Source organism: Carcharhinus amblyrhynchos, chromosome 30, assembly GCF_965287045.1.
Source record: "Carcharhinus amblyrhynchos chromosome 30, sCarAmb.v2.hapA, whole genome shotgun sequence".
Lineage (NCBI taxonomy): Eukaryota > Metazoa > Chordata > Chondrichthyes > Carcharhiniformes > Carcharhinidae > Carcharhinus > Carcharhinus amblyrhynchos.
In genome coordinates, this window is record NC_137353.1 from 13799904 (window position 1) to 13944082 (window position 144179).

Here is a 144179-nt window from a genome sequence, read left to right on the forward strand (position 1 = left end):
TTACCAGCTTCGAGATAAGGAAAAATAAGGAGTTGGGATTTATCACTAGTCAGTTTAGTCACTCACGGATAGCTTGAAAACTAATTTAACATTCAGAGCTCCAAGTATTAATGCTGTTCCAGTTGCTAAGCGTTCCTAAACTGGCTCCTCCCAGTCATCCCAAACCCTCCCTCATTCCCAAACACTCTCCATTTATATTTCAACTGACCTGAACCATTCATATGTTGGGCTGCTTACACAAGGGCAGGACAGGAGAGAAAAGTAGCTCTTAGCGCTGATGCTCGCATGAAATGTGTTGACTGAAGTGAGAAACTCTGCAGTTCTTTCTTTGCGACATTATATTTATATCTGAGTAAGTTCTTGTTACTGATCTTGGAAGGGGGGGGAGGTGGAGTGGCAGGAGGGAGGCTGGTGGTCTTTAGGAGGTGAGCAGAAGTGGAGGATCGAATTATCTTTTTTTTCAGAAAGAAAGCATTTCAGAGCACATAATAAGGTGATTCTAGCCCTCTCTCTCTCTCCTGGTTTTGATCATTGGGCTGAAGTGCAGTAGGGCTAAGAGAGTGAGTGAGATCCACACTCTGTGCCTGTCAAACCCCTTCTCTTCCAATTCAGTGCTTCAGGACTCACTGAAAATTAGAAAATCGGTGAGGGCTCTGGTTGTAAGCTTGCATTTTTAAGCAATAACATATGGATCCCTGGAGCTCTGAGAACAATTGTAATCAGCTGACTTCTGTTTTTCAAAGCTCCTGAGGGTTTTTTTTTATTAACTGTCTGCTGCATTCTTCTAATATCTTTGTGATATTATAACAAGAAAATAATTGCAAATCGAGCGCTGGATCGGAGCAGGATGATGTGTGAGATGTTGTATGCTGCAGAAAGCGAAAGAGAAAATGCTGGAAAATCTCAGCAGGTCTGCCAGCATCTGTAAGGAGAGAAATGTCAGATTTTTTCTCTCCTTACAGATGCTGTCTGACCTGCTGAGATTTTCCAGCATTTTTTCCTTTGGTTTCAGATTCCAGCATCCGCAGTAATTTGCTTTTATCCAATATTAAATGTTACATAGTGGAAGTTGTTGGGTTAACCTTTCCATTCTCGGTCCACGCAATGATTTTGCCATCTCGCTCTGCATCAGAGGGCACTACGGACAACACTAACCCACTCATGCAAATTGGGTGCAAAATGGATTTTAAACACTCTGACTGATTTTACTTTTCAATCAAGTCAAAATTGAATGGGGGTATAAAGTCCACCCTATACCAATAGAAGGGTTATGTTAAAATTGGCCTTATATTTGGTCCTCAGATTGGTTTATTCTTCTCAAAGGGTGGGTGGGGAGGTTGTGGGGGGAGGTGGGGATAAGCACTTGGACTGAGAGCAGCCCATGTCCGAGAAACAGGAAGCCCTAAGCCAAAGTTTCAAAATGCTGGACACTGGGAAACCTCGGCATTGGGATAGCCAGCACTTTGCCTGTTGTTGCAGGCATTATGCTTGAGGGACACCTTTAGGCCACACAGTAAAGGAAGAATTTGCATTTATATAGCGCCTTTCATGAGCATCCCGAAGTTTTTCACAATCAATGAAGTACACTGACTGCTGTAAAGCAGAAGGATGCAGCAACCAAATTATGCACAGCAAGGTTCCACGAGGGGAGGGGATGAGAAATTTATATACCGAACGAGTTATCAGGATTGGGAATTCACCATCTGAAAGGGGAAAGTGTGGAGGGATGGAACTAATTGAATACATTAACCAAAGAGAGTGGACTGGCATCTTTCTTTGCTGTCTAAGGATGGGATGTGCTCGCCCTGAGATCAGAAAATCCAGCCCAAGATCAACAGATTTTGCATAGTCTGCCCCTCCCCACCCACAATGATAGCCGTGGTGGACAGGACAGGAAATTCCAGTCTATGACTCTACGATCATTTGTTCTGGCGGTGTTGGTGGAGGGATAAATGTTTCCCAGGGAAACAACTCCCTTTTGAAATAGTGCCACACCTCATCTAAAAGACAAGACTTCCAGTGCACTGTACTGAAATACCCACTTGGATTACACACTCAAATATCTGGAGTGGGCTTGAACCCACAACCTTCTGACTCACAAACATAAGACGGACCCACTGAGCCACCGGCAAAACACAAGGATAGCAAATGTTAATCTAAATTTATCTTTGACTAAATTTGCCATAAGTCCACATTCACAGTAGATTAAAGCACACAAATCTGGCAATATTTATTAAATAGACAGAAATTGGATTGGAGCGATGTTTAGGACAAACCCAGGAAAGGATATGAGTGAACCCGAAGATCCTTTATATCAATCCAACAGCTTCATGGCTACTTTCAGTGCTAGCTGCTTTACTAAGCGGAATTCTCAATCCACCTAATTAGGAATGAAACTCGTGTTCTAATGAATTATTATTGGATTACCAGATCTAGTAACATAACAACAACACCATGTCCCTGCTGTCCTTCCAGAATCCCAACTCAGGGCAGCCCATGCTACTTAACTGGACAAAAGGTTATCATAGAGCCCCAAGTCCAGAATTGAATCCAGGTCCCTGGCGCTGTGAGGCAGCAATGCTATCCACTGTGCCACTGTGCCGCCCAAAGTTAGGAACCAAATCATATTTTCCTGCTTGCCCCATGTCACTAATTGGAAATGACTCGGATGATCTGAGAGGTCGAATCAGCCACAGTTACGGTGTTTGTCAGGATACTGTCAATCTTTCACCTTAGTCTGAAGGAAGGGGGAGGGATTTTGTCCTGTCTCTTACCTAACACAATATTGTTCCTAGCCCTGGGCCAGTGCTTCTTTCACTGCTGTGTTTGTTTTGTTTCAGCTCGATCATTATGAGGGACGTTATGAAGTTATTGCTCTCCGTGCTTGTCCTGCTGTCCTTCACCACTACCAGGACAGGTAGGAAGGTGAAATATTGTAATTTGCGGCTTGTTGGAAGTAGAACAGTTAAACAGAAAGCTCCAAGCTTTTTTAATTGGAAGAAATTGCATTTCTATGACCCCTTTTGTAATCTCAGAATGTCTCAAAGTGTTTCACAGCTAATGAAGGGCCTTCAAAGTGTACTCACTGTTGTAACGTAGGAAGCATAACAGCCAATTTGTGCACAGCAAGCTCCCACAAACATCAGTGAATGACTTGATAATTTGCTTTTAGCTGTTGATTGAGGGATAACAATTGGTGAGGAGAATATAAAAGTAGGGAGGTCTTGCTGCAGCTGTATAGGGCATTGGTGAGGCCGCAGCTGGAGTACTGTGTGCAGTTTTGGGCGCCGCACCTGCGCAAGGATATTTTGGCCCTGGAGGGAGTGCAGAGGAGGTTTACTAGGCTGATACCGGAGTTGAGGGGATTGAGCTATGAGGAGAGGCTGAATAAACTAGGCTTGTACTCATTAGAGTTTAGAAGAATGAGGGGAGATCTCATTGAGACGTATAAGATGATGAATGGGATGGATAGGATAGAGGTGGAGAGACTCTTCCCGCTCAAAAAAGACAGTAGGACTAGGGGGCACAGCCTCAAGATAAAGGGGAGGCGGTTTAGAACGGAGTTGAGGAGGAACTTCTTCACTCAAAGGGTGGTGAATCTCTGGAATTCTCTGCCCGTTGAAGTGGTGGAGGCTGCCTCGCTAAATATTTTTAAGAAGCGGGTTGATGGGTTCTTGATAAGAGAGGGGATTAAGGGTTATGGGGAGAGGGCGGGAAAGTGGAACTGAGCCACAACAGATCAGCCATGATCTTATTGAATGGCGGGGCAGGCTCGAAGGGCTAGATGGCCTACTCCTGCTCCTATTTCTTATGTTCTTATGAGTCGGGAGAACTCTACTACTTTCTTCAAAATAATGCAGAGAAAATGGTTCCCAATTGAGAGGGTGACCATAGCTCAGTAAGAAGTCCCACAATGCCAGGTTAAAGTCCAACAAGTTTATTTGATAGCACGAGCTTGCGGAGCACTGCCCCTTCATCAGGTGAGTCATGCTCCGAAAGTTCGTACTATCAAATAAACCTGTTGGACTTTAACCTGGTGTTGTAAGGCTTCTTACCGTGCCTAACCCCGTCCAACGCCAGGCATCTCCACGTCACGATCATAGCTGAACGGGATACCAGTGAGAGGTCATTAATCCACAAAGCACCTTCATGAAAGTTGGGGGAAATTTTGTTATCGGCAGGGTTATTTTATTTTATTATCTCACACTTGCAGCACATTCCATTGAGAGTCTTTTTGCGCTCATCGTCTCCCTGAATTTGGACAAACATCAGTAGGCATTCTTTCATTACCTGTCTGAGCTGCAACTGGATACAACCCTCTCCCCACATCCCCCCTATTGGGAGCTCTTAGTCCATCTCAGAATAAAATTAATGAAAGTAAAGATGGCCTCAGTGAGATTCTGCACTCATACTCTGATTCAGACAGCAATGAAGCAATTGAAAGCTGGGATTCTTTTTTTAAAAGACAAGTCTGTTTTTTTTCCCTGAGTGATTCAGTGACCCAGCATGTTGGCTTCCTTTCTGCTCTTCATTCAATTGTAGACTTCCCTTTTTCTTGGAAAGGAGTGAAAGGCCTCTCTTGTTCAGCCTCGGCTGTTTTATCAGTTTCATTGTCAAGATTCAGAAGTGGGAGAGGGACAGAGTGAGGGGGTGGGGAGAAGGGGGAGCGAGAGTGTATGACGAGTGCCATTGGGGAACTTCTGGAATAAAACACAAAGAAAACAAGAGGTCATCTAGGACAGGTCTTCCAGCCTCTCTCAGGGTGGAGAAGTGATAGCATCTTATTCACCTTCTAACACAGAAGATGTAGAGGTCAGAGATCACATACCTTAGTCTATAAAGACTGTTGGAATATGAGTGAAATTCCCCTTTTGATGCGAACTAGTGGGATGCATCAACTTTTCTTTGCCTAATTAGCACTTTCTCTGAAGTTAAGTTTCAAAATAAAATCATGAAGGGGATGTGCTAAGGTAAATGAGGTGAAGGCGCTTTTGCTGGTGAGAGTCTGAGGTGAAAATTAAAACTGAACAGTGTTACCCTATGTTGGGATGGCACGGTGGCACAGTGGTTAGCACTGCTGCCTCACAGTGCCAGAGATCCAGGTTCGATTCCTGGCTTGGGTCACTGTCTGTGCAGAGTCTGCGCATTCTCCCTGAATAGGTGTCCTCCAGATGCTCCTGTTTCCTCCCACAGTCCCGAAAGACATGTGGGTTAGGTGGATTGGCTGTGCTAAATTCTCCATCAGTGTACCCGAACAGGCCTCGGAGTGTGACAACTTGGGGAATTTCACAGTAACTTAATTGCAGTGTTAACGTTAGCCTACTCGTGGTACTAAGAAATAAGCATTAAACAATAAATCTGTGGAGATCGCCTCAACCCGTTTGCAACCTGAGTCTAAGAAACCTTGGAACCCAAGGTTCTGAGAGTATTGGTTAGGTGGAGGACACACTGCAGGGGATATCATGAATGTATGGACAAACTGTGGGGTGTTTTCCTGCCTGTCTTTTTTTTGTACGTTCTTTTGCAGCCTGGGGCGCAGAATTAAGATAGTTGAGGAAAGGACCAGATGGGGAGATGAGGAGAAATGTTTTTATACAGCAAGTTGTCATGATCTGGAATGCATTGCCTCAGCGGGTGGTCGAAGCAGATTCAATAGCAACTTTCTAAAGGGAATAGGATAAATACTTGAAAAGGAGAAATAAATAAGTATTTGAGACTTTTCAAAGAGTAGGTACAGGGCCAAATGGACTGTTCCTGTGCTCTAAGATTCTGACCTCCAGTCCTGCGCTTTTGTTGGCGGGGAACTGGCACTTTCTGATTTTTCGGTTAGAACAGTGTTGATCGCTGAGCCATACAGTCCAAACGGGACGTAGGGTTTGATTCTCGGCCTTCTCATTGATTTCAGTTCAGCAGGAGCACAGAGCCCGACAATTGAGCTCGAAATACCTCTTGTGCGAGGAACGGGGGTTGTAGGAGTGGCCCGTAGGATAGTAAAATGAGCTGCTAATTGTTATCCACTGCCTGCTGCTGGGCGCTCAAAATGAGGACAGAATATTGCTTGGTTTCGCTATGCTTTACTCGTAACATGGGCGGGAGGGCAGTGGAAGGGGGGTTGCTGACACAACTTTCTCACGGTTCCCCTACAGTCCAATGCCCCTCTTCCCCCGTGAGTTCCCAATGACCATCCACAGGTGGCCAGTGAGGTTTAAGATTAAGCTTGACTGCGATGCTCTCAAGGCCGAACAGCTGGCTGCCACTGACTCTTTTGACTGATCACCTGGACAAGGTACCAGAGAGCAGCGGGCACTCACAGAACCGCAGTTCTGCCTGATTTACAGCCTCGGAGAAAAAACGATTTCCTTCTGCGTTTTTATGTCTACGAGGAATAAGGTTCTTCAGTATCCAAATCTTAGATAGTTATTTCGGATCTCTTTGTTGCTTTGATGCCAGCCTAAGATCGGGTCCCTTCTCTTTTCGCAGGTGCTGTGGAGGATCATGACATCTCTCGAGAGGTTAGTGTGACCTTTTCACACTCACGGGGCCAGGAGGCATGTGACATCTTTAATATTTCCAATATATTATAAATATTACAATATAATTGTCCCCTCTATATATTGCCCATATATAAATATTCCCTGTGTCGATAAATAATCCCTGTACAGCCAAATGTTACTTAAATATCAAAATATTTTTAGTATAAATATAGCCAATATATAATTTTCCCTCTACGTAGAAATATTCGCTGTGCATAAATAATTTGTCTATCTAAATATATTCTGCACATAAATAAATACTTTATCTGAAAAGATGTGTTCTCTATGTACATAACTCTAAATGACTTGGACTTGGCATATTATCAAGAATTGCAACTGACTCATAAAAAGAAAACATAGTTAATTGAGGAGAGGGCTGTAAGTAATCTCAGGAGTATATGATCAGATTGTAGATCTAGATACAGAAAAAAATTCAATTTGGAGGAATGCAAGATGAAAGATTTGCAGAGGATAAATAAGGAGAGGGCAACACACATCTCCACTCAACAGTGGAGAACTAAAAGAACAGAAAGTCTTCATGATGTACACAACCACTTAATGGAAAACAATTATAAAACTGAATAAAGCATATAGGATCTTGGGTTTTATAAACAGCTGCTTGTATTTATCCAACAGCATCACTGAGTGGGTGGTACAGTGGCTCAGTGGTTAGCATTATTACCTCTCAGTGCCAGGGACCCGGTTCAATTCCTGGTTTGGGTCACTGTCTGTGTGGAGTCTCACATTCTCCCCATGTCTGCGTGGGTTTCTTTTGGGTCCTCCGGTTTTCTCCCACAGACCGAGAAACGTGCTGGTCAGGTGCACTGGCTATGCTAAATTCTCCTTCATTGTACCCAAACAGGCTCCTGAATGTAGCGACTAGGGGATTTTCACAGTAATTTAATTGCAGTGTTAATGTAAGCCCACTTGTGAGAGTAATAAGTAAGCTTTAAACTTTAAGTAGTAAAACATCCTGAGGTGTTTTACACAGGTGTTGTGAAACAAAATTTGACATTGAGTCACACAAGAAGCTATTAGAATAGGTGACAAAGAGCTTGGTCAAAGAGGAACATCTTAAAGGAGACAAAGAGAGAGAGAAGAATTCCAGAGCTTAGGACCTGGTCAGCTGAAGGAACCACCACCAATGCTGGGAAGATTTAAATCGCAGGGATGTGCATGAAGATAAAATTGAAGGAATGCTAAGATTTCAGGGGGGTTGTAGGGCAGGAGGAGGTCACAGAGACAGGTAGGGATGAAGTCCTGAAGAGCTGGGAATGTTAAAATCAATGTGTTGCTGGATTTCATGTTCTTTTCCACAAAGCTCTGTGGTTTGCTCCATTTCAAGCATTTACTCAATTTCCTTTCAAAGTTAATATTGAATATGCTTCCACCACCTTTTCAGGCAAAGCATGCCAAATAATATCCATAGAATCCCTACAGTGCATAAGGAGGCCATTCGGCCTATCAAATCTGCACTGACTCTCTGAAAGAGTATTTTGCCCAGTCCAAACCAATGCCCCCATCCTATTCCCATAATCCTGTGAATTTTTAACATTGCTAATTCACATAACCTACACATTTCTGGACACTAAAAGGCAATTTAGCATGGCCAATCCACCTAACCTGCACATCTTTGGACTTTGGGAGGAACAGTAAGAAGTCTCACAGCACCAGGTTAAAGTCCAACAGGTTTATTTGGCAGCACTGGCTTTCGGAGTCTCGGGCTCCTTCATCAGGTGAGTGAGGAGTTGTGTTCACAAACAGGGCATATAAAGACACAAACTCAATTTACAAGGTAATTGTTGGAATGTGAGTCTTTACAGGTAATCAAGTCTTAAAGGTACAGACAATGTGAGTGGAGAGAGGGCCATGCACAGGTTAAAGAGATGTGTATTGTCTCCAGCCAGCTCAGTTAGTGAGATTTTGCAAGCCCAGGCAAGTCGTGGGGGTTACAGACAGTGTGACATGAACCAAAGATCCCCATTGAGGCCGTCCTCATGTGTGCAGAACTTGGCTATCAGTTTCTGCTCAGCGATTCTGCATTGTCGTGTGTCGTGAAGGCTGCCTTGGAGCACGCTTACCCAAAGATCAGAGGCTGAATGCCTGTCACTGCTGAAGTGTTGCCCGACAAGAAGGGAACACTCCTGCCTGGTGATTGTCAAGCGGTGTTCATTCATCTGTAGTCGTGGCATCTGCATGGCCTCCCCAGTGTACCATGCCTCGGGACATCCTTTCCTGCAGCGTATCAGGTAGACAATGTTGGCTGAGTCACAAGAGTATGCACTGTGTACCTAGTGGATGGTATTCTCACATGAGATGATGGCATCCGTGTCAATGATCTGGCATGTCTTGCAGAGATTGCTGTGGTAGGGTTGTATGGTATCATAGTCACTGTTCTCCTGAAGGCTGGGTAGTTTGCTGTGGACAGTGGTCTGTTTGAGGTTGTGCAATTGTTTGAAGGCAAGAAGTCGGGGTGTGGGAATGGCCTTGGTGAGATGTTCATCTTCATCGATGACATGTTGAAGGATCCAGAGAAGATGTCGTAGCTTCTCCACTCCGGGGAAGTACTGTACGGCAAAGGGTACTTTGTCTGCTGTGACTGTGTTTGTCTTCTGAGGAGGTCGGTGCAATTTTTCGCTGTGGCATGTCGGAACTGTCGATCGATTAGTCAAGCGCCATATCCTATTCTTATGAGAGCATCTTTCAGCGCCTGTAGCTGTCTGTTGTGATCCTCCTCCTTTGAACAGACCCTGTGTATACGGTTGGCTTGTCCATAGGGGATGGCTTCTTTAACATGTTTAGGGTGGAAGCTGGAGAAGTGGAGCATCGTGAGATTATCCATGGGCTTGCGGTACAGTGAAATGTTGAGGTCACCGTCCTTGATGGAGACGCATGTGTCCAAGAATGCAAACAATTTCGGAGAGTAGTCCATGGTAAGTCTGATGGTGGGATGGAACTTGATGATGTCATCATATAGTTGTTTCAATGATTGTTCGCCATGAGTCCAAAGGAAGAAAACATCATCGATGTTTTTGGGAGGAAACCAGAGCACCCGGAGGAAACCCATGCAGACACAGGGAGAATGTGCAAACTCCACACAGACAGTGACCCGAGGCAAGAACTGAATCTGGGTCCCTGGCACTGTGAGGCAGCAGTACTAACCACTGTGCCACTGTGCAGCCCTAAATATTTTTACCACTAATCTATTCCCAATTGTCCATGTTTGGCCCATATCCCTCTATACCTAACTTACCCACGTAACTGTCTAAAAGCTTTTTAAAAGACAAAATTGTACCCGCTTCTACTACTATCTCTGGCAGCTCATTCCAGACACCACCCTCTAAGTGAAAAAAGTTGCCCCTATGGACCCTCTCCCCTCTCACCTTAAATCTATACCCTCCAGTTTTAGACTCCTCTACTTTCAAGAAAATATGTTGACTATCTACCAAATCTATACCCCTCATTATTTTACAGACCTTTATAAGATCACTCCTAAGCCTCCCAAGCTCTAGGGAAAAAAGTCCTAGCCTATGCAGCCTCTCCTTATAGCTCAAACCATCAAATCCATCAATTATTCTACTAACTTTCCACACAGCAGAATAGGGAGCTCCATGTTCTCTCTCAGCCAGAGGTGGGCAAACCCAAAGCTAGGAACGTTCATGAATAAGGCTCTGCAGCACCAACATTAGGTCACTGGGGTGGCATGGTGGCACCGTGGTTAGCACTGCTGCCTCACAGCACCAGGATCCCAGGTTCAATTCCTGGCTTGGGTCATTGTCTTTGTGGAGTGTGCACATTCTCCCCATATCTGCATGGGTTTCCTCCAGGTGCTCCTCCCACAATCCAAAGATGTATGGGTTAGGTGGATTGGTCATGATAAATTGCCCCTGAGAGTCAGGGGGGCTAGCTAGGGTAAATGCATGGGGTTAAGGGGACAGAGGCTGGGTGGGATCAATGGGCCAAATGGCCTCCTTCTGCACTGTAAGATCCTGTGATTCTTCCATTGCTAAATTCTCCTGTCTGTCCACATGCTTGGCAGAAATTTAGCAATCTTTGCATGTTCTTTAATGAAAGGGAATGGTCCCACTTGCTAACAAGGAGCCAGCAGCAAATAAAATCTTTTTCTTTTACTTTTCAGCTGGCGCAGGGGAGAGAAAAGAGGCAGCTTCCAGAGCAGACACTGAAGGTCACCACCATTATGGTAATGTTTCCTCTATCGGCATCTTGTTACACACACAGAGAGCCACACAAACCACAGCAATCACTTTTCACTGCCAAACATTACACACAGGAACTTTTCTCATTGGATAAATGCACCAGTTTCTCCCTTCACAATTTTGCTTTCAAAGAGCAAAGGCATAGTCCTTACTATGGACTAATTTTAGCAAGGAATTAGTTATAGCTCTTGGGGCTAAAGGGATGAAGAGATATGGGGGGAAAGGCGGGGTCTGGGTATTAAATTTGATGATCAGCCATGATCAGAATAAATGGTGGATCAGGCTCAAAGGGCCGAAAGGCCGACTTCTGCTTCTATTTTCCACGTTTCTGTGACTGAGCAGTGAGACAGTTAGATAGACAGCTTTTCACTTTAAGGTTCAAATCCAGCCCATGGTTACTGGCAGACAATCTGCTCGGCCTAACTCAGGCTGCTGTGTGAAATGAGGACTTCAGCCAGCTCTCTGTGACCATGGGCTTACAGCACCAAAATACCACTGAATTGGCAGTTCTTGCTTGTACAGATCAGAAGGAAGACTGATGCAGGGAAATGGTTTTGTTGAGTGAAGTCAACGTGAAATGATGGGATTTGTCTTTAGAAATTTTAGGCAGATGGTTGGGGGGACAGGCCTAAAGATATTTTGAGAGCCTAATAAAGAAACAACACTTCCATCCCATTGGTTCTAAGATACATTCACAGACTGTTCTCAGTGGCTGCTCTAGTGCACTACCTAATCCCACCATCTCCACACCACCCTCGTCCCCCCAGTGCGGGCTTTTTGAATGACAGGGATCCTCGGCCTTCACGTCATCATCACCATTTGTACAAAAATCTGGCATCATCTGTACGAGTCCCATACCAGGACATTCCTGTACATCACAATAATGCAACATAGTTTATCTCTGAGGGCAAAACATTCAGGGCTGTCTTCTTCTTTTGAGACTATGAGGGAAATTTTCCCATCTCGCCCACCATAGCAGGCTGGGGGCTGACCATGCAAAGCTCTGTTGACCTCAGGTGGGATCTGGGGGCGAGCGAGGCCGTAAAATCACACCCAGTGAGCCCACAATCTAAGTTGACACAACCAGTGCAGTGCTGAGGGAAGGCTGCAGTGTTGGAGAGGCTTGTTAAAGCAGAGCCCCCTGGTGGCTGTAAAAGATCCCGCATCCAATAACATTCCCGGATAACATTTATCCATCAGCTGAATCACTAAAGCTGGCCACCGTATTATCATTGCTTTGTCGACTGTGGGAAATAGTGGTGAGAAATTTGACTGCCACGTTTAAAACTATCACTACACTTCAGCAAGACTTTCAGAAGGCTTTGAGGCGCTTTGGGACATCCTGAAGTTGTGAATAGTCCTCTAGAAATGCAAGATTTGCTCTCGAAAGTAAAACCCTTGCCTCTCATTTCAGGATGTTCTTAAGGATATTTTCAGATCTCTTCTGATTAGTCTTCAGTGCCCAAAACGATTCCAGTTTAGAAAAATATATTCTACCTTCCAGGCAAATCTCAACAAGATTACCATCTGAAGTACATTGAATGTTGACTTGCGTGGTGAGGTTAACATGAACCCAGCAACCAGAATGGATGAGACTAATTGGAAGTTTCAAACACCTGGGTGAATAATAGCCATTTGGATGCTATTCACCCAGGCAAGAAAGAAAACACTTGCATTTCTATACCATCTTTCATTGGTAGGATTGGTTCAGTTCACACGCTAATGCAGTTTCATTGATGTTTTCATCCAAAAGCAAAACCCATTTATAATGGCCAAGTCCACAGGAGATTTAGAAGGGTTCTGCATCGACCTGCTCCAATTACTCGCAGAAAGATTGAAATTCCACTATGATATCAAGCTGGTGAAGGACGGTTTCTATGGCAGCAAACTGGAAAATGGCAAATGGACCGGAATGCTGGGAGAACTGATGTCAGGGGTAAGCTTTTATATTTCACTTTTTGAATGCGAGTGACATTCATTGGCCATTTGTCGTTGTCTGAGGTGGTGGGGGGGGCCTTCTTCTCGTGGAGTAAATTCAGACTTCTGCATTACTCGTCCAGGACCAGAATCTCTTCATGTTGCTGTTCCCCATTCAGCAGGTTGGCTTTCCCTATCCATGGGTTGACAGGAGTGAATTGCAGTGATTCGAGCTCCAGAGGTCAGTGGCAGAATGGCAGAAGTGGCTGTGATGCCCACCATGCACCTCCTGCACGGAGGTTGCCGAGTTTGTGATCTGGCCAGAGTGATGAGGTGCCGGGTTTGTGGTTTAAGACAGAAGCATCATATCTGGTCCTGGCTCCCACCACACAACAGCCCTTCATGAAATCAGAGTGTGCAGATGGCAAAGAAATTTGCCTCAGCTTAAGGAGCACTAGTAAAGCAGACACATCCCTCAGGTTGGGGAGGAGGCACAGTTAGCTTACCACGAAGCAGTACAGATTCAGTAGAACAGCCTATGCACTGAAAATAGTAAAGGCAATTAAAAAGAGGGAAATGGTGCGACAAAATGTCATGCCACACTTTTTGGGAGCAATAGTGAGTGTCAGTTGGATTGCCAACTGGAACTAAATGTATTCCTGAAGGTTTCATCACATGACTTGCCCTCTGTTCCAGCCATTAGTCAGTCAATTTGAAACAAACTGCCTTCCTACACCAATTGGATGATGCATGTCTGTTCGAGAGGAAGAGCAGGGGGTTTTCTATTCATTCGTGAGACATGGAGTCACTGGGTAGCCACATTTATTGCCCATCCCTAGTTGCCCTTGAGAAGGTGGTGGTGAGCTGTCTCCTTGGATCGCTGCAGTCCACATGCTGTGGATTGACCCACAATTCCGTTACGGAGGAAATTCCAAGATTTTGACCCAGTGACTACGAAGGAACGGCGATATATTTCCAAGTCAGGATGTTGAGTGGCTTAGAGGGTAACTTGCAGGTGATGGTGTTCGCATGTATCTGCTGCCCTTGTCCTTCTAACTGGCAGTGGTTCCAGGTTTGGAAGGTGCTGTCTAAAGATCTTTGGTGGTTTGCTGCAATGCATCTTGTAGATAGTAAGAACTTTGACACTCTCTGGTTGACTCTTGGCAGGAGGCAGATATAGCCGTCGCTCCACTGACCATTACCAGGATGCGCGAGGCAGAGTTTAGCTTCACCCGTCCGTTCATGTCTGTGGGTATCAGCATCCTGGTGCGTAAGGAGTACAACTCACAAGGTGCCAGCCTTTTCCAGTTCCTGAGCCCATTCTCGGTTGAAACCTGGCTTGGTCTTTGCATCGCCTACATTTTGACCTGCTTCTGCTTGTTCCTCGCAGCAAGGTATTCTTTAAATGTTAACCAAATTCAGTTTAAGCAAAGTGCAAATGAAGTAGGGCGGCACGGTAGCACAGTGGCTAGTAGTGCTGCCTCACAGCGCCAGGGTTTGATTCCCTGCTTGGGTCACTGCCTTTGTGGAGTTGGCACATTTTCCCCGTGCCTGTGTGGGTTTCCTCCGGGTGCTCTGGTTTCCTCCCACAATCCAAAAGATATGCTGGTTAGTTGCACTGGCCAAACTAAATTCTCCCTCAGTGTACCCGAATAGGTGCCAGAGTGTGGCGACTAGAGGATTTTCACAGTAACAGCATTGTAGTGTCAATGCAAGCCTACCTGTGACACTAATAAACATTTTTTAAAAATTAGTCAAATGATAGTAGATGGCAGGTACAATTTTGACGTTTAAAAAGCCTTTAGACAGTTACATGGGTAAGATGGGTTTAGAGGCTTATGGGGCAATTGCGGGCAATTGGGACTAGCTTAGCAGTTTAAAAAAGAAGGGCAGCATGGACAAGTTGGACCGAAAGGCCTGTTTCCATGCAGTAAACCGCTATGACTCTATGATTCTAAATCAGGTTCCCATTGAAGGAGAAGAGGAAGGAAGGAAATTGGGAGTGGTGGGGGGGGGGGTGTTGCTGGGGAATGAAGCAGAAAATAAAGGAGCTGTGAAAGGAGAAAAGTAAGACACTTCTTTTGCACTCCTCCATTATATCTGTTCTTTCCAATGCAGCTTACATTTCCTGGCTGGCACAGAAATTGCCATATCAACAGCTATTCCTACGAACCATTCATCATGTTCAGAGAAGATAGAGTTATATATAGAATCACAGAAACATTGACAACACAGAAAGATGTTGAGAGTGACAAGGGAGAGATGTGGTGTAATGTTTGCCAGTGCAGACACTGCTGTATCACCTTCGGGACACAGACACAGATATAGCCAAGGGGTGAGGAAAGGTGCTCGATGGCCAGCGCAGGCACAATGGGCTGAAGGGCCACTTTTTGTGCTGCAAAATTTAATGACTTTATGAAATGCCAATGATGATTTCCGCGTTGATTTTGGATTTTTTCAAACCAGTGCAGTGGCTGAAAAATGCAAAACTTGCCCTTAACAGAGAATAAACTGTCAACTTTGTTAAGGAAGGTCATAATAAAGGCCTGTACAAGAAAGGGAAAGGTCACATAGGGTGGGGTGTTCATAACAGTTTGGAATTAAGACATCTTGTCAGCAGAACCATTTACCCCAACTGCAACAGTGCCACAGAACTGTGCTTATCCCTTCTGGTAGTACGACTGAGAACAGGAGCTTACAGCAGCTCAGGTGTGCCACCAACTGGAATTTAGTTGGTATAACAAATGTCTGTAACTTTTGTAGGTGCAGCACAGGGTTAGATATAGATTAAAACTCCCTCTGTACAGTCCCTTCAAATAGACCCAGGGCAAGGACAACACAAATAAGAAACACAAAAGTAAACATTGCACATTAAAAGTTCATAGGATCCCTATAAAGAGGAAGGTGGCCACTCAGCCCATCGAGTCTGCACCAACTCTCTGACCCAAGTCCTTTCCCCATAACTCCATGTGTTTACCCTGCTAATGCCCCATGTGAAGCCACAGGACATTGGAAGGGTGTTAAATGAAAACTTCCTGTTGTTCTTCACTCAGGAGAAGGAAGAAGTAGGTACAGAATTCAGGAAAAGGGACTGTGAGGACCTTGAACTGTTTGACAGAGGAAATGAATAAGTATTGGAAAATCTGACAGGCTTAAAAATGAACAATCCTCTGGCCCAGATGAATTGCATCCTAGGCTGCAGTAAGAGGCGAGGCAGGAAATTTCAGGGACTCCAACACATTTTTAATTCCTCACTGTCCGCGGGAGAATGCCAGAGGACTGGAGGACGGCTAATGTAATTTCATTTTTCAAGAAGGGTGGTAAAGATGAACCAGGAAATTACAAACCAGTGAGTCTCACATCAGTGGTAGGGAAACTATTGGAGAAAATTCTGAAGCACAGAATTAATCTCTACTGGGAAAGACATAGGTTAATTAGCAAGGCTTTGTCAAAAGGATATCATGCCTAATAAATGTGATAAAATTTTTGGAAATGTGAGGATCATAGAATCATATAGAATCATAGAATCCCAACAGCGCAGAAGGAGGCCATTCGGCCCATCGAGTCTGCACCGATCACAATCCCAACAGGCCTATTCCCGTAACCCCATATATTTACTCTCCTAATCCCACATTTTTGGACTGTGGAGGAGACCAGAGCACCCGGATGAAACCCACGCAGACCTAGGGAGAATGTACAAACTCCACACAGATATGAGGGAAGTTCAGTTGATGTAGTTTATATGTATTTTAGCAAAGCCTTTGACAAGCTCCCACATGGGAGACTGAATGAGGTTAAAGCACATGAAATTCAGGGAAACTTGGGGAGGTGGGTCCGAAACTGGCTTAGTGATAGGAAGCAAAGGATGGTGGTAGAGGCTGTTTGGGTGACTGGAGGCTAGTGTCCAGTGGCGTACCTCAAAGTTCAGTGCAGGATCTCTAATTGTTTGTTATATACATAAATGATATAGATGATACTGTGGAGGGAATAAGAAGCAAGTTTGCAGATGACACCAAAATTAGTAGGATGGTTAATAGTGAAGAAGTTTGTAGGTTACAGGAGGATATATACTGGTTGGCTAAATGGGCAGAGCAGTGACAGATTGTATTCAACCCTGATAAGTGCAAGGTGATGCACTTTGGAAGAAGTAACAAGACAAGGGAGTATTTAATGAATGGCTGGACACTAGGAAGATCAGAGGCACAGATGGATCGTGCAGTACTTATTCACAGATAACTGAAGTGGCAGAGCAGGTGAGTAGAGTAGTAATGAAGTCATATGGGACACTTGCTGTTATCAGTCATGGCATAAAGTATAAAAGCAAGGAGGTAATGGTGGAGCTGTACAGAATGTTGGTTAGGCAACAGCTGGAATACTGTGTTACCTCACTATAGGAAAGATATAATTGCACTAAAGGGTGTGGAGGGAGAGTCACCAGGATGTTGCCTGGGATGGAGAACTTGAGCTATAAGAAGAGATTGGATAGGCTTGGACTGTTTTCTCTGAAGCAGAGAAGGCTGAGGGGAAACATGATTGTGGTGTATAAGTTTATGAGGGGTATGAACAGGGTGAATAAGGAACAGTTGTACTCTTGGTTGAGGGATCAATCACATCATTTTAGGGTAAGGGGCAGGAGATTCAGAGGAGATTTAAGGAAAAAAAATCACTGAGAGTGCTGGGATTTTGAATTTTTTTAATTCATTCGTGGGACACAGGTATCGCAGGTAGACCAGCATTTATCGCCCATCCCTTGTTGCCCTTGAGATGGCGGTGGTGAGCTGCCTTCTTAAATCGCTGCAGTCCATGTGCTGTGGGTTGTCCCACAATGTCATTTGGGAGGGAATTCCAGAATTTTGATCCAGCAACTGCGAAGGAATGGTGATATATTTCCAAGTCAGGATGGTGAGTGGTTTGGAGGGGAACTTGCAGGTGGTGATGTTCCCATGTGTCTGCTGCCCTTGTCCTTTTAGATGGAAGTGGTCATGGGTTTGGAAGGTGCTGCTTAGGGATCTTTGGTGAATTGCTGCAGTGCATCTTGTAGATAGTACACACTGCTGCTACTGAGCGTCGGTGGTGGAGGGAGTGGATATTTGTGAATGTGGTGTCAATCAAGCAGGCTGCTTTGTCCTGGATGGTGTCAAGCTTCTTGAGTGTTGTTAAAGCTGCATCCATCCAGGCAAATGGGGAGTATTCCATCACATTCCTGACTTGTACCTTGTAGACAGTGGACAGACTTTGGGGAGTCAGGGGGTGGAGGCCGGTTACTCACTGCAATATTTCTAGCCTCTGATCTGCTCTTGTAGCCACTGTGTTTATGCAGCGAGTCCAGTTACGTTTCTGGTCAATGGTAACCCCAAGGATGTTGACAGTGGGGGATTCAGTGATGGTTACACTATTGAATGTCAAGGGCTGGTGGTTAGAGTGTCTCCTATTGGTGATGGTCTTAGCCTGGCATTTGTGTGGAGCGAATGCTATTTGTCACTTGTCAGCCCAACCCTGGGTATTGTCCAGATCTTGTTGCATTTGAACATAGACTGCTTCAGTGTCTGAGGAGTTGTGAATGGTGCTGAACATTGTGCAATCATCGGCGAACGTCCCCACTTCTAACCTGGGAAGATAGTGGAGGCCGGGAACCTGACAACATTTTAAAAAGAATTTGAATGAGCACTTGAAGCATTATAACATTCAAGAATATGGGACAAATGCTGAAAAATACAATTGGTGCCACTTTAGCAATAGTTATTGTCAGTACAGGCACGATGGGCCAAAGGGCCTTTTCTGTGCTGTGACTGTGACTAAAAAACATGTAAACTCCACACAGTCAGTCACTTGAGGCCAGAATTGAAACCACATCCCTGGCGCTGTAAGGCAAAAGTGCTAATCACTGTGCCACCCCGCTGCCTAAGGTTATAAAAATAGAAAGAGTAAAAGTTTTATTGCTGCAGAAATTTGCCATATGGTATTACTTAACAATACGCAGTCTGTTTTGTGACTACTATTTTGCAGACTGAGCCCCAATGAATGGAATGAGCCTGAAGTTGAAAATAGCCGTTTCTCTCTGCTTGACAGTTTCTGGTTTGGAATTGGAGCTCTCACTCTACAAGGTAAGGATCTTTTTGATTTTATTTTATTTATTATTTTCATACGCATTAGTGTACAGTGAAAAGTATTGTTTCTTGTGCACTATACAGACAAAACATACTGTTCATAGAGAAGGAAATGAGAGAGTGCAGAATGTAGTGTTACAGTCATAGCTAGGGTGTAGAGAAAGATCAACTTAATGCGAGTCAAAAGTCTGATGGCAGCAGGGAAGAAGCTGTTCCTGAGTTGGTTGGTCCATGACCTCAAACTTTTGAATCTTTTTTCCGACGAAAGAAGAGAGAATGTCCTGCACGCATGGGGTCCTTTATTATGCTGGTTGCTTTGCCGAGGCAGCAGGAAGTGTAGACAGAGTCAATGGATGAGAGGATGGTTTGCGTGATGGATTGGGTTACATTCACAAACGTTTATAGTTTCTTGCAGTCTTGGGCAGAACAGGAGCCATGCCAAGCTGTGACACAACCAGAAAGAATTTTTGAAATTCTGGGCCTGAATGAGCCTCGAGCCTGTTTTCTGTCCTGCAGATGGTCATATTTTCTATTACTTGACTTTTGCCAAAGGGTAAAAGGCCAGGCAATGCCAACCTTCCAATCCAGCTTTGTGTCCAATTACCAAGTGATGTGAGACAACCTAACAACCAAAAATCTCTTCAATTTCTGTGCCTCAAGTCTCTGGAGCTTTCACTGGCTCCTGCTGTTAATGGGAGTCAGGGGAGAAGAGTCAGTAAGAGTACTGTAGATACTGACCAAGGCAAACATATTCTTCAGCAGTGATAATAGTCTCTGGCAGTGCAGCATTCCCTCTGTATTACTCTTGCAAGTGCACACACTCATGCCAAACAGTGCAACACTTCCTCCTTATGGCCCATTTGATTGTGCAGCATTCCCTCAGTACTGCACTAAACTGTGGCTCTAGATTCTGTCTCAAGTACCTGCAGTTAAACTTGAACACGCAGCCTGCTCAAGTCAGAGGCACAGTGCTGTTGCTGACTCACAATTGATGTACTTTATAGGAACAGGACTAGGCTATCTAGTAGCACATGCCCATTCGGGCATTCATTGAGATGATGATTCACCTGAACCTAGCTCCTTCTTGCCTAATACCTCTAGCTAACAAAAATCAATCTCAGGTTTAAAATTAACAATTGACCTGGCTGACATGTATCAATTTTTGTGGAAATGAGTTCCATATTTTTCCTACCTTTTGCAGTAAAAAAAGTCAAAATATTTAGGCAACACCAACCACCCCTATACCCCTCAGCCAGGTAGATAGAAACTATCTGCCTGATGGGCTCCCCTTAACTTTGTGAAAATGTCAATCAAATAACCCCTTAATCTGCTCATTTCCAGGGAATACAACCTTAGTTTTTGTAGCCTCTTCTGTGTAGGCATCATTCTAGTCAATAGAAACATAGAAACTAGAAGCAGGAGTAAGCCATTCGGCCCTTGGCGCCTGCTCCACCACTCATTTTGATCATGGCTGATCATTGAATTCAATATCCTGATCCCACTTCCTCCCATATCCCTTGATCCCTTTATCCCCAAGAGTTATATCTAATTTCTTCTTGAAATCACAATGTTTTGGCCTCACCTACATTCTGTGGTAGTGAATTCCACACATTCACCACCCTCTGGGTAAACAAATTTCTCCTCCCCTCAGTTCTAATAAGTTTACCCCTTACCCTCAAACTATGACCCCTATTTCTGGACTCCCCCACCACTGTGAACATTGTTTCTAAATCTACTCTGTTAGAACGCTATAAGTTTGTATGAGATCCCCTCTCACTCTTCTAAACTCCAGTGAACGTAATCCTAACTGACTTAGTCTCTCCTCATACGTCAGTCCTGCCATCCCAGGAATCAGCTTGGTAAACCTTCACTGTACTCCCTCTATAGCAAGGACATCCTTCCTCACATAAGGACACCAAAACTGCGACACAATATTCTAATGCTACACAATACAGTGCTAACCTCTCTTCAATGCTAATATATCCTTCCAAACATGTGCTGTCCTGAATTGCTCAATGTTCTCCAGGGGCGGTCTAACTAGATCTTCGTATAGCTGCAACATAACCACTACCCTTCTGTATCCTAGTTGTCTAGGTATAAAGCCCAGAATTTCATGAGCCTTTCTGAATATTTTCGGTACTCATCTATCACTTTTTAATGATCCATGTTCACTGAACCCCTCAGACACTTCCAAATTCCCACTGATCCTCATTTTTCACCATTTAGAAAGTACTCTCCTCTATTCCTTTTAGGTTGCCTACATTGAAATCTATTCACCAGTTTTGCACATTCACTTAATCTATTATTAACTCTATAATTTTATACTTCCATCTACAACTACTTAAACATTTATCCCACATTTAGCAGAGTAAAATGCCCAATCCACACTGAATACAATGCTGCACAACTGCATCATCAGAAAACTTAAAATGTTTATATTTCATCATCTATGTTGTTAATGAATAAGCCAAATAGTTGAAGCTCCAGCACTGATCCACTAGTCACATCCTGTCAGTAAGAGTACTTGCCCACTGTTGTTTACCTTTGTCTACTGCTTTTCAGCCCACTTCCTGACCAGGTCAATCATTTATTTTCAACTCCTTCATTATGGAATGGCCTGTGTTAGTTCACAGAGACACCACATAGTTTAGGAGCTATATCCTAGCTGAATGAACCCCTGTCAATTTTACAATGTAAAGCAAAAGCCCATGGTGTAGAGGAAACATGCGAGCATCATCAATAGAGGATCGTTTTGCCAACAGGAAACAGACTAGGCATCAGGAAACAGACTAGGCAAAAACTGGCTGGCAAAATGTGATGACTATTTACAATTTATAGCAATGACTTGGATGAAGGTACTGATGATATGGTTGCTAAATTTGTCAATGACACAAAGATAGGTGGGAAACTAAGTTGTGAAGAGGACAAGGAATTTGCAAAGGGATATAGACAGATTAAATAAGTGGGTAAGAATTTACAGACTGAGTTTAATGTGGGAAATTGTGAACTTGCCCATTTTGGCAGGAAGAATGGAAGAGAAGCATTTTATTTAAATGGACAGACTGTAGAACTCCGAGGTACAGAGAGATTGGGTGTCTTGGTATGTAAATCACAACATTCGCAAATATGCAGATACTGCAAGCGATTAGGAAGGCAAGTAGAATGTTATAATTTGCTGCAAGGGGAATGGAATCTAAAAGTAGGGATATTGTGCAAGAATACAGGAAGAGATCAGGCAGGATATTACAGTCTTGCTTGTCCCAAAACCACAAAATCCCGCCCCAGGTCAATGGACTTTTCCATGGTCCATCCCTTGCCCACTACACTTCCCATGGCAACGATTAGCACTGCTACCTCACAGCGCCAGGAACCCGGGTTCGATTCCCAACTTGGGCGACTATCTGTGTGGAGTTTGCACGTTCTCCATGTCTGTGTGGGTTTCCTCCCACAGTCTGAAAGACGTGCTGGTTAGGTGTATTGGCCAAGCTAAATTCTCCCTCAGTGTATCCAAACAGGCACCAGAGTGTGGTGACTAGGGGATTTTCACAGCAACTTCACTGCAGTGTTAATGTAAGCATACTTGTGACACCAATAAATAAACTTTAAAACTTTATTGGAGGTGGGAGTACTGCGTGCAGTTCTGACCTCCAGAATGCAAAAATGTTAATAAGTCACTGGAGGAAGTGTAACAAATACTTATAAAGATGATACCAGAGCTGAGAAGTTATAACAATCGGGAAAGACCAAACTGGCTGGGGCCCATAGAAAACTGGATAGGGTTATGAAGTGATTTGGTAATTTAGATATAGAGAAGGTATTTCTACTTGTTGGAATCCAAAAATTTGAACAAAAATAAGATTGTAACTAGTAAATCCAATAAGGAATTCAGGAGGAACATCCTTACCTCGAGAATGTGGAACTCATTACCACACTGTACCACATTGAGTTGAGTAACATCAATGTTTCTGTATGTAAGCAAGGGAGAGAAAGGAACAGAAGCATATGCAGATTGGGTAAGCTGAAGTAGAGTGGAAGAAGGTAGATCATGAAGGCAATTATATTCAAAGTGGGCCGAATGCACTGTAAATTCTAATGAAAACAAAGCCCTTGTATTCCAATAGGTGTGGGGCCATACCCCAGAGCTCTATCCACACGCATCATTGGGACCATCTTGTGGCTGTTCGGCATAGTTTTCCTGGTCGCATACATAACATTTTTTGCAGCCTCAATGAAAGCTGAGACTCAGAGCCCGCTCATCAGTTCCTTCAAAGACCTTGCACAACAAAATGAAATTGAGTATGGTACAGTGTATGGTGGCTCAACATTTGCATTCTTCCAGGTATGTGCCTACGTCCAGTGCCAGCAGTTTATTTTCTCAATCCAGCTCTTACCACAATACAGGAGAGAAAAGTCAATAAGACTGCACCAGAAATCAACCTAGGAGTGCCTATTCTTCATGAGTTGTAGGGGTCTCCTACTCAATTGGAAAGGTTTCCATGTATACAGGTGAAGCAGTTGACCTTTTGAGGCACTTTATTAGAGGCATGAGCACTGAAGAGAAATAGAGTAGTTCAGACTAGTGACCCAAAGCTTTGAGGAGACTTCAACAGTGAGTAGTAGCAACGTGGAAACATTTAGGGAGGAAGACAATTTAGGTACTAACCAAAACTTACGGATGTGGTACTGTAATAGTTATGATACTGCACCAATAATCCAGGCACATGGGACTTATAATGATCACAGTGCAAGGTCAAATCCCAACATGGTAGTTTAAGAATTTGAGCTCAATTTCTAAAAAAAAAATCTCAAAATAAAAATTGGTTTTAGTAAAAGTTGCCAAGAAACTGAGGTTGTCATAAAAAGCCAATTGGTGTACTCATGTACTTTAGGGAAGGAAATCTGCCATTTCTATACATGACTATAGTCCTACACTAATGCAGTTGACTCTTGTTTGCCCTCTTAAATGACCAAGGAAGTCACCCAGACGCTTGAGAAGGCAGCCCACTTTGGGCAGCATGGTGGCACATTGGTTAGCAGTGCTGATTCACAATGCCAGGGACCCAAGTTCTGATTCCTGGCTTGGGTCACTGTCTGTATGGAGTTTGCATATTCTCACCATGTCTGCCTGAATTTCCTCCGGGTGCTCCGGTTTCCTCTCACAGTCCAAAGGTGCGCGGGTTAGGTGGATTGGCCATGTTGAATTGCTCCTTAGTGTCAGGGGGACCAGCAGGGTAAATGCATGAACTATGGGGATAGGGCCTGGGTGGGATTGTGGTCGATGCAGACTCAATGGACCAAATGGCCTTCTGCATTGTAGATTTCTATGATTCTTATCATCTTCTCAGGGGAGATTGGGATGGGCAAGAAATGCCAGCCTTGCTAGTGATGCCCACAGAGAGAATGCAAAGTATTGAGGATTTTTGAAGCCCAATAATTTAAATGATTAGAAAAGCCTTGGTAAATATTCAGTGAAGAACAGCTTAGTAACCATCAATATAAAGAATTTTTGGCTGATTTGGAGCTTTTTTAAAAATTCATTTGTGGGACATGGGCATCACTGGCTGGCCAGCATTTGTTGCCAATCTTAAGTTGCCCTTGAACTGAATGGCTTCGTAGGCCATCTTAGAGGGCATGTGACAGCCAGTCACATTGCTGTGGCTCTGGAGGCACATGAAGGCCAGACCAGCAGATTTCCTTCGCTAAAGGACATTAGTGAACTAGATGAGATTTTCTGACAATCGTCAATGGTTTCATGGTCATCAGTAGATTCTTATTCTGGTATTTTTTACTGAATTTAAACTCTATCATCTGCTGTAGCAGGATTCGAACCCGAGTTCAACTTTCTCGATTAATAGTCTAGTGATAATACCACTAGGCCATTGCCTCCTCCGATGTTAGCATAGGTATCAACTAATAAAGTCTAACATCATTAGAATTGAATAATGCAATAGTGAAATCCATCTTTACTGCCAAAAAGTGAGGAAGATTCAAATCACCCAAAACCTCAGTTCCTTTCACAATACCACAGATTATGGAAATCTGAAATATAAGCAAGAAATGCTGGAAAATACACAGCAGGCCAAATAATACCTGTTGACAGGGAAAACAAGTGTTAACAATTCAGGTTGATGACCTTGCATCAAAGCTGGAAGTGGAGAAAGGAGAAGGAAAGAATCATGTGGGAAGATTGCACCAGGGTGAGGAGCAGGGGATAAATACAAGATAAAAGTGGGGATGGAGCAAGGCAAAAGGAGATGATAACAGCAAATATAGAAACAAAAGATGGTTGTAGCGGTTTGAACTGCTGACAGTTTGGTATTTCCCCTATTTCTAGTTATCCTTCTTTTAACTAATGTGTTCTTTATTAAAATGAATGCTTCTTTCTCTGATATTATGCCAGAACTCAAAATTTCAAGTCTACCGTAAAATCTATGAAACAATGGATAGTAAAAGTGATTCCGTCTTGGTGCGTACAATGGCGGAAGGAGTGCAACGGGTGCTTGACTCCAAATATGCCCTAATTGGTGAATCCTCAACAATAGACTTGGCTGTTGCTGAGCACTGCAACTTAATGAGGGTCTCAGACTTCGCAGCTGTAAGGGGATATGGAATTGCCACTCGCCTCAGTAAGTTGCAACCTATTTGCAAAACCCATTTGTTTATTTTAGATAGTATTTCTTCACATTCCAACTAGAATTGGGCAGCACAGTGGTTAGCACTGCTGTCTCACAGTGCAAGAGACCCAAGTTCTAGTCCCGGCTTGGGTCACTGTCTGTGTAGAGTCGGCATGCCCCCTCCCTCTCCAACCCCCCTTTCCGTGTGGGTTTTGTCTGGGTGCTCCGGTTTCCTCCCACGCTCTGAAAGATGTGCTGGTTTGGTGCATTGACCCGAACAGGTGCTGGAGCTTGGCAACTCGGGGAGTTTCACAGCAACTTCGTTGCAGTGTTAACGTAAGCCTTACTTGTGACTAATAAATAAACTTTAAAACTGCAGTTCACAGAAAGTACTTTTGTTGGTTGTAATGTGGCATGGTGATGCTGCATATAAGCTCTCACCTCCTCAATGTCTTTCCCTCCCCAATCTCATGTCCTTTATTCTCGCACATCCAGTTTTACCGATTAACTGTATCTCAGTAAAGTATCATTCTTTGCTTTGCTTTGCTTTTGGCCCAAGGTGATCCACTCAGAGACAATTTAACTCTTGCCATAATGGAGCTCGAGGAGTCTGGAAGCCTCCAGCAGTTGAAAGCTAAATGGTGGAAATCTTCATGTAGCAGTGAAAACTCAGCAGAATGGAGTCCACTGAAACCAAACCAGATTGGAGGCATCTTTCTCTTGCTAGCAATTGGGTTGTCATTGGGCTTGGTCATCGCCTGCATTGAGTTGGCTGTCAAATCAATGAAGAAACCCGATCAAGATGTATGTATTCTAGTAATTCCTCCCTGCAACCCATAAATTTGCTTTCTTCTCCTCTTCCCAATCTCTCTACATCATGCAGCAAAATGGACAAGGCAAAGTTCCAACATCTTGCCCCAGTTCTGTATTCCAGAGCCAGCTATGGGGAGGTAGCTGAGGTGATACACTTTTGCAGTGGGAACCAGGGGAAAGTTAACCACATTAACTGTTCACCACCCTCTCTAATGCACACACACACTTTCTTATGCATGTGCTCTCTCAGTCTTACACAATCTTACACATTCCCCATCTCACATTTTGATATACACATTTTTTGTTGTATACATTTTCCCACCCTCTTATTGACACTCTCACTCACGCTTGTGCACCATCTCCTTCCCGGACACACACACACCCTACTATAAACAAAGCAAAAAGACCTTTATGTTCAAAATTGAGACAAGAAAACCACCGGATCGACAATAGTTATGTGTTGCCTCATAGTTCAGGTCCCATTTATCAATTTGCTTACTTTTCTTTGTACTCCACTGAACTCTGGAATATTACCTCCTGTGGTACAGAGTTCAGAAATGTGTGCATTATTCAAAGTGAAGTCAGACTTGTTTTCCCACCTACCATTCTCTGGAACTTGTGTTCTATCCTTCATGCCATGAATCTTAAGATCCTTTATTTTCCATGATGTAACATTGCACTTATGCATTATCCAGTAAAATCTCATGGATCCCTCTCGTGTTGTTTCCTGTAAACTTTTCGCATTTGTTTTACAATCCCCGTGTTTCCCTTTCCCACTTTGCATGACTCCAAATATTTCTCTATATTGCCCACTTCTTGGCCTAATTCTCAAATTTATTCAGATGCTGTAAAACTGCTTTGTGTGTTCCCTAATCTTCCACAGTCACTCTCATGTTGGCTAACAAAATAGCTGGCCAGGTAGACAAGGAGGGATCAGATTCAATTTCTGGATTATAGTTGATTTAAGAGGGGAGGGTGACCGTGTCCCTGGGCTAGGGGAGGGGTAGGCAGCACAGGCGGGATTCAGAGCCCAGAGCTCAATCTACTGATTCCTGCTGGAAATTGTGTGTGTGTGTGTGTGTGTGTGTGTGTGTGTGTGCGCACGCACGCATGCGTGTAATTAGACAATAACAGAATCAAGCTCCTTCCACCAACTTGAACCCTGTAGTCCGAGTTCACACACAAAGTATGGGAAGTTGGCTGGGACCAGAACTGACTATATCCAATGCAAAGAAGAGTGGGGACAAAAGCATTGAGAAGGTAATATGGTTGAACATGAATGCACCTCTCAATGGCATGCTTTAAACTATTTGTGACATGTTAGAAGATTGAGCAGCCTACTTCCGATTGTCCTGTAGAGATGTGCTCAATGGAACACTTGAGAAAACACAAGAAAATAGGATGCCACAAAAAATGCATTTGTACGGATTTTGGAGAGATTTGTTTGAGAAAAGGGTTCATGTGTAGAATCAGAGAGCCATAGAATCGTACAGTGCAGGAGGCCGCCATTCGGCCCATCGAATCTGCACCAACCACAATCCCACCCAGGCCTTATCCTCATGCATTCACCCTAGCTAGTACCCCCCTGACACTATAGGGCAATTTACTATGGCCAATCCACCTAACCCATATATCTTTGGATTGCAGGAGGAAATCGGAGCACTAGTAGGTGGGACACTCACCAATTCATTTCTAGGGTTGGGGTTTGGAGCCCAGGTTAGTGAGTGAAAGTCTCTTTGTCTTCTAGTGGTCTGACATGAAGCTTCAGCAATATCAGAATTGGCCTACTTCTAGTTTGCACTTTTGAGACTGGCTTCTCAAAGTCCACATTCTCCATCCTTTCGTTTCACTTTGAATAATGAGATCCACAATGACTTTAACCTGCTGCCTTGCTTTGGGGAGAAGGGCCATTGGTTGTCTACTAACGGGGCTAGCCTGATAAGAACTTGAGGTGGGGTGGGGTGGGTTGAGGTGAGGTGAGGTGAGGTGAGGTGAGGTGGGGTGGGGTGGGGTGGGTTGAGGTGAGGTGGGGTGGGTTGAGGTGAGGTGGGGTGGGTTGAGGTGAGGTGGGGTGGGTTGAGGTGAGGTGGGGTGGGGTGGGTTGAGGTGAGGTGAGGTGGGGTGGGGTGGGGTGGGTTGAGGTGAGGTGAGGTGGGGTGGGTTGAGGTGAGGTGAGGTGGGGTGGGGTGGGGTGGGGTGGGGTGGGGTGAGGTGAGGTGAGGTGGGGTGGGGGTCCTTTCCATCAGCTGTACTAAAATCTGGAAGCCCAGTTTCTTCCAGGCCATGATTCTCCAAGGTCAAGCAAAACCCCAAGGATAACAAAAAGAGGGATGGTAAATTGCACAGTCCACCGTCCCCACTCCATCACATGGTGCCAGCCCAGGGTCAGTCTTTGCAAAGAGGGAAGTTCTGGACTTAATCTCAGACTGGATTCACATCTGAAAACCTGCCTCTTCAAACTATGTGACAATCTCATTTTGAGATACCACAAAAACAGGTACTGTAAACAGTAGAGATCTTTCACACTAGCATTGTAAAAGGTGCGGGATTCCCAGGTTAGAGTTAAAGACAGTGCTGTACCCTGGAGTGGGACCTTAAGCAGTCCAGGTGACAAAATTGAAAGAGCGTTTTCAGAATTGACTCAACGGCTTGTCTTGTGTGTTCTTTTTTCATTTACAGAAATCCTTCTGCAATGTCTTCACTGAAGAACTTAATCTTCGGTTTAAAGGGAGGAGTGAGGCCAATACAAAAACCAAGGCTTGAGGACCACTCAATGAAAGATCACTATTCACTCAGCTAATCCTAATTAATCCATTTTAATTCTTCTCCTAATGCAAGTTACATGGAAGGTTGAATTAAACAATATATTGGAACACTAACCTAGAAAATTACAGCACATATATGAAGATCCAACCTTGAAACGGACTTAATTATTTTGTGCAACTAGAAACTTGTAATTAAAAGGTTGAATTGCTTGGAAAGGTAAATAATAGGGCTTTGGAAATGGAAGAGGAATCACCATGGAAATAACCAGCAAGGGCACATGTCAAGTAGGGAAGCTTTTCAAATTAATTCGAAAATTTTGAAAGTCGAACCTTTCTCTATATTCCAGCCTCTACTCCTTCATCACTGTCACACTTAATGTGTGACTCTTTAAACTGAGAAATCAAGATAGTGAGCCTTAATCCGCATAGTGCAAGGCACCACCAAGGTTGAAAAGAATACAATCATCTACAGTGCAGAAAGAGGCCATTTGGCCCATCAAGCCTATACCGACAACAATCCCACCCTAGGTCCTATCCCCGTAATCTCTGCTAAAGTCTATGTTGAGGTAGTTCATTCAAGTGTGAAAATGACCTGGGGTTAATAAGTTGCAACTGAAGGGAGCAGAGTTTACATACAAATAAAGGGAAAAGACCCCTTGTCCATCCCATACATGTGATATCTTATGCTTCATAATATATACACTTTCCACTCCGTCCAAGACTATGTGACCTCCTGGAAGAAGTGAAGATCCATATAAAAACCCAGTCCGTTTATACATTTGGCATATTTTATAAATCATGGCAGAGGCAAAAATCACAAAACAAAATACTCCTTCCAAAATAATCTATATTTAATCTATACACATGGTGGTATCTAATTGATCACATAAAATACAGCAAGGTTTTTCCTTTTCCAATCCATTCCCTTGGCTCAAGTGTGCTCTTGGCAACACTGTATCATACTGTTTGTGCACTGCGGTCTGGGCCATTCCAGAATACCTTTGACCTTTTATTTATGCTTCACATGACAATCAAACACCATACAAAATTGTTGATCTAAATAGGGAATCCATTCTTACAGATCAGAATATAACCTACTTGACAGTGCTGCCCTGAGGTTGGCAGAAGTGACCTGAGTACATTACGAGATCTGAAGTCTCTGACTTGCTGCATCTTACCCGTTACCCTGGCCACATTACTGCAACAAGGTGGCTGAATGTTCTCACAGATAGTTTAGACACACAAAGCATGTGTACACACTATCTGTTGCCTTGCTTCTGAATGAATTATCAACAAAAATGGCTTAAATTGAACACATGATGTAACATATAAGCTGACTACAATAAGCAGCAGTGGATCTGGACGGGTTAGTGGCAATATCGCTGTATGCTTCATGGCTGTATCCACAGTGCCTCCCCCACGGACTGATGCACAAATATGGTGAAATATAGTAGAATTCCTCCCTTCCCACCATCTCACCCCCATAACCTTTCACCCATTCAGTTGACTTCATTCACTTTTAACTATCAGCACGCCAGGGCTCTGCATCAACCAGGACTGCAGACTCAGCCAGAAGGGATGACCTGATCAGCAACAGAGAAGGGCTGCGAGTTGTGGTGAGCTAGAATCTGGAGAGATCAGTAACCTAGATCAATTTTCAATTAATGCTTCAAGTTTAAAAGTAGTGCCACCCCCAAAATAATTCCTTTACAAAACGCTCTGCACACTGTAGTTGGAAAAATCACAAAGATGGCTACCTGACACATAAAGTTACCTGGGAGAGAGACATTAAGCTGGCACTGACTTTTAGCGCAGACAGCTACTTGAAACTAAAAACATGCAGGACAGTCAGTTATTTAAAGTTAAACATGCAGGAATCAGATACTGCAGGAAGCCGGTAGAGAGCTTGAGGCACTTTTAAGATAAAGACGGAGATTAGCCATAAAAGGGAACAGGAATACATAAATGCAGGAAATCCAATTACTGTATGTATAGACTGAAATGTATAGTCATTGATAGTCACAGATAGAGGAAATGTATCCATTCTATGAAACAATGCAATGTTAAATGCCAATATCTGGATATGTCTGGCTGTAACGATGTGTTAAACTATCGATCCTACTCAACTATAACGATGTGTTAAGTGGTTAATGTTCGGACTATCCATTATCTGAAAGGTGTAAAAATAAACCACTCCTATTGTATTATTAGAGAAGGTAGCTGCCCAGTGCTGTGGAGTGCCAGTGCTTTTGCTCCACGAAACTTCGTTAAATAAAACTGTATTGTTGCATCCCCAGTCTGACTCTGAAGTGGTAATTTCCTACAACAACACCTTTGAAAAACTTCACTCTACAACTAAAGGTTTTTGTCAGAAAAGGGTACAGTAAAGGTCGTGCTATTTCAGCAGTTCCTTAAGAGGATTAACTGAGTGGCATAGCTCAATACAGTTTGCTCCAGCGCATAGCCTATCAATCCACAGAATACTGATTATAATTATGAAGAAGTGTTAAAATTAAATGGTGTATAATAGATCTATATCTCTCAGCCAGAAAGTGAAAATTATATTACATCTATATGGCCAGGCTGGGACTTTTAACTAACTAATCTATTATAAATTAAATTCATGGCTGGTTACAATCAAGGTATTTAATGGAGCATTACAGCCGTTCATTACGAATGCCCACTTTGTTCAAGTGGGTAGCATTCACATCTGAAATTCAGAAGGTCATGGGTTCAAATCCCCTTAATGACCTGGACAGTAAAATGCTGTGGGACTGTTGCATTGCTAGAGATTCAGTCTTTCAGTACAGGGCATTAATCCAAGGCCATGACTTCCTGCTCAAGTACATATTCTAAGAGAAGGGAATTTTCCTGGTGTCCAATTCAACATTCCTTCCTCAAACAGCACCAGCCAGTTATTCAGCGGTTGTCTGTGGGACCACAGTGCGAAAATTGGCAGCTGTTTAGTATATTTCTTTTAAAGCACTTTGGCATGTCCTTGCATAAATTTAGTTGAAGACAAAAGAAGGATTCTAAAGACAAAGAAGGATTCTAAAGACAAAGAAGGATTCTAAAGACAAAGAAGGATTCTAAAGACAAAGAAGGATTCTAAAGACAAAGAAGGATTCCTCTATTTAGGCTCCAATACAATGAGAAGGATCTTTCGACCCATCTTAATTCATAATTAATAACAATTAATACCTTTACCCCCAACTCTCAGCATCCAACAGCTTCTTAAATGATAGTGCCCCCGTTACCCTACCTGCTAGCCATTTTTATAGTGTGGAGAACTTCTTGATCTTCATTCTGTTACCTTTTGTCAGCTTCAACCTGTCCTACAGTCACGGTTCAATTTGAAGGGGTGCTGCCGATGCAGCATTTACTATTTCGCAAACCACTCTGAGGAAGTCAGACCACTTCCCGAAGACAGCTACCTGGCTCAACAAGGAAGAGACCAAAGTAATAATTAATTGGGGTCAATGTCCTCTCTAAACTGTGGGTGTGAAAGTAACACATAGGCTGTTCACAAATATTCCCCTTTAAGGCACCACACATGCACAACAGTGGCCACGCAAAAACATTTAAAGGTTCCACACACTGAAATAAACAAATCATGCACAATAAAGAACATTTACAGGGATTGTTAGTTGGGGCTTAAAGAAAGAAACAGAGTGAATATTAGCACCATTGTGTCAACCAGCAAGTTGGTGCGGGTCAGAACCTGTGGTTCAAATTCACAGAGTCTCCAAACTCATGATGGAAATTGCGGCAAGATTGTTTCCCCAGCTAAGTGAAGAATAATCACAAAACAAATTGTGTGCATAAAATCAATCCCAATTACTTAACAGCAGTGTGGCCTCCAGGTCTGATTGACAGGAAAATTACAATAACAGCTCCTTTTTGGCCAAAGCTTCACTATATTTAGCCAATAAGAATATCATGCAACTGTCTTAAATTAAAAAGGCACGATTAAGATAGTTTTTCCACTTAAAAGAAAGCCCCCTTCATGATTTGATTGGGTCAGTTGCATCACATTGCCACAGATATCGGGAAGAGCCTAGGTTTGACTGATGTTGAGTGAGCTGATTTCAGCAGAGGGCTAATACAAGCTGAACAACTGGTCAAAGCTCCCCTAGAACTACGAGTGGGAAAACCAGCTCATGGTTGCGGCCTGACAAGTGTCTGAATGCACAAATGTTGGGCAAGAAGAGGACCATGCTCATCTATGATGCGGTCAAACAATGTGGTGAGAAACTTTGTCTAGGCACATGCATGTGGAAAGGTCACCTGTTGAAGTGTTGCTGGTGCATGTGGCACTGTAAAGACAGCAACAGTGAACTTTCTGGAAAGATTTTAATAACAGCAACAGCATGAGAATCAATGCTAAAACCTTCATCACTCCTCTGACCATTTAAGCAATACTGTCAGGATGTAGTGCAAGCTTGCACGATTATTAACACTCTGCAGAAGAACCCACATTTGCAGTAGAGTTAAAATCATCAATTTCGCTTCCTTTCAACCTCTCCTCCTGAAGTCCACTCTCACTGGCAGTGCTTGTGTGTGATGGAAGCAGATTGATTAGTAATTTTCAAGGGGAATTGGGCAAACACTTGAAATGACTGCTGGGCTACAGGAAAAATGCAGGGAGATGGACTAATTGGATCGATCTTTCAAAGAATTGGCTTGGGTAATTCCATGATACTTCAGTCACAAAGACAGAAACATTCTGCCAGGGTGAGACAAGTAATGACTTGCCACGAACAATATCAGTTACAGTGAGCTTGCAGGAGAAATACTACACAGAATGTCTTCTTCCAGGTTACAGAGGCAGGAGTAAAGTAGGTTGAGTATCCTCAGAAACAGATACACCAAAAATAGGATTACAGTGCAAATCAAGGTCTTTAAATAGTTCCTCTCAAGTCAGTTGTGATTACTAACATTATCAGCTGATGATCAGTACTTAGGGATCTCAAGTCTTCAACAGGGTATTGATAGAGGTACAACTAGAAACGTTTGGTCGTGGCAGTTCAGAAAAGTAGCATGTTGCACCCTTTAACATTTTTTTAAAAGCTCCCCATCTTTCCTGATCACACAAGCTCATACAAGCATGTAGATAAACAAGGAATAACCCATCCTCAGGATTGGTCCTATATGGCCACAGTTTGTATGCAAGCCTAGACAGTAAACATTGGTGGGCACTTTTGAGATTATTTTAAATTTGACCTTCATGCATTGCATCACCTACCAATTAAAATAAATTATGCATATCTACCAGACCATAATCTTCATCATCACAGTCTCAACCAGGACTCCTTTGAACCTTCACAACTCCTGTCCCCCTTTCCCCAAGCTCTTGGTCCCTCCACACTGAGTTTCTGTGGGTCTCACCTACCCACAAACTATCTCAAGTAATTTTACACTTGTAAACTCCAGTCCTGGGAACACTCTACTGAATTTACACTGCATTTTTTCCCATCGATTTTATATTCCTGGTATTATGAGGTACCCAAAACTGCAAATTCATGTACACAGTAGTGCTTACATTGAAATACAAGAAGGGGCAGCAAATAAATGTAATACTTGTAACCTGACCAGCCTTTTAGACCAGCACATTGCTTATACCTCAAAGCAAGAGGAGGGATAGCAAATAAAAGTAATACTTGTAACCTAACCAGCCTTTTAGACTCGCACACATTGCTCACACCCCAAAGCAAGGAGAGATAGCAAATAAATGTAATACTTGTAACCTGACCAGCCTTTCGGACTCACAATTTGCTTACACCCCAAAGCAAGAGAAACACATGCAACACTGAAATCGCCAAGAAGATGATCAATCCTGCAAAAAGGTGTTGGTTTCAGCTCTCACACACCGCAGTTGAAAGCAGGTTTTGGTTTGAAAACTTTTTGAATCCGTGCTTACAGATTTAAGTTAGCAGTTTCAGATCATAAATAGACTTTACGGACTATGTTGAGGGTATGTTTCTGGTGCCAGTGTCAGCATAGTTCCCGGTTCAAGTCCAACCCCAAAGAGTTGAGCACAAAATCTAGGCTGACACTGACAAAATCTAGCACTGAGGGAGTTCTGTACCATGAGAGGTGCTGCCTTTCAGGTGAGAGAGAGAGACATCAGATCCAAGCCCCATGTTTCTCCCACATGCTACTTCCAAAAAGCACAGGGGAGCTTTCCTCAGTGTCATGATCAACATTAAACCCTCAACAGCATTAAAATAAATTCATTATCTCATTGCTGTTTGTGAAGGTTTACTGCATGCAAATTGACTGATGTATTTTCCTACATGAGGAACAGTGACTACACTTCAACAGTACTGGTTGTAATGTTATATAACGACAGACCTGTACCCACCAATAATGCACCCAAAGTGCTACAGTAACAGAACAATACCCATCACTACTATACCCCTACTGCTATATTGGGGCAAATCTTGACCCAGTAACTTGATACCCACTGTTGCTATAGCTTCAATTATTCTTTCCAAACATGATTCAGGGTTTGAAGCAATTTGGCAATCGTGCTGCTGACTGTTATTCGAAGTTCCAAGTGGGTACAGTGCGAAAATATCCCCCATGCATCATTACACTTTATTGGTACCCTAATGGCAACACTGCCATCTGCAGACCACATTATCCTTTAAACTGGATTTCTTCAAGGGAACAGCTTGTGAAAGGGATAATATTTCACCTGATTGTCGAGTGACCAAAAGCAAAACAATGTTCATTTCCACAAATACTGTGTCTATACAATAAACATTTGTTTAAAACAAGGATATGGTTGCTGTACATATATAATATATATTATTGCTTCTGACACAAAAGCTTTACTGATCCATATTGACGTTTTTTTCAAACTGCAATTATATAGTCACAGAAAAAAAATACAATTACATTCCACAGGGGACATCTTAGTGCCAGTGCAATGCCAAGTCCTTCCTTAGTTGGGCAGTCTTCACTTTCACTTTGGCGGAGTCTCGTATTTAAAAACCACGCTGAAGATTCTTCCACCAAGTCGCTCTGCCAACCAGGCATTCTTGATAACTGCAAGCTTGAGGCTTTCGCAACGTAATGCAGCGTAATAGTTTGTGTGAATGGCTCGACCCATGCCTTCGATGATCACCAGGTCAGTCTTCCTCTCCCAGACTACCGTCGCCAATCCTTTGTCCAGTCGACTGAGAGAGAAAGAGACATTAAAGATGGTCATTTGCCTTTACTCCAAGACTGACCCTTTGTTTGGGAGGGGATGGTTGTTGGGAGTGGGAGTGTTCAGGGCTATCGTTTGGTTTAACCTATTGCTATCAGTTGCAGAAGAGTCATAGATTGAACAAGGAGCTGTTGAGCCTGATGAAGGTTGATCCTCCATTACCCAGATGTTCCCATTTCAACTTGCAACAGAACTGGAGGGAATCGCTACCAGGCTCATCCATTAAATAAGGTGACTTCACACTCCAGTCTCCTCCACTGATAGTACTGCCTACATCCACCACAGCATCAGCTACATTCTGAATTCCTTCCATCATCCCATCTCACATATTATTCCAACCTACTGAGAAAATCCTTCTGGATTTCTCTTTAAGCGGTGATTTTTCACCAGTTAAAATCTGCATCCTCTGGTACTATGACTCTCAATTACTTCAGTCAGGTCTCCAATCCCTTTCTAAAACAGAGAACTTAAGACTCTCTATCTTTCACAACCTGTGCCTCTTTACACTGAGGTAGGGGGGGAGGTCTTGTTGCCTTTATCTGCCTCTTCTCCACATTTGTATGTGTTGCGTCAACTGGACTTGAATATGTGGTACAAACGTGTCAGTTGTTCGCTGTCAGCATGGCTCACTTGGTAACACTGTCAACTAACTTAGAAGGTTGTGGGTTCAAGTCCCACTCCTGGACTTGAACACATCAGTGAAGTTCTGAGAGCACAAACAGAAAATGCTGGAAAAACTCAGCAGGTTGGACAGCACCTGTGGAGAGAGAATAGAGCCAATGTTTCAAGTCTGGATGATCCTTTGCCAGAGCAGGACTGCTGAGAGCTGCCATCTTTCAGATGGGGAGTTAAACCAAGACCCTGGACAGTTTAGTCTGACATAAAAAAATCCCGTTTCAGGATTTGAAAATGTGCCAGGAGTTCTCTCTGTGCCCAGATCAACATTCTTCACCCTGTCCCCACCATCACCAAAAACAGGTTAATTAGCCATTTGTCTCATCGATTGAGAGACATTGCTGTGCATAATTTGACAAATTGCAGGGATAATCAGAAAATGACAGTGATGATACGACACCTTGCAATAACAAATGAAGCACTGTACAACATCTTAACAATGTTAAGGTGGTACGTAAATGTAAGTGCTTTCTTGTAAGCCCTTAGAATAATCTGTGCGCACTCTAATGTCTGGGATACAAATCTTACCATTCTCAGCTTTTAGAACAATGGCGCAGAAAGAAATTGCATTTCAAAGCAATGAATTTTGGTCCGATTACCTTCATGATTAACACCAGAGACAGACTTGCGCCCTCCAGCATTCTACTCAACATTAAATCGTTTAATCGAAGTCCAAAGCAAAATGAAAAATTTTGCAATTCAGTTTTTTTTGGTTCAACAATGAAGATGACAAATGCAAGCTAACTGTTTTGGCAATAATATTTTTATAGTTCTTTTAAATCATAGATGATGAAGTGGTCAGATATGGGTACACATTCACAACTGAATGTACGGGCAGCTTCCCTCATGCTGATATAGAGAGCAGCTGACTGTGTGCAAGATTTTCTTTCCCTTGGGAAAGGACTTCAAAAAAAGATGCAAGAGAATGCAAACAACAATAGTCCCCTCTCTCACCACCTCCCCTCCCAGCAATTATTGGCAGAATTGACAGCAATTTACTCAGCCCGTGTGAGCAACAGAGTAGCAGAACATTTTAAAAAAGGGTAACAACTCCCCAATGGTTCAGTTGCTACAGGCAACTTAGCCATACAGACCAGAACGTTCCTGAATTCTTGCCAGACAGCTGACCTCAGCTAAGGCTGCAGTTTCGATCCTACAATTGGGAAGGCAGTTCAGGATTATTCAGAAGGAAAAATAAGAAGGCTAGTGTTCAGTTTGTAATTAGGCATTTACTTAAGAACATAAGAAATAGGAGCAGGAGTAGGCCATCTAGTCCTTCGAGCCTGCTCCGCCATTCAATAAGATCATGGCTGATCTGAACTGGATCAGTTCCACTTTCCCCCCATAACCCTTAATTCCCTTGTCTGTCAAAAACCTATCTACCCACCCCTTAAATACATTTAGCAAGGTAGCCTCCACCACTTCAACGGGCAGAGAATTCCAGAGATTCGCCATCCTTTGAGTGAAGAAGTTCCTCCTCAACTCCAATTTAAACTGCCCCCCCCATCTTGAGGCTGTGCCCTCTAGTCCTGCTATCCTTTCTAAGCAGGAAAAATCTCTCTACCTCTACCCAATCCATCCCTTTCATTATCTTATACGTCTCTAAGATTCCCCCCTCATCCTTCTAAACTCCAACGAGTACAGACCCAGTCTATTTAGTCCCTTGCGTGTATGAAACACAAAACGTGGAGAGAGATAGAGAAGAAGAGAATGAGTGAGTGAGAAGGGGGAGTGGGAAGGAAAGGAGGACAAAAGTTTCAAGGTTAGTGAGGGAAAAAGAGAGGCTTACAATGGCAAGTAATGAGAGCAGATGGCACCAAAGAACGGTGTATTGGAGCGAGAGTCAAATGGAACAAGGTTCATCGGTTTGTTCTTTCATAGCACCATTAAAATAAAATGCCCACAAAGCAGTTTAGAGACAAAAATAACCAGGTACTGAACAGCAGTGGGAGAAAGGGAAGGAGTGACTAAAATCATAGCTGGGGAGTAGGTTTAAAGGGCTTGGGAATAACATTAATTAAATAGGGGTTATTTTAAAAAGATGGACAAAAGTAAATCAATATATTTTACCTCAGATCCAGACAAGGTGAACTGGAGCCACTCTGAACCAACAATAATTTATCTTCTTGTAATGCTGTCCTGTAAGAAGGAATGGAAGCAGAGTTAAACACTGTTACCAGCTCAAACAGTTACAACAGCAAACTGCAAAAGGGCCAAGGATGATCCAACAACAGCGACAAAAATAGATTCTAAAGGCACAGGCTTTGAATTTCCACATGAACCTCCTGGCTTAACTTCAGCAAAAAGCTCAACAGTGTAAGGGGACAATTTAGCTATTGCCCCGGGGTTTCTGCCAATCTCATGCTGGTGAAACGTGACAGGTATTGCAGCCTTCGAGTTTAAATCTCAGCACTATGACAGGACAGTAAATCTTTCATTCAGTTCTGCTCCCCTTCCTCCACTAAAAGCGTACTCACGCTGAAACACAATTCCAAAAGGAGCTGGCCTTCTTCAGGTGTAAGCCCAGACAAAGTGAGCAACAGGAGGCAACTCAACAGTGGAGGGTGTCATACTTGCCACTGGTCTTGGCCTCACTTTTCAGCCTCGGGTCCAACAACCAAGTTACTGGACTGACTGCACTTTAGACCCTGCAACTAACAGATGGTGCTTACCAGCTGCTCTCCATTTCAGGATTTACAGAATCATGTAACACACAAAGAGACCACTTGGCCCACCAGCTCTTTGAAAGAAATATCTAAATTAGTCCCACTCTTTCTTAATAGCACTGCAAATTCACCCAAGTGCTATAAAGTAAACTGAAAGGCAAAGTGCTCATTTTATCAGCACTCCTTCGGCCACAAGTCAGTCTTCTGTCTAAACCAGAGGCATGATGTGGAGCTGCCAGCATTGGACTGGGCTGGGCACAATAAGAAGTCTCACAACACCAAGTTAAAGTCCAACAGATTTACTTGGAATCACGAGCAGTGCTCCGAAAGCTTCTGATTCCAAATAAACCTGTTGGACTTTAGCCTGGTGTTGTGAGACTTCTTACTAAACCAAAGGCAACAGTATTTGATGCAACTAACAGTGACACAGTGATTTGCACTGATGCCTCACAGTGGCAAGGATCCAGGTTCGATTCCTGGCTTAGGTCACTATCTGTGTGGAGTTTGCACATTCTCCCCATGTCTGCGTGGGTTTCCTCCCTGTACTCCGGTTTCCTCCCATAGTCCAAAGATGTGCGGGTTAGGTTGATTGGCCATGTTAAATTGCCATGTAGTGTCAGGGGGACTAGCAAAGTATATCCGTGGAGTTATGGGGAAAGGGGCTGGGATTGTGGTTGGTGCAGACTCGGGTCAAATGGCCTTCTTCTGCACTGTCATGATTCTATGATTCTATGAACTCTTTCAAGTTGCTTACCTGATGATTGAATCCATTGCTGCGATCCTCTCTGTAACAATTGCCAACTCACTGCAGGTAACATCATTTAATGCTGGTCCTGAGTTACTGGCTAAAATGACCTGTGTTTGAAGACAAACATGTCAGGCAAGCTCAATAATATAAAACTGCAAACAGATCCACTGAAGTACTGTTTAAACATGTTTCTTAAAAGCCAAATAAGCAAAGCACAACTCGGGAACTTCCTTCATCACATCAAACTATTTATAGTGATGACGGGGCAGCAAAGTATAATGCCATTGAATAGCAATTTCCCTTTTATGGTACATTTGACTACACTTGGAAGCGATAAGGGGAGAGTGAAAGAGAAACCCCTGGAGGAGGTTAAACACAATAGGAGGTAATCAGAAAACAGGAAGGTGACATGGTCACGATAAAGTAGTTTAGCACAACTGCTTGCAAGCATGGTCAGCCTTCGCACTGGCACCACCAGCTCAGAAGATAGTCAGTATATCACAAAAGTAAATGCATTCTGGAAGTGATTCACTCCCTCCAAAATGCTGCATTTCCATTATAGCTGGCACAGAGCAAGATGATGATCTGCTATACACCATACGACAATGACATTTATGGACCAGGTTAAATTTAAACACAGCCAGAGAATTTTAAATAGTATTTATTCTGTAAATATATGTGCATTCATATTGATAGCCTAGATTGCAGCCTAGAATTCCTGCAAGTGTCACATTTACTTCCTGTAACATTTTTCTGTCACACTGTTGATAGACCAGTAACTGAGCAGTGCATCCTCTAGTCAACAAACAACATCAGATGAGGATAGACAAGCACGCAGCCGGACACAATCTGTGTTAGGGTTTGTGATATTAGATAGCTCACAATTGTTTAACATATAGAGGAATCTCTTGTGGAGTTGTTCAGTTAATCTGGAATCTACAAAATGGTCGTAAAATTGAATTCTTAGTCTTATCCAGCTAGTTAGGACCACTCTTCTCAAATGCACCACGTTGTAAATGCACCTGCTTGTTAACATTTAATTTATCTAAGAAATTAAGTTTCAGGTCAATGACTCCTTTTTAAATCTGTAACAAACCGTGACATTTATTGTGTAACAGACTGGGGGTGCATCCAAGTTAGAAACCCATTTGATAGAACATAGAACACTACAGCACAAACAGGCCCTTCGGCCCACTAGTTGCGCTGATCATATCCCTACCTACCAGGCCTATCTATAACCCTCAATCCCAGATTTGATGCCTCAAAAGCTTTGCAATCTTATGGAAGATTAAGGTCATGTTACATGGCAGTTGTTGTGTGTCAGGGACAACAGCTTTTAGTACATATTATAAAGTCTAAGCACACGTAGAATGCAGTTCATAGAATCCCTTTGCACATGTACAACGCAGTTCATAGAATCTCTACAGCGCAGGAGACCATTCTGCCCATCTGGTCCAACAGAGCATCTTACTGAGGCCCTATCCCAGTAACCCCACATATTTACCTCTCTAATCCCCCAAGTCTATGCATCTTGGGATACAGTTGGTTTATGGGTGTTACACTCCAAGATGCATCTGCTCACTCACAGATCAACATGGAAAGGGGCTGCACGTACATAACATTAGAGGGGATCCATTCACAGACGCACAACATGCTTTTAAAGACTTGGTAGCTGGAGTATATGAAACAGCAGAAACAATTATTGCTCACAATTATAAGCAGTTTCCCCCATTAGATGCACACACAGTCAACCCCTGCTCCATACATCATGAGCAACTGGTCTTTTGCAAGAGCATGTGATCAAGGCGTTCACACAGAAAACTGCACACTACACTATACATCCTCCTAACTGATCATAGCACTGGATAAAGCAACTCTGAAAAAATTGTCAACATGCACACCAAGATTTCTGCGAGTTAGAAGTTGCAGTGGTCCAATGTCCTTAAGTCAGTGCAGCATACAAACAGCACACATTCAAATGACTGTTCACACTACATCAGTACAAAAAAGTAACTGCTCAGATATACCCCTGTCCAAACACATCACATGTAAAATTTGTTTACTGTTGACAAACGGGATCAAAAGTTCCCTCGGCTTTTTGTCAAAAAGAAGAATCAAGAATTTAGGCAAATTAGGAAATGAGGAGGAATAAATACAAATCGGACTTCTTGCTTCCCGTGACAAAATAAAATCAAGTTTGGCCCTTCAATTTTGGCTGGAGAGTAATCTGAGCGTTAACAAGTACTGTTAGAGTTCTTGTTAGATTATAGGTACATCTCACAAAGGGACCTCATCTGCTGAAAATTGAACATTTCGAGCAAATATTCCACTTTACAATTTGTTTACATTAAAAGATGGAACATAAATAATGAGAATCCACTCTGAATACAGAACCCATAGTCTAACAGGAATGAAGCACTTGTGGCAGGGGAACTCCTACTTTCAACAATTTTATTGATGAGGAATTTTGTCCCCGTGGCATGTTTATCCAGGTTATAACCAATTCTCACCCGTCTGGAAGGCAAGTGCTGGGACAGTGGGAGTAGGGTGACATTGTGTTAAGCCAATGACAAAGTTAGCAACATTGAGTACAGATAAAAAGGCTAGAATCTGGCCACTTCCAAACAGCCACCTTAGGTCTAGTGAAAGGCTGGATGAGGACCAATCTGGCCAATAGAAAATAAGCTACCTGCTTCCCGATTCTCTTGTTTCCCAGTCCATCACCCTCACCCTTCCCAAAGATGCTGCTGAAAGTAGGCTGCTCTCTAGAGTCTTTGCTATAAACAGGTTTACAGCCTGATTATCAGGCTCGGTATGGTAGCATAGTGGTTAGCAGTGCTGCCTCACAGCACCAGGGACCCAGTTCAATTCCCAGCTTGGGTCACATCTGTGTGGAGTTTGCACATTCTCCCTGTGTCTGCGTGGGTTTCCTCTGGATGCTTCGGTCTCCTCCCACAGTCCGAAGATGTGCAGATTAGGTGGAATGGCCATGCTAAATTGCCCTAGTGTCGGGGGACTCGCTAGACTAAATGAATAGGGTTATGGGGATAGGGCCAAATGGCCTCCTTCTGTGATTCTACTCAATTCTGACAATTGGAGATTCGAGCCTCATCCTGTCCTCATCTGGCACACTGCCAAGCAGTTGCCATCAGTTAACTATGGAAAACCAATCTGCCACCTCATCATCCCAGTGCCATAGAATCCAACAGCTATGCCAATTACTGCCACCCTGACTCTGATAACTAGTTCAGCAGAGTTGAGAAATTGAACACTAATGTGGCTCAGAAACTAACTAGGCAGAAAATCTACCATTGAAGCCATTAGGGGCAACCTAAGGAAGGGAATCATGGAGTGAGAATTTGTTAAAACCATGGAACAATCACGTTTTGATGCTCACTATTTCTCAATCAGATGGAACAATTTACTGTACTTTACCTCAGTGCCTTTGGACAGCAGCTCCCTGACAAATGGGAAAACTCCAAGTATTATGTCTATTCCACTATTATCTACGAAAAATAAGGCACATTTGTGAGGAGGACCCTGCAAGAGAAAGCCAGTAAGATTTGGTATTTGATCACTGAATATTTCTTGTTTCTGTTTTTTTAATCTTTAATCACGTATCCTAAAGATACGTAGATATGTGTAAGAATTTCTTGCTGACCCATTACAGATTATATTTCAGCAGCACTAACCACAGAAGTTGATGGCATCACTGATAGCTGCTGCTGGCATATTAAACTGACAGAAACACAACAGAGTTGACACTGAATAACTAACGTCAGGAAATGATGTATGGCTGTAGTCAAGTTGTAGAGTCCACAAGAAGACAGTTCCAACCGTCTTGCATTTTGAACTCGGAATTTATGATGTATTAACTCTTCAAATACCGTGAACTATAACTAACGCCAGGTTTCCAAGGTGTACAGTGGGATGCCCCAGGATTGGTACCACTGCTTTTCTGGATATATGATCTAGACTTGAGTATACAGGTCACAATTTCAAAATTTGCAGATCACATAAAAGTTGGAAGTATTGTCAAATGTGAGGAGGATAGTGATAAACTCTAAGGGAATTAGACAGGCAGACATTTGGCAGATGAAATTTAACGTTGACAAGTGTGAAGTAATATGGTAGGAAGAAGTCAGAGGCAATGGAGGGAATTTGCCCACTCTGTCTGCCACGGAAATCGTAACTTGGGGGGCACAGCTGAATAAGCCAATCCAATATGAAATAAAGGTGCAATTCTAAAATGGTTGGAAGAACTAACAGACCTTTTGCTACATGTGCGCTAATAATTGAAGATAGACAAAGTGGTCAATAAGACATACATGATCCTAGGGTTTATAAACAGATGAACAGAGTATAAAAGCAAATCTATTATGGTGTACATTTATAAAACACACAACACTGGTCAACTGTAGTCGAGTCCCCAGTTCTGGGCACCACACTTTATAAGTAATTTGAAACCTTTAGAAAGGTGTAGAAAAGATTTAGGAGAATAGCTCTTGGGATGAGGGACTCAGTTACATAGATAGATTGGCGAAGATGGGCCTGTTCTTCTCAGAGAATTTTGATTGGTGGTGTTCAAAATCATAACGGGCTCAAAACAGTTCCCACTGGCAGAAGGGTCAAGAACCAAGGGACAGGGATAGAAGATGAACAGCAAAGGAACTAATAGCAACGTGAGCAAAAACGTTTTATTTCCCCCCCCCTCAACAAATTGTTTAGGTTCTGGAATTTTCTCGTGTAGTGGGTGTAGATTCACTCATGACATTTAAAAGAGACTTGCTTGAGCACCTGAAGAGAAAGAAAAACTCAGGCATATAAGAAAAGGACTGAAACCATTGCCGATTGTCAGAAAAACCCATCTGGTTCACTAATGTCCTTAGGGGAGGAAACCTGCCGTCCTTACCTGGTCTGGCCTACATGTGATTCCAGAGCCACAGCAATGTGGTTGATTCTCAACTGCTCTCGGGTCAACCAGGGATGGGCAATAAATGCTGGCCAGCCAGTGATGCCCATGTGCCATGAGTGAATAATAAAAAAAGAACAAAAATGTAGATTGCTCAGGAAAGAGAGAGATAATCAGAGGAGGGAAGGTGTAGTTTTATACATACAAGATGATTGAGGTGTCAAGAAACTGGGTAATTCTGTTTGGCATGCTTCAAAAATGACCAGTGAGCACATTGGAGGGTGCAGAGCAGAGCAAGAATGATTCCAAGTTGAGAAGGGATGAGTTACATGGAAAGGACAGAGCGGCTTGAGTTCTATACTTGAGGTGGTTAAGGTGGAAGATTGCATTGTGGTACACAAATTATTAAATAGCACAGACAAGACAAATCCAAAATACTAATTTATTCCAGCTGACAGAACAAGAGAATGCCACTCTGAAACAGTTCTTAGAAGATTATTCCCCTACTCAAAATGCAATTATTATGTGGAACAACCTAACTACTAAAGCAGCGTAATTGAAAGAAATAGTAGTGTTCACACTATAGTTGAACAATCACATGCTAGACTGAGTAAACTGAAATACCAGAAGAACAAGCTCAATGAGCCAAAAGGTCTTTTTAAAATCATTTTCGTAATCTGATGCATTAAAGGGAAGTTCTATAAATACGTGTGAGAAAGGAATAGACGGTTATGCAGAAATGATTCGATGAAAAGGGGTGAGGAGAAGTTCATGTAAGGCATGAAGGCTGCCACAGACTAGTTGGCTGAACATCCTATTTCTGTGTTGTAAACTCTGTGAGTATGATTTATGCACCAAACTTCAGATTGCACACTGACATATATGTCGGCTCTGGGGGCTCTCTGATCTTACATGAATATGTAAGAGGGCAACCCAGAATAGAACACAAGTTTTTTTTGAAAGCATAAGCTTTTGGATAGCCATGATACCAAACCACCAGAATACCAAGGAGCAGAATGGAAATTCCTACCCAAACTCCCCTTACGTGGGAGGTTTGGCAAGTGGAGTTTCTTCCATGAATGTTCCTGTCATGTATTTAAGAAGATCTTTTGAAGAAAGTTCTTGCTAATTTCAATTCTGCGAAGGCTAATCTTTTAAACATATCGCAGAGTCAGAACATCTATCTAAAAGTCATGTATCATCTATCTAAAAAGTCACGTAACATGGTTCACTTCTGTACACCGCAGAGCACAATTAAGTGCAATAGTTCAGCTGAATTAAACAGAGGTGCAATCACAAAGCATGCACCAATAATACTAAGTGTTAATGATTTGGTAGGAATATGGGCGTAAGCCTTTTACACAATAGTCAGGCTAAATAGGCTAAAATAGAAGAAGGTGAATGAATAAACAAACACGTTGTCCATGTAGGTTCATCATAACTAATATAAACTGTTTAACATTTTAATCCATATTTCCAATACTTTGGAACACTATACACCCAAGTCCAGTATCCTGGCATAGGAATACAATTAATTGAATTCTTTCTACAAATTCCTACCTTAAGTCGTTCTAACCAATCATTATATGCATCCACCAGCCACGGACGTGCTGAGAAATACAAGAACACATATATCTGTTAATCACTTCCGTCAAACGCCATTAGGAACAGGCTCCCAAGTATTTCAATCTTTATTAAAGGAGTGTTTCGGCATCACATTAAGTATTGTGGCAATGCACATCCCCTCTGACATCAGTTTCAGGGATGTAAAAGAAAATTGCGATTGCCATAAATAGATGGCAAAGCCAAATGGGAGATGCTTCAAGAGTTTCACCTGAAACATTAACCTGGCTTTCCTTGCTACAGATTCACACCATCTGTTTTTTGCTGAAGGCAGTCTGGGGGAATGGGGTCACTGGGCTGTTTTAGTCCTTTAGTATTGAATTGAATTAGCTCAGGATATAACCCTTGCTGCATTACTCCCCTCCTTTCAAAGATGTTAAAGAACCATTTGACTATGGAGATAAGCAAACATCGCCCATGGAACTATACCTCATAACTTTACAGTCATTTCAGGCACATTTGGTGGGTTAGCGAGAAGAATTATAATCAAGGGGTGATTTCAATAATTCTCTTACATTTCAATTACTCCAATTCCCTTCATCTCTAAAGTGCAACACCAAGGCGCACAGGATATCAATCTCATTTGCAGAGTTGAATTAACTTTAATTTCTCACAAAAATCAAATAATGTCTCATGGCTCCTTACCTTGTAATTGCTTCTTTGCTTCTTCGAAGCCGAATGCTGAATTTGTTTCCAGAACACTAAATGTGACAAAAAACATGATTTAAAAGATTCAGGGACAGGATACTGCAAATACAAAATTAGAAAAAAGGTGTTCAAATGGTTTCCCAATGGAGCAGCACGGTGGTTAGCACTGCTGCCTCAGCACTAGGGACCCAGGTTCAATTCCGGCCTTGGGTGACTGTCCGTCTTGCACATTCTCCCCATCTGCATAGGTTTCCTCCAGATGCTCCAGTTTCCTCCCACACTCCAAAGACGTGCAGGTTAGGTTGATTCGCCACGGTAGATTGCCCCTTAGTATCAGGGGATTAATGGGGTAAATGTGTGGGGTTACAAAAATAGGACTGGGTGGGATAGTTGATGGTGCAAGCTCAATGGGCCAAATGGCCTTCTTCTGCACTGCAGGGATTCAATGATTCTTTTTTATTCTTCTAACATGGTATGGTTGTGCCTTTCAATAATCATTTCTCCATTTGTTTGTGAAAGCAGCACCTATTCTGATATTGAACAAGTTCTGTCCTTGGTCTAAGCCCTATTTACTAATGGCTTCTGGAACTACAACAAGAATTACATCCCATAGGCTATGGTTCCTGCTGCTTATTACTACTAAATCACCCTTGCTGGGAAATGCGCTGGTGCAGATGTTAAATAACAGCAGACTTGAGATTCAGTTGCAATCTCTCCTTTGTACCACAGTCAAATGGCTGCAAAACATCCGTAGTCTAAAATTCGAGGCAAACAGAATGCGCAGTAGGCAAGTGCTGAACAACCACAAAGGTATAAAATGGATAAGAAAATTAGGAGTAAAAGAAACAAAATATGCACTTTATCCATAGAAAACGAAAATCATCAAACCACGGAATCCCTACAGTGCAGAAGATGGTAATCTCCACCTAACCTACACATCTTTGGACACTAAGAGACAATTTGCTATGGCCAATCCATCTAACCTGCACAGTTCTGGAGTGTGGGAGGAAGCCAGAGCTAATTCACATAGACACGGGGAGAATGTACACACTGCACACAGTCAGTCACCCAAGGCCAGAATTGAACCCAGGTCCCTGGCTCTGAAGCAGCTGTGCTAACCACTGTGCCATCATGTAGCCTTTTTTTTAAAACAATCCCTAGAAGAGACTGCTTGCTGCCTCAGAGGTAGGTTACCCAGTCGGAGCAGACCTATGGATGCTATATTATAGATGCAACCTCAACAAACCAGTATGCAGATGACCATAAACCAGGATTCACCCAAAACCTGGGTACGAATCAACGCATCAAGAAACAAAACATCCTCTGGCTCTTCAAAATGTCACCAACCCAGTAAAATATTACAGTGTGTAACAGCTCCCATCAGCTCTCATTCCAACTTACTCTGAAACAGCTTTGGCTCCCCAGTCAAAGACGTTTCCCGCTAAGAGACCTTTCACTAACGCAAACTGCCGCTCCTCCATGCTCAGTGATTCCAAGGCCTGCACAACTTTCTGAAAATGCTTCAATGCTATGTCATTTTCCCTCTGTTTCACCTGTAAAACAAGGGCAGAAAGTTGTAGTCAAATATTATGGGAGAAATACCAGCAGAGATTAAAAAAATGAACAGGATCAACCAACACGGAGAAAGATACACAGATCGCAAACAGGCCAATATGGTAATCACAAGCAACAGTCAGCATTAAGAGAGGGGCATAAATCAATGCTGCAATTTCAGGACTGCACCAGATGTTTCTCTTGTGCTCTGTGCCAAGAAACACTCTTGTAAATGAGTTCCCACTTCAAACACACTAAAGCCTAACTGCGTACACATCTATTTACCAGGCACAATATCAGGTAATATAGACTTTCCTTGACTCAAACTAAATACAATTACAGGAACTGATACAAGACTTTTTGCATTCTCCAAACTCTCGGATAACAAGAATTGGTTGAGGACTGTAATTGGGTTGTAACCTACCAACAAAATATTAGAAAAATAAATTACTGGTAAATTTCACACTTGAGGTACAATGGTGGAGTTTCAACAATAAAGGGTCACAATACTCAGTTAATTTTGTAGCAATATTGAAAACAGAAGTTATAGGAAAGGTTTAGTTTACCCACAGGAAGGCATCTGTCTCAACATCGATGAGTTCTGAATACTGCTGCAGGCTTGAGTGCAGGTGATTTTATCATGCACTTCATGACCCCAGGGCAGCCTAGAGCACTTCACAATTAATTAGTTGCTTTTGAAGTGTAGCCACTTTTGCGATGTAAGGAAATATAATTGTCAACGTGTGGTCCCAAAAGCTGTAACATGATAATGGCCAAATAACTTGCTTTAACGAGCAATGCGATAAATGTCAAGATAATCTGTTTCGGTAATGTCGGTTAAGGAATAAATACTGGCTAGAACACCAGGAGGATAGTCATAGGGTCACAGAGGTTTACATGGAAACAGACCCTTCGGCCCAACTTGTCCAAGCCGCCTCTTTTTTTAAAACCACTGAGCTAGTCCCAGTTGCCCGCATTTGGCCCATATCCCTCTACACTCATCTTACCCATGTAACTGTCTAAATGTTTTTTAAAAGACAAAGTTGTACCCATCTCTCCTACTACTTTTGACAGCTTGTTCCAGACACTCACCATCCTCTGTGAAAAAATTGCTATCTGGATCCTTTTGTCTCCCTCCCCTCTCACCTTAAAACTATATCCACTAGTTTTAGACTCCTTATCTTTGGGAAAAGATGTTGACTATCCACCTTATCTATGCCCCTCATTATTTTATAGACTTCTGAAAGATCACCCTAAACTTCCTATGCTCCAGGGAAAAAATTCCCAGTCTCTCCTTATAATTCAAACCATCAAGTTCTGGGGGCAATCTAGTAAATCTTTTCTGCACTCTTTCTAGTTTAGTAATATTCTTTCAATGATAGGGTAACCAGAACTACACACAGTATTCCAAGTGTGGCCTTACCAATGTCTTGTACAACTTCAACAAGATGTCCCAACTCCTGTATTCAATGTTCTGATCAATGAAACCAAGCATGCCAAATGCCTTCTTCACTATTCTGTCGACCTGTGACTCCATGTTCAAGGAGCTACGAATCTGTACCCCTAGATCTCTTTGTTCTATAACCCTGCCCAACACCCAATCATTAACTGAGTAAGTTCGATCTACCAAAATGCATCACCTCACATTTATCTAAATTAAACTCCATCTGCCATTCATCAGCCCACTGGCCCAACTGATCATTGTAATCCTAGATAACCTTATTCACTGTCCATTATGCAACCAATCTTGGTGTCACCTGCAAACTTGCTAACCATGCCTCCTAAATTCTCCTGGCTCTTACTTGAGTTATGTCCTTGGAGCTTTCACATTCACCCAAAAAGGTAGATGAGGCACCAAGTTAGCTCATTTAAAGATGTCACTCCCTTCAGACTGCATTGAAGTGCCAGATGATATGGTCAAGGTCTTAGAGTAAAATTTTAACCCCCAGTCTGTCGACTTCTCCCTTTGCCGGGATGCAATCAATCTGCAATCCTTTGAAGCCTGAACTAACACAAAAGCAATTGAAAGGGATATTGGTCAGGGCTAAGCCCACACTGCCCCACCTCTGCATTAACTGAACCCAGACAACTGCTATGCATGGGAAACAGATATACCTCTTTAAGGATCATACTGGAACAAAGGAGATCAGAGATTATTTTTCCATTATTGAATAAAGGGGTTAGTCATGCTAGGGTTTCATTTTGCAACACCACAATTCCCAGTCAGAATGGAAATGATTGCGCAGTTCTCATTAACCACTGCAGGGATTAATTTGACACATACCATTTTCAGTATAACTATTCTCCACTCACTGTATTTTGCTGCAGAAATCATCACGATTTGACTGGGTGATGCTTCTGTAGTTTACATCACGAATTGGGTTTGCTGTAACTTTTATCGGCACTTTTTAAATAGACTCTGTCAATTATTTGTTGTACTGCTGTTTAGATTGCTGAATAAATTGACTTTTGTTTTCAGCAAAACAGATTGTTTTAGCTGCAAGTTTTGCTGCAAGTCCCATCCCACCCACTACTCACTGGCTGATACGGTGACAATAATAGATTCTGAATATACAAGGCTGGTATCCAGAAATCTGTCAACCCTATATAGAAACAGTGCCTTTGATTTGAAAACGGTCCCCTTTAAGTAATTTTCAACAGACATTTTCGAAGAAAATAGCAAGGCAAAAATGCATACTGCCAAAGGAGGAAGCAGGGTAATAATTAAAATAATTGTTTAACTCCAGCATTCTGCAACTGCTTAGACTCTAGAGATATTGGGCAGAATCTTACCAAAATGGCTAAGTATCAGGATCTGATTGAAAACCGGCGTGTGGCCGGTTTTCTCTCCAGATCTTATGACTCTATGTCTATAGGAAGTTGAAGGGGGTGTTTTACGCTGTCATTTTGAGCAGTGGGGCCTAAGGATACTGGCAAAGTCAGCTCCATAGAGATTGGGGTGCCGTTTTTAAAGGCTCACCAATCAGAGCAAAAAATAATCTTCCTCCAACCCCCATCAGAGATATATCAAGGGCTCAATCCCCATAAAGTCATTGCCAGCATCTGCCTCTCAAATCCCCCACCCCACCCCCCAGCATTTCCTCCCATTCAGTGCATGCTCTCGCTCTGCCCCCTCACACACCTACATAATACAACTCTCCCTCCATGAGGTTTCCATGCACAAGTTGGTACTGCCAGGTTGGTATCAGGGGAGGGGCAGTGCCCAGGCATGTCCTTCTCCCCCAGGGGCTATGCTTACTTTTGCACCTCACAGAGGGATCCCCACAGAAGTAAATAAACTTTTGTTTTCTGCAAAACAGATTGCTTTAGTTGCAAATCCCCACATTTGGATAACCCCATTGTGAGCCTCGCTGACGTGAGGGCACATCGGCAAGGTTTGAAAATACAGCAAGGAAGGGGGTGGGAGAAATATGGGGGAGCCTGATAATTAAGTTAAAATTTATTCAAATACATCTCATCCCTCGCCAGTGACGAGGGGCGGGGAAAATCACAGAACGTGATCTCTCCGGAGTAAAACACATTTCTCGACTCTCCAGATTTTCAATCTGCATCGTCGTTCTCTCTGATGGCAAATGGGGGCTGAAAAATCGCTCCCACCGACACTGGTTGAATGAATGTTCAACTTTCAGTCCAAATGTTAAATTTGTTTAAACAAACCCATTTTAAAATCAAATATTGTAAAAGGGACAGCAAGGAAAAATAACCTATTTAATCAGATCTCACATATTCTGTTTAGGCTATAAGTTAAGCAAGTAGATTAAAAGAATCAACTATTCTTTTGAATTTTGGTCTCACCTTTGATTTGAATGAGAATATAGGAAGCATGGTTAATAAGTTTGCAGATGACACCAAGATTGGTGGCATAGTGGACAGTGAAGAAAGTTATCTCCAATTGCAAAGGATCTTAATCAATTGGCCAGTGGGCTGATGAATGGCAGATGGAGTTTAATTTAAACAAATGCCAGGTGATGCATTTTTGTAGATTGACCTTGAGCAGGACTTACTCAGTTAATGGTAGGGCATTGGGAGAGTTACAGAACAAAGAGATCTAGGGGTACATGTTCATAGCTCCTTGAAAGCGGAGTCACAGGTGGACAGAGTGGTGAAGAAGGCATTCGGCATGCTTGGTTTCATCAGTCAGAACACCAAATACAGGAGTTGGGACGTCTTGTTGAAATTGTACAAGACATTAATAAGGCCACACTTGGAATACTGTGTGCAATTCTGGTCAACCTATTACAGAAAGGATATTATTAAACTAGAAAGAGTGCAGAAAAGATTTACTAGGATGCTACCGTGACTTAATGGATTGAGTTATAAGGAGAGGCTGGGTAGACTGGGACCTTTTTCTCTGAAGCGTAGGAGGCTGAGGGGTGATCTTAGAGGTCTATAAAATGACGATGAGCACAGATCAGCTAGATAGTCAACATCTTTTCCCAAAGATCAGGAAGTCTAAAACTAGAGGGCATAGGTATAAAGTGAGGGGGGAGAGATAAAAAAGTGTCCAGTGTTTTTCACACAGAGTGGTGAGTGTCTGGAACAAGCTGCCAGAGATAGTAGTGGAGGCAGGTACAATTTTTAAAAAGCATTTAGACAGTTACATAGTACGATGGGTATAGAGGGTTATGGGTCAAATGTGGGCAATTTGGACTAGCTTAGGGGTTTAAAAAAACGGCGGCATGGACAAGTTGAGCGAAAGGGTCTGTTTCCATGTTGTAAACCTCTATGACTCTACGACCTCAGCCACCACTACCCACCCAAACCTTCAGTAGTATTTTGTTTAGAACCAAGTTCTTCTAATAGTATTTGCAAATGTCCATTTCCATTGCATTTGATTTTCGATTCCCAATTTGTCCTGCCTAATTTAGTAATCTTCTCGTTGCTGTGTCTTGCGTTGCCAATTCTGTGTTAAACTTTATCTTTACCGTGTCCAGGAATTAGAAAGTAATTTCGAACGGCTCCGAGAAGCTTGTCAGCGGGATAGTGGAGTTGAGGTTCCTCATACCCCTAAGGGGAAGGGAGCAGTGAAGTTTTGTACACAAGATTAAAAAAAAACCAAAAGTTTGTTGGAAGGATGGGGTGGCAGGAGATGGTGGAGAGACAGAGGAAGCTGCCTTGCCAGTTATTGACGTACCATTATTATCATTTATCAAAAAAACACAGGCACACTTTCCTCTAATTATAAATATAAAGTGGTGATTGTCCATTGATTTAAAAGACAATTCAAGGTGCTGTTCAAAAAAAAGGTTAACTTTAATGAGCTAATTGAGGCAGTTGACTGCAAATGTTTCCAGTAACTTTGCTGAGAATATTTTTTTCTCAGCATTGCCCTCTGGTAGCAGGTTTGGCACCATTACACACTTGAAATATTTCAGGAGCTTTTTAATCCTCAAGTGTAGCATCATCATTATAGGCCCCAGTTTGCCATCACCAATGCAACAAAAGGATCAAAGACATTCGGCCAAAGCTTTCTTCTGCAAGGCAAATTACTGATATTTCTTTCTGAGGAAAAGTAAAGGAAAGCAGGAGTGCCTACTTTTGAGTAAGGATCTGGAAAGTTGAATTCATTCAGACAGTGCTCCCGCGTGTCCAATAAGCTTCTGACTGTTAGGGATCCGTACGCACTGAGAGAAAAGGGAAGTGAAAAAGCATTTTCAGGATATACCAGGACAGCCAAGTGCACAGAAATCTATGTTTAAAAAATACACAATCGTAATGCATCCTAAGGCTGCTGTGTTTTGTTACTAAGCCCAGAGAAAGGTGGAAATGTAAAAGGTGTGCAATAGCAGAATCAGGCGTAGCACTGATGCCTTCCATATTGAATTGTCCGCTGACATTCATTGCCCAGGCTCCCTCATTAGTAACAGCTACTCTTGTGAAACATTGGAAGACTACCATTACCTCCAGTGCAGGGTCTGGTAAGAGCCCACACCTTCAAGAGAGGAGGGGGGGAAAAATTGGATGCACAATACACACGGTTTACTTTAAATTATGAATTTTTGGTCTGACATATATAATTTAACATTATAGAAAAGAAAGATTTGCCAAGTCAAGGGTTTTTGTCCAAACAATTATCCATCTATTTGACAGCAATACTTTGTGAAATAGCAATTCTGATTGGTCACAAGCCGTGCTGTGACTAATTAATGATTGGAATATAGGAACTGCTGGCCAACAAAAAGACCAAGGTCCCTTGAGTTCATCTTCTACCATCCTGACAGTTGTCTAATACAAGAATGATGAAATTACTGAGCAATCATAATCATTGATCATAGCAATTTGGCATGTCCTCTACGACTCTCACCAATTTTTACACATACACAATAGAAAACACCCTTTCCGGATGCATCACAGCTTGGTATGGCTCCTGCTCTGACCAAGACTGCAAGAAACTACAAAGGGTTATGAACGTAACCCAATCCATCACGCAAACCAGCCTCTCATCCACTGACTCCATCTACACTTCCCGTTGCCTCAGAAATGCATTCAGTATAGTCAAGGACCCCACACACCCCAGACATACTCTCTTCCACGTTCTTCAGTCAGGAAAAAGATACAAAAGTCAGAGAACACATACCAAAAGACTCAAGAACAGCTTATTCCCTGCTGCCATCAAACTTTTGAATGGACCTATCACATATTAAGCTGATCTTTCTCCACACCCTATTTGTAACTGTAACATTAATATTCTGCACCCTCTTCTTCCCTTCTCCCCTATGTACTCTATGAATGGTATGTTTTTGCCTGTATAGTGGGTAAGAAGCAATACTTTTCAGTTTATCCCAATACATAACATAAGAACATAAGAAATAGGAGCAGGAGTAAGCTATCCAGCCCTTCGAGCCTGCCCCGCCATTCAATAAGATCACGGCTGATCTGTCGTGTCTCAGATCTGTCGTGTCTCAGTTCCACATTACTGCCCTCTCCCCATAACCCTTAATCCCCTCGCTTATCAAAAACCCATCAACCCGCGTCTTAAAAATATTTAGCGAGGCAGCCTCCACCACCTCAACGGGCAGAGAATTCCAGAGATTCACCACCCTTTGAGTGAAGAAGTTCCTCCTCAACTCCGTTCTAAACCACCCCCCCTTTATCTTGAGGCTGTGCCCCCTAGTCCTACTGTCCTTTCTGATGTGACAATAATAAATCAAATCAGACTGGGCGGAGAAGTGGCAGATGGACTTCAACGCGGATAAATGTGTAGTGGTCCATTTTGGCAGGACCAACAGGATACAGGAGTACAATATCAAGGGTAGGAGTCTTAGCTGGGTTGAAGAGCAGAAGGATCTTGGGGTCCGGGTCCTTAGGACTCTTAAATCAGCCTCGCAGGTGGAGGATATGGTCAAGAAGGCATATGGTGTACTGGCCTCCATTAATCGAGGGATTGAGTTTAGGAGTCAGGAGGTAATGCTGCAACTTTATAGGACCCTTGTCAGACCCCACTTGGAGTACTGTGTGCAGTTCTGGTCGCCTCACTATAGGAAGGATGTGGAAGCTATTGAGAGGGTGCAGAGGAGATTTACAAGGATGTTGCCTGGATTGGGAGGCATGCCTTATGAAGATAGGTTGAGGGAGCTAGGTCTCTTCTCCCTGGAGAGACGAAGGTTGAGAGGCGACCTGATAGAGGTTTATAAAATGTTGAGAGGAATAGATAGCCTCCGAGAATCCACCCTATTTCCCAGGGCTGAAATGGTCGCTTTGAGAGGACACAGGTTTAAGGTGCTGGGAGGCAAGTACAGAGGAGATGTGAGGGGAAAGTTTTTCCACTCAGAGGGTGGTGAGTGAGTGGAATCGGCTGCCGTCGGTGGTGGTAGAGGCGAACTCACTGGGGTCTTTTAAAAGACTTCTGGATGAGTAAATGGGATCTAATGGCATTGGAAGTTACAGATAGTTCTATGGCTTGGTAGGTATAGATGTGATCGGCACAACTTGTGGGCCGAAGGGCCTGTTTGTGCTGTAGTGTTCTATGTAAATCTATAACTATTCGATAACAGATTCAGACATGAGGCAAGGACTCTCCCAGTGATGGTAAACTTTGGAACAATAAAACTAAAGTTACTTATTTTGCCCAAGCATGCTTCACATAATAGATCATTTATACACTAATAGCAAAATATTATTTTGTGAAAGGAATCTATCTGATTTATACTTAAATGAATCAAAGCTATCGAGCTCCACCATTTTCCAATGGATTCTGTTCCATCAACTCACCACTAACTTGGTGAAATAACATTTCTGCAGATTAGTTCTAAATTTAACATCTTTCCAGAGTAGACTGTCTCCTCTGGTCCTACTATTCTGGATAAGGAGGAACACCTGGGCCAAAATTCTAAGTGTTGAATTCGTGTGAAAACTGGAGTAATTCACACTGGTTTTTTCACTGAGATTTCAAAGAATCTCTCACACTCTGTGCACTGCAGAGGTCATAAGTGTGAATATCATTAAAAATCAGTGGGCAGGACCTATTCCAGTTGGAGAGGCTGGCAGCATAGCTGAGCGGGTCACTGTGCATGTGCCATCTGTCAGCGCCAAGATAGGCGCATATGCAGTGGCCCATCAGCTGACCAGCCCCACGATCCATGCATTGCCAACTGTCCGAGCCCCCGCAAGCCCCTTGACCCTTTCCAGGCCACTGCCATTTCACTGATTTACACAGGATTTACAGAACAGAAATAGGCCATTTGGTCCAACTGGCCTATATTGGCATTAATGCTCAACATGAGCCTTCTCCTATCTTCTATCAAAGTTTAAAGTTTATTTATTAATGTCACAAGTAGACTAATATTAGCATTGCAATGAAGTTACTGTGAAAATCCCCTAGTTGCCACACTCCGTTGCCTGTTCAGATACACTGAGGGAGAACTTAACACAGCCAATGCATCTCACCAGCATGTCTTTCGGACTGCGGGAGGAAACCGGAGTATCCCGTCAGGGAGTCCAGAACCAGGGGTCACAGTCTGAGGATTCAGGGTAGACCATTAAGGACGGAGGTGAGGAGACATTTCTTCACCCAAAAAGTGGTGAGTCTGTGGAATTCATTACCACAGAAAGGAGTTGATGCCAAAGTGTTGAATGTATTCAAGAGGCAGCTGAATATAGCACTTGGAGTGAATGGGATCAAAGGTTATGGGGAAAAAGCAGGATTAGGCTATTGAGTTGGATGATCAGCCATGATCGTAATGAATGGCACAGCAGGCTCAAAGGGCCAAATGGCCGCCTCCTATCTTCGATGTTTCTATGTTTCACCCGGAGGAAACCCATGCAGACACGGTGAGAGTGTGTAGGCTCCACACAGACAGTGACCCAAGCTGGGAATCGAACCCAGGTCGCTGGCACTGTGAGGTAGCAGTGCAAACCACTGTGTCACTGTGCTGCCATTCACCCATTAGGATATTCTCCTTCTCCTTTCTCCCTCAACTGCTTTTCTAGATTCCCCTGAAAGCATCTACGCTAATTTCCTCAACCGTTCCTATAGTGACATGTTCCAGCTTAAATTGACCATTCAATATATCCCAACATCTGACTTGTTGAAAAGTTAAATGCTTATATGTATTGCAGCAAAAAAAAATTAGTCCCAGTGCACTTGGAAGTGGTAATGTTTTCAAAACTGGCAACACCACTGAACTGTGAACTTTTTATGTTAATCTACAAATACTTTGGATTCACATAGAGCACTGCACTTAGTCAATACTCACAACGGCTGATGCCTCAATGTTTGAAGTTTGTGCCTGTATTTTTGCCGAAATTTCTCTGCTCGCTCTATGGCATCCAGTGACTGTGGTTGGCTGGCGACAGCCCGCTTTACTACCTGAAACAGAAGTAGTAAAAATACAGCTTCACATTGGAACAACCTCGTTCAGTTGATCTAATAAGGTTTTTTGGTACAATGTATTGAAACAAAGCAAATTATAAAGGAAGAACTCACATTTGTGTTGTGTCTCACCATACCCAGAATATTCCAAACTGTTCCACAACCAGTTAATTTGTTTTCATAGAATCCCCACAGTGTAAAAGAGGCCATGCGGCCCATCGAGTCTGCACCAATTCTCTGAGAGTCTTTTACCCAAGCATTCTTCCCAGCTCTATCCATATAATCCCATATATTTACCATGGCTAATCCCATCTAACCTACACATCTTGGAACACTAAAGGGCAAATTTAGCACGTCCAATCATCTCTGGAGTGTAGGAGGAAATCCACACAGACATGGGGAGAATACACAAACTCCACACAGTCATCCAAGGCCAGAATCGAACCCAGGTCCCTGGACTGTGAGGCAGCAGGGCTAACTACTATGCCACTTCGATGAGCAGACTGTTGTTATGCAGGGCAATGTGATAGCCAACATTAAATACATTAGCTGACTTAAATGAGCAAGTCACTTGTCGTGTTAGTTGTGGGAGAGCATTTCTTTTATCATTTCTAAACAGCCCTGGATTTTACCTCTAATTTTCAGAGTTTGTTGACAACTGACATAGAAACAGAATCCCTACAGTGCAGGAGGCCATTCGGCCCATCGAGTCTGCACCGACCACAATCCCACCCAGGCCCAATCCCCATAACCCCACAAATTTACTCCACTAATCCCCTGACACTAGGGTCAATTTAGCATGGCCAATCAACCTAACCCACACACATCTTTGTATGTGGGAGGAAAGCGGAGCATCCTGAGGAAACCCATGCAGACACAGGGAGAATATGCAAACGCCACACAGTGACCCGAGGCCAGAATTGAACCCAGGTCCCTGGCGCTGTTAACCACCATGCCATCGTGCCACCCCAATGTATCTGCATCGTTGGATGTTAAAATTCTAGAATTTCAGTTCTAAATCTGTCACATTTAAGGCACTCCTTAAACCCACCATTTTGGCAAAATGTTGAGCAACACAGTGTAATACTTCCTTCTTCAGTCTGGTTTCATCTTTTGTCATGATTATACTAATATGAAGTGCCTTGGTACATTTTACTACACTGAAAGCATTACGCCCACCTAAGCTGACATTGGGCAGCCAACTATAAATTCATTAACAACATGAAAAACAGAAAAATGCTGGAAAATCCCAGCTGGTCTGACAGCACCGGTGGAATGAAAGTAGAGCCAACGTTTCAAGTCTAACGAAGGGTCATTCAGACATCGAAACATTGGCTCAATGTTGTCAGATCTGCTGAGATTTTACAGCATTTTTCCATTTTTATTTCAGCTTCCAGCATCTGCAGTATTTCGCGTTTATAAATGCATTAAGTTTTGCCCATCTGAAACTCCTTCATAATTTATCAGTTCCATAAAAGTTTAGTGACTTACTCAGCAATAATACATCTGCAAAAACAAGTAACAAAAAGACAAGAAGTGCACGTGTCTATGCTTCAGCGAAGAATGTATTTCCTAGAATCTAGTACACAGCAAGCTCTCAAATCTGGAATGTTTGTGACAAAGGCATTTCTGGATTTCAGAATCATTTGAGGATGCCTAATCACATATGTGTGAATTGGAAGTAAATATTTCCCCAAAACGTAAATAAGATAAAGCATTTGGAAGCAGTAATACACATGCTTTACTTATTAAGAAATGATGAAATTTGCAATATATGTTATGAAGAATTGAAAAGGGAGACAGAATTAGCAGCAGATCTCAATAACCTTAGTCATCCATCTTTTCTAATCCATCTTGCATCCAGAATGCCCTTACATAGCTGTTCCCAAACTGTGGATTGTAACCATAAAATAGAATCATAGAATCATTACAGTGCAGAAGGAAGCCATTCAGCCCATCAAGCCTGCACTGACAACAATCCCACCCTGGCCTTGTAATCCCACGTATTTACCCTGCTTGTACCTCGGACACGAAGAGACATTTTAGCACAGTCAATCAACCTAATCTGCACATCTTTGGAGTGTGGGAGGAAACCAGAGCACCCAGAGGAAACCCACGCAGACACAGGGACAATGTGTAAACTCCACACAGTCACCCAGGCCGAAAATAACCCAGGTCCTTGGCACTATGAGGCAGTAGTGCTAACCACTGTGCCATGGACTTAGGGATAGTTTTTGGGGTCATGGCAAATCTTTAAATTGTCCCTTATTTGAGATTTTCATTATTTAAAATTGCAAGATTTTCCTGATTATTTTTCAAAGCCATTTTCAAATTTCAGCACTGTCCAGTTCTAATCCTAATGTCTGTACAATTATTCCCTATTGTATTATCTAATAAGTTATTTCTACATATATTTATATACTAAACGGTAGGCTTGTTTGTACAAATAGATCTGTTCCAAAATGAAAACTGGGTTACAGATCTTGGAAGATTCAAATCCCACTCCATGACCTGATAGCTTCAGGTCAATGGACTAATAAATGCATCTTTTCAGCAACAAGACTGAACACTATCTGAATTGCTCAAAATACTATTGCATTCCTTACTATCCAGCTTATCTGAAAAGCATAACAAGCTAGGCATCTGCTCCGCCTGACCACATTCAGATTGAAGGGATTCTAACGTTTGTTAGTACGACTATTTAGCTATTTACCATTTATATAGATGATCTGGAGGAGGGGGCTGAGTGTAGGATGACAAAATTTGCTGATGACACGAAGACGAGTGGTAAAGCAAATTGCGTGGAGGGTGTGGAAAGTCTGCAGAGGGATCTGGATAGGCTAAGCGAGTGGGCGAGGACCTGGCAGATGGAGTATAATGTTAGCAAGTGTGAGGTTATCCACTTTGAGAAATAGTAGGAGGGATTGCTATTTAAAGGGCGAAAAGCTGCAGCATGCTACGGTGCAGAGGGACCTGGGGGTCCTTGTGCATGAGTTGCAAAAACCCAGTCTGCAGGTGATCAAGAAGGCGAATGGAATGCTGGCCTTTATAGCGAGGGGGATAGAATATAAAAGTAGGGAGGTCTTGCTGCAACTGTACAGGGTACTGGTGAGGCTGCAGCTGGAGTACTGTGTGCAGTTTTGGTCGCTGCACTTGCGCAAGGATATATTGGCCTTGGAGGGAGTGCAGAGGAGGTTCACTAGGCTGATACCGGAGATGAGGGGGTTGGACTATGAAGAGAGACTGAATAGACTGGGTCTGTACTCGTTGGAGTTTAGAAGGATGAGGGGGGATCTTACAGAGACGTATAAGATAATGAAAGGGATGGATAGAGTAGAGGTAGAGAGATTCTTCCCACTTAGAAAGGATAGCAGCTCTAGAGGGCACAGCCTCAAGATGGGGAGGGGGGGCGCAGTTTAGATCAGAGTTGAGGAGGAACTTCTTCACTCAAAGGGTGGTGAATCTCTGGACTTCTCTGCCCGTTGAAGTGGTGGAGGCTACCTCGCCAAATATATTTAAGTCATGGGTAGATAGGTTTTTGATAGACAAGGGAATTAAGGGTTATGGGGAGAGAGCGGGAAAGTGGAACTGATCCACTTCAGATCAGCCATGATCTTATTGAATGGTGGGGGAGGCTCAAAGGGCTAGATGGCCTACTTCTGCTCCTGTTTCTCAAGTTCTTATGACTACTGAAAGGCAATATTGTTTGTGACAGGGTCATTCTCATTATGTTGCAGCAACACAAATGTCCAGTCCGAGAGTTGCATATGCACTCAAAAAAAAAATTCCAGCTGGTGTTGCTAGTTTTGGAATTCCAGCTTCAAGCGTACATTGATCCAACCTTCCCGTATAAATGCAGACATTGCAGTATTATGCCAGTGTGGTGCCACACAGTGGCAGGATGTGGGTTTCTGCCTGCTGATTTCCCAGCAGAAGGTTGCCAACAACAGGGCTTGCAGAAGACTGGGGATAAATTACTCATCTTCCAGCAATGGCAAGTCTAGGAAGGTATGAATTTCACCAATGTAAAACTAACAGTAAAACACAAAAGGTCAATGGGCTAGATCCAAGAAGTCTAAATCCTAATAGAAATGTCTGGAAACATTTAACAAGTCAGATGTTGTCTCGAAGAAAGGAAAGTACTTTCTCCTTTCAGGCATCACCCTTTATCAGAACTCCATTGCAGAGCGTCTCCAGCATTTTCTGTTCACGTTGAAAACAAATAAAAAGACCTTCAATTCTCTACTGCCTTTTATTGTATGACATCCCTCACTGTTGTTAATGAAGCACTTTTGAACTGTAGTCACTGTTGTAAAATGTGCAAAACGCAGCAGCTAATTTGCCCATAAAACAGAAATTAAATAAATGACTAAATACACTGCTTTTTAAGTTTTGGTTGGGCGACAAATATTGGCCAAAATACTGGGGAAAGTTACCCTGCTTTTTTTTATGTAATAGTGCCATGAGATCTTTTATGGTCACCTGGGAGGCCTTGGTTTCCTGGTTCATCATAAAGACAGCACCACTGACAGTGCAGCACATCCTCAGTACAGCATTTTAAGTGTCAATCTGGATTATGCGACCAAGTTGCTGGAGTGGGACTTGGATTTTCACAGTGTTAATGTAAGCTTACTTGTGACTTATAAATGAACTTTAACTTAACATTAAATCCAAGACTTAACGACTCAAATGTGAAGGTTTAAGGTGAAGGTCACTAATCTTGGTGACTAACAACAGAAAAGTACTAAATATTCCAATTCACCAGACATTCCTTTTGAAAAGTCCTAATTTTATTTCAATGGCTTAGTGGGCACAAGATGTGTACCAATTTATACATATATTGCTAGGTCCAATTTCTAATGCAACTGATCTCAGCTGATGTAGCTTCTAGGGGCCATCATCTTTACCTTTATTGGGCTAAGGAGGATGAAATGAAAATGAGTCAGGATTTCTATCTCTGATAATTACCCAGCAAATCTTCCTGAAAGTGTAGGACGTGGATCTCAACAGAGCTGAGGGTCAAACTGCTCTGTGATGCCCAGCATCCAGGCATCCATTTTTCAGACTTACATCTACCGACTGCCTTCATGGACAAGGTATTGGGCAGCTGCCAGTGTCTGTGGAATTGAACCTTGACAGGAGAGAACATCCTAGGCAAGAGAGGGAAGAAAGGTTAAAAAAAGGGGGGGGGGGGGGGGAGGTGGTAGGGAGGGAGGAAAGAATTGCAAGAGCAAAGCCTGGAAACGAACAGTTCCTGATTGCACCTAAAGAGATTAGTAGCTCCTGACAAATAGAATGGATGCATTTAAGGGGAAGAAAGAAACAGAAGATTACTTTGATAGGGTTAAATAAAGAAGAATGTCAAGGGGCTCATGTAGACGGTAAGCATCAGCATAGACCAGTTAGGTCAAATGGCCCAGTGCTATAAATTACACGCAACTCTACTTATGTAAAACTTACACCATCTAAAGCATCCTCGAAGCAGCTCAGCCAATACTCCCTTGCCATGGCATCTTCGGTGAGGTCAACCGTATCTGGGACATATGATGATGCATCTAGAAGGAGAGGAAGGTTCACCAGCTGCCGTTCCAGTCGGTCCATCTCCAGCATGTCAAACTACCAATGAATCAAACCTTCAGTTTACTGCATGAAGCAACGATTCCCTTTAATTCCTTATTACATATTTTGTAGCACCTCAAAAATGTGAACATATTAGTCGGGTGGGGGAGGGGGAAGAGGCGTTGATAAGAATGCCTCCCAAAACAAAAAATCAATATGCACAAGCGCGCTCACACATATACGTAGCTCCAGGCTGCCATTGTCAGACACTGCATTGCTGTTGGTGTTTGTGCTGGCAAATATTGGAGTTTCTTCCATTTTTTGCTCAAACCACTTGTATTGTACTAGAACCGGCTCGGAACATATGGAAGATTTTAGAAGCATTGTAGCCACAAAAGCTGGACAATAAAATTCACTTACATCTCTCTTTATTGAAAAGAAGGTGCTGCCAATGTCACAATAGGAGGTAGTAGAAAAATCAGTTTGGATAAAGTAAAGAATTAAAATGTTGACCACAATCGAAGTAGAAAAGTCATCCAGTTATGATGGGGTGCATCCTTCTGATTGTGGAAATATGGAAATTGTAGCAGCTCTGACCACAATGGTCCAATCATCCTTGGGCATGGGGCAATGCCAAAGGATTGGAAATAACATTTGGAGTCATTAATTTAAGACAAAATTAAGTGACACATGGAAAATGAAGTGTCAATAAGTATAAGTCAGCATGGATTTGTTAAAGGAAAATTATGTTTGACTAACGTGACTGAATTATTTGATGAAATAATGAACAGAGTGGATTGTGGTGGTATGGCTGATATTGTTCATATGAACTTTCAAAAGGTGTTTGATAATGTACCACATAAGAATAATTCTGGTGAAATTAATGGCCATGTCATTAAAGGTAAGGTGGAGTAACATGAGGGGAAAAGTACGCAGCAACTAATAATCTGGAACGTACTTTCTGAAAGGCTAATAAAAACAGATTCAATAATAACTTTCAAAAGGGAACTGGATAAATACTTAAAATAGAGACATTTACTGAACAATGGGGAAAGATCAAGAGAATGGAATTAATTGGAAATTCTTTCAAAGAGTAACCATAGACATGGTGGGCTAAGCGCATCATTCTGTGTTATATCAGACTATAACATGAGCCCCATCACCCACCCACATCGAATAAGTCTTTTAAAGCACACAGTTTATAAATTACAGTATTGGGGGCATTTTAAATGCAAGGATCACAAGTCCTTCTATTCCTTGCTGCTTAATATCAAGACACCCAAATTTCAGTCTCACTGTTGCTTGACAGGTGGTATCAGTGCACACACAACTCGCACTTTTTGAAAACTGGAAGGTATAGGAGTAAAAGCCAACTTGCCTATTAGTGCCATTCAAACTGTAGCTTTGACACATCATTCCGAGCACAGACAAGCCAAACAGGATTACACCCTCCAGTGATTTCACACTCCTTCTCCCCAACCCCGCCACAACCGCCCCCAGAATATGCAAACAGTAGGAGCAATTGCAGTCAAACGGACTCCTATCTACACTGTAGTGGGGAGTAAAGGGCAGCAATTGAAGGACATAGCTATTTAACCTGCTTATTCTCAACGTCAACTATCTTCGGCAGCTGTAAGTTATTCCTTTCTGTTCCCTCTAACAGGATGAAAATTATTCTGCAGAGTTAATGCAACAAAGCAAAGGGGAGAAAAGAAATGAACAGGATCACTTACTGAAAACTGTAGAAGGATTAACAGAACGTGGAGACGACCAGGAAAGGAATGAAAGATGCAGGTTAGAACTTAAGTGTAAAATGAACAAAAGAAAATAAGTGAGCTATTCCTGCACGCAAAATGCTTGCAGTATTCATCCTTCTCTAGCCATCACCTTAAGCCTTCCAGAAACTCTGGCACCTCAAATTATATGGGCAAGACATTTAGGATCCATTTTGGGGAAGAGAATGGATGACTTTCTGCTTTTTAAAAATTATTTCAAGGCTTTCTTATCGCCCCAAATTCAATATGCTGGTTTTGATTAAGAAAACTTGCTACTTTAACTGAACATTGTACTCGGGTGTGGGTAGCGACAACCTAACAAAACTTAAACCTGGACAATATACCGCCAGGGGGATAAAATTAACCTCATGTCTATGGTATATGACTTGGTGCCACATCCTGATATGTAGACATGACCTATAACATGATTTGAGACAAAGTACCACTGTTTCACCCAAGATGTGCCTGAAGTGGCAAGAACGGCCGTGTCTGGGCATATCTCAGCAACAACCAGTGACCTAAATTACTCATATTATTTCAGAGATACCAGAAAGACACTGGAAATAGCCTTTGTAAAGATTAATGTTCAAGACTCAAACGTTCTGTACATGTTTACATTAAAGCAAGAATTAATATCCAATTTCAAAAACTATTATAAACAAGGGCAGATGGTGTAGTGGTAATGTCACTGGACTAGTAATCCAGAGAACCAGGCTAATGCTCTAGGGACATGGTTTCAAATCCCAATACAGGAGCTGCTAGAATTTCAATTCAATTAATAAAATCTGGAATTGACAGCTATGCCAGAATTCTACCACCTTGCCCGCCCAAGGTTCGTAAGATCCCGTCCAAGGCCAACAGAGAATGCCTTTCTGTGAGCCTCAGAATTGGGGCGGGCGAGGCAGTAAAATTCTGGCCCTAATCTCAGTAATGGTAACCACAACCATGGTAACACAGGGGCAGCACAGTGGCACTGCAGTCTCACAGCTCCAGGGACCTGGGTTCAATACCCAACTTGGGTCACTGCCTGTGTGGTGTTTGCATGTTCTCTGTGTGGGTTTCCTCCCACAGTCCAAAAATGTGCAGGTTAGGTGAATTGGCCATACTAAATTCTCCCTTAGTGTACCCGACAGACAGTGGAATGTGGCGACTGGGTGATTTTCCCAGTAACTTCATTACGGTGTGAATGTAAGCTTACTTGTGACTAATAAATAAAAATAAACTATCATCGATTATCATAAAAACCCGTCTGATTCATTAACACCCTTCAAGGGTAGTTAGGGGTGGACAACAATGCTGGCCTTGCACACGATGCCCACATCTCATGAAAAAAAAGCACGCTTCTGGAATAAATAATTAAATGCGCAAAATAGTCACTGAGTGGACTGAAGAGGCATTTGCTGATTTCTGTAAAAGGGTTTTTTTTTTCCTTTCTCTTCATGATGGGATTAAAAAAAGGTTTGCTTCAGAATAAATCAAAGTGCTGTTAATAGCCTGCATATGAATGAATTCACATTCAGGTCAAAATTGTGAGGGCTCCAAGGTGCATTTACGCTGCAAATGCAGTCCCTACTTCTCTGCTGTAGAAGCAGTCAGAATAGATTCACAGCCCGGTGCAATATCAACTGGAGCTATGTGGAATGAATGTGGAGAAAGGAGCCACCTGCATCTCTCCAGTGTCGGGGTGAGCCTCTGCACTGCAGTTAAACTACTCCAGCATTGAAATTATATGCTCAGCATATTAATCTACTACTCCAGAAAGCATTATAAACAAGGCCTTTTTGCAACTCATTTGAAACAAATTCCACAAATTTTGAAATAGCATGGATTTGTTTTGTTTCGTTGTGCTGGACAATAGTGTTAAAATGTCACCTTCATTCCCTGCTTCCAAGACAACTGCTCTCTACTTAAAGAATTTGGTGAATGTCTGCTCCATAGGCTAGTCTTTTGAAGGTACCAGGTTTTATATAACTCATGTGGTTCACAAAATACATGATTCTCATTACAGATGCATACCGTTCCACTTCGTGTTCGTTGCAGCGGATGCACATCAGGAGAACTGTTCATTAAACCTGAACTGCCAGCATAGTTCTCTCCCCAGCTGTACTGATTAGGATCTGAAAAATAAAACATGATAGGATAGGCAGTGGGTAACCTGGCAGCTGGAAGTATGTGTATTTCTGGAAACAAAGAAAAATTTGGAGAAACTGCACTGGTTTTCCACAACTAACACACACTCCAAGAATCTCTCATAGCGCTGCCTTGGAGTATCAAACCTGATTTCATGTTCAAGGACCCGCTGGCTGGCTTGAATTATTGAACTTTTGACAGAGGAAGCAAGAATGCTAGCCAAGCCAACCAATGTAATTTGGTGTTTGATCAATTTTGAAGACAGGCTGTAAAGACTAAGCTTGTATTCCCCCGACCCTAGAAGCACAAAGAGTGATGTAAATTAGGTGTTTAAGATGAACTAAGGATTTGAGAGGGTAGGTAAGAGAGAAACTATCTCCTCTGGTGGGAAGTGTCCAGAACAAGGTGACATTGCCTTAAAATTAGAGCTAGGCAGTTCAGGTTTGATGCCAAAAGGCACTTCTTCATAGAAGTTGCATCTTTCTTTCCCTAAAGATCTGTTGAGATTGGGATGAATTGAAAGTTTCAAAACTAAAATTGACAATGTTTTTGTTGGTTACAGAACCAAGGTGGCTAAACAGTGCTAAAATACAGATCACCCATGATCTACCTGACAGAACAGGCTCAAGTGACTGATGGTCTACTGCTAATACTTTGGCCCAAGCACAATGCAGGGATGAGAACAAAGTGCCAGATTTTTACAACTGAAAAAGTGATACACTGAAAACAAGTACTTACTGTCCTCTTCTGCTCCCTTTAGAAAAGCCCCAATAGCACCCAGGTATCCTTCGTGCCTCAGAAATAATGCCTGAACTTCACCCTAACAACCAGGTACAATAAAACCAATGATAAACCAGTCAGTGACAAATTTGTTTTCACACAGTAACTTCATTGTAAAGAGGTTAGGGCAGCTGGATTCATGGCAAGACTTAATGTTAAAACAGTTCATACTTCCAAAGACCCCACTAAAATAAGTGCCGCACCACTGCATCCACCCCACTTCCCCTGTGATTATTACCTTTGTGAAGTAGTTAATACTGTAAGTAATAGTGTGCATGGTAACAGGATGGCCTCGGATAAAGAAACCACCAAAGTAGACTCTGCTGAGGTTGTGAAGCTTGGCATACAGGCAGGCCAGCTGGCCAATGTCATTGCTGATCATATGGAGTAAACTCTTTGCCATGTCCTCTTTGGTGAACTCTAAACACACAAAAAAAGTCATTTAATGATCTGTAACATTGGGCGGAAGGGAGAAAAACAGAGGGGGAAAGAATGCGATTCACATTAACAGATATTACTAACCTGTTGTAAGATTCCTGAATTTCTATCAATCTTACTCAACAGCCACTATAAAACAAAAGGATTCCCACATGGAGAGCTACTAATTTCAGTTATATCACTATCACTATCCTCACTTCTACATCAAATTAGTAATTTGACTGAGAGATGTCACGGTGAATGGTAATGGGGAATGGTACATTAGAAATGCACACGTTAACTTGGTCCTTAAACTGGTTGGTGAAAGGGCACAGAAACTTTACTCTGCAAAAAATCATGGTTCTCCTAGACATAGAAGGCAACAAGGATTCTGTATGTGTAAAGCATGAATTATTGCACTCTCAGCACCAACATCCCCTACCTTCATAAGCTTAAATCTTAGAAGTAAAGGCAATAGGTCAAGTAAGAGCTTTTGCTCTGGGTTCTACCATTATCACTTACTTATCATCAGTCATGTTTTATGCAAGATTTAGTTTGATGCACAATTTTGTATTCTAATGGTAGTTCTATCGGGCATGATCACAGAACAGCAATAACTTTTAACATCATCACTCAGTTAAATGGATTTCACACACTATGTACATCTATAAAAATGTAAGAAACTGGAGCAGTAGAGTCTGTTCCCCTATTCAATATCATGGTTAAATTATTGCTTCAACATCACTTTCCCGCCTGCTCCCTATATCTCCTAATTCCCCGAGAGACCTAAAATCTGTCTATCCCTACTTCAATGATGGAGTAACCACAATTTTCTGCAGTAGACAATTCCAAAGATTCACAACCCTTTGAGTGGAGAAATTTGTCATCTCAATTTCAAATGACTGACCTCTTATTAGGAGACTTCCCCTGTATCCTAGATCCCCCAGGCAGAGGAAACAACCTCTGTGTCTATCCTGTCCAGCCCCTTTCTTTCAGAATCTTGTATGTTTTAATGAGATTACATTTCATTCTTCTAAACTCCAGATTATAGGCCCGATTTACTCATCCTCACACTACAGGACAACCCTCACACTGTAGGAACCAATCTATGAACCTAACTGTGTACAATGTTCCAAGTGGTCTCACCAAAGTTCTATACAACTGCAGCAAGAATTCTTTATTCTTGTATGCCAATCCCCTTAAAGGCCAACATGCTATGCCTTCTTGATCACCTGCTGTTGCTGCATGCTAACTTTGTGTTCCTTATATAAGCATTGTACATCCAAGTCTCTCCAAACATCAACATTTAGAACACCATACCTGTTCAAAAAATGTAGAATTAGTACTTTTATAACAGCGTTCTAAAGCAACCTACACAAGTCGTCCTGGTCTTATAATGCCATTTTATTTCCCCCATTACTGTTGGAAAAAAAGTACTTTAATCTCATTTAACAGGCTTGGTTTTAAGTCCCCTCTTAAGGTTTCTCTTTATTACTATATAAAACGTTGGACAGGCATTATACTCTTGTCCTATCTCAATCCAGCCGACGGTATGGATACAAAGCAGTAACACTTTGTACAATGGGATTTAGTGCATTGTAAGGCTCCCATTTTCCAATGTGCAAGGAAAAGTCCCGTCTTCTCTAAGTTAAAGTTCACACTCTTCCAATTCCAACTTTCACTTTGCCCAGCCAAGATGGATTCATCAGTCACCAGGTCACTGGCCTCTGAGTAGGTCAATTTGTACACTAGTATCTCACTATCTTGAAAAGAATCTCCCAAAGATTCCTCTCTTCCTTCCCAATTTTCTCCTATTTCAACTGTTCAAAGTCCACTGGCATAACTTGGAACTTATCCATGGCTAAGATTTTGGAGAGAATTATGTTTATGTATTGTGCTTTATAACAAAAAGAATTTTCACAGGTTTTGAAACAGAAACAGCAACAGACTGCAGGCATTGAAGATGAATATTGAAACCAAATGACTTCCTACACTTCAACCAAGACAATGAGAGACAACTGACTCATACCAGATTCAACTCACTGTTGTTTTTATTCATTTTGAGAATAGTGGGAAATATCTTTCAAAGTCACAACACAAAAAGGAGCAGGACAGCCATCAGTTTTAGTTTATTCACGTGGCATAATGGCAAAACACTGAATAAATTAGAGGGACTGATTTTCCACTGATTGGGATCTCAGAAGAAAGGGCAAAGAGTTGTAGACTGACTCTACAAGTTCACTCAACTGCCAGGTCAGTCAGAATTAGAAGGATAGAGAGAGAGCATGGCATGATCTTCATTGTTCATATTCTCAATTAGCATTTAGCAATTAGTTGAATCATGTTCAGAAATCTAAACAGTTTTACAATCGTATCACTAAAGTGTTTCAGTCTGCCTTTGGAAAGATTGGAGAAGTGTATGAGGGCGTGTGCAAGACCTGACATCCACTTTAGTTACAATGAAATCCTACTGTTGCACTCCCAGGGTTAGACTATTGTATAATTAGATTTTATGCAGTACAGTAAATTATCTGATTACAAATCATTCCAAATGCTTATGGAAGTGGGACTCGCTGATGTTCCTGAAAAAATATCTGAAGCAGATCTGAAAGTTCTGACATCTACCCTTTCCTTGAGTATCCAGGGCGTTGCTTTTACACAAAGTGTTATGTAAATACATGTATGTATGCAATTAAGAACATAATATGAAATAGGAGCAGGAGTAGGCCATCTAGCCCCTCGAGCCTGCCCCGCCATTCAATAAGATCATGGCTGATCTGTCGTGTCTCAGTTCCACATTCCCGCCCTCTCCCCATAACCCTTAATCCCCTTGCCTATCAAAAACCTATCAACCCGCGTCTTAAAAATATTTAGCGAGGCAGCCTCCACCACTTCAACGGGCAGAGAATTCCAGAGATTCACCACCCTTTCAGTGAAGAAGTTCCTCCTCAACTCCGTTCTAAACCACCCCCCCTTTATCTTGAGGCTATGCCCTCTAGTCCTACTGTCCTTTCTGAGCGGGAAGAACCTCTCCACCTCTGTCCTATCCATCCCATTCATCATCTTATACGTCTCAATGAGATCTCCCCTCATTCTTCTAAACTCTAATGAGTACAAGCCTAGTTTATCAGCCTCTCCTCATGGTTCAACCCCGTCAACTCCGGTATCAGCCTAGTAAACCTCCTCTGCACTCCCTCCAAGGCCAAAATATCCTTAGGTAAGTGCGGTGACCAAAACTGCACACAGTACTCCAGCTGCGGCCTCACCAATGCCCTATACAGCTGCAGCAAGACCTCCCTACTTTTATATTCAATCCCCCTCGACATGAAGGCCAGCATCCCACTTGCCTTCCTGACCACCTGCTGCACCTGCAGGCTGGGTTTTTGCGACTCATGCACAAGGACCCCGAGGTCCCTCTGCACCGTCGCATGCTGCAGTTTTTCGCCATGTAAGTAATAGTCCTTCCTACCATTATTCCTACCAAGGTGGACAACCTCACATTTGCCAACATTAAATTCCATTTGCCAGTTCCTGGCCCATTCACCCAGCCTATCTAGATCCTTCTGCAGACTCTCCACACCCTCCGCACAATTTGCCGTTCCACCAATCTTGGTGTCATCAGCAAATTTCGACACCATACACTCGGTTCCCTCCTCCAGATCATCTATATAAATGGTAAATAGCTGAGGCCCCAGCACCGACCCCTGGGGCACTCCACTAGTCACCAACCACCAATCCGAATAGCACCCATTTACCCCCACTCTCTGCCTCCTATTTGACAGCCAATCCTCTATCCACGCTAACACCCTACCCCCAGCTCCATGCCCCCTGACCTTCTGTAATAACCTCTTGTGAGGCACCTTATCAAACGCCTTCTGAAAATCAAGAAACACCACATCCACCGGCTCTCCTCTATCCACTGCCCTAGACACATCCTCATAGAACTCCAATAAATTCGTCAGACATGACTTCCCCTTAACGAAACCGTGCTGTGTCTGCTCTATCAAACAATTCTCCTCAAGATGCCTCGCTATTTTCTCCGTGATCACGGATTCTAACATTTTACCTACAACAGACGTTAAACTAACCGGCCTATAATTCCCTGCCTTTTGCCTGCCACCCTTCTTAAACAACGGCGTAACATTAGCCGTTTTCCAATCTTCCGGCACTTCCCCAGAATCCAGCAACATTTGGAAAATAATCACCAAGGCATCCACTATCACCTCCACCATTTCTTTCAGAACCCTTGGATATATTCCATCCGGTCCTGGGGACTTGTCCACAATCAGTCCCTCCAGTCTATCGAGCACTGCCTCTCTAGTAACAATAATGTCATTCAAGCCCTCCACTCCTACCATCTTTCCATCGCTAACAGCCGGCAAATTATTATTACCATTTTGTTAAAACCAGCAAGGATAGGATTTTCAGTTAGGTATTTTATGTACTGTAACTTCATAGAATCCCTACAATGCAGAAGGAGGCCATTCAGCCTATTAATCCTACACCAACAACAATCCCACCCAGGCCCTACCTCTGTAACCCCACCTATTTACCCTGCTAGTCCCCCACATTAAAAGGCAATTTAACCAATCAACCTAACCCACACATCTTCAGACCGTGGGAGGAAACTGGAGCACCCGGAGGAAACCCACACAGACACAGGGAGAACATGCAAACTCCACACAGTGACCTGAAGCCAGAATTGAACCCAGGTCCCTGGCACTGTGAGGTAGCAATACTAACCACTGTGGTGCAGAAGACCACCCTACACAACTCTTTCCATTTCCTACTTCAGCTATCTTTGTCCATGAATGAGAGGAATAAATCAATATCAACTTAGCATTAGTTCTGCGTTGTGAAATTATGCTATCTGGGAACTGGATCAAATCTACTTCACATGGGAATCTTACAGATAGGAAGAGACTTCCATCCCATAAATTTGGGTTTGACTCAAAACCAAGTGTGAAAAGTAAAAAGCATATTCAACTGCTGAGTACCTCACCCTAAAGGTTCTCTCAAGAAACTGCCTCCAACTGAACAGGATGTAAATCAAGACATAACTATTAACCAGGGTGCACTTTACCTTTATCAGTAGTGGCAGATTTTCCAAAGCTGCTGGCAATAAGATCCCCAGTCAGCCCAAAGGATTCGTACGCCCCTCCATAAATATCACGAACTAACATGTCTACATTTGTGTGCTGTCCTTTTGATGCAAGCTGCAATAATTCATCAAATCTCTGTAGAACGAAAATAAAAGTTACATGTAAGCCATCATCAAATCAAGTCAACCTTTGAGATATAAGAGTTGAGATGGGAAGAATAAAAGAAACAGCTTTCATAAAACTTAAAATGCCATGAGTCTTAAATAATGTGAATTTTACAGCCCTTTGTGTGGGTTAAGAACACCCAAAGCGAAGGAAAACCTTGAACTTAAAACTGCAAATCATGTTAATTAAGTGTCCCGTTTGCATACCTTCCTCCTTCATTGATTCCTTGGTGAAATACAAGTCCATAAGTGCTAGTTGCCCTACAATATCTGTCAAGTCATCAGTCTTTGCCTACATAGCAGTGTCATTACCCTAAGCCTTCCCTCATTACGGATCCAGCCCAGTACAGGGAATGACCACAAGCAGGCACAATGAGCAATTCTGCTCTCATTCAGCTAGTAAACAGGGGCAAATTCTCACACCCCCTACTCCAGCCCACAGCAAAGATCAACTAGCTCAGGAGAGACTAGGGATTGAACCTCATCGTCTGGGTCTTCATCTACATTTATCTGGGTCAAATTATTTCCTCCCGCAATATTATATGACAATCCGTCCACTGAGTATCCAGGAGAAGAACCAACATTCTCACTAACAATCTCCTCCATTAATGCTCAACAATTGTGTACAAGGAGCTATAAAATAATAATTTTGGCATAACTGTGCTCAATTTAACCATCATTATGAAAGGGATGCTTGCATCACTGCTACAACATTACCCAATGATGGCACACGAATGTTCAGGGCCACACACACCACCTCCCCCCCACTCCCCTCTCACAAAAAGAGGTATGGTTCAATCTTCATCACCCTTGGGGTGGTAACAATACTCTAAACAACTTGAAAGAAACAACAAAAGAAATAACAACAATAGAAAGCAACACTGGAGCAAAATGGGAAATTTGAACAACAGGCAAAGTAATTAATGGAAACTGACAGCATTTTAACTGGTAACCCCAACAGAAAAGAGAACAGCTATCATCACTACCGGTGTTATGACAGCTAGCACTATCTTGCCCCCAAGTCAGAAGGACTTGGGTTCAACTCTCATTCCAAAGATGTGAGCACGAATGTTAGCAGTGCAACAGTGAGGGACTCCTGCGCCGGCAGAGGTGCCATCTTTTAGATGCGGTATTAAACCTTTGCCCAATCTGCTCCGTCGGGTGCACGTAAAGGATCCCATGCCTATCCTCAAACCCCACTGAACTTCAAGGAAAACCAGGCTTGTCATTCTGACTTTACTAATCAATATGCATCCTTCAGTGCTATGTACAAATTGACTGCCACATTACATCAGAAGTGATTAGATTTCAAGAATACATGAGAGTCATAGGATCATGAAAGGTGCTCTGTAAATGCAGCATTCTTCCATTTTTACTGCACATGGGGAAGAGGCAACCACCCTAAACTTCTGGATACATGACTAGAGGGCAGAACCCACTAATGCCTGAAGACAGTTTCAAGCCCATATTCCTGACCTCAGCTAGGAATGTGACGAGGAGAGAGTCTATAAAAGACAAATAGGAGGGGTAGGGGGGGAATTACCACCTTTGTTTTTGTCAGCAAGGCTCCAAGTCCCCAGAATGTACCACCGCCTATCGAGCTTCCTCCAATCCGCTCAAATTGATCTTCTGACTCCACCTGCATGGATGACAGGAATTAAAATAAACACAGGTTGTTTTTCAGTTTGCTATTTCTAACCCACTTTGAGACATCACAAGGCAATATAAACTGTTTTTTGTTAAGTATTACTGAACCAGGTAGGAGCCGTTCTTTTTAAAAAAGCTTTAAAATTTAATTACAGAGGAAATCTTCCTTCAATGTCTTCACTGCAGAAGCATAAAGTGAAAGTAAAGTTTATTAGTCAGAAGTAAGACTTACATTAACACTGCAATGAAGTTACTGTGAAAATCCCTTAGTCACCACACTCTGGCGTCTGTTCGGGTCATTGCATCTAACCAGCACATCTTTAAGACTATGGGAGAAAACTGGAGCACACAGAAGAAATCCACACAGACACAGGGAAAATGTGCAGACTCCACACAAACAGTGACCCAAGCAGGGAATCGAACCTGGGTCCCTGGCACTGTGAAGCAGCAGTGCGAACCACTGTGCTGCCCTATGCATGATCTGCATCCATGCAGATCTGAATCTTAATTTGAGAAATCATCAATCTGTTTAGGATTTATATGTTGAAAAAACAAATTAGTTGATTTCTGGCAGCACATCAGTTTGATGTCACAATTAGCTTTTGTGTCTCCAGAATGGGGGAAGGGATGAAATTCAAGGTTCCAAGTATTTGCAGCCCTATCTGGAAGCTGCACATGCATTGGATGGAGGGCAGGACTGGGTTCAGCTGTGATGTTCTCGTCAATCAAATAGCTGGCTGACCCTTACTACAAGCTTACAAAATGTCAACCTTGGTGAAATACTAGAAGGCTGCCAGCTCCTATTGGCTCCATTTCCAAATAACAGTCAGTACCTTGACCAGTCCAGGGTAGAAAATTAGGAGAAAAGTGAATATCAGCTTTAAAAGATCACAGCCACAATTCTATGTCAATTACCTGTGCCAGTTCTGTTTTGAAAGCTAATGGAGAATAGATAGCAATTAAGAGAAAAGAGACAAAGTACACAGCCGTATCCCTTTATAATATCGAAGTCTGATAATTTAATGGAATGCACCTTTTCAATCCTTTAAAGAGGCAAGGCCAGGAGTAAACGTGTGGCACTTTGCTAGTCACTGTGAGCGCCTGTACAGATTCTACTCACCCGGACTATAGATACTCCCGACCCAATGTTCACCAGTAGATAGGGGAAGATATCTGGATGCGTTGTCTGAAAGCGGAATTCAGGGTCAGCATGCTTCACATACACAAAGGCCTCATGCGGGATATTTCGCAGCACAAAGTTGCAACCTTTGATTAAGCAAGTCATTTCATCTTCCTTATCCACTCTGCAAAGAATTTGAAAGCAAAATCTATCTCACTCATTTAGAAAGCCAAAGTAAAAAAGTGTCACATCCATTGGGAACGGATTATACATACAAGACAAAGCATTAAACAATCTACGGGAAAGCTATGTAATCTGTCCCACCACAAAGGAAGCCAAGTTAAAAAGAACCTGGAGGCTGAAATAGTGCACTGTCCCAAGTGTGTGAAGAGCACTGCACCAGCAAAACCAAAGAAACAATGTATTCTCCCCCAAAGTACAAACTGTACAACCTGACAAAGTACATGCAATTCTCCAACCCCCTGTGCAACCTCCCATCACATCCCATTGAATGTAACTCCTTCCACGCCTTTAAAACCCTCATCAAAACCTATCCTTTGTCCATTCCTTCCACCACTTCTCTGAAGCATTCCACCAGTGCTCACCGTCTTTTGGCCTTGAGAAGCTCCTCTGTTCTTGTTGAAAGTTTTTGTGAATACTATAAAATCAAATTTATTTAAAAAAAAATGAAACATGTGCTCCTGGAATAGGATGCTTATATTTTCAAAATAAGGAATAATTGCTGGGCAGAAATGTGTACTACAGTCATTAACTCACTTAAAGGACAGAATCTTAAATATACACAATTTCCTTTTCTGTGTTTTTCAGCTTCCCCAATACACAGCTGTTTACAAATTGAAAGCCTTTCTTTATTTCCACTTCCGATCAATGACCATTCCTTGCGTTAACAGACAGGAAAAGGGAACATATCACATGGAGAAGGATTTGACAGAGATACAGGGCATGGTTTGGGATACTGGATTAATGGCATAGTGGGTACTGCAGATAGGAGCATAAAATTACTCAAGAGACATTGATAGATTGAGTGGGTAAGTAGATGAAGTTCAACACCATGAAGTATGAAAAGTTAAAAAAAAAGTTTGTTTATTAGTACAAGGAAAGCTTACATTAAGGTTAAATGATAAAGAGTAAGGTTTTGCTACAACAAAGCACTGGCTGGACCACATCAGGAGTACTATGATCAGTTCTGGTTACTACATCAGAGACAGGATACACTGATGTCAGAAACAGTTACAACACAGATTCACCAGGTTATCAAGGCTCAAAGGGTAAATGAATGAGGAGAGATAACATAAACTAAGTTTGTGTCCCTTGGGATATAGACAGTTATGGGGTTTTAGTTAAGTTTTTTTAATGATTTTGAACAGATATGAGAGAGTAGATAGAGAAAGCTTTATCTGCCACTAGGGTACTCTACATACGTAATCAACATTCAAGTACGGTAAGTAGAACTGTGGAACACTCTCACAAAAAGTTGCAGATGCAAACCCAATTAAAATTTGAAAGGGATTTTTGCTAGCCAAGTGCAAGCGATGGTGGTATAAAAGTGAGCACAGCAGCCTTCCAAGCCGGGTTAGATTCCCGACCATCGCATTGGTTTTTGCAGACATTTTGGTTTCTCAATCGTGTTTTGTCATTCAATAAGACAATGACTGATCTGTGACCTAAACTCCATATGACTGCCTTTGTCCCATATCCCTTAACACACTTGGTTAATAAAACTTTGCTCATCAGTAAGATTATGATAGATCACCGTATCTGAAAGGAGACACCTGGGGAGATGGCAACGTAGGATAATGTTACTGGGCTAAGTCCAGAGGCCCAGGCTAACGTTCTGGGGACATGGGTTCAAATCCCAACGCATAGAGTCATAAAACTTTACAACACAAAGAGGCCTTTGCCCCATCGTGTCTGTGCTGGCCATCAAGCACCTATCTATCCTAATCCCAAGTTCCAGCACTTGGTTTATAGCCTTGTATACTATAAGTTTTCAAGTGCTCATCTAAGTGCTTCTTAGATGTTGTGAGGGCTCCTGCCTCTACCACTCTTTCAGGCAGTGAGTTCCAGATTCTCACCACTTTGGGTGAAAAAGATTTTCCTCAAATTGCCTCAAAACCTCTTGCCCCTTACCTTTAATTTAAGACCTCCCCCCCAACATCTATCCTATAAATGTCCCTTATAATCTTGTACACCTCGATCATGTGTACCTCAGCCCTCTCCGCTCCAAGGAAAAGCCTCAGCCTAACAAGAAAATGGCAGCTGATGGAATTTCAATTCAATTAATAAAAATCAGGAAGCAAAAGCTTGTCTCAGTAATTGCGATAAAAACCCATCCGATTTACTGATTCCCTTTAGGGGAGGAAATCGAGCATCCTTACCCAGCCTGCCTCACATGTGACTCGATTCACAGCAATGTGTTTGACTCTTAACTGCCCTGTGAAATGGCCTAGCAAGCCACTTTGTTGGGCAGCAAATGTTAGCCTTACCAGCAACACCCACATCCCATGAATCTTGAGGGGAATTGCTTGATAGAGCAGACGCAGCACGGTTTCGTTAAGGGGAAGTCGTGTCTGACAAATTTATTGGAGTTCTATGAGGATGTGTCTAGGGCGGTGGATGTGGTCTTTCTTGATTTTCAGAAGGCGTTTGACAAGGTACCTCACAAGAGGTTACTGCAGAAGGTAAGGGGGCATGGAGTTGGGGGTAGGGTGTTAGCGTGGATAGAGGATTGGTTGTCAAATAGGAGGCAGAGAGTGGGGGTTAATGGGTGCTATTCGGATTGGCGGTTGGTGACTAGTGGAGTGCCCCAGGGGTCGGTGCTGGGGCCTCAGCTATTTACCATTTATATAGATGATCCGGAGGAGGGAACCGAGTGTATGGTGTCGAAATTTGCTGATGACACCAAGATTGGGGGAACGGCAAATTGCGCGGAGGGTGTGGAGAGTCTGCAGAAGGATCTAGATAGGCTGGGCGAATGGGCCAGGAAATGGCAAATGGAATTTAATGTTGGCAAGTGCGAGGTGGTCCACTTTGGTAGGAAGGACTATTTCTTACGTGGCGAAAAACTGCAGCAGGCGACGGTGCAGAGGGACCTCGGGGTCCTTGTGCATGAGTCGCAAAAACCCAGCTTGCAGGTGCAGCATGTGGTCAGGAAGGTGAATGGGATGCTGGCCTTCATGTCGAGGGGGATTGAATATAAAAGTAGGGAGGTCTTGCTGCAGCTGTATAGGGCATTGGTGAGGCCGCAGCTGGAGTACTGTGTGCAGTTTTGGTCACCGCACTTACCTAAGGATATTTTGGCCTTGGAGGGAGTGCAGAGGAGGTTTACTAGGCTGATACCGGAGTTGAGGGGGTTGAACCATGAGGAGAGGCTGAATAAACTAGGCTTGTACTCATTAGAGTTTAGAAGAATGAGGGGAGATCTCATTGAGACGTATAAGATGATGAATGGGATGGATAGGACAGAGGTGGAGAGGTTCTTCCCGCTCAGAAAGGACAGTAGGACTAGAGGGCATAGCCTCAAGATAAAGGGGGGGCGGTTTAGAACGGAGTTGAGGAGGAACTTCTTCACTGAAAGGGTGGTGAATCTCTGGAATTCTCTGCCCGTTGAAGTGGTGGAGGCTGCCTCGCTAAATATTTTTAAGACGCGGGTTGATAGGTTTTTGATAGGCAAGGGGATTAAAGGTTATGGGGAGAGGGCGGGAATGTGGAACTGAGACACGACAGATCAGCCATGATCTTATTGAATGGCGGGGCAGGCTCGAGGGGCTAGATGGCCTACTCCTGCTCCTATTTCTTATTATGTTCTTAATTGCATACATACATGTATTTACATAACACTTTGTGTAAAAGCAACGCCCTGGATACTCAAGGAAAGGGTAGATGTCAGAACTTTCAGATCTGCTTCAGATATTTTTTCAGGAACATCAGCGAGTCCCACTTCCATAAGCATTTGGAATGATTTGTAATCAGATAATTTACTGTACTGCATAAAATCTAATTATACAATAGTCTAACCCTGGGAGTGCAACAGTAGGATTTCATTGTAACTAAAGTGGATGTCAGGTCTTGCACACGCCCTCATACACTTCTCCAATCTTTCCAAAGGCAGACTGAAACACTTTAGTGATACGATTGTAAAACTGAATGGCGGGGCAGGCTCGAAGGGCTAGATGGCCTACTCCCTCTCCTATTTCTTATGTTCTTATGAAAGAAGAAAAAAAAATCTTTATTTTAGGGCCAGCAACAGGGGAATAACAATAACATCTAATTTCTTTAGGTTTTTCACCATAACAGCCTAATATGACACTCACACAGAACTGGCAGTGACATTTTAATATTAATAAAACTTTTATGGCCTGATCAAATAAAGGAGCCTTGCTAAGAATTAAACCCAACAAAATGACAGATTACATTTCTTTTGCATACTTTAGTTTAATATATAACTAATGTCCAACTAAATCATTAAAGGCTCTAACTAAATGCTAGCTACTATCGAAGCAAGGATCCGTAAAAGAGTTCAAGATGAATATGTTAAAAAGTGTTTAGGTTTAGGTTCCTTTCCAAAGAGAAAAAATAATAAATTCACTTCAGGCACTAGGTCAATAACAAATTCCTATAATGCAGGAATAAAGAACATCTATATATTTCATTTATTTAACATCTTTCAAATCTTGCTAAAATTTGCTTTTCCAAACCCACACCAGTGGCATGATACCACTCCAGTCCTGCTTCCCCTTTAGATTTCATAGAGCGGGGAGGTTAACGTCACCTCCCTTGGCAAACTTGATGGTGGGGAGGGCATTTAATCAGGTGGACACCCTGCCACCTTCCCGTTACTGCCTCAATAAATCTTTGGCAGAAGGGTCGTGGATGGTCACATGGGAAGTCTGAAAAGCAAATGCTGTTGGAGTTTCTTGCAGGTTTCCTGGAGAGGTCCTTATTCAAAGGCACTCAGTGCTTGATTAAGGGACCTGGCATTGGGAATGCTGAGAGACAGACATCGCCCAGCTGCCGACTTCCCTCCCCATGACCCCCGCCAACCCAATCACTTAGTTGCGGCCTGGATCTCTCAGTGATCCTGAGCCTCAGGTGGGTGCAATACCAACAACCACCATCACCTCTACAGTGCAGCTCTCAAGCCATAAAGAGCTGCTTGACTCTGGCGGGGATCTCACTGCCACCCAGTTAAATATTTGACTGGCACTCAATGAAATGTGCCTTCCTGAAAAAGTATGTTGCTGGATCTCCAGCCAGTGGGCAAAGTCCTTTTTACCTACATTGAATTCCGCCCATAACAACATAAATTTCTCCATTACACTTAAAGACAAAATGCATAAAGAAACAATGGCCATCATTTGGAATATACACACACAGGAGTGAGTGATTGATAGAATGATAGGAGCATCTTAAATACCTGTGTATGAAATAAACTTGTGATTTGCTAAAAAAAAATAGACTTTGTGGGTTCAAAGGAAATCCACTTCTTAATTACAAACTATGCATTTCACTCCAGAATAGTATCATAGAAAAAACATTCAGATCCAAAAGCATACTGCTGCGTCACAGCGCCAGGGACCCGGGTTCAATTCCCAGCTTGTGTCACTGTCCAGTGGAGTTTGCACATTCTGCCTGTGTCTGTGTGGTTTTCCTCCCACAGTCCAAAGACGTGCAGGTTAGGTGGATCGGCCATGCTAAATTGCCCCTTAGTGTCTGGGGTACTAGCTAGGATGAATGCATGGGATTATGGGGATAGGGCCTGGGTGGGATTGTGGTCGGTGCAGACTTGAATGGCCTTCTTCTGCACTGAAGACTTATAGAATTCTATAGCAGTGACTAGTAATAAAAAAAACAGACACATTCAGCTGCACAATATACTAGTGGAACTCTGATACTATTGCTCACATTGAATCAGTGTTTTATATCAACAGAAGCTTTGCAGTATGTAACACAGAATGTATTATTTGCTGCGTATGACCTTATTCCCGTGTCCGATTATGGTTAAACAGTTGCTGAATGAGGTCACGAATTTAATAGTTCGTCAGGCTGTTGATGAATGCTTGAGCAGAATGGCCTGGCTTGGATTCTCTTTTACTTAAAAGGTGCAATTCCCAAAATCAGGCAGACGTGCTAGACATTCCAATTTGTGCGTTAATTTTCTTTAAACAGTGACAGCCAAAAAACCATTTAACACCATGACCCAGCAAACATCCTTCAGGCTCAGTTGAAGGATGTACTGCCTTATAAACAAAGAATCATTATATCATGCAAAGAGTAATGCTTTACTCTCCCACCAGAGTGCAGATGTGCATCACTTTAAGTAGGAATTTTAAAATAATGAAGGTGCTTGATAGGGTAGATGTAGGAAAAATATTTCCACTGGTGAAACAGACCAAAACTAGAGCCCATTAATACAAAATAACTACCTACAAACCCAGAAATTCAGGAAAAACTCATTTTACCCAGAGAGTAGTTACAATGCAGAAATCTTTATCACACATAGTAGTTCAGGCGAATAGCATGGATGCATTTTTAGGGGAAGCGAAATTAGTACCTGAGGGTAAAAGGAATAGAAGGATAGGGTTAGATGTATTAGGGTGGGAGGCATTTCATGTGGAGCATAAACATTGGCATGATTCAATGAGTCAAATCACCTGTTTCCATGCTGTACATTTTCTATATTATGTAAAGTTTAAACACTACTAGTTACGTACTGCAAATGTTAAAAAAAATCAGAAAGAAGTTGCTGCTGTTTAGAGACTACTGCCATCAATTTATAGACTGTTGCCATCATAGTTCCAGCATTTTGTGTTCCTGCATTTTGTGTTCCTGAAGAGTTCCTTTGTTTCTTCATACATTCATTTGAGATTTATTTGAGGTAAGACACACAGAAAATGCATATTTGATATACCAGTTTTAACCTACCTGTCAATCTCCTATGACGTTGTACACAAGGTTATCCTTACCCAGTCTGCCCCATATCGACTCAATCCACAGCAATGTGGTTGACTTTTAACTGCCCTGTGAAATGGCCTAGCAAGCTGCTCGCTTCAAGGGCAAAAAGGGATGGGCACCAAATGTTGGCCTTACCTGCATCCCATGAAAGAAAAAGTATAACCGTCAGGTGAAGCAGTTATATTGTGGGAAAATCAGATTAAACATAATTCTATTCCTTTTTCAAAGTTGTACTGCTCTTTGTATTTCCATTTCCAATTTCTATGTTCCCATTTACAATGGTATAGTAAATGACATAATGCAATTATACCCAATCATAAGTAGTGGTGCCTCAGCACAATTGTCAGGAGAGCGGTATTACAGCTGAATAAATTTGTTTAGATAATTTCCATTCTAAATACTAACTTATGGCTTGAGTTGGCTGGAAGTGCAAGTAGATCAAACTTATTTTAAAAGGTAAATAAAAATACAAGAAATACTTGTAGTTGAATTTTTATCCTTGCGGCAGCGGGTAGCAGGATTTGGGAAATTTCACAGCTCAGTCCATTGGCCTCAGGAGAAAGTGCCCGCAAAGATGGGATCTTCTTTGCGGGGGGATGGTTGTGAGCTGAAGTTGAGCTAGATGACTTGGGAAGGAATTCAGATGCAGTCACAGGGATTGCCAGGTGCTACTTAAAAGGCCCACCTCAATGCTGTGGGACTTCATTCCAATTATAATGAGAAAGGTCCTCTGACCCTCAACCCTCCAAACACTGCTGCTTTATCCCTCAACCCACTTCCCATGGCCCTCATGTCTGATGCAAGGTATGGTACCACCTATCCACTATGGCTCCTCACTCCAGTGCACAAACTCCCACATACCTCCCATGACTCCTCATGCCAATGTACGACTTGCACACACCCCCGGCTCCTCATGCCCTTCCATGTCAAGCTGTGGGAATTACAAGCCCATTCATCCACTATACACTCAATAGAACCAATGAACTCCATCGTGATAGCAGGTGTAAAGAAACAGTTGTAAATATTCGGTCACTGATAACTTCTTATTTTCTTTAAAAAATACTCCTTTTTATTATGAGCCATTAAAAGTGTCAATCATCCAGACCTGTTAAAGTATCAATGGTACAAACTGGCTATTTGAAATCTCTTCACCCTGTGTAAATAAACATTGTGCAACTGACAGCATAGATCAGAGAGCTAGAGCCATCAATCATATTGTTTTCCCTGGGGCTCAGGTGTTTCAACAGGACAGTGGATTTCTAGGCACTCAGCTAAACCTCAATGTATCCATTAGACATCCAGCAGACCATAACGCAGCAAAATCATGTAATTCATAACTGACAGTTTCAAAGGTGAAGTTTATCACCAGTCTAAAAGAGAGCACTTACCAACAAATATATGATTTACATCCCAATTTAAAAAATAACAATTTTACTGTGCATAATCCCAAGTATTAAACAGAAATGAAGTAAAGAATTTGCATTTGAACAGCACATTTCATGATTTCAAAATATCCCAATGGTCTTCACAGCCAGCAATGCAGTTTTGGATTAAGGATGGTCAATTTTATAATGTACAAAATGTAGCAGCTAATTTACACACAAGATTCCACAAATATAGATAAGAGCCAGATGCTCTGTCACAGGAAAGAAAGATTTGTTTAACGAGTGTGTGGTTCAACGTACCGTCACTGATTTCATTTGTTCTCACCAAAACTTTTCAAATTTATTCTTTCACGGGACATGGATGTTGTTTGGCAAGGCTAGCATTTGTTGCCCATTCCTAAATTGTTTTTAAAATTAGTGGCCTGCTCAGCCATTTAGGTTGGACAGTTGAGAAAAAAAACCTCATTGCTGTGGGTCTGGAGTCACACGTAGCCATGATGTGGAGATGCTGGCGTTGGACTGAAATCCTGAAATCCCACTCACCTGATGAAGGAGCAGCTCTTCGAAAGCGAGTGGCTTTTGCTACCAAATAAACCTGTTGGACTTTAACCTGATGTTGTGAGACTTCTTACTGTGTCACATGTAGGCCAGACCAAGTAAGGCTGACAGATTTCCTTCCCTAAAGGACATTAGTGAACCAGATTTTTTTTACAACAATTGTTTTATGGTCACCATTACTGAGTTTACTGGTATAGATGATTGGATTACTAGTCCAGTAACATTACCGCTGCACCACCCCTCTCCCCCTCAAGCACTCACTTACTTACTTTAGTCCCAGCTTCTTCTCAATCAGGTTCTTAAACTTGTGAGCACCACCTCCTGTGGCTTTAATCACTTTGGTCTCTGTGTTCACCAGATGCGCTTTGATGAAGTCCAGACATGTTTCTATATAAGCATTTTCAAATTTGACAAAATGAAGTCGGGCTGTGATCTCTTCCTGAACAGAGATCTCGTATAATGGTTCATCATCAGGAACCTTAGAAAAACACAAACAGAGCATCATAGTCTGAAATACAGGCTACGCAAAGGAAAAATTTCCAGGAGAAACATAACACAATTGAAACAACTAATATCTACCTCAATGGCATCCACTCTACTTGTCTCCAACGGATGCTCAGGTGTGTCCTATAAAGACTCAAAGTTTAAAATCAACCTTCCCAGTAAATACAAATGTCTTAAGAAGCTGGCAGTAATAAAGCTTGATGTTTTAGTTTAAGATGATTTCAGCAATGAAGTAATTCTGATAAGCGTTGCCCTATCCTAGCAGTATATGATTGAAATCAATTAGCAGGTAACAAAAGCACAAATAAGACTAAGCTGCTTGGATTTAGTGGACCAGGCTGTGAGGGCCTGGAAGCTACATTTTGGACTAGAAGTCATAGCTTGGATATCCATGTACGGCAAGATGTTTTTAAATGATCACCAAACAAAAAGTTCAAAATTTACACAAGATTCTAGTTATTTCATCAAAGCTGTCAGTTTTGGTTTTGATTTCCTATTCCTCGTTCATTACTATTGTATCTGTCACAATAGTTGCCTAGAATGAAAAAATAGAAGGATTAAAAAAGGAACATCTCAAATGAATTCTATTTAGCAGTCAATAATGTGAATCAGTTGACCTGCTTACCATCCATAGTGGGAACAAGTGCTTTTGGAAATAACTCTGTGGTGTGAGTTACAAAGACACTACTTTGGACGATGTTCTTCTATTGCATGCGGTGATGCTTCTGAATGTAAGCTCAAGAACCACTTTCACCAAGTTTCACAGGTACGCAGATAACACCCAGATCTAGCCCATCACCATCCCCCTCAAACCTCTCCGCTGCCTTTGTGTTGTCCGACATCCAATCCAGGAAGTGCTGCATTTAGAAACATAGAACCTAGGATTAGGAAGAGGCCATTTGGCCTTTCGAGCCTGCTCTGCCATTCATCATAATCATGGCTGATCGTCTGAAACAATAGCCTAATCCTACTTTCTACCAAAACAAAACCTAGAAGGCCAAAAGGCATCATTGTTCAACGGTCCATGTCACAAACTCCGTTCCCTAGCTACCAATTCTATCTCCATCCCTGCCCATTACCTCAGGCTGAACCGGATGCTTTGCAATCTTGATATCCTATCTGACCCTGAGCTGAGCTTCTATTCCAATCCATCAGCTCTTTCCACCTCTGTAACAGCACCAGTCTCCTGCTTCCGCCCTTGAAAACTCTCATGCATGCCTCTGTTAACTCTAGACTCGAATACTTCACTGCATCTCTGGCCAGCCTCCCATACTCCACCATCTGTAAACTTGAAACTGTCCAAAGCTCTACTGTCCGTTTTGCTGCTCACGCACTGTTCTTTGCATCTATCACCTCTAAGGTCTATAGACACTGTCCTATATTGGCTCTTGGTCAGGCAATGCCTCAATTTTAAAATGCTTGTGCTTGTTTTCAAATCCCTCTGTGGCCTCTTGTCCTTCTCTCTGTGATCTGCCCAGACCAATTACGTACCGAGGTATTTGTGCTCCTCTAATTCTGGCCTCCTCAGCATCCCTGATTTTAATCATTCCACCATTGAGGCCATGCCTCTTTGCCCATCTAAAACGCTTCTTCAAACCTAACTCATTGGTAACATTTTCAGCCATCTAATCACCTTATGTGTCTCAGTATCAAACTTCGCTTTATAACATTCTTGTTTGGGATGTTTTATTCTGTTATTATAGCTGCATGAATTTAAGTTGTTTTTATTGCTAGACATCATACTTACTTTGCCGTAATGATCGAAGGATCGTACTTTGGCGACCTTGTGTTGCACAGTTGAATAGTAGGCCAGCTTTGTCAAGGAGCCACCTGTTAACAAAAGACATTGTGCTGGTTCTTTAAATATGTGGCATAACAGCTCAGAAACTATAAAAGAAGAACAGCTTTAAAAACACGCAGCAGTGCTAACTCACTGTTGTCACTGAACATAAATGATTTGGTGTCAGTACACCAGAAAAAATTATATTTGTGTCAATATGATTCAAAGCAGTATGCTGTTCTGCTCAAACTGCTCCTATTTCCAATACCAGATGGGTTTGTAACAACTGGTAATTCAACTTGGGGGTTATCTTGGCTCAAAGTCTTGGGTGAAAAAAAAACTAAATTCATATGTTACCACTGAGTGTTCTGCACAGTTCAAAAAGCACAGCAAAGTCAACATCCTTCACTAAACTCCTAAGCACCAAGCTACATACTAACTCTTCACTTATTTTCATTTGGCTGCACCTGAAACAGAAACCTGCGGCTGCCAGATCCTTTCATCACTTTGTACTATACCTGTGTAATGTCATTCTCTGTTGGAGAAACAACAAAACGTAGCCCACAGTTTCTGTACCTGCAATATCCTCTCTCCAGTGGGAAATGCCTCCAGAAAATGGAGATGCAACCAGATTACCACCTGCTCCTACTGATAACACTACCAATCTGTTTCTGGCTCAAGAAATAGGAATTGCAAAGTAGGCAGTGCTCTAATGTTTTATATATAAGATATTTCCATTGTTTCTCACTCTATTTTTGATTCCCCCAGCCTAATATTTCTGCTGCAATGAGGTTGAGTTGTTACGGACCTCATTAGCGAGAACATCAGGGATTACTAGTCAACTGTTCTGGAAGTGTTGAATAAACACATGCAAAATGTGGCACAGAGGTTAGCACTGCTGCCTCACAGCACCAGGGACCCCGGTTTGATTCCCAGCTCAAATCACTGTCTGTGCAGGGTTTGCACGTTCTGTCTGTGACTGTGTGGGTTTCCTCTGGGTGCTCTGGTTCCCTCCCACTGTCTGAAAGATGTGCTGGTTAGGTGCATTTACCCAAACAAGCACCAGAGTGTGGCGACTAGGGGAATTTCACAATAACTTCACTGCAGTGTTAATGTAAGCCTTACTTGTGACTAATAAATAAACATTACATTACGATCAGGTGAGTGAAGGTTGCACTAATCTTAGTTCTGCTCCTTCTCAGTAATGTTCAATTAACTGCGCTCACCTTGATTTTTAAAGCACTTTGTCTTTGATTAATTTCGAGTTTAGCTAGTATGTTAAGTGAATAAAGCTCTTGGATCCACTCCATTGGGGAATTACTGGAAGAACATATCACAATCTTTCAGGTGCAAAACTGTTGTTCATTCACTACCACCTGAGCAACCAAGCTGATAAAACTCCTATCCTAAACTAAATTATAAGTGCAGGGAGGCAGAAGGATATTAACCAATCCCACCCATCCTGCAATGCACTCTCTCAGTTCCAAGGCCAGGCAGACAAACAACCTAATCTGCCAATGACCAGCTTTCCTGATCTCTCTACACCACTGGCTAGAAGCTGGTCTCTGCACACACTTCCCCGCCACAACTATTATCAAAAATTTGCCATGCTGAAAAATACAAACACGCAATTTAACTACCAATAGTTGGACAACGTTTTTTTACCCTGAAAAGAAATTCAAGTGACCATTCTTCATGTGTCAGCCTGAGTGGGGTTTTTGCACTTTAAATACATCTCCGCCAAGGTCAATCCTTGCCCATTTTGTTGCAAGTTTTAGTAAAAATCACTGGATAAAATCGTAGGTTGAGGTGGTGCCTCTTCCAAGTAGTACATACTACTGTGAATTGTATTTCATCCCTTGCCCACCATGGCTTAGATCATCCAACCCCGTAAAGACTAAAACTCAAATGTGGTTCTGTTGACTCATCTACTGTACAGAACATCTACTTGGATATGTAAATTAAGGCTAATTCTATTCCAGGGTTACCTCAGTTACTGTCCTGCAAAGTAACAATTTTACAGCACAGCATAAGGTCATTCAGCCCATCACACCAGGGTCAACTTTTTGTAAAAAAGCCACTTGATCAGTTCCAATTGTTTACCCCATTTAAAAAGGAAAAAATGCAATGATTTTGAAAGTTCTGAATTCTCCTTTGAAAGTCACTGTTGTATCTGCTTCCACCACTCTTTCAGGCAAAAGGCTGTGTAAAGAAAACTATGCTCATCGGCCCTCCAATTCTTTTGCGAATTGTCTTAAAACTGGTGTTGTTTGCTTTCCCAACACCCCCCCCACCAATAGAAGGTTCCCCCTTATCCACGCTTATCAACACCCCTTGCAATTTAGATCCACCTTTAATTATTTTGCAGCCCACACCGACAAGGTGGTTATCTCTGGATTACTACCTGAACTGCGTGCAGATGGGCGTAGGGTAGATAGGATTAAAGAGATGAATGGGTGGCTCAGGGATTGGTGTGGGAGGAATAGTTTTGAATTTATGGGGCATTGGCACCAGTATTGGGGCAAGTGGGACCTGTTCAGATGGGATGGTGTTGGTCTGAACCACGCTGGGACCAGAGTCCTGGCGAATCATATAACTAGGACTGTAGATAGGACTTTAAACTAATTGTGTGTGTGTGTGTGTGTGTGTGTGTGTGTGTGTGTGTGTGTGCGCGCGCACGCGCGCGCGCAAGGGTAGGTGAAATTACAGTGTCTAAAGTAAAAGAGAGGGTACAGATACGGGAAGAGGTCAAGGATGTCCCAATAATACAGGGAGTAGGGGGCATGAGAAAGGTTGGTAGCATTCCTTCAAATAGGGTACAGATAAAGGCTGGGACAAAAACACTTTATCTGAATGCACGAAGCATTCAGAACAAAGTAAATGAGCTGGTGGCGCAGATCAGCACAAATGGATATGATCTGGTGGCCATTACGGAAACGTGGTTGCAGGGTGACAGGGACTGGGAGCTGAATGTCCAGGGGTATCAAGTGTTTAGGAAGGATAGACAGGAGGAAAAGGGGGGAGGGGTAGCTCTGTTGATTAAGGATAGTATCAGGGTGGTAGTAAGGGAAGATATAGGCGCCAAAGATCAAAACGTGGAATCGTTGTGGGTGGAGATAAGGAACAGCAAGGGGAGGAAGACGCTGGTGAGTGTGGTCTATAGGCCCCCAAACAATGACCTGGAGGTGGGGCGGGCTATAAACACACAAATAAATGATGTGTGCAGAAATGGAACGGCGATAATTATGGGGGATTTCAATCTACATATTGATTGGTCGACCCATGTTGGACGCGGTGGGCTTGAGGAAGAGTTCTTGGAATGCTGCCGGGATAGTTTCCTTGAACAGTGTGTGATGGAGCTGACGAGGCAGCGAGCTATCTTAGATCTGGTGTTATGTAATGAGGCAGGTAAAATTAGGGACCTTGTTGTGAGGGATCCTCGTGGGAAGAGTGATCATTGTATGGTGGAGTTTTTGACGCAGATGGAGAATGAGAAAGTAGGATCCCGGACCTGTGTCCTCTGTTTGAACAGAGGGGAGTACGATAGGATGAGAGAGGAATTGGCAAATGTAGATTGGGGGCGCAGATTGGTCGGTAGGACTGCTGAGGAACAGTGGAGGATCTTTAAGGAGATCTTTCTTGGTGCTCAGCAGAAATTTATTCCGATGGTAAAGGAGGATTGTAGGAGTAGAGATAATCAGCTGTGGTTAACGAAGGAGATAAAGGAGTATTAAATTAAAAACTGATGGGTTTAGAGTGGCTAAAAGTAGTGGGCGAGTAGAGGATTGGGAGAGGTTTAAAAATCAACAAAGAATGACGAAGAAGTTGATAAAGAAAGGAAGGATAGACTACGAAGCTAAACTAGTGCTAAATATAAAAAAGGATAGTAAGAGCTTTTATAAATATATAAAGAGGAGGAGGCTGGCTAGGGTGAATGTTGGATCCTTAGAGGATGAGAGGGGGGATTTAGTGGGGGGGTGAGGAAATGGCTGAGGCCTTAAATAGGTTTTTTGCTTCGGTCTTCACGGAGGATGACGTGAATAGTTTGCCGGGTATTAAAGATAGAAGGATGGTAGGAGTTGAGGGCCTGAATGAGATCACTGTCACTAGAGAGGTAGTGCTCGACAGACTAGTGGGACTGATGGTGGACAAGTCCCCAGGACCGGATGGAATGCATCCAAGGGTTCTGAAGGAAGTGGCGGAGGTGATAGCGGATGCCTTAGTGATTATTTTCCAAACCTCGCTGGATTCCGGGGAAGTGCCGGAAGATTGGAAAACTGCTAATTTACGCCGCTGTTTAAAAAGGATAGCAGGCAAAAGGCAGGGAATTATAGGCCGGTTAGTTTAACGTCTGTTGTAGGAAAAATGCTTGAATCCGTCATCAAAGAAGAAATAGCGAGGCATCTTGAGAAGAATTGTTTGATAGAGCAGACGCAGCACGGATTCGTTAAGGGGAAGTCGTGTCTGATGAATTTATTGGAATTCTATGAGGATGTGTCTAGTGCGGTGGACGGAGGGGAACCAGTGGATGTGGTGTTTCTCGATTTTCAGAAGGCATTTGATAAGGTGCCGCACAGAAGGTTGTTACAAAAGGTTTGGGGGCATGGAGTTGGGATAAGGTGTTAGCGTGGACAGAGGATTGGCTGTCAAATAGGAGGCAGAGAGTAGGTGTCAATGGGTGCTATTCGGATTGGCGGTTGGTGACTAGTGGAGTGCCCCAGGGATCAGTGCTGGGGCCTCAGCTATTTACCATTTATATAGATGATCTGGAGGAGGGAACCGAGTGTAGGGTGTCAAAATTTGCTGATGACACAAAGATCAGTGGAAAAGCAAATTGTGTGGAGGGTGTAGAAAGTCTGCAGAGGGATCTAGATAGGCTGAGCAAGTGGGCGAGGACCTGGCAGATGGAATACACTGTTGGCAAGTGTGAGGTTATCCACTTTGGCAGGAATAATACTAGGAGGGACTACTATTTAAAGGGCGAAAAGCTGCAGCATGCTACGGTGCAGAGGGACCTGGGGGTCCTTGTGCATGAGTCGCAAAAACCCAGCCTACATGTGCAGCAGGTGATCAGGAAGGCAAATGGGATGCTGGCCTTCATAGCGAGGGGGATTGAATATAAAAGTAGGGAGGTCTTGCTGCAACCGTACAGGGCACTGGTGAGGCCGCAGCTGGAGTACTGTGTGCAGTTTTGGTCGCCGCACTTGCACAAGGATATTTTGGCCTTGGAGGGAGTGCAGAGGAGGTTCACTAGGCGGATACTGGAGTTGAGGGGGTTGAACTATGAAGAGAGGCTGAATAGACTGGGCTTGTACTCGTTGGAGTTTAGAAGGATGAGGGGTGATCTTATTGAGACATATAAGATGATAAAGGGGATGGATAGGGTAGAGGTGGAGAGGTTCTTCCCGCTCAGAAAGGACAGCAGGACTAGAGGGCACAGCCTCAAGATAAGGGGGGAGCGCAGTTTAGAATGGAGTTGAGGAGGAACTTCTTCACTCAAAGGATGGTGAATCTCTGGAATTCTCTGCCCGTTGAAGTGGTGGCTACCTCGCTAAATATATTTAAGACGTGGGTAGATAGGTTTTTGGTAGGCAAGGGGATTAAGGGTTATGGGGAGAGGGTGGGAAAGTGGAACTGAGCCACTTCAGATCAGCCATGATCTTATTGAATGGTGGGGCAGGCTCGAGGGGCTAGATGGCCTACTCCTGCTCCTATTTCTTACGTTCTTATGTTCACACCCATTTTCTCAAGTCTCTTCACATTCCTGAAGTCCCTCTTCCTTAATGTAATACAGTAAAGTAGGACATTTCTATCTCCAAGTTCAATTGGTAAACTATCTTCCAGTTGGTAGCTCAGGAAGGAACTGAAGCAGGAAGTGCAACCTTGTCACTCTTAATTGCACATCAGCTGAACAATGACTCCCTTTAACCAAATATTAAACCAACAATCACAGCTAAGTCCAAATTTGAAGCCAACATCCATACATTCTAGAAGAGGTCACTGGGTAGCAATGAGACAATATTTTTTTCTTGCCAATCTCAGGAGAAGGAAGGAAGCCAAATATCCCACCCAACCTTTGCCTCAGCTAAGATTAAATAATTCAGACTAAGGTGCCCAAGTCTGGGACATGTCTAGTTGGTAACTCTCCGTACCCATGCGATGTAATGCAATTACACATTGAATAATCGGGAGACCTATTTGTGTGTCTCTTATGATGCTATCTTTGTACACACTACATATTTTAAAATTTACTAGTCGCAGACTTTTACAGATCATAATGAATAGCAGAGCAGACTCAAAGTGCTGAACCTCCTGCTCCAGTTATTTTTATTAGTGTCAAAAGTAGGCTTCCACCATTTCATTGCAATAAAGTTGCCTTGAAAATCCTCTAGTCGCTACACTCCAGTGCAAATTTGGGTACACTGAGGGAGAATTTAGCACAGCCAATGCACCTGACCAGCACATCTTTCGGACTGTGGGAGGAAACCCACGGAGACACAGGGAGAATGTGCAGATTCCACACAGACAGTCAAACCTAGGTCCCCGATGCTGTATGGCAGCAGTGCTAACCACTGTGCCATCCATTCTATGAAAGGTGCCGTGTCAGCTCTTTGAAAGATCACTCCAAACAGTCCAATTCACCATAGTCCTGAACATTATCGAAGGAAAAAAAAGCATTTTCTCCAGCACTAGACTCCTCCAATCATCATCTGCTCTGCCTGTGACGGAGACGATAGGTCACACTTTGGACTCCTCAGTCACCTGACAACTCATTTTTAATGTGGAAGCATCCTCGACTCTGAGGGACTGCTGAAGTAGGAACTCAGCACAATAAGCACTGATCTAAACCAACCTGAAGGACATACTTCTTGAAGCCTGTAAAGACCATAGTTAACAAACAAAAACACAAACCATGGAAAAGTTGAGCACCATTACTGCAATCTCATTGCAATCTCTTTAATTCTTTCATTGAAAATACAGTACCTTACACTTATTTATCATGGTGAAATAGAAAACAGAGCTGTATTTATGTAGGATCTCATTACATTTCACGTGTTATTCAATACCTCCAATCACAAAACATACGAAACAGGAGGATTACAACATATGGCCCAAAGCCTGCTCTGCCAGTCAATAAGATCGTGGTTGAACTGATACGGCCTTAATGCCATTTTCCTGGCTGCTCCCTCAAATCCTCTATCAATCTAAAATCTGTTTAACACATCCTTAAGCATACTCAATAATCCAACCTCTCCTGCTCACTGAGGGGGAAGAGAAACTCAGCCATCTAGACAAACTCAGCCATCTAGACAAAATCATTTTGCACCCATCAAGATTCCACAAAAATAGCAGTACATTGAAGAGTTAATCAACCTGTTTTTAGCTGAGGTCAGAACGTTGTTGCCCGTTCTCCCTCAAAGGTTTTGGGAGAACTTTAAGCTTTCATCCACAACAACAGAGCCCAGCAGATAGCTTGGTTCAACATTTCATCCAGAGGACCTTGCCACCAACAATGTGGCACTCCCTCAACAGTGCAATGGAATTATGCCTCAATTGCGTGCTCAATCACTAGAGCAGGTCTTCAACCTACAACCAGTAACTCTGAAAGGAGAATTGTACCAGCCATACAAAGCAGGCAGAGAAAAGGAAGACAAAAATGACGAGAAATCACGTAAAAACTGAACGTGCTAGAAATGTACGGCTGGTCATCAATGAGGAAATTATAAGTGTTTACCTGTTGTGCTAAATGCCACACTTGAAACATCACTACCTGTCTTTTCTCTTCACAGATGCTGACTTGACTAACAAATTGTATACCTCCCACAAGTTCCACTTTCACATTGATAAATCTACATCAAGAAAACAAGTGACCAACTTAATCCTTAAATATTTACCAAAGGCACCCATTCTATTGTGCCATGCATACTCAGGTCAATAAATGCTATTTCCAAAAGATTTCCTTAATTTTCTTTCATCTATATATAAGCAACTATATATCGGTAGCCACACAGTCGGACCAGAATGATGAACATACAAGGATTTTAAATTATTTTACACAAACTTGCCAACAAAGGTTTTTAAATTCACAATATAGACTGAGTCATTGGAATTCAACCACCTCTCCCACCACAGACTCAGAGCAGACGAGGGTCCGACAACAGGAATTTCCGTTGACCTCGGGAGGGAATTTCCGGTCTCGCTCAAGCGAGGCCGTAAAATCCCTCCCTTAATATTATAATACTACCTCTGTACTTTTTTTAAGGAAAATCAGCATATTGCTGAATCAAATTGCTCACTGCAAAATTGTCCATTCTGCCAATACATATACAATGGGAGCAGTCAACTTTATGGATTGCTGTTGAGTTGTCTTCCTATAGCAGGCAAGGCTTCTAATGGCTTCATGTCTGATTATCTCTTTTGAGTTGGCAATGGGCAATACATGCATGACTTCCTAACTAATTAATCATTTCCTAAAGGAGAACATTCAACAATTATAACTGACTGGGAAAATGCTTTATAACTATCTTTATAATTTATACGGGCAAAGATTACTCAGATAACTGTCAGATACAGGTGCAAAAAAGGCAGGAAAAGTTGGATCTTATAGAATCCCTTCAGTGTAGAAGAAGACCATTTGACCCATCAAATCTGCACCAACTCTTCAACAGCACCTATCCCAGGCCAACCCTCCCCACCCTATCCCCATAACCTCACACATTTACCATGGCTTATCCCCATAATCTACATATCTTGGGACACTGAGGGGCAATTTAGCATAGCCAATCCACCTAACCTGCACATCTTTGGACTGTGGGAAGAAACTGCAGCTCCTGGAGGAAACCCATGTAGACACAGGGAGAATGTGCAAGCTTCACACTGACAGTGGCCCAAGGCTGGAATCGAACCTGGGTCCCTGATGCTGTTAGGCAGCAGCGCTAACTACTGGGCAGTCCTTTTGAAGACAAGATATAAATAAATCAGGCTAAAATGCAATGAATTTTCCTACGATGTTCATTGTCTATTCCTTTTTTGCAAAAAGCACCAATTTCAGTTTCCCCGATGAAGCAGGTGGACAAGACAATGAGCACCTTAGCCACGAACAAAAAGATATTTGGTCTCTCAGGTGCACTGAGTTACATCACCTCAGCCAGGCTAGCAGTAGTCCATTATCTTTGGCATTGACTATCCTAGATCAAGAGGAAAAAGAGAGAGAGAAAAGATACATCGCTGGAGTTTTCTCTTTTGAATGCTTTCCAGGAATACCAGCTGTCCAATAGTCTGGTCAACACTGAGCATCTAATTTCATGACAGAGTAATTGGCACCAGTGGAAACATGTCTCAGCAGAGTCAAGTGTCTTTGTGGAAGAAAGAAGGTCACTAAGATTGCCAAGAAAAAAAACATTTTCTTTGCATTCCTAAGTCAGAATTCTACTTGTATGTCCTTAAGTGAAAGCAAGAAGTAACAATAAGTATGTGAAAATGGTCCTATCACAAATGGAACCAAGGATAAATACATTGCAATTTTAAAGTGACTACAAAATAATTTATATACACACTTCACAGAAGCAATTATTGCACAAACCACACAAGGAGAAATGAGGCCAAATGACCAAAGGTTAGGTCACAGCTAGGTTTAAGGAGTGTGTTGAATGAAGAGAGATAGGTAGAGAAGCAAAGGTTTAAGGAGGTTATTCTCCAGCTTAAGGTTACAGAGACGTGATTTCAAGCAGATCATAGCTGGGAATTAAATATTCAGAGATGTGACTTTTCATAAGAGCAAGAAGGAAGGAAAAGAGGTGGGGTAGTTTTGTTAGTACAAAATAGAATAAAGTACGATAGCAAGAAATGATCTTGGATCAGAAGATGTAGAATCCAAATGGGTGGAGGTATGAAATAAGAAGGGAATGACACTGGTAGAAATAGTCCATAGGCCCCCTAACAGTAACTGTACCATAGGATGGAGAATAAATCAGGAAATGGCAGAGCAGCTAAACAAATACATAGTGGAAGACACTGAATACATCCCAAAATTTAAAATAATGGGGCAAAAAATGGGGGAGAAAATAACAATCACCAGAGAAAATGTACTGGGGATATTAATGGAGCTGATGGCTTGCATCCAGGATATTGAAGTAACTACAGAAATAGTGGTGCACTGTAATCTTCCAGGGATCTTAAATTCTGAAAAAAATCACAAAGTATTTGAAAACTGCCAATGCAACACCTTTATTCAAAAAGAGGAGGGAGACTGAAAACAAGTAACAGCTTCACTGGGAAAATATTAGACAGTACACTATAAAGGATGTAATAGCAGAGCATTTAGAAATGCATAATTAAATCAAGCAGAGTTGGCATGGCTTCATGAAGGGGAAATCACGCCTTACAAACTTATTAGAATTCCTTGAGGTGGTAATGAGCAGGATAGATAAAGGAAACCAACAGATGTAATATATACTTGGATTTCCAAAAAAGTGTTCAGTAAGGTACCATACACAAAAGGTCACTTAATAAGATAAGAGCCCATGGTGTTGGGAAAAGTATATTAGCATGGATACTGGATTGGCTAACTGACAGGAGACAAAGAGAGTTGGAATTAGAGGTGCACTTTCAGTGTGGCAATGTCTAACTAGTGGAGTGCCACAGGGATCCGTACCGGGGCCACAATTATTTACAATATACATTAATGACTTGGACAAGGGAAGTGAATATACTATTGTCAATAAGAACATAAGAACATAAGAAATAGGAGCAGGAGTAGGCCATCTAGCCCTTCGAGCCTGCCCCGCCATTCAATAAGATCATGGCTGATCTGTCGTGGCTCAGTTCCACCTTCCCACCCTCTCCCCATAACCCTTAATCCCCTCTCTTATCAAAAACCCATCAACCCGCGTCTTAAAAATATTTAGCGAGGCAGCCTCCACCACTTCAACGGGCAGAGAATTCCAGAGATTCACCACCCTTTCAGTGAAGAAGTTCCTCCTCAACTCCGTTCTAAACCGCCCCCCCTTTATCTTGAGGCTGTGCCCCCTAGTCCTACTGTCTTTTTTGAGCGGGAAGAGTCTCTCCACCTCTATCCTATCCATCCCATTCATCATCTTATACGTCTCAATGAGATCTCCCCTCATTCTTCTAAACTCCAACGAGTACAAGCCTAGTTTATTCAGCCTCTCCTCATAGCTCAACCCCCTCAACTCCGGTATCAGCCTAGTAAACCTCCTCTGCACTCCCTCCAAGGCCAAAATATCTTTGCGCAGGTGCGGCGCCCAAAACTGCACACAGTACTCCAGCTGCGGCCTCACCAATGCCCTATACAGCTGCAGAAAGACCTCCCTACTTTTATATTCAATCTCCCTCGCTACGAAGTTTGCGGGTGACACAAAAATAGGTGGGAAGTCAAGTGGTGAGGATGACAGTCTACATAGGGATATAGGCAGGTTAAGTGAGTGGGCAACAGCTCGGCAAATGGAATAAACGTTGGAAAATGTTAAGTTATGCACTTTGGTAGGAAGAATAATGGAGTTCAGAGTTATTTAAAGGAGAAAGACAGCAGAAAGCTGCAGCACAGAGGATTTGGGGGTCCTTGTGCATAAATCATAAAAGCTAGCATGCAAGTTCAGTACGTAATTGTGAACGCAAATGGATTTTTGGCCTTTATTTCAAAGGGAATTGAGTATAAAAATAGGGAAGTCTTGCTAAAGATAAACAAGGCACTAGTTAGACCACACCTTCAATACTACGAACAGGTTTGGTTTGCTTATTTAAGGAAAGATATATTGGCATTAAAAAGGCAGTCATGATGTGGAGATGCTGGCGTTGGACTGGGGTAAACACAGTAAGAAGTCTCACAGCACCAGGTTAAAATCCAGCTGGTTTATTTGGTAGCAAACACCACCAGCTTTCGGGGCTCTGCCCCTTCATCAGGTCAGTGGGGAGTTCTGTTCACAAACAGGGCATACAAAGGCACACACTCAGTTTACAGAATACTGATTAGAATGCGAGTCTTTACAGCTAATCAAGTCTTAAATGTGCAGACAATGTCAGCAGAGATAGCATTAAACATAGGTTAAAGAGATGTGTATTATCTCCAGACAAGGCAGTAAGTGAGATTTTGCAAGCCCAGGCAAGTCATGGGGGTTATAAACAGTGTGACATGAACCCAAGATCCCAGGGCTCATGTGTGCAGAACCTGGCTGTCAGTCTCTGCTCAGCGATTCTGCGCTGTCGCATGTCATGAAGGCCACCTTGAAGAATGCTTACCTGAAGATCAGAGGCTGAACGCCATGAAGTGTTCGCCAACAGGGAGAGAACATTCTTGCGTGGTGATTGTCTAGTGGTGTTCATTCATCTGAGGCATGGGATGTTGGGGAGACCATGCAGACGCAACGACAATGGATAAATGAACACCGCTCAACAATCACCAGGCAATGAATACCTTCAAGACTTGATTAGCCATAAAGACTTGCATTTTAATCAGTATTCTGTAAGCTGAATGTGTGCCTTTATATGCCCTGTTTGTGATCAGAACTCCCCACTCACCTGACAAAGGGGCAGAACACCAAAAGCTAGTGGTGTTTGCTACCAAATAAACCTTTTGGACTTTAACCTGGTGTTGTGAGGCTTCTTACTGTATTAAAAAGGCAGTCCAGAGAAGGGTCACTAGCTTGATCCTGGATATGAAGGGATTTTGCAAGGAGACATTAAACAGATTGAGCCTGCACTCATTACAGTTTAAAAGATTGAAAGGGAATTTATTGAGGCATATAGGATTTTCAGGGGCCTTGACGGGGTAGATGCTGAGAGGATGTTTCCTCTTTAGGCGAATGTAGGACCAGGGGGCATAATCTCAGAGTAAGGGGTCACCCAACGAAGACAGAGGTGAGGAAGAATTTCTTCACTCAGAGGGTAGTGAACCTGTGGAATTCTTTCCCACTGAGAACTGTGTCTGAGTTAAGTGTATTAAGATAGACAGATTTTTAATCAGCAAGGAAATCAAGGATTAGGGGGATATGGCAGGAAAGTGGAGTTGAGGATATCAGTTCAGCCATGATCATATTGAATGGCAAAGCAGACTCGAAGGGCCAAATGGTCTACTTCTGGCCCTTTGATTTATGGTCTAAAGATCAAGACAGCTGGAGGCAAGGCCAGAAATGGCTAGGCAAAGAAAATCTGCAAAACACAAGAGGCCCAATTTGAAGGAATGCAGAAATCTTGAAGGATTGTAAATCTGGGGGCAGTTACAGAAATACACAAAGAGGGTGAGGCAATGGATGGGTTTGAAGACAAGAATTAAAATATGAAAATTGTGGCATGGCTGGACTGGAAGCCAAAATAGGTCATCAAGCTCAGGGGTAATGGTTGAACAGGACTTGACAGGAAACCTGCGGAGAGCATGCTGGGCACCCAAGAGAGTGGCTCTGACAAAGGGTCATCCTGATGTTGGCTCTATTCTCTCTCCAGATGCTGTCAGATCTGCTGAGATTTTCCAACATTTTCTGCTTTTGTTTCAGATTCCAGTATTCACAGTATTTTGCCTTGAACGTTGGAATAGTCAAGTCTAGAGATGAACGTTGAAGGTGCTCTGTCAAGGCAACTGTTAATTTACTGGTGCCACACTGGCTTACATTAACATAGCAATGAAGTTACTATGAAAATCCCCTAGCATGGCGGGGGGGGGGGGGGGGGGGGGTTTTCCTTGATGAATAACAGCTGTGTGCTGAAGGTTGATCGATCCGGCAGCCTACACTTACTTCACTAGCTCAGTGAACACCTGTACAGGTTTGTACACTCTGTGCCAAGGCTGTTGTCACAACGATAGCTGACGGGAGTTGTAGTTCTACTGCCCGCGCCTTTGAACGTCCACTACTCATGGCCGCCCGCGCCCAGAACTACTACTCCCAGCGTACCCCGCCAGCGGCCGCACATGCGCATCGCACTCCGCCCACATCCCCAATGCTCTCAGGCCAAAACAGTTCCCTGCCCCGATCATCAACCCAGCTCTCACTCCCCAACACCACCACGCCTATCTCTCTGCCCACCGATGTCAATGGCGAAACTCTTGGCATTCTCCAGGTTGCGGAAAATCTCGTCCGGCGGCAGCGTGATGCTTTTGTCCAGGCCGTCCCGCGCAGAGCGGGACGTTCGCACACCCCCAGCCGCCTTCGTGCAATCCGCCGCCATTACCGTTCCCACAGCACCCTGCGTCATACGTAAGCTTTGCGCCATACGCAATCGCGCAACACGCAATGCAAGACCATTACGTCATCTGAGCAATTCTCATGAATGAAGTGGCGGAAACTTGACTGATACAAAGACGTGCAGCTTAGGGTGCATTGGCTATGCTAAGTTCATCCTCAGTGAACCCAAACGGTGTGGCGGCTAGGGGATTTTCACAGGAAGTTCATTGCAGTGTTAATGTAAACCTACTTGTGACAATAATAAAAATAAACTTTCACCAACTTGGCTGACCATGTGCTGTACCAATTAACGTTTTGTTTCTTTAAAGTTTATTCATTAGTGTCACAAGTAGGTTTGCACCAACACTGCAGTGAAGTTACTGTGACAATCCCCTAGCCACCACACTCCAGCACCTGTTCAGGTACACTGAGGGAGAATTTAGCATGGCTAATGCATCTAACCAGCACATCCTTCAGACTGTGGGAGGAAACCGAAGCATGCGGAGGAAACCCATGGAGACACGGAGAGAACATTTGATTTGACTTATCGTCACATGTATTATCATACAGTGAAAAGTATTATTTCTTGTGTGCTGTACAGGCAAAACACTCCATTCATAGAGAAGGAAACAAGAGAATGCAGAATGTAGTATTACAGTCATAGCTAGAGTGTCGAGAAAGATCAACTTAATGCAAGACAGGTCCATTCAAAAGTCTGACAGCGGCAGGAAAGAAGAAGCCGTTCTTGAGTTGGTTGACGCGTGACCTCAGACTTTTGTATCTTTTTCTCCAAGAAAGAAGGTGGAAGCGAGAATATCCGGGATGCATGGGGTCCTTAATTATGCTGGCTGCTTTGCTGAGGCAGAGGGAAGAGTAGACAGAGTCAATGGATGGGAAGCTAGTTTGTGTGATGGTTTGGGCTACATTCATGACCTTTTATAGATCCTCGTGGTCTTGGGCAGAGCAGGAGCCATACCAAGCTATGACATGCTGGTTAACTGCATTGGCCAGCCTAAATTCTCCCTCAGTGTACCCGAACAGGTGCCGGAGTGTGGCGACTAGGGAATTTTCACAGTTCATTGCAGCATTAATGTAAGCGTACTTGTGACAATAATAAAAATAAACTTTATCCAACTTGACTGAACATGTGCTTAACCAATTAACTTTTTGTTTCTTTAAAGTTTATTTATTAGTGTCACAAGTAGTTTACATTAACACTGCAATGAAGTTACTGTGAAACTCCCCAAGTCGCCACACTCTGGCATCTGTTTGGGTACACTGAGGGAGAACTTAGCATGGCCAATGCATCTAACCAGCTCATCTTTCAGACTGTAGGAGGAAACTGGAGCATGTGGAGGAACCCCATGCAGACGTGGGGAGAACATGCACACTCCGTACAGTGAACCAAACTGGGAATCAAACCCGGGTCCTTAGCTCTGTGAGGCAGCAGTGCTAACCACTGTGCCACCATGCAATTCCCTTCATATTGCTTGTCTTGTACTTTGTGATGAAGTACTTGAGAAATCCTGTCATTTCTTTTTGTATAGAAAGTTTATTACTGCATGTTTTTAATTAACAAGGCATATTGTTATTTAACACAAAAAAAAGCTAGAAAAACTCAGAAGGTTTGACAGCATCTGTGGAGTGAGAGTAGAGTCATGTTTCAAGTTACCCTTCATCTGAGCTGAGTTTTGCTATTTAATTCTGCGAACTATGGATTTGTTGCTTGAGTGACCCCCTTCCACACGGGGAGGGAGGACACATACTTCATCAGTCCCCCTGTAATATCCTACGTAGAACTAGGGATCCTTATGAATATTAACACAACACCACAATGAAAAAGTTTCTGAGAGGCTGGTGTCCCTTCACCAAAATTGATTTAATTACAATGGTTTGCAATAGTGAGGCAGGTACTTCCTAGTACAGAGTATTCATCCAAGTGCCAGCGAACAGATATGCCATATTATATGTCTATGTAGATTGGGCAACATTAACAGGCCTCAGTTAGGGAGCTCATATTCCAGCAGGTCCAACTGATGGATTGCATTGAAGTCATTACACACAGAATTACATATAAAACTCAGAACTTGTAAAATCAGAATCTCCATAACATCCTCAGATCTTAAATTTCAAAAAGGATTGTCTCTTCACGAAGACAAGCAGCATTATTACTGCTCTAAACAGTGTTTTAGGATCTCAAACCTGAGACTAAGATCATTGCTTACCAAGCAGCAAAAACCCCCATGCTCGTACATGCTTTGGAGGCTTGAATGATCTACAGCAAACATATCAAAGTACTGAAGAAGTACCACCAGCAGTGCCTTGGCAAGATCCTCCAAAAGCAAGAAAGGTGATCCAACAGTAGCATTCTTTCCCAAGTCAACATGCCGAGCATCAAGGTGCTAATTCACTGAAACTAGCACTGCTGGGCAGGACAGGTTATTCGGATGCCTGACACCAGACTGCCCAAGCAACTGCCTATTCAAAGCTTGGTCACGTCAGTCGACACCCAGACTAACAACAGAAATGCTTTATGGTCGTCCTCAAAGTTTCCATGAAGAGATCAAACATCCTTGACAGGTCATGGGAGAACTTGATTTGTAACTGACCAAAATACAGGTTTTACTCTGAAAGGCTTAAGAGACTTTGTGGAGAACATCTCTGGTTTGGTTTGATTTATTATTGTCACATGAATTGGTATACAGGGAAAAGTATTGTTTCTTGTGCGCTTTACAGACAAGGCATATTTTTCGTAGAGTATGGAGAGGAGAAGGGTGCAGAACGCAATGTTATAGTCAAAGCTAGGGTGTAGAGAAGTATCACCTTAATGTAAGGTAGGTCCATTCAAAAGTCTGATGGCAGCAGGGAAGAAGCTGTTCTTGAGTCGGTTGTATGGGATCTCAGATTTTTGTATACTTTTCCTGATGGAAGAAGGTGGAAGAGAGTATGTTAGGGGTGCGTAGGGTCCTTGATTATGCTGGCTGCTTTTCCGAGGCAGCATGAAGTGTAGACAGAGTCAATAGTTGGGAGGCTGGTTTGTGTGATGGACTGGGCAACATCCATGGCCCTTTATAGTTTCTTGCAGTCTTGCTCAGAGCAGGAGCCATACCAAGCTGTGATACATCTGGAAGGAATGCTTCCTATAGTGAATCTGTAAAAATTGGTGAGAGTTGTAGTGGACATGCTGAATTTCCTTAGCCTCCTGAGAAATTAGAGGCATTGGTGGGCTTTCTTAACAACAGCGTTGGCGTGAGGGGACCTGAACAGGTTGTGATCTGGACACCTGGAAACTTGAAACTCTCGACCATTTTCACTTCATCCCCACTGATGTAGACAGGGACATGTCCTTCCTAAAGTCGATGACTACCTCCTTCACAGAGGCGATGGAGAGAGCACACAATTTTCCCAACAACTAATCCCTTCAAGTACCACCCTGTCTAGCATGTGGCAGAGGCTGCAGATCACACATTGGACTTGGACTGGACTCAGCCATCTCAGAATCTGCAGAACTGGAGTGGGAAACAAGTAGTTCCAATCCCGAGGAATTGCCTAGGAAGAAAGGATACCCTGACTAGGTAGTTGTATCGCAGCAATGTAATTAACATCATAGAATCATAGAATCCCTACAGTACAGAAGGCGGCCATTTGGTCCATCGAGCTTGTACTGGCCGCAATTCCCATAACCCCATAACCCACCCCACCCTGCTAATACGTCTGACACTAGTGTCAATTTAGCATGGCCAAACTACCTAACCTGCACATCTTTGGACTGTGGGAGGCAACAGAGCACCCAGTGGAAACCCACACAGACACGGGGAGAAATTGCAAATTCTACACAGACAGTGACTGAGGCTGGAATTGAACCTGTGTCCCTGGCTCTGTGGGCAGCTGTGCTAACCATTATGTTATGCTGCTGCCTCTGACATGCTCAGAAATTAGCACTTACAAAAATTTAATGAGGGGCAGAAATATACTAAATTTGTGAAGCCCTTGCCACGTCTTTTTAATGATAATTCATCAGTTTTTGTGATTTGTTGTGAGGGAGTGATTTCACCAATACGATTTTATTTGAATTCATTTACAGGATGAGGGACTCTGGCTGGGCCCCCATCATTTATTGCCTTTCCCTAGTTGCCCTCAGAGGACATTTGAAAGTCAACCATTGCTGTGGTTCTGAAGTCAAATACAGACCAGACCATATAAGGAAGCAGATTTCCTTCCCTAAAGGACATTAGTGAACCAGATGTTCTTTTTTAATAACAATCAACAATGGGTTCATGGTCATCATTAGACTTTTAATTCCAGACTTTTTCCACTGAATTCAAATATCACCATGATGGGATTCAAACCCAGAGTATTACACTGGGTCTCTGAAGTACTGTTTCAGCGATAATACCTCTACACTACCACTTTCCCCTTGTTTGATGTTGCAAGCTTCCCTGTGATATGTCATTGTCTGTATTTTTGGAAAATTGGAATGAACAGCTCAAGGGGAAATGTTTGAAATGACACGAAGCCAATCATACTGGGAAGGTTCAATTCCTGCATTTGCAGTGTTGGCAGATCTCAGCCAGCACACCGATGGAACAGTCTATTTGATAGCCAGTTTTCAAAATGTGCCTCTCTCAAGCAAGTGTTTCTGGCTGCAGATCCACTTCTCGGAGACACATTTAACAAAATTGTAGGTTTGTATCCTGTGATTTTCCATCTATTACTCAGCCTCTTTGTTCTTGGTTCTACTGTGTATGGATGGTTGGGGACGGGAAGAGAATCATTCACCGGGGTTTCCATTGTGGTTAAAATATACTTTAAACACAAAATATCTGGAAGAACATTACAAAACATTTCAAACTAGCCATTACAGGGAAAGTAATGGTATTCAAGTTTTCTACATAGATCTTGTTACATTCTGAGATGCTACACTAGAATCAAAAGAATATTACAGACATTTCCTAACAAGTGCAATGGTATTTGAATTATTTACAGATAAATCATGTTGCACACTGCATTGCATCAATGCAATTGTGATACATGTAATATTCACTGCAGATACCCAATGTGAGTCTTACAGCCTGAGAGGTTCTATACAATTTCCAGCCCCTCAGTTCACTGAGGCTCAAAGGTCTTAGATAGTGACCTTTCCCCATTGTACCTCTTCAGCAGCGATCCCAAACTTTAGCACATCCCTCAGCACATTGTCCTGAGCTTTGGAATGTGCCAGTTTGCAACACTCAGTGAAAGACAACTCCCTGCACTGGAATACCAACAGGTTTCTGTCATTGAAGCATAGAATCCTCCAGCGCACAAGAAGGCCATTCCGTCCATCGAATCTGCACTGGCCACAATCCCACCCAGGCACTATCCCCATAACCCTACACATTTACCCTAGCTAGTCCCCCTGACACTAAGGGGCAATTTAGCATGATCAATCTACTTAACCCACAGGTCTGTGGACTGTGGGAGGAAACCAGGGCACTGGGAAAAAACTCACACAGACAGAGGCAGAATGTGAAAACTCCACACATATAGTCACCCGAGGCCAGAAATGAACCCGGAACCCTGGCGCTGTGAGGTAGCAGTGCCAATATCATTCTGTGCTACACTAAAGCTTGGTATGGCTCATGCTCTGTCCAAAATGGCAAGCAACTACAAGGGGGCATGAACAAAGTCCAGTCCATCACACAAACCTGCCTCTCAATCATTGACTCCGTCTACACTTCCCACTGCCTTGGAAAAGCAGTCAGCACAATCAAAGACCTCATGCACCCCGACATACTCACTTCCACCTTCTTCAGCCGGGAAAAAGATACAAAAGTCTGAGGTCACTACCAACTGATTCAAGAATAGCTTCTTCCCTGCTGCCATCAGACTTTTGAATGAATCTACCATGTATTAAGTTGATCTTTCTCTACAGCCTAGTTGTGGCTGTAATATTAAATTCTGCACTCTTTCCTCCCTTCTTTATGAACAGCATGCTTTGTCTGTATAGCATGCAAGAAACAATACTTTTCACTGTATACGTTTACATGCGACAACAATAAATCAAATCAAAAATCTTGTGAAATGCCTTCAGACATTTTCCTACATTAATGACATGATACAAATGTCACTTGCTGTTAGCTAATTTAATCTGATTTCTTTGATTCCTTCTGTTTCACACAACTAACATGTTGAACTTCATTACATTCTTAATGTGCTCTTTTGAATAAAAGAAATGATCAATAAAATAACAAATTGATGGCGACAGCCCCTGCTGGAGCTGTATAACTCTATCAAAACTTCAATGGGAACTTACAAATTCAAATTAAAATGTTGCTGCCAGTGTTAAGATGCACCCCAGACTCATCCCCTATTTACATGTTTCTTTGAGTAGAACAAATTATCACTGAAATGAACAAGTTAAAGAGAGGGTAACAGCCCCTGATGGGGCACTGTGACCAGAACAAATCATCAAAGGAAATTTAACTAACAAAACAAAAATATAACTGTCGCGGGTGACAATGCACCACAGTCCCCTCGGTGCCCACCAGACACAGAAAACGTGTAGACATCCCATGCTCCAGGGTCACCCAGCCATTCTTGTAGAATCTTTAATGACTTTGGTCAGTCCATTTAAGTTGGCTTATTGGAATATGAACCCCCTGATTAAGGGGCCAATTGATGGGCCAATCAGGGAGAGTTTACTTTGCATATAGCTGGGACTGTCAGTTCCTCTGGCACTCCCAAAGTTAGACTACTGACTGACATCGCTCTGTACTGTTGATGGAATTGTAAATAAAGGGATCCTGGTGAAGGGATTTCTGCATCCATGAACATACTATGGAATCATAGAATAGAATCGTAGAATCCCTACAATGCAAAAGGAAGCTATTCAGCACCAACAACAATCCTACCCAGGCCCTTTCCCCTAACCCCATGTGGCTCATTCGAGAGAGTGAGGAGGTTATAGATAGGAGCTATCAGCAAGTAGTCACACCAGGGCAACGGGAAGAAGGCACTTGAGTAACTATTAGGAAGGGGAAACCTTGGGTGATGGAGAACACACCGGTGGATGTCCCCCTTCAAAATAAGTACTCCGGCTTGAGTACTACTGGGGGGGACAGCTCATCTGAGGGAGGAAGCGGTGGCCAGGTCTCTGGGGCTGAGCCAGTAAGTCAAAAAATTAAAAAAGAGAGCAGAAAGGTAGTGCTAATAGGGGACTCCACAGTGAGGGGGGCGGACAGGCGTTTTTGTGGATGTAGACGTGAGTCGCGGATGGTGGTTTGTCTCCCTGGAGCTGGGATCCGGGATGTCTTTGGGCGTGTCCCAGACATCCTGAAAGGGGAGGGTGAGGAACCAGAGGTTGTAGTGCATATAGGTACTACTGACGTAGGCAAGAAGAGGGAGGCAGTCGTGAAAAGGGACTATAGGGAACTGGGTAGGCAGCTGAGGAAGAGAAAAGCAAAGGTAGTAATCTCAGGATTGCTGCCTGTGCCACGGGAGAATGAGGGCAGGAATGGAATGAGGTGGAGGCTGAATGCGTGGCTGAGGGACTGGTGCAGAGGGCAGGGATTTCAGTTCCTAGATCATTGGGACCTCTTTAGGGGCAGGTGTGACTTGTACAGTAAAGACGGGTGGCACTTAAATCCCAGGGGGACTTATATCTTGGCGGGAAGACTGGCTAAGGCTACCGGGGGGACTTTAAACTAGAAAGGATGGGAGGAGGGAATTGTGATGGGGAGACTGGGACGGAGGAGGTTAGCTCCCAGGTAGGAGAGGACTGCAGGCAGTATGAGAGGGAGGTTAGACAGGGGGTGGAGAAGGGTAATGCCCAGACTGAGGGGCTGAAGTGTATATATTTTAACGCCAGGAGTGTAGTGAATAAGATAGATGAGCTTAGGGCGTGGATTGCTGCTTGGGAATGTGATGTGGTGGCCATTACGGAGACTTGGATGTCTCAGGGACAGGACTGGGTACTTCAGGTGCCAGGATTCAGATGCTTCAGGAAGGACAAGGAGGGTGGCAGAAGAGGTGGTGGAGTGGCACTGTTGGTCAGGGACAGTGTCATGGCTGCAGAGAAGGAGGATGCCATGGAGGGACTATCTACTGAGTCTCTGTGGGTGGAAGTTAGGAACAGCAAAGGGTCGAAAACTTTGCTGGGTGTATTCTATAGGCCGCCCAATAGTGACAGGGAAGTTGAGGTACAGATAGGGAAACAGATTCTAGAGAGGTGTAGTAATGATAGAGTTGTCGTGATGGGAGACTTCAATTTCCCAAACATCGACTGGAATATCCCTAGGGTAAGGGGTTTGGATGGGGAGGAGTTTGTTAGGTGTGCTCAGGAAGGTTTCCTGACACAGTACGTGGATAAGCCTACGAGGGGAGAGGCTGTACTTGACCTGGTACTGGCGAATGAACCAGGACAGGTGATGGATCTCTCGGTAGGAGAGCATCTTGGGAATGGTGATCATAATTCTATCTCCTTCACAATTGCATTGGAACGAGATAGGATCAGGCAGGCTAGGAAGGTGTTTGTCTGGAGTAGGGGGAAATACGAAGAAGTCAGGAAGTTACTTGGACAAATAAACTGGAAGGAGGCGTTCTTAGGGAAAAGTACCGAAGGAAGGTGGCAGATGTTCAAGGAATGTTTGTCTGGAGCTCTGCATGACAACGTTCCGATGAGACAAGGGGGTTTTGGTAGGTCACAGGAACCGTGGTGCACGAAGGCTATGGTGAACCTAGTAAGGAGGAAAAGAAAGGTGTACAAAAGATTCAGGGAACTAGGAGATGTTAAGGACCTTGAGGAGTATAAGGATTGTAGAAGGGAGCTTAAAAGGGAAATTAGGAGAGCCAGAAGGGGTCATGAGAAGGCCTTGGCGGGTAAGATTAAGCAGAATCCCAAGGCCTTCTATAAATATGTGAAAAGTAAAAGGATAAGAAGAGAAGGGATAGGACCTATAAAAGGGGAAGGGGGAAAGGTCTGTGTGGAACCAGAGGAAATGGCAGAGGTGCTTAATGAGTACTTTGCCTCAGTATTCACAGTGGAAACTGATCTGGGAGATTTTGCCACGGTTTTGCAGCAGGTGGAAAAGATTGGGTATGTGGATATTAAGGAGGAGGATGTGTTAGAACTTTTGAATTCTATCAAGATAGATAAGTCGCCGGGACCAGATGGGATGTACCCCAGGATACTGTGGGAGGCGAGGGAAGTGATTGCAGAGCCCCTGGCGATGATCTTTGCGTTGTCAATGGAGACGGGAGAGGTTCCGGAAGATTGGAGGATTGTGGATGTAGTTCCTATTTTCAAGAAAGGGAACAGAGATAGCCCGGGAAATTACCAACCGGTGAGTCTGACCTCAGTGGTTGGTAAGCTGATGGAGAGGCTTCTGAGGGACAAGATTTACGAGCATTTGGAGAGGTTTGACATGATCAGAAATAGTCAGCATGGTTTTGTCAAGGGCAGGTTGTGCCTTACGAGCCTGGTTGAGTTCTTCGAAAATGTGACTGAACACATTGACGAAGGAAGTGCAGTGGACGTGATGTACATGGACTTCAGCAAGGCGTTTGATAAGGTCCCCCATGCAAGACTTCTTGCAAAGGTGAGAGGGCATGGGATCCAAGGGCCTTTGGCCTTGTGGATCCAGAACTAGCTTGCCTGCAGAAGGCAGAGAGTGGTTGTGGATGGGTCTTTTTCGGCATGGAAGTCAGTCACCAGTGGAGTGTCCCAGGGCTCTGTTCTAGGACCCTTGCTGTTTGTCATTTTCATAAATGACCTAGATGAGGAAGTGGAGGGATGGGTAAGTAAGTTTGCTGATGACACGAAGGTCGGTGGCGTTGTGGATGGTCTGGAAGGATGTCAAAAGTTGCAGCAGGACATAAATAGGATGCAGGACTGGGCGGAGAAGTGGCAGATGGACTTCAGCACAGATAAATGTGTAGTCGTCCATTTTGGCAGAACCAATGGGATGAACGAGTACACTATCAAGGGCAGGAGTCTTAGTAGTGTTGAAGAGCAGAAGGATCTTGGGGTCCAGGTCCACAGGACTCTTAAATCAGCCTCGCAGGTGGAGGATGTGGTCAAGAAGGCGCATGGCGTACTGGCCTTCATTAATCGAGGGATTGAGTTTAGGAATCGGGAGGTAATGCTGCAACTTTATAAGACCCTTGTCAGGCCTCATTTGGAGTACTGTGCGCAGTTCTGGTCGCCTCACTATAGGAAGGATGTAGAAGCTATTGAAAGGGTACAGAGGAGATTTACAAGGATGTTGCCTGGACTGGGAGGCATGCCTTATGAAGTTAGGTTGAGGGAGCTGGGACTCTTTTCCCTGGAGAGACGAAGGTTGAGAGGCGACCTGATAAAAGTTTATAAAATGTTGAGTGGAATGGATAGGGTGGATTCTCGGAGGCTATTTCCCCGGGCTGAAATGGTCGCTACGAGAGGACACAGATTTAAGGTGCGGGGAGGCAAGTACAGAAGTGATGTTAGGGGTAAGTTTTTCACTCAGAGGGTGGTGAGTGAATGGAATCGGCTGCCATCAGTGGTGGTGGAGGCGAACTCGCTGGGGTCTTTTAAAAGACTTCTGGATGAGTATATGGAATTTAATGGGATTGGGGGTTATAGACAGGTCTATTGATTGGTAGGTGTTGATGTGATTGGCGCAACTCGTGGGCCGAAGGGCCTGTTTGTGCTGTAGTGTTCTATGTTACCCCACTCATCCCCCTGACAATAAGGGGTATTTACCATGGCCAATCCACCTAACCAAATGTCTTTGGAGTATGGGAGGAAATCGGAGCCCCCGGAGGAAACACATACAGACATGGGGACAATGTGAAAACTCCACACAGTCACCCAAGGCCAGAATTGAACCTGGCTCCCTGGCACTGCAAGGCAGCAGTGCTAATCACTGTGTCACCCTGCCACTTGTGAATGTAGCCACAGCAGATGGGCACATAGTCGGGTTGGACGACCCCCCCTCGAACACCTGCTGCCTCGACCTGTTAATAGCCCGGCATCTGCAGCCATATCCTCATTTACATTCCTCCAAAAATAAGGATATGCTGATGGGTTTAAAAGGAGAGGGATGGGAGGTGGCCTGTGTGGGAGATAAACACGAATGTGTGGATATGTGGGGCTGAACAACCTGTTTCTGTGCTGTGAATGCTTTGTAACTTTGAAATGAGAGTCTAATTGCACTCCGGAGTGCGGGAATAATACAGGCAAGAGGTGGATTATCACATTCCGTTATGGGCACGGTGGCACAGTAGTTAGCACTGCTGCCTCACAGTGCCAGGGCTCTGGGTTCGATTCCCGGCTTGGGTCACTGTCAGTGTGGAGTTTGCACATTCTGCCTGTGTTGCATGGGTTTCCTCTGTGTGCTCCAGTTTCCTCCTGCACTCCAAGGATATGGGGGTTAGATGGTTGTCCATGCCAAATTGCCCTTTAGTGTTAGGTGTACTAGGAGGGTAAATTCAAGGGGTGATGGGTGGGAGTGTGGTTTGTGCAGACTTGATGCGCTGAATGGCCTTCTTCTGCATTGTTGGGATTCTGTATTTCAATGACAGGCGGAACTTTAGGCCAGCATAATCTTCCTGTCCCGCCCAAATCAATGGACATTTGAATGGCTCACCAGATTTTATGGACCTCCTAAAGAAAAAGACTGTATGAGATGTAACTCCAACCCAATAGGGAACCAGGCTTAAAAAGCATTTAGACCATCATCTAACCTTTCTAATTTCATGCAGTTTCTTGAGGGAGAATGCATCACACATGCTCAGGAGGGTGCAGGTTCACATACCTTGTGATGCAAATTGAAGTCAGCAGCTTATGAACAGTTCTCTTCTCCAACTGATCTCATTATAAAAGAAGCCTGACATTGCAAAAACGTCCCTAAACAACACTCCAATCTATTAATGATTAATAGGATTACCTTTCAGCCTCTTCATCTGTCACCATATTGTATTAAATGTTTTTTTTAATCTTCTTTCAATTGGAAATGCTTGAAAACACATGAGTGGGAGAGTAGTTTTACCTTCTTTCTAAAGCCCCTTCTACTCCTTGTTTAATTTGCCCCAGCAGATGTTTGCCAGATTAAGCCCGCAACAATGGCAAAGAGTTTGTGTTGAAGAATGAAGTTTGATCCGGCTTTTGTCAGTCCTTTGAGCACAAGAGGTTCACAATGAAGTGTTTGTCCTGGGCGATGACCATAAACTCACTGCTGCCTCTTCACAAACTCCTTCCAACACTTTTGTCTGAATTCAATGGGATGTTAATGCGGCTCATTGGGGCTTTCTGGGCTATTCATTTCCCCCTCAAATCAAACTCGAGTGACTTAAACAAGCTCCGGGACAGTCCATCGAGGTTGTGTTTGGTCTTGAATTCTTTCAAAGACCGGTCGCGTGCCCCAAACCCCCCTTTTCAACCCGTTCCCAAAAAAAGCTGGCTCCAATTTCCCATTTCAGGAGCTTTTCCGGGAGTATCGAATCGATTTTCCAGAGATTCTCCCACTTTAATTGTGCGCCCGGAGCTGGTGACTTGTCTGTGTGTGTGTGAACACCAAATCAGGGTTCTGTGAACTCAATGAGACGGAGGCGTTTCCCCGATTTTCCTCGCTGTGAGGCGCCGTCCTGGCTGAAGGCTGCTGTCAGGGACTGGGTCACATTTAATATGATAAACAGGAGGCCCCGGGGATTCGCTCCAACTCAGCAAATTGCTCCAAAAGGCTTTCACCTCTAAATATAAAGATTTACATGTAGTGACATTCATGTTTGTCACTAACTCCTTGAAATAAAGCTATCGAACACAAAGGATGTTATTCCTTCCATCGTTTCTGAGACATTGGTAGAATGATCCCCAACCCTTGAAGAATTTATTAGGTTAAAATTTAGTATTAAACCTACTTGCACCAACTTTTCACACCGTGCACATATTGCAACATTTAAGCCAGAAAATACATAGAGACATAGGAGATAGGAGCATAGGAGGCCATTTGGCCCTTCGATCCTGCTCTGCCATTCATTACCATCATGGCTGATCACCCGACTCAATAGCCTAATCCTGCTTTTTCCCCATAACTTTGATCCCATTCACTCCAAGTGCTGTATCCAGCCACTTTTTCAATGCATTCAATGTTTTGGTATCAACTACTTCCTGTGGTAATGAATTCCACAGACTCACCACTCTTTGGTGAAGAAATGTCTCCTCACCTCCATCCTAAATGGTCTACCCTGAGTCCTCAGACTGTGACTCCTGGTTCTGGACTCCCCCACCATCAGGAACATCCTCCCTGCATCTATTCTGTCGAGACCTATTAGAATTTTATAAGTCTCTATCAGAGTCCCCCTCACACACCCCCCACCCCGCCCGCACACACACACACCTGAATTCCAGCGAAAACAATCCTAACTTAGTCAATCTCTCCTATTACATCAGTCCCCCCATTCCCGAAATCAGCCTGGTAAACCTTCGCTGTACTCCCTCAAGAGCAAGAACATCCTTCCTCAGAAAAGCAGACCAAAACTGCACACAATATTCCAATTCATTGCATTTAATTCAATACACTTTATCTCTTAATATGAATGGGTTTTATGGTTGTAGCTTTAGTTAGAAAATCGCTCCACCTCAGAAACATGTGACGATACAAACATATGAAAATACAAAATAGGAGCAGAAGTAGGCCATTGAGCCCCTCAAGTCTGCTTCACCATTTGTTAAGATCATGGCTGACCTGCTTGTGTTTTAAGTTTTGCATTGCTGTCTCCTCTGGATAACCTCTGATTTTCTTGTCCAACAAGAATATATCTACCTCCACCTTAAAAAGATTCATTGAACCCCATCCACTGCCTGCTGGGGCAGAGAGTTCCAAAGTCACATAACCCTCTGAGAGAACTAAACCCTCCTTACCTCCTAAAAAGGTGACCCCTTAGCTCTGGACTCACTCACAGGAAATATCCTTTCACATCCACCTTGTCAATAAATCAATTGTTTTTAAAAATTGTCCTAAAGATAATTAATTGCAATTAGTTGCGATCTATACCCTCTGGTTATTGATCACTCTGAGGGCGATAGGTCCCTTGTATCCATTCTAGTTAGGTTCTTCCTAATCTTCAGCACAGTAGCACAATGGTTAGCATTGCTGCTTCACAGCACCAAGGGCCTGAGTTTGATTCCTGGCTTGGGTAACTGTCTGTGTGGAGTTTGCACATTCTCCCTGTGTCTGCGTGGGTTTTCTCCAAGTGCTCTGATTTCCACTCACATTCTGAGAGACATGCTGGTTAGGTGCACTGACCTCAACAGGTAACAGACTGTGGCAATTAGGGGAATTTCACAGTAACTTCATTGCAGTGTTAATATAAGCCTCACTTGTGACGAATAAATAAACTTTATACTTTACTTTTTCCTTATTTGGGTGCCATATTCCATAATGGCGATTAATTGCAAAGATTTTGACAAAAATTAGATTCTAGATAATCCTCCTGAATAAATATTATTCAGGGCAGCATGGTTGTACAGTGGTTAGCACTGCTGCCTCAGGGAAATGAATTCGATTCCCGGCTTAGGTCACTGTTTGAGTGGAGTCTACACGTTCTCTCTGTGTCTACATGGGTTTCCTCTGGGTGCTCTGGTTTCCTCCCACTCTCCGAAAGACATGCTGGTTAGGTGCACTGGCCATGCTAAATCGACCCTTAATGAGGGAGATTAGCAGGGTATATATGTGGGGTTACAGGGATCGGGCCTGTGTGGGATTGTTCACAGTGCAGTCTCAATAGGCCAAATGGCCTTCTTTTGCACTGTAGGGAATCTATGATTCTGTGTGAATATGTGATCCCTTCAAGCAGCTTGAGAGATGAAACCCCATCAGAAAGCCAATCCTGGTTGATTGACAGGAAGTTAATCTCTAAGAGTTGATACAGGAAGTATTGTCTCAGACTCTGTCCCTTTAGGTTTTGGGGATGCAGTGGTGAAACAGAGAAAAATGATGGCACAGATTGAGTTTGTTATCTCTGTGCCAACAGGAAAAGAGCTTTCTAGCTAAAACCCACTTTCCCACTGTTGTCAGTAGCCCTATAATTTACAGCCACCAAGTGCATATCCAAGTATTTTTTTCAATGTGATGAGGGTCTCTTCCTCCACCATCCTTTCAAGCAGTGAGTTCCAGATTCCCACCACCCTCTGGGTGGAACAAATACTCTTCAATACCCTGCTAATCCCAATCATTGATCACTTTAAATCTATACCTTCTGGTTATTGATCTCTCTAAGGGAGATAGGTCCTTTGTATCCATTCTAGCTAGGCCCTTCCTAATCTTCCTATGGATCTATGGACTAAGTTTTAAGTTTATTTCTCAGTGTCACAAGTCAGCTTAATAAACACCGCAAAGAAATTCCCATGGAAATCCCCTGGTTGCCACACTTTGGTGCCTGTTCGGGTACACTGAGGGACAATTCAGCATGGCTATTGCACCTAACCAGCACATTTTTCAGACTGTGGGAGGAAACCAGAGCACCCAGAGGAAACACACGCAGACATGGAGAGAACGGGCAGATTCCACACAGGCAGTGACCTGTAACGTTAATGTACCTTTAAGAAAAATTTTTTAAATAATGTTTTCTGGAGTTCTCACAGCTTCAGTGTTTTTCATTGTGGCATGGGGCTGTCTCTAGAAACCCTTTTACTGCTACTTAAATGGGGTTTGTTTATTTTTATTTTGGGATCTTTTATGACTCTGCATTGTTAGGAGGAAGGTCAAGTGTTTTGGACATTTTTTTGTGCCTTCCTAGTGACTTTAAGGTTTCATTTACTCTTTGGCTGGCAGAGTTTTAGTTTTAGGAGGGGCATCAAACTGAAAAGAAGTGTCTCTCTCTCCCTCTCTCTCTCTCAGAGAAGCTGTTCTGAGTGTAAGAAGAGAACTGCAACATTCATCCAAAGGACCCAGTTCCAGTATCACATAAGCATTAGTCTTTGCAGTGTTAAATCTGTGAAATGATTTTTTTCGTCTATGGGAAGTTTTTGTTTGATTGGAATATCTTAGATATTTTCGTTAAGGGCTATATGTCATTGTTCTTATTTTGTTTTTGTTTATAATTGATAAAAATTATTGCTGATTTTCTTACCATACATGTTAACTATGTTCTTGAATAAACTTTGTTCGATAGAAGGTCCCTAGTGGGTCATTAGAATCATATCTGAGGTGGAACATATCATGCTTATACTGGCCAAATTCAAGATGCAAAACTTTTGATTCAGGGAGGCTCCATAGAACATTTTGGAGTTTCTGACCTGAATTATAACAGAACCAAGCCAGGAGTCAAACCCAGGTCGCTGGCACTGTGAGGTAGCAGTGTGAACCATTGTGTCACCCATAATGAATGTCCTTCCAGGAAGAAAACCTACTGCATATACACTGTCTGGCCTGTTTGTGCCTTGGTCCCACAACAACCCGGCTGATTTCTAACTTCATAAAGTTCCTCATCAAACCACGGATTACAATATTCAGCCTGGACCCACTCACCATTTTTTCAGGGTAACTAGGGGTGGGCAATAAATTTGATTGAATGAGACCCCAATTTTAGTCACTTGTTTTATTAATCCTTCTCAGTTTTCAATTTCGATGCTAAATATACAAGCCCATGATAAATAAACAGTGCACATTTTCCATGTCAAATACGGAATGCTGTAGTTTAGAATTTATGATAAAATGCTGCTTAAATTTACTACCTTATAGGATCTCATATATCAGATAGTGTAAGTGGTCTGACCACTGTTCTTTTGTCAGCAGGTGTCAGAATTGTGCAAAGGAAAATTCATTTCTCAAGCTTAAAGTCTCCAAGTCACACAGAATCATAGCAACCCTCCCATGCAGCAGAGGCCATTCGGACTGTCGAGTCTGTACCGACTCACTGACAAGATTGTCTGAGAAATGTCTGGGAGCAAACCGTTTCTGTTAGACTGTCTGTATTGCAATACACACAATGTGAAACTACTGGGAGAGGAGGTGCAGGTGGGGGAAAGCCAAGTCCAACAAAAAACTGCTGCAGCTTAACTGGATTAATGGATACATTTTGAGAGACGTGTGGGGATTGCTTCGGGCAGGCTGTGGCTGAGAGGCTCTGGGAAGCAGTGAGGTCAGGGAGGGGGGAGAGCTGAAGGAGGAGGTAGCTCAGTAAGATCCTGGAGCAGAAAATTGTGATTGTGTAGGAACATGGAGATCATTAGCACAGCGCTGGCTTTCAGAGCAAAGCGTGAAATGGATTTGAGATTTACCAGAGAGCGAGAAATGAGCATTGAATAGCAGCCCCACCATGACATTGGCCACCAGCCCTGTCTCTCACACACACACACACACACACACACACACACACACACACACACACACACACACACACACACACACACACACACACACACACACACACACACACACACACACACACACCAGCAGTGGAGAGTTTTTAATTCTTTTTTTGTTGTTTATGAAGGAAATGACTCCAAAGGTGCTGCACCATTTACCCTCCTCCCTTCTAGTGCCTTTGCCTAAAAAAAAGGCATTCTACCCATCTAAGTTTTTACATTTTCAACTGACACTCCCCACTCCATCTTCAACAACTGTTATAGGGAGAAGATTTCAAGATTGCTACAACACTTTGGTTGAAGAAATGTTTCTTAACACCCCTCCTGGCTGGAATTTTAAGATTATCCTCTCTGGATCTGGTTTCCCTGCCAGTTCTATTTGATTTGATTGGATTGGATTTGATTTATTGTCATGTGTATTGGGATACAGTGAGAAGTGTTGTTTCTTTCGCGCCATTCAGACAAAACATACCATTCAAAGAGTACATAAGGGAGAGGGAAAGGCAAGGTTGCAAAATCAGATCTTTCATGATTGGAAAGTACCAGGCCAACCTTCTGATCTATGCAATAAGTCAACTACAGCTAACTAAGACAAGGCAGTATGGTGACACAGTGGTTAGCACTGCTGCCTCATAGTGCAAGAGACCCAGGTTCAATTCCTGGCTTGGGTCACTGTCTGTGTGGAGTTTACATGTTCTTCCTGTGTCTCCATGGGTTTCCTCCAGGTGCTCCAGTTTCATAGAATCATAGAATCCCTACAGTGCAGAAGGAGGTCATTTGGCCCATCAAGTCTGCACTGACCACAATCCACCTGACCCTATTGCTGAAAACCCACATATTTACGCTATTAATCCCTGACACTAGGGTCAATTTAGCATGACCGATTAACCTGGCCTGCACATCTTTGGACAGTGGGAGGAAACTGAAGAACCGGAGGAAATCCATGCAGACATGGGGAGAATGTACAAACTCCACACAGGCAGTGATCCAAGGTTGGAATTGAACCCGGGTCCCTGGCACTGTGACATAGCAGTGCTAACCACTGTGCCAACGTACTGCCCCAAAGTCCTCCCACAGTTTGAAAGACATACTGGTTAGTTGCATTGGCCATGCTGAAGTCTCCCTCAATGCACCCAAACAGGCACTGGAGTGTGGCGATTGGGGGATTTTCACAATAACTTCATTGCAGTGTTAATGTAAGACCACTTGTGACACATAAACAAAAGCAATGTTCCAATGGACAGTCCTACCACTTTATACATCTCTGTCTAAGCAGCATGGTATGGGCAGGGATGTAAATGTACAGATTGCCCCCTGAAATCAATCTTAAACAGGAGAATGAAGAAACTGGAGCTTGCATGTAAAAAAACAGTGCATCAATCGCCTCATTAGCTTTTGAACACCAATGGCATTTCAGATGGGACAGGACAGGCAATGGTTCCTAATATTATAAACACAAACCGCCTCTCCTTGCACCTTCTCTAGTCAAAATATTTCTCCATCTTCTTCTCACTCCCGAAGTTTGCTTGTATCTTTCTCTCTCCTCCAGCAGATGTTTTCCACATCAGCCCACAACAATGGGAAGAAGCTCATGTTTAAGAATGAAGGGCTGCTTTTTTTTGGCGAAGACAATGAAGTGTTTGTCCCGGACGGCGGCCATAAACTCACTGCAGCCTCTTCACAAACTCCTTTCAACTCTCCCTTTTTGGCCTGAACTCAATGGGATGTTAATGCGCCTCATTGGCTCTTTCTGGGCTATTCATTTCCCCCATCCAGCTTTTATGTCTCCAATCAAACTCGAGTGACTTAAACAAGCTCCGGGAGAGTCCATCGAGGTTGTGTTTGGTCTTGAATTCTTTCAAAGGCCGGTCGCGTGCCCCAACCTTTTTCAACCAAAAAAAAGCTGCCTTCAATTTCCCATTTCAGGAGATTTTTCCCTGCTGGAATATGGGATGGATTTTTCAGAGGTGCTCCCACACTGACTGTGCGCCCGGAGCTGGTGACTTGTCTGTGTGTGTGTGAGCACCGAATCGGGGCTGTGTGAACTCAATGAGACGGAGGCGTTTCCCCGATTTTCCTCGCTGTGAGACGCTGTCCTGGCTGAAGGCTGCTGTCAGGGACTGGGTCACATTTAATATGATAAACAGGAGGCCCCGGGGATTCGCTCCAACTCAGCAAATTGCTCCTTTTGATACTTAAAAGAAGGGGAAAAAACAACCATAAAAGAGACAAGAGCCTCTTGGAATGCGAGAGAGAGTTGAAAAGCCAGGAAGAAAAATGGATCAACCAGAGGAATCAGTGAAGTTATCAAACAGAAAAGGTTCATCCGTCTGAACGTTTAACACATTGAATTATTCCATTACCAACAGTGCAAGCGGTGCTGGAATCCAACTCAGATGTCAGCAGTTGCTCTGTCTGTTGAATACATTGAAGGAAAATGTTGGAACCATTTCTATGCACATACCATACAGCCCACCCCCGTGATGAGTTTGCACTTGGGCCGGATTATAACATACCGAGTCCCTAAAATTAGTCATGGCTCCAGACAACAAAAATCAAACGTTATTATTCTCAGAGAAAGGGCACTGGAACTATCAGTATACAATTTGTCTATTCGCATATATACAAAGACACAAAGAAAAATATACATCATCTAACAAAAAACATGTCTTACAGAATACCTGTTTGAGTTATGGAGTGCTGCCAAATTACATGTGTTCATGATTTCCGGCCATAATGTTGGTTCCTTCCATCATAGGGATAAGAATGGGATAAGAAGCCTGAAATCAGGTAGCAACCGACTCAAGAACATCTTCTTCCCTGCTGCTAACAGACTTTCGAATGAACCTACCTTATATTAAGCTGATCTTTCTCTACACCCTAGCTATAACTGTAACAATATATTCTGCACCCTCTCTTTCCCTTCTCCCCTGTGTACTCCATGAACGGTATACTTTGTATAACACGCAAGAAACAATGTTTTTAACTGTATATTTATACATGTGACAATCAAATCAAATCAGGTTCCCTGATTGGGATTCTGGACAATACTTATCCCTCATCCAGAATCTGGGCATGATCAATTATTGTCTGTGGGAGCTTGCTATGCACAGTTTGACAGCTGTGTTGCCAATAACACCACACCTCTGCAGTAGCACTTCCATCGATTGGAATAGTGATAGGGGAGGTGGTGGTGTAATGTCTCTGCATCTATAATCCAGAGGGCTGGGCTAATACTCTGAAGACATGGGTTCCAATTTAATTATTCAAATCTGGAATCAAAAGTTAGTCTCAGTAACCATGACAACGATCATCAATTGTTATATAAAAAACACATCTGGTTCATTAATGCCCTTCAGGAAATGAAACTTCTATCATTTGCTGGGGTGATTTACATATGATTCCCCATCCAGGGCAATGCGGTTGATTTGTGTCTTTGTATATATGCGATTTTGTGCAGGTTAGGTGGATTGGCCATGCAAAATTGTCCCTTTAGTGTCCCAAAATGTGTAAATTTGGGAAATTAGCAGGGTAACTATGTGGGGTTATGGAGATAGGGCGGGGTGAGGAGTGCTCCTGGGTAAGATAGTCTGTTGGAGGTCGGTGCAGACTCGAGGGGCCGAATGGCCTCCTTCTGTGCTGTAGAGATTCTATGATTCTTAATTGCCCTTTGAAATGGTCTAGCAAGCCACTCAGCTGAGGGGCAATTCGGAATGGGCAACAAATGCTGGCCACACACATCCCACAAATGAATAAAATAGACTTTTGTGTTACTGAAAGGCGCAACATGAATATTGTAAGTTCCCGTTTTACAATGGGAAGTTTAGATTTCCTACTTGTGGAAACATCATGATATTGTCCGGGAAAGGGTGATCTTTGAGTGTTCCTATAGCAACAAGTCCTCCCAACAGATAATTTGAAAGAAAACCCAGGGTAAATTATTTTATTTGAACACATTCTCTACAATACAATCTTAAGATAACCACAAGCTCCCCTCTATCTCTCTGTGTCAGCAGGCACCGTGTGAATGATATCAATGGGAAGCTCACACAGAAATACTTGAGCGGATACCCCCATCACATTTCATCAACTCGAATGGATCCAACTTGCAGCAAAGTGGCGGGAGAGTGACCATTTCTGGGTCAATGTGCCCAGAGAGGGGATGATGGATGGAAGGGATAAGCCCGGGGCCTCGCCTGGGGAGTGTGGCCATTTACTGGGTGTGGGAATGGGAGAAGTCACTAATAACCGTAACATGGAGACTCATAAAGAACAGACCCCGGGCCCTTCTCCCTCTCAGGGACAGCTGGCAGCTTTCCATTCAGCTCACCCCCTGCCCCCCTCCCCTCTGTACAAAGTAAGCTGGGCTCTGTGACCGAATCTCGGCCAGTTTTGAGCTAACTCAGAATGGCCAATCTCCACAAACACTGGGCTCACTGCTAACCCAAAATTATCAATGGAATAAAAATCCACTGGCGTAAAATTTCCTTAAACCATCGGGATGAACTATTTACCATAATGATATATTAACAATTAATTAAAATAACACCTAATCGTCCAATTTAGTATCCTATTGCCATTTCATCTCACATCCTCGAGCAGGAATATTGTGCTGTTGTATTGCTTGTTAGATACCTTCATTCATTAGTGACACAGTCACACCATCTTAACTTCACCCTGAATCTCTGCTGGCAATCTGACTTGCTGCCCTCACAATGTTTATAACGGAGGCCCCTCGAATCTTAAAGGCCTTCATTAGATTTAATTTCATCCAGTTTGAATGTAGTTTGTTTCCCAAGTTCTTCAGGATGCTTGTTCAAATATAATTTTAAAAAAGCAACAGCTCTGCGCACTCCTAGAGGCACGGCAAAGTGAATGATAAACTCTGTGTCACAAGTAGCGGTCCCATTCAGTAACACCAATAGGAAGCTTATGTTAACATTTGGCTGGGAGAGGTGGGAAGGGGAGCTTGCAAGTTGCTCAGACAGCCGGAGGGGTGGGCAGGGCTAAGGCCGGGCTGGGGGACGCGGGGAGGGAGCTGCTCTGAGAGATTCAGGAGCAGAAAATTGTGATTGTGTCGGAACATGGAGATCATTAGCACGGCGTTGGCTTTCAGAGCAAAGCGTGAAACGGATTTGAGATTTACCAGGGAGCGAGAAATGAGCATTGAATAGCAGCCCCACACACACACACTATGACATTGGCCGTGTTGCCCACACACGCACACTGATCAACAGCAATTTTTCGGTCAATTTTCCGCCTTGTGAGGAACATTACTGCACAGAATGCGGATCCCTGACCTGGAATGTTCTCATTTATTGAATGGAATATAACAGGAGGGAGGTTTGGCTGCGGTTGTACAGGACATTGGTGAGACCATGTCTGGGGTACTGCGCACAGTTTTGAGCTCTTTATTCCAGAAACAGTTAGAAGCAGTTCAGAAAAGCTTCACTCCACTGATACCTAGGATTGAGTGGGGGTGGGGGGGGCGGCGAGGGGGTTAGTTAATAAACTAAAGGCTGACCTGTATCCACTGGAATTCAGAATAAGAAATGATCTTATTGGAACATGTAAGATCAAGACAGGACTTGACAGAGTGGATGATGAGAGGATGTTTACCCTTGTGGGAGAGACTAGAATTAGGGGACACAGTTTTAAAAACAAGAGGTCTCCCATTTAAGATGGAGATGAGGAGAATTTTGTTCTCTCGGAGGGTCGTGAATCTTTGGAAATCTTTCCCATAGAAATGGGGAGGTCAGGATCAGTGAATATTTTGAATAATTTTGTAGGTAGATTCTAACAAGGGGTGGGGGAGGGTTGAAAGGTGATGGGGACATAGGCAGAATGTGGAGTTGAGCCTACGATCAGGTCAGTCATGATCTTATTGAATTGTTCAGCAGGCTTGAGGGGCTGAATGGCCTACTCCTGCTTCTAATTCACATGTTCATATGTTGTGGTCACAGAGTCAAAATGAACAATCAACATATCCAATTTCCAAAGGACAAGTATAGACTTATAGAATCCCTACAATACAGAAGGAGGCCATTCAACCCTTTGAGTTTGCAGCGACAATAATCCCACCCGCCCTATCCCTGTAACCCTGCATATTTACCCAGCAAGTCCCCCTGAAACTAAGATGGCCAATCAACCTAAGCCCCACATTTTTAGAGGGTGGGAGGAAACCGGAGTACCCAGAGGAAACCAATGCAGGCATGGGGAGAACATGCAAATCCTGCACAGACAGTGACCTGAGGCCTGAGAGAACCTGGGTCCTTAGCGCTGTGAGGTGCTAACCAGCGTGCCACCGTGCTGCCCTTATTCAAAGGGACACATAGTTGAATAATGTTCAGAAATACAATCCTTTCTAAGTAGCCAGGTCCATTCATCTCCAAGGGTCAAAAGTGCTGACAAAAAAGTGAGAAATCAGACAAAATGTTTCAATAAGCACGAGTTAATCTCACACAGTTGGCTGGCCTATTTCATCATTACCATCTTCCACCCTGAGTAAACCATCTTTAGTTCCTTAAAACCAAGCTTTGATCATTTGACCTAATATCTCTTTATACGACCGGTTGCCAAACTTTGTGTTACAATGCTCCTGTGAAGCACTCTGGGATGTTTTATTAGGTTAAAGGGGCTATATAAATATAGGTTGTTATTGTTACTGCATCTGTGTCTCAGACAGAATGTTCTGCAAATTGTCTGATTCTTCCTCCTGCTGTCTTCAGGTGTTTCAAGCCAAAGTTTTGTTGTCACTTAAAATAAAAACAGAAAATTCTGGAAACACTGAGCAGGTCAGGCTGTAGGAAGTCTCACAATACCAGGTTAAAGTCCAACAGGTTTATTTGGTAGCAAAAACCTTAAGCTTTTGGAGTGCTGCTCCTTCATCAGGTGAGTGGGATTTCAGTTCACAAACAGGGCATATAAAGACACAAACTCAATTCACAAAATAATGGTTGGAATGTGAGTCTTTATAGGTAATCAAGTCTTAAAGAACAGGTCAGGCTATGTCAGAGGAGAGAAGAACAGAGTTAACCTTTCAGGGTTCTGATGGGTGGTTCTGGACCCTGTTTCTTTCTCCAATTTCCTGCCTGACCTGCTGAGTATTTCTCACATTCTCTGTTCTTATTTCAGATTTCCAGCATTCACTGTATTTTGTTTTTGTATTGGAATCTCCCCCAATCTCTGCCTTCAAGTGTCTCTTCCTTCTTCAAATTTGCTGAGCTGCACTTGTTTAATAAATTACAGAACTGCTACAGCACAGGAAGAGGCCATTTGGCCTATCCTTTCTGCACTGGTCCTCTGCAACTCACCTAGTTCCATTCTCCCACCTTCTCCCCATAACCCTGCTCATTCTCTCTTTTCAGGTAACAGTCTAATTTTTGTCTTGAGTGCTTCAACTTAACTTTCTCCACCACATTCTTAAGCAGTGCATTCCTGACCCTAACAACTTGCTGCATGGAGAAGTGTTTACTCACATCACTTTTGCTGCTTTTACTAATTTCTTTAAATCTGCACTCTCTCCTTCTTGGTCCTTTCACGAGTGGTAACGGTTTGTCCCTATTTACTCTGTCTAGACCCTTCTCAATTTTGAACACTTCTATCAAACCTTCTCAGTCTTCTTTTCTCCATAGCAAATAATCTATCTTCATAACTGTAGTTCCTCATTCCTAGAATGCACTCTATCCCATGCCTTCACATCCTTCCTAAAGTGTTATACCCAGAACAGGACATAATATTCCAGCTGAGGCACAATTAGTGACATGTACAAGCTCAACATAATCTCTTTGTTCTTGTACCCAATGTTCCTATTATTAAGGTAATGATTTAGACCATGTAATGGCTCAGGTTAGAAACTCCAAAGTGCTTTATGGAGCCCAACTGAATCATAAATTTTGCATTTGGATTTGGCTAGGATAAGCATGATAGGTTTCACTTCAGATATGATTCAAGTAACCCACTAGGGAGCTTTTATCAAGCAATGATTACTTAAGAATATAGTTAACATGTATGATAAGAAAATTAGCAAGAACTTTTATCAATTACAAACAAGAAACAAACAATCATGATAATGTATAATTCTTAATGAATATACATAAGCTGTCCAAATCAAAATCAAAACCTCCCATAGACAAAACATCTCTTTTCACAGGTTTAACACAGCACAAACCTGCAGCTCCAAACTGAAACTGAAAATGAAGTCCCTGTCATCTGACTTGCCCACAGTTTTTTTTCTCCTCCCAACAATCACATCACTTAAGACTGTGAGTATGAGCACACTGACTAAGAGATCTGCAGAGATCATGATTTAAAAAAAAAACTTCATAAAGGTACACTAACATCACAGTCATTTATATATATATATAATCAGAAAAAGCAAGCGTCCCAATACAGATGCCTGGAGAACTCCACTACAAACCTTCCTCTGGTACTAAGTATGTTCATTAGCCAGTTAACTCTCTTTCTTGCCATTCCAGCCAATTCAGTATCCATGTTGCTACCCTGCCTTTTATTCCACAAGCTATTACTTTGCTAACAAGTCAGTTGTTCGGCACTGTCTCAAATGTCTTTTGACATCCACATACACCACATCAACAGTATTTTCCTCATCAATCCTCTTCAAAAAAAACTTCATCAGGTTATATAAACATGATACTCCATTAGGAACCCATGCTGGCTTTCCTTAATTAAGATGTGGGTATGCCGGCGTTGGACTGGCGTAAACACAGTAAAAAGTCTGACAACACCAGGTTTTAATCCAACCGATTTATTTGATAGTAAACGCACAAGCTTTCGGGGTTAGTCCCTTCGTCAGGTGAATGGAGAGTTCTGGCCTCAGACAGAGCATATAAAGCACAGACTGTTTAGAGATTACTGATTAGAATGCGAATCCTTACACCTAACCTGCTGTTCAAGACCTGAAGTGGTTGACAATGTGAGTGGAAGGAGCACTGATCACAGGTTAAAGAGATGTGTATTGTCTCCAGACAGTACAGTAAGTGAGGTTTTGCAAACCCAGGCAAGTCACGGGGGTTACATATAGTGCGACATGAACCCAAGATCCCTGTTGAGACCGTCCTCATGTGTGCGGAACTTGGCTATCAGTCTCTGTTCAGCGACTCTGCGCTGTCGTGTGTCGTGAAGGCCGCCTTGGAGAATGCTTACCCGAAGGTCAGAGGCTGAAGGCCTTCACGACACACGACAGCGCAGAGTCGCTGAACAGAGACTGATAGCCAAGTTCCGCACACATGAGGACGGTCTCAACAGGGATCTTGGGTTCATGTCGCACTATCTGTAACCCCCGTGACTTGCCTGGGTTTGCAAAACCTCACTTACTGTACTGTCTGGAGACAATACACATCTCTTTAACCTGTGATCAGTGCTCCTTCCACTCACATTGTCAACCACTTCAGGTCTTGAACAGCAGGTTAGGTGTAAGGATTCGCATTCTAATCAGTAATCTCTAAACAGTCTGTGCTTTATATGCTCTGTCTGAGGCCAGAACTCTCCATTCACCTGACGAAGGGACTAACCCCGAAAGCTTGTGTGTTTACTATCAAATAAATCGGTTGGATTAAAACCTGGTGTTGTCAGACTTTTTACTTTCCTTAATTAACCCACATTTGTCAATGTGACTATTAACTTGGTTCTGAATAATTGTTTTTAGATGTTTTTCAACTGACTGGCTAGTAGTTGCTGAGTTTATCCTTACACCTTTCCCTGAACAAAGATGCAACATTTCCAATGCTCCAATCCTTTGGCACCACTGCTGAGCCTAAGGAAAATTGAAACATTGTGATGGCTAGCTTCTCCGCAATTTCTACCCTCACTTCTTGCCATATCCTCGGTTACATCTCATCCAGTCCTGGCACTTTATCAACTTTTAAGTACAGATAGCCTGTTCAATACCACAGTAGTTAGCACTGTTGCCTCACAGAGCCAGGGACCTGGGTTCGATTCCCGGCTTGGGTCACTGTCTGTGTGGAGTTTGCACATTCGTCCCGTATCTGTGTGGGTTTCCTCCAGGTGCTCCCGTTTCCTCCCACAGTCTGAAAGATGTGCTGGTTAGGTGCATTGACCCAAACAGGCACTGGTGTGTGGCTACTAGGGGAATTTCACAGTAACTTCATTGCAGTGTAATGTAAGCCTTGCTTGTGACTAATAAATAAACTTTTTAAAAATACTTCCTCTTACTAATTTTAAACCCGTCTAGTGAGTGAATATCTTCCTCTTCACCCTTGGTAAAGATAAGATCCAATTGATATCACAGCCATATCCCCTGCCTTCATGTATAAATTACCTCATCATCTTATTCCTGTGTTTAGCAGGCATTTAATGTTTATATGCTTATGGAGGAATTTGTGATTCCCTTTTATGTTAGTTGCCATTCTTTTTCTATACTCCCTCTTTGTTTCCCTTAGTGTCCCTTCACCTTGTTTCCAGTTGGAACTGTTATTAACACTGTTGTATTCCTCTGCAGTCATGATGTGGGTATGCCGGCGTTGGACTGGCGTAAACACAGTAAAAAGTCTGACAACACCAGGTTTTAGTCCAACCTATTTATTTGATAATATTCTCAAATAATATTATCAAATAAATAGGTTGGACTAAAACCTGGTGTTGTCAGACTTTTTACTGTATTCCTCTGCTCCAGAGAGGTACTGGGCAGCTATGGGCAGTGAGGATCTTAATATTCTCCCTCTCTATATTCCGGACTTTCTTTTTGATTCAACAGTATGAGGTTCAGTTTTGTCTGCTCCAGAGTCACTCTCATTAACCCACCTTTTCCCATCGCAAAGTTTACTTGTATCTTTCTCTGTCCTCCAGCAGATGTTTTCCACATCAGCCCACAACAATGGGAAGAAGCTCATGTTTAAGAATGAAGGGCTGCTTTTTTTTGGACAATGAAGTGTTTGTCCCGGGCGGCGGCCATAAACTCACTGCAGCCTCTTCACAAACTCCTTTCAACTCTCTCTTTTTGGCCTGAACTCAATGGGATGTTAATGCGCCTCATTGGCTCTTTCTGGGCTATTCATTTCCCCCATCCAGCTTTTATGTTTCAAAATAAACTCGAGTGACTTAAACAAGCTCCGGGAGAGTCCATCGAGGTTGTGTTTGGTCTTGAATTCTTTCAAAAGCCAGTCGCGTGCCCCAAACCCCCTTTTCAACCTGTTCCCCCCAAAACTGCCTTCAATTTCCCATTTCAGGAGATTTTTTCCTGCTGGAATATGGGTTGGCTTTTTCAGAGATGCTCCCACACTGACTGTGCGCCCGGAGCTGGTGACTTGTCTGTGAGTGTGCGTGCGTGTGAGAGAGAGAGAGAGCACCGAATCGGGGCTGTGTGAACTCAATGAGACGGAGGCGTTTCCCCGATTTTCCTCGCTGTGAGACGCCGTCCTGGCTGAAGGCTGCTGTCAGGGACTGGGTCACATTTAATATGATAAACAGGAGGCCCCGGGGATTCGCTCCAACTCAGCAAATTGCTCCTTTTAATTCCAGTTACACACCACACAAAAAGGATTCTTTTGAACTGGCTAGAAAGTAAAAGTGTTTATCAGACTGCATTCAAACTGGGAGAGAAAATTGAGGCACAGATTGAAAGAGAGAAAATGGTCACAGAAATGAGAGAACAGGAGGCAGAGTGAACCGCAGAATGGAGAGAAATGTCATGCTAAAGGGGACAATTGCAGTAACTTTGGAATGGATTCATTTACCTGCACTTTCACCTAAGTTGTACAGTGATCACCATTTAAAGTATGACACGTTGGTAACATCTAAAGAAGGCCATTCTCCCCTTCGAGTCTGTGCGGCTCTTTGAGCTTTGCTGTTACAGAATCTTAGAGGCCCTTTGGCCCAACTTGTCCATGCCGCCCAGTTTTTATCAATAAGCTAGTCACAATTCCCTGCGTTTGGCCCTTGTCCCTGTATTCCCATTTTACCCATGTAACTATTTAAATGATTGTTAAGAAACAAAATTGTACCTGCCTCTACTACTGCTTCTGGTATCTCATTCCAGACGCTCACCGTCCTCTGAATGAAAAGATTGAACTCTTTTGCATCTCTCCCCTCTCACCTTCAACCTATGCCCTCTACTTTTAGATTCCCCTATCTTTGGGAAAATATATTTACCACTACCTTATCTATGTCCCTCATTATTTTATAGACCTCTATAAAATCACCCCTAAGCCTCCTACGCTCCAGGAAAAAAAGTCCCAGTCTGTGCAGCCTCTCCTTATGGCTCAAGCCATCAAGTCCCAGTAGCATCCTAGTAATCTTTTTCTACACTCCTTCTAGTTTAATAACATTCCTAGGATGACCAGAACTGTACACAGTAAATAGTTAATCCTAATCCACCTACATTTCTCCCACAGCCTTGCATTTCTCTACCTTCAAGTCCTTATCCAATTCTGCTTTCACCATCCATCCAGGCAGTGTATTCATGGCCATAACTCACTTAGGAACATAAGCAATAGAAGAGAGTAGGCCACTCAGCCCATTATGCTTGCTTCACTATGTAATAAGATCATGCCTTACCTGATTTTGCCCTTATTTCCACTTTCCCATCTGTCCTCCAAAACTTTTCACTCCCCTATCAAACAAAAATATGTCCAACTCACCAACATCCTGTCCTGGTCTCCCCAGGCTGACACTATAGTTAAGAAAGCCCACCAATGCCTCTACTTTCTCAGAAGACAAGGGAAATTTGGCACATTAGCTACAACTCTCACTAACTTTTACTGATGCAGCATAGAGAGCCTTCTTTCTGATTGTATCACAACTTGGTATGGTTCCTGCTCTGCCCAAGGCTGCAAGGAATTACAATAGGTTGTGAATATAGCCCAACCCATCACCTAAACCAGTTTCCCATCCATTGACACTATCTGCACTTCCCACTTCCTCAGAAAAGCAGCCAGCATAATTAAGGACCCCACGCACCCAGACATTATCTCTTCCACCTTCTTCCATCAGGAAAAAGATACACAAGTCTGAGGTCAGGTACCTCCTTATTAACAAACGAGTTAATTGAACCAGCCTTCATTGCCTGCTTGGGCAAGGCCTGGGAAGGAATCCCAAGCACTACTTGGCTCCCTGAGAGGAAATATCTCATTCCACTTCATGTTAAATTGAAACTCCTTATTTTTAAACCATGACCCATCCAATTCTAGATTCTTTCACACAAGGAAAGATCCTCTCACTGTGAACCCTGTCGAGCCCTCTCTGAACGTTTTCCAAATTCCAGTGAGTATAGGCCTAATCTGCTCAACCTCTCCTCCTCAGATAACCTCTTCATCCCAAGAATTAGCCTTGTGATTCTTCTCAGTGCTGCTTCCAATTCAGGCATATCCCTCAAAATTGTGCTCAGTACTGTCTGTGTGGAGTTTGCACATTCTCTCCATGTCTGCGTGGGTTTCCTCTGGGTGCTCTGGTTTCCTCCCACATTCCAAAGATGTGTGGGTTAGGTTGATTGGCCGTGCTAAATTACTCCTTAGTGTCAGAGGATTAGCAGGGTAAATACAAAAGGTTATGACAATAGGGCTTGGGTGGGATTGTTGTTGGTGCAGGCTCTGTGGACTGATTGGCCTCCTTCTGCACTGTAAAGGATCGATGATTCTATAATTCTACTCTTGGTACAGTTTCCCTAATGTCCTTCACAAATGTAGAAAAGCTTCCCTATTTTTATATTCCATCACCGTTACAATAAAGACCATATGCCATTTACGTTCCTAATTGCTTGCTGTACCTGCTTGCTAACATTTTGTGATTTGTGTACAAGGACACCTGGATCCCTCTGTATTGCAACATGCTGTAACCACTCTCCATTTAAATAATATTCTGCATTTCTATTCTTTCTGCCCAAGTGGACAATCTCCATTTTCCCACATTATACCTCATTTCCCAAATGTTTGCTCACTCACTAAACCCAGCTATATCCCTTTGCAAACACTTTGTATCGTCATCACAACTTGCTTTCCTACCTAATTTTGTATCATCAACAAATTTAGCTACAATGCAGTATGCCCACTCACCCAAGTTATTAATATAACACGGATAAATGTGTAGTGGTCCATTTTGGCAGGACCAATGGGATGAACGGGTACACTATCAAGGGCAGGAGTCTTAGCAGTGTTGAAGAGCAGAAGGATCTTGGGGTCCGGGTCCACAGGACTCTTAAATCGGCCTCGCAGGTGCAGGATGCGGTCAAGAAGGCGTATGGTGTTTTGGCCTTCATTATTCGAGGGATTGAGTTTAGGAGTCGGGAGGTAATGCTGCAACTTTATAAGTCCCTTGTCAGGCCCCACTTGGAGTACTGTGCGCAGTTCTGGTCGCCTCACTATAGGAAGGACGTAGAAGCTATTGAAAGGGTACAGAGGAGATTTACAAGGATGTTGCCTGGATTGGGGGGCATGCCTTATGAAGACAGGTTGAGGGAGCTGGGACTCTTCTCCCTGGAGAGACGAAGGTTGAGAGGCGACCTGATAGAGGTTTATAAAATGTTGAGAGGAATAGATAGGGTGGATTCTCAGAGGCTATTTGCCCGGGTTGAAATGGTTGCTACGAGAGGACACAGATTTAAGGTGCAGGGAAGCAAGTACAGAGGAGATGTTAGGGGTAAGTTTTTCACTCAGAGGGTGGTGAGTGAATGGAATTGGCTGCCGTCAGTGGTGGTGGAGGCGAACTCGCTGAAGTCTTTTAAAAGACTTCTGGATGAGAATATGGGATTTAATGGGATTGGGTGTTATAGATAGGTCTATGGATTGGTAGGTATTGATGTGATCGGTGCAACTTGTGGGCCGAAGGGCCTGTTTGTGCTGTAGTGTTCTATGTTCTATAACCCGGAAATGATCCATTTTTCCTGACTCTGTTTCCTGTTAGTTAGTCAATCCTCAATCCATTCCCAACATCATGGGAATTGTGGCAATTTATGAAATGTCTTTTAAAAGTCCAAATATACCACATCTACTGGTTCCATTTGTCCACTTTGAACGTTACACCCACAAACAATTTGAACAAATTTGTCAACCACTATTTCCCTTTTACAAAACCAAGTTGACTCAACCTGATTTTCTTACGGATTTTGCAAATGTCGTTCTATTGTATCCTTAATAGACATTTTCTCAATAACAGGCACTGGGCTAACTGGCCCGTAGTTTCCTGCTTTCTATTTCCCTCCTCTTTGAGTAGAGCTGCTATTTTGCAGCTTTCCAATATTCTGGAACCTGTCCAAGATCCAGAAAAAAGATTAGAACTATCAAATCTGCCATCACTGCCTTTAAGAATCTAGGATGCAGGCCATTCGATCCAGGAGACTGGTAAGCTTTTAGTCCCATTAATTTTCTGACTACTTTTTCTCTACTGATTGAGATTGTTTTAAATTCCTCCCTGCCTTTTGCCCCTTCATTTCTACTATCCTTAGGATGTTTTTGTGATTGTGCCATGAAGAAAGATATGAAGACCTTGTTTCAAGTCTTTGCCATTTTCTTGTTTCCCATTTTTGATTCTCTAGTCTCATTCTATAAGGGACCAATGCTCACTTTACCTGTTATTTTCCTTTTTATATACGTGTAGAGGCTTTCATTGTGTTTTATGTCTTGTTAATTGTCATACACATACCCCACTTTCTCGTTCTTTATTACACTTTAATTACTCTATGTTGGCTTCTAAAATGTTCACAATCCTTTGGTCTACTATTAATTTTTGCAGAATTATACATCTTTCCTTTCCATTTGATGCCATCCTTAACTTCTTTACTTAGCCACAGATGGTGCTTCCTTCTTTTGTTCACAGTGGGATATATCTTTGTTAAGCGTAATGGAATATATCCTTCAATGTCTTGTTTCATTGCACATTACCAGGTCTAAAATAACCTATTCCCTGGTTGGTTCTGAAATGTATCCGTCTACAAAACTTTCCCAAACACACTCAATGAACTTATCTTTCCGCCTATCTTTGTCAATTTGCTTCATCTACTATATATGAAGACTAAAATCTCCCATGATTATTGAAGCTTCTTTGTTACAAGCCCTTATTATTTCTTGCTTTATACTATGTACTAGAGTAATTATTGTCAGAGGACTTATAAATTCTTCTCATCAGTGACTTCTTCACACTGCTATTTCTTATCACCACCCAAACTGATCATACAGTCAGATCCCCCAAACCAAGATCATTTCTCATTACTGTAATGTAAAAGGAATTTTCCAGGGTGTCCCTTGGCAGGTGGGGGGCGGGGGGTGAGGGTGTCTTGCACTCAGCTGAACTCAAACAATACAGAGACCACAAAAGACAGCATGTAGTTAAAGAGTGAAAAGAAGATTATTGCTAATACATGCATCAGGATAAAAGATGGTCAGCAAGCACTGGCTAGCCTTTCTGACATAACAGTACAAGTGTGAGATTGATATACTCTTCTGAACATGTTGATTTCCCATCCAGCTTGTCACCCAAACTGGAGGATCCAAATACAATATTACACGTTACTACCTTAGCCAATAATGCTCCACCTTCAGCAGGATGAGGAACTCATTAGTCCATTGCATCAGAAAGTTCTTCCCTCATTACTAGGAAACCTAACTACGTACATCTGGTACATTCAAGGATATTGCTATCACCTGCAAATTTTAATTGGTAAGGGGAGTCAATTCTCTTGCCTATGTCCAGTCCCATTATCAGCATGAGAAACCATACCTACCTCACTAACCTTGAACTAATGCACTCCCATACATTCCAAAGCCCTGATTAACTTTCAGCTGCCTGACTCAAGCTGATAAGGAGAACTGCTCTCTCTATACTCCATTGTCTCAAAAGAATTTGGCCTGTCTACTACTGTTCATTTCCCATCATGCTGAGCAATTAGATCACCCATAGATCAAGATTTACAAATCACATCAAGAATGTAGTTTCATTTCATAATGCTTGATTAACTTGTGGTTATACAGACAAAACCTTTGCATATTGTATTAGGTGCATGGTGAATCATTATTCTTTTTATGAAGCATCTTGTATCTTTACCTTAACCTAGTCTACTTATTATAATAAATCTAAAATGAGGGGCTTTTATAGTGTAAGTTTCATATTACACTCTTTCGTGTACTGATTTCACTCTTTATTAACAGCTATCTTTTTCTTCCCTTTGTACTTCCTAAATGTCAAATATTCTTGACTTTCAAGCCATGGTCACTTTGCAACCGTGTTATTATCATATTGCATTCATTCTTTTGACAGTTCAAAATCTTGTTATGAATGCTGCCCTGTAGCCAGATAAATAACTCTTAGATCTGTCTTGTTTTACTATTTTCTCTATTCTATGGCCCACTCATGTGCTTGTATGCTCTATCCCCTCCTTCCAAACTCTGGTGACCATTAGTCATGCCACTACCATGCACTATAGCACTGTGCTTCTTCAACTTGCTAAATCTAACCACCACCCCTCCCAACACACACACACACACACACTTTTAGCATCTTCTGATTGCTTTGCGAATTAACTTAACTCTGTCTACTGGTTCGCAATTTTTCTCTAGTGGAGTTGCCATGTCTGTCTATCTGTCTGTCTGTCTATCTATCTATCCATCTATAGCTCTCTCTATCTATTTATCTATCTATCTCTCTCTATCTATCTATCTCTCTCTCCCCACCTCTTTCTCTCTATCTCTTTCTCTATCTATCCCTCTATCTTCTTCTTTCTGTACCTAGCTCTCCCTATCTATCTCTTTCTCTGTATATATAAGGTTCACCATGGTAGGCTTCTGCAGAAAATGCAGATGTATGGGATTGGGGGTGATCTAGGGAATTGGATCAGGAATTGGCTAGCGGATAGGAGACAGAGGGTGGTGGTTGATGGTAAATATTCATCATGGAGTTCGGTTTCGAGTGGTGTGCCTCAGGGATCTGTTTTGGGGCCACTGCTGTTTGTAATTTTTATTAATGATCTGGATGAGGGTATAGTTGGGTGGATTAGTAAGTTTGCTGATGACACCAAAGTCGGAGGTGTGGTAGATAGTGATGAAGGGTGTCATAGTTTGCAGGAAGACTTAGACAGGTTGCAGAGCTGGGCCGAGAGGTGGCGGATGGAGTTTAATGCGGAGAAGTGTGAGGTAATTCACTTTGGTAGGAATAACAGATGTGTCGAGTATAGGGCTAACGGGAGGACTTTGAATAGTGTGGATGAGCAGAGGGATCTAGGTGTATGTGTACATAGATCCCTGAAAGTTGGGAGTCAAGTAGATAAGGTTGTTAAGAAGGCATACGGTGTCTTGGCGTTTATTGGTAGGGGGATTGAATTTAGGAGTCGCAGCGTCATGTTGCAACTGTACACAACTCTGGTGCGGCCGCACTTGGAGTACTGTGTGCAGTTCTGGTCCCCACATTATAGGAAGGATGTGGAGGCTTTGGAGAGGGTGCAGAGGAGGTTTACCAGGATGTTGCCTGGTATGGAGGGGAGGTCCTATGAGGAGAGGCTGAGGGATTTGGGGTTGTTTTCGCTGGAAAGAAGGCGGCTAAGAGGGGATCTTATTGAAACATATAAGATGATTAGAGGTTTAGATAGGGTGGATAGTAATAGCCTTTTTCCTCTGATGGAGAAATCTAGCACGAGGGGGCATGGCTTTAAATTAAGGGGTGGTAGTTATAGGACGGATGTCAGGGGTAGGTTCTTTACCCAGAGGGTGGTGAGGGATTGGAATGCCCTGCCTGCTGCAGTTGTAAATGCGCCTAGTTTGGGGGCGTTTAAGAGATCCGTGGATAGGTTTATGGACGAGAAGGGATTGGTTTAGGTTAGTGGGTCATTGTTTTGTAACTGGTCGGCGCAACATCGTGGGCCGAAGGGCCTGTTCTGCGCTGTAATGTTCTATGTTCTATATCTCTATGTATTCATCTCATTCTCTCTCTCTCTCGCTCTACCTCTCTCTCTTTTTCTCTCTATATCTTCCTCCTTTTCTCTGTCTCTTTCTCTCTCTCTGTCTATCTCTCTCTATCTCTTTCTCTCTCTCACACTATCGAACTCTTCATAATCTTTCAACAACTCTATTCATTTCTCCTCTAACTTTTCCTTTCAGAGTGAACAGAGTTGATTGGGTTTGCATATATGCTTATAGAAAAGGCAGGAACTCTGCATTGACAGCTGTATAATTGCACCCCGCAAAGTTCTGCAAGTGGGACAATTACAGTAATATTCCATCTCTGGGGAAAATAGCCCGGACAAAATTTGGGGCAGCTTGCTGCTGTCAGAACATCGCTACAAATATATTCCTATTGCACATGACCAATTTCCACAGTGTGTCAGGCATGGGGTGAATGTATTAAATCAAAGAGAACTTCACACAAAGACACCGGAGATTCCTTTATACTCAATTTACTCAATTAGGTGCAATTTGCCGGGAGGGTGGGGATGAGTGACATCTGAGAGTCCCTGCATGGAGTGAGAAGCGATGAGAAATGAAAGCATTTGTCCAAGAAAAGTCAGCAGGCTGGCTGGGAAAGTTGCCATGTAGCAGTGTGGGAAATGGAGAGATCCACTAATAACCGTAAAATGGAGATTGGAAACGGGCCCTTCTCCCTCACACGGACAGCTGGCGATTCTCCATTCACTCCAGCCTTTGCACAAAAGAATCTGGGGGCCTGTGAAAAGTGCAAGTGATCTAACAGACGAGGAGAGGCCAGTAAACCCCAGGTGTGGTATCGCATCCCGAAGAGATTCATTGCTAAAGCAGACCAGCTTGCTGCTGGCACACAGTATCTGGTCGTTTTCACATTGCTGAGTTGGGATCTTGCTATGCGCAACTTGGCTGCTGTTTCTTACATTCCAGCAGTGATTAGCGGTGTTAATCATAGTATCCCTACAATGCAGAAGGAGGCCATTCGGCCCATCAAGCCTGCACCGACAACAATCCCAGCCAGGCCCTATCCCTGTAACCCCATGTATTTACCCTGCTAATCCCCCTGACGCTAGCCAGTCCACCTAACCCGCACATCTTTGGAGTGTGGGAGAGGAACCTGCAGCACCCGGAGGAAACCCACGCAGATACGGGGAGAACGTGCAAACTCCATACAGACAGTGACCCGAGGCTGGAATCAAACCCGGGTCCCTGGCGCTGTGAGGCAGCAGTGCTAACCACTGTGCCACCGTGCTGCCCGTTGTTGGTACAAGCGTTGGTGGGGATGAGTGGGGGGAGTGTATCCTGGGGTTGAGGGAGGCGCTGTGTAAATGCAAATTCTATACCTCTAAAACAGGGCACAAGAAACTCAGGATTTTTTTCCCCCATAGGAGGGGCTGCCTATCCTGCAGCTTCTGAAAGGAGGTTTGTGACTGCTCTAACATTGAATCATCAGAAATAGGAGCAGACCATTCGGGCCTTCCACCTGCTAGATTATTCAAACTTTCTGTTTGATTTGAATACATTGCCGAATTTAACCACTCTCACCTCTGCCCATCGCCACTTGTTGACTTGATTCACTGGAAAGGAGGAATATAAATATCCATGGCATCTGTAAATACCAGGGACGCCACTTATTTTGGGGATTTTCTCGAAGAATCAAACATGGTGCTTTCTTGTTGAATACACAGGCGTCCAGCTCATAAAGTGGGGGGTGGTGGGGGTGGGGCTGGTCTCTGGCGAGTCACTAACGCACAACCAGGTTCTATTATTATATTTTCAAACAGTATTTCAGGTTGTGAAGAGGGGCAGACTTCTTGTTGCTAGGAGAAGGTATACGGTGAGGTTGGGGGTGGGGGGGTGCGTGTGGAGGGGAGGGGAGCTGGAGTGCTGCAGTGAGATCTTAGAGCATAAAATTGGGATTGTGTAGGAACATGGAGATCATTAGCACGGCGCTGGCTTTCGGAGCAAAGCGTGAAACGGATTTGAGATTTACCAGAGAGCGAGAAATGAGCATTGAATAGCAGCCCCACCGTGACATTGGCTGCCAGCCCTGTCACCCACACACACACTGATTAGTAGCAATTTTTCGGTTAATTTTCCGCCCTGTGAGGGATATTTACCGCACAAGATGCGGATCTCTGACCTCTCTCATATAGTTGCAGCTCCTTGCTTCGTTGGGGGCCGGGCCACAAGCTAAATTATAAAACATTACAAACACTCAAAAGGCGGCAAATACCGTTTGGGGTATCCTTCCTAAAATTTATATCGAACTATCCACAGCCACTATCCACTGGAAATACTCCAGTTAACAAGAAGATGAAATGAAAGTTAATCAGGGGCTAATCACGTTCCAATCCAGTCTGTTAACCGGAAAGAATCCCACAAACATCTCACTCAGTGTACCTGAACAGGTTCCGGAGCGTGGCAACTAGGCGGTTTTCATAGTAACTTCATTGCAGTGTTAATGTAAGCCTACTTGTGACTAATAAATAAACTTAAAAAAAACTGTTAGTGTCTCAGGGTTGCTCCCTCTCCCTAGTCCCTCACTGGCTTCTTTAAAATCTCCAAACATTTCCCATCCTTTCCTCCATCTCTGTGTGAGAATCATTCCTCCCTGGACCCAGCCATCCTTCCCTTGATTAGACTTTCTCCCCATTCTCCACCTGTTACAGCCTGTAAATCTTACACTTGGTGTCTTTGAATCATTCCCTCTTTTATTCGAGTCATGGCACTGTGTAAATGCTTCTCAGTGAAGGTTCCTTGTGTTCTGATCTAGCAGAAAGTGTTTCGGGAAGATTCCTGCTGCTTTATTAGAAGGTTGTTCAGAACAGTACAAAGTGATTGGAGTTGCTTTGTCTCACACAAGCCGACTCCCTTTCTTCCTCAGCCACTTTCAACGTGGATTTGAGAAGCAAACCCACCTTTATCAAATGAACTGCCACTCAACATGATTGACAATGTCAATAATTGTGATGGACTTGGGTTGCTGATCAGTGACTCCCCCGGTTACTCAGGGCTGCTTCCCAGACCGGGCTGCTGGAAATCAACTACTTTCATAGGCTTCATCTTATTTTTGAGGAAATTGCTCCCCGATTCTGAACATGGGCAGACAGGAAAACAAAGAAGTTAATTTGCGGGGGAGCATGTGAAGATGTTCTTTTTTCAACACCAGAATGGATTGTCTTGACCTTCAATTGGCTCAGATTCTTCTTGGTGGTGTTTCAGGGTGATCAAAGATGTGCAGGTTAGGTGGATTGGCCATTCTAAATTGTTCCTTAGGGTCCAAGGATGTACAGGTTAGCTGGATTGGCCATGCTAAATTGCCCCTTAGTGTTCAAAGATGTACAGCTTAGGTGGATTGGCCATTGTAATTGTGTGGGGTTATGGGGATAGATTGGGGCCTGGGTAAGATGCTCTTTCAGAGAGTCAGTGCTGACTCAATGGGCCGAATGGTCTCCTTCAGCACTATAGGGATTCTTGTAGACACGCTCACCGTTCCTCATATTCTCACAAACTCCAAGTTAGCTCTATTTCCCATGCCTACCCTCCCTCACACACACACACAATTTGACTCTTGGGTTCAGACCAGCCTGTTCCTTAATGCTCATCAACTCTTTACCCACAACATCCATATAACACCTTGAATCAGTAAGACATCTAAAGGGCTTTTGAGGAGACTTAGCAGATAAAAGTGCTTCCCTCCCCCCTCTGAAACAAAAGGGGAGTTATTCAGAGATGTGGTTGAAATGTTGGCCAAGTTTGTAGGTTTAAAGGAAGAGAGAGGGAGGAGACACAAAACAGGGCAGCTGAAGGCACAATTCTCATTGATGGAGCAAGATTAACAAGGGGCCAGGAGGTAGCAGCAGAGAGATTGGTAAAGGGATCAAAGGTACAGGGACAAAGAGGGAGAATGCGGTTGAGAAAATTATCAGCCATGATTGAATGGCGGAACAGACTTGACAGGCCGAATGGCCTAATTCTGCTCCTATATCTTATGGTCTTATCTCAGAGGGGTATAGGGCTTGAGAGATTGGGAGTAGTGGGGACAGGGAGGGATTTGAACACAAGGATGAGAATTTTAAATTTTTTAACATTTAAAGCAATGTAGCTCGATGAGAATATGGATGAAGGGCAAACGGGAGTTGGTATGGGTTAGGATACGGACAGTAGAGGGTTGGATGAATGAAAGTTTATAGAGGGTGAAAAGTGTGCCTGCAGAATATTGAAGAAGTCTAGTGTAAAAGTGACAATAGCACAAAGTGTTTTATCATGTTCAGAGTCAGGCAGACTTACTGCAGCAAATACTGTTATGTCATCCATATCTGAGAAATACATATATTAAATTCCCTCTCAGGACTGGGGCCAGGCTCTGAATTTAAGCTAAAGCTTTAATTCAGACACAAAGTTAAGATTGTAGCATAAATGCATCAAAATCTCTCTCATGCAAGCTGTATTTCTAACACTGGATTTGTACTGCTATCTTTAAGTTGTTGTGATGTGGTTTCTGGTGAACATCGATGCAAGAGTAACATTAACTTGTGAGACAAATCCAAACTAGCCCTCTGAATGTCCGGCAATCAAGACAGCACCCCCTCACCCTCATGAATCTTCCCATCATTTCCCTCCCCCCCCCCCCTTCAAGGAAACCTTGCATCATGTCACCAATATTTAATTTGACGGCAGGTGGAGTGTAATTCCTGTCTGGTGTAAATTGATCTATTTCATATTGTATAACCATAGGATTTGGTCTTTTGATGATGTGTCCAAGTGGGTGATGCAGGGACACTTCATGAATACAAACACACACATAATTTTCCTTTGAAAAGCAGAGTCAGAATGTTTAATGTGTTCACAGGCTCTGGTAGATTTGATATTTGGGAGAATCAAGTTCAAGGAGACAAAACCTTAAAGTTAGAACTTGACTATTCAGAGCGAAATCAGGAAGTACTTTATCACACAAATCATAGCGGAAATGTGAAACTCTCTTCCCCTAAAGGCTGTGAATGCTGGGACAATTGATGATTGCAAGATTGAGATAATTAGGTAAAGCTATCAGGGGATGTGGAGC

General features: G+C 43.0%; 2 protein-coding genes across 6 annotated transcripts; one reads left to right on the top strand and one right to left on the bottom strand.

Annotated features, from left to right (window-relative positions):
* The first annotated feature begins 221 nt into the window (after nucleotides 1-221).
* On the top strand, nucleotides 222-31262 carry LOC145360291 (putative glutamate receptor). 2 transcript variants are annotated; one of them, XM_080215431.1, is made up of 11 exons: nucleotides 222-352; nucleotides 2841-2917; nucleotides 6481-6548; nucleotides 10672-10734; nucleotides 12504-12686; nucleotides 13835-14061; nucleotides 18674-18771; nucleotides 22896-23113; nucleotides 25175-25400; nucleotides 25948-26192; nucleotides 28881-31262. In XM_080215431.1, exons 2-11 carry the CDS (start codon nucleotides 2851-2853, stop codon nucleotides 28962-28964), a joined length of 1479 nt encoding a protein of 492 aa, XP_080071557.1. In that variant the 5' UTR covers nucleotides 222-352; nucleotides 2841-2850; the 3' UTR covers nucleotides 28965-31262. The 2 variants fall into 2 exon arrangements, with proteins under 2 accessions (XP_080071557.1, XP_080071558.1); XM_080215432.1 differs by having other exon boundaries at nucleotides 6481-6512.
* Nucleotides 31263-31382: 120 nt separating this feature from the next.
* pank4 (pantothenate kinase 4 (inactive)) lies at nucleotides 31383-102941 on the bottom strand. 4 transcript variants are annotated; one of them, XM_080215426.1, is made up of 20 exons: nucleotides 102773-102941; nucleotides 88704-88786; nucleotides 87032-87079; nucleotides 86722-86930; nucleotides 77535-77718; nucleotides 76314-76406; nucleotides 74585-74738; nucleotides 69323-69504; nucleotides 69043-69124; nucleotides 68191-68291; nucleotides 64301-64456; nucleotides 58725-58837; nucleotides 54566-54653; nucleotides 48856-49007; nucleotides 47452-47507; nucleotides 46744-46793; nucleotides 43707-43811; nucleotides 40278-40378; nucleotides 38928-38996; nucleotides 31383-36150 (listed from the first exon to the last, which is right to left on the bottom strand). In XM_080215426.1, exons 1-20 carry the CDS (start codon nucleotides 102939-102941, stop codon nucleotides 35937-35939), a joined length of 2409 nt encoding a protein of 802 aa, XP_080071552.1. In that variant the 3' UTR covers nucleotides 31383-35936. The 4 variants fall into 4 exon arrangements, with proteins under 4 accessions (XP_080071552.1, XP_080071553.1, XP_080071554.1 ...); XM_080215427.1 differs by lacking the exon at nucleotides 87032-87079 and having other exon boundaries at nucleotides 102773-102917; XM_080215428.1 differs by lacking the exon at nucleotides 43707-43811 and having other exon boundaries at nucleotides 102773-102917.
* Nucleotides 102942-144179: the final 41238 nt, after the last annotated feature.

Coding starts and splice junctions, on each gene's coding strand:
- LOC145360291 (XM_080215431.1), top strand. CDS start 2,851: ATGAGGGACGTTATGAAGTTATTGCTCTCCGTGCTTGTCCTGCTGTCC. Junction 2,918..6,480: donor CTTCACCACTACCAGGACAG/GTAGGAAGGTGA, acceptor CTCTTTTCGCAG/GTGCTGTGGAGGATCATGAC. Junction 23,114..25,174: donor CAACATTTGCATTCTTCCAG/GTATGTGCCTAC, acceptor ATATTATGCCAG/AACTCAAAATTTCAAGTCTA.
- pank4 (XM_080215426.1), bottom strand. CDS start 102,941: ATGACGCAGGGTGCTGTGGGAACGGTAATGGCGGCGGATTGCACGAAG. Junction 74,739..76,313: donor CCTTGCTGACAAAAACAAAG/GTGGTAATTCCC, acceptor TTCGTTCTACAG/AGATTTGATGAATTATTGCA. Junction 40,379..43,706: donor TGCTGTCCAAAGGCACTGAG/GTAAAGTACAGT, acceptor CTTCAAACACAG/GTCATTTTAGCCAGTAACTC.